At 32.9% G+C, this 112,104-nt stretch overlaps 16 protein-coding genes, 3 long non-coding RNA genes, 1 other non-coding gene and 1 pseudogene across 31 annotated transcripts; 8 read left to right on the top strand and 13 right to left on the bottom strand.

Moving 5' to 3' along the window:
* Positions 1 to 5,073: 5,073 nt before the first annotated feature.
* Positions 5,074 to 6,459, bottom strand: LOC121229274 (uncharacterized). The gene is made up of 3 exons (XR_005926999.1): positions 6,291 to 6,459; positions 5,593 to 5,671; positions 5,074 to 5,090 (listed from the first exon to the last, which is right to left on the bottom strand). It is a non-coding gene; the product is annotated as an uncharacterized lncRNA (long non-coding RNA).
* Positions 6,460 to 6,470: 11 nt separating this feature from the next.
* On the bottom strand, positions 6,471 to 8,348 carry LOC121229544 (tRNA ligase 1-like). Its single transcript, XM_041114147.1, has 5 exons — positions 8,064 to 8,348; positions 7,652 to 7,954; positions 7,499 to 7,549; positions 6,961 to 7,041; positions 6,471 to 6,563 (listed from the first exon to the last, which is right to left on the bottom strand). The coding sequence occupies exons 1-5, from the start codon at positions 8,178 to 8,180 to the stop codon at positions 6,471 to 6,473; spliced, it is 645 nt and encodes a 214-aa protein (XP_040970081.1). The 5' UTR covers positions 8,181 to 8,348.
* Positions 8,349 to 9,958: 1,610 nt separating this feature from the next.
* Positions 9,959 to 12,346, top strand: LOC121229275 (phosphatidylinositol transfer protein 1). Its single transcript, XM_041113087.1, has 9 exons — positions 9,959 to 10,122; positions 10,220 to 10,250; positions 10,335 to 10,483; positions 10,572 to 10,782; positions 10,876 to 10,947; positions 11,052 to 11,219; positions 11,371 to 11,466; positions 11,724 to 11,846; positions 11,990 to 12,346. Exons 1-9 carry the CDS (start codon positions 10,103 to 10,105, stop codon positions 12,086 to 12,088), a joined length of 969 nt encoding a protein of 322 aa, XP_040969021.1. The 5' UTR covers positions 9,959 to 10,102; the 3' UTR covers positions 12,089 to 12,346.
* Positions 12,347 to 12,903: 557 nt separating this feature from the next.
* LOC121229276 (tetraspanin-3) lies at positions 12,904 to 14,731 on the bottom strand. Its single transcript, XM_041113088.1, has 2 exons — positions 14,000 to 14,731; positions 12,904 to 13,395 (listed from the first exon to the last, which is right to left on the bottom strand). Exons 1-2 carry the CDS (start codon positions 14,510 to 14,512, stop codon positions 13,045 to 13,047), a joined length of 864 nt encoding a protein of 287 aa, XP_040969022.1. The 5' UTR covers positions 14,513 to 14,731; the 3' UTR covers positions 12,904 to 13,044.
* A 3,718-nt stretch (positions 14,732 to 18,449) lies between these two features.
* Positions 18,450 to 21,293, top strand: LOC121229277 (interactor of constitutive active ROPs 3). Its single transcript, XM_041113089.1, has 3 exons — positions 18,450 to 18,729; positions 19,071 to 19,242; positions 19,530 to 21,293. The coding sequence occupies exons 1-3, from the start codon at positions 18,710 to 18,712 to the stop codon at positions 21,156 to 21,158; spliced, it is 1,821 nt and encodes a 606-aa protein (XP_040969023.1). The 5' UTR covers positions 18,450 to 18,709; the 3' UTR covers positions 21,159 to 21,293.
* Positions 21,294 to 26,222: 4,929 nt separating this feature from the next.
* LOC121229278 (dof zinc finger protein DOF2.1) lies at positions 26,223 to 28,289 on the bottom strand. The gene is made up of 2 exons (XM_041113090.1): positions 27,969 to 28,289; positions 26,223 to 27,367 (listed from the first exon to the last, which is right to left on the bottom strand). The coding sequence occupies exons 1-2, from the start codon at positions 27,993 to 27,995 to the stop codon at positions 26,606 to 26,608; spliced, it is 789 nt and encodes a 262-aa protein (XP_040969024.1). The 5' UTR covers positions 27,996 to 28,289; the 3' UTR covers positions 26,223 to 26,605.
* A 13,769-nt stretch (positions 28,290 to 42,058) lies between these two features.
* LOC107959256 (NEDD8-specific protease 1) lies at positions 42,059 to 44,406 on the bottom strand. Of its 4 annotated transcripts, XM_041113093.1 has the most exons (3): positions 44,118 to 44,343; positions 43,454 to 43,696; positions 42,059 to 43,131 (listed from the first exon to the last, which is right to left on the bottom strand). In XM_041113093.1, exon 3 carries the CDS (start codon positions 43,114 to 43,116, stop codon positions 42,430 to 42,432), a length of 687 nt encoding a protein of 228 aa, XP_040969027.1. In that variant the 5' UTR covers positions 43,117 to 43,131; positions 43,454 to 43,696; positions 44,118 to 44,343; the 3' UTR covers positions 42,059 to 42,429. The 4 variants fall into 4 exon arrangements, with proteins under 4 accessions (XP_040969027.1, XP_040969025.1, XP_040969028.1 ...); XM_041113091.1 differs by lacking the exon at positions 43,454 to 43,696 and having other exon boundaries at positions 44,118 to 44,406; XM_041113094.1 differs by lacking the exon at positions 43,454 to 43,696 and having other exon boundaries at positions 42,059 to 43,146.
* Positions 44,407 to 45,202: 796 nt separating this feature from the next.
* Positions 45,203 to 47,522, top strand: LOC107959251 (F-box/WD-40 repeat-containing protein At5g21040). Its single transcript, XM_041113095.1, has 2 exons — positions 45,203 to 45,391; positions 45,562 to 47,522. Exon 2 carries the CDS (start codon positions 45,727 to 45,729, stop codon positions 47,368 to 47,370), a length of 1,644 nt encoding a protein of 547 aa, XP_040969029.1. The 5' UTR covers positions 45,203 to 45,391; positions 45,562 to 45,726; the 3' UTR covers positions 47,371 to 47,522.
* Positions 47,523 to 47,913: 391 nt separating this feature from the next.
* LOC121229279 (uncharacterized) lies at positions 47,914 to 49,395 on the bottom strand. Its single transcript, XM_041113098.1, has 5 exons — positions 49,011 to 49,395; positions 48,832 to 48,896; positions 48,676 to 48,736; positions 48,324 to 48,470; positions 47,914 to 48,186 (listed from the first exon to the last, which is right to left on the bottom strand). The coding sequence occupies exons 1-5, from the start codon at positions 49,273 to 49,275 to the stop codon at positions 48,059 to 48,061; spliced, it is 666 nt and encodes a 221-aa protein (XP_040969032.1). The 5' UTR covers positions 49,276 to 49,395; the 3' UTR covers positions 47,914 to 48,058.
* Positions 49,396 to 49,514: 119 nt separating this feature from the next.
* On the bottom strand, positions 49,515 to 50,801 carry LOC107959252 (xyloglucan endotransglucosylase/hydrolase protein 9). Its single transcript, XM_041113097.1, has 4 exons — positions 50,522 to 50,801; positions 50,312 to 50,412; positions 50,047 to 50,240; positions 49,515 to 49,959 (listed from the first exon to the last, which is right to left on the bottom strand). The coding sequence occupies exons 1-4, from the start codon at positions 50,697 to 50,699 to the stop codon at positions 49,560 to 49,562; spliced, it is 873 nt and encodes a 290-aa protein (XP_040969031.1). The 5' UTR covers positions 50,700 to 50,801; the 3' UTR covers positions 49,515 to 49,559.
* A 10,634-nt stretch (positions 50,802 to 61,435) lies between these two features.
* On the top strand, positions 61,436 to 63,022 carry LOC107959253 (uncharacterized). Its single transcript, XM_016895259.2, has 2 exons — positions 61,436 to 62,045; positions 62,257 to 63,022. Exons 1-2 carry the CDS (start codon positions 61,700 to 61,702, stop codon positions 62,766 to 62,768), a joined length of 858 nt encoding a protein of 285 aa, XP_016750748.1. The 5' UTR covers positions 61,436 to 61,699; the 3' UTR covers positions 62,769 to 63,022.
* A 925-nt stretch (positions 63,023 to 63,947) lies between these two features.
* Positions 63,948 to 64,604, bottom strand: LOC107961382 (uncharacterized). The gene is made up of 2 exons (XR_001701278.2): positions 64,426 to 64,604; positions 63,948 to 64,236 (listed from the first exon to the last, which is right to left on the bottom strand). It is a non-coding gene; the product is annotated as an uncharacterized lncRNA (long non-coding RNA).
* Positions 64,605 to 65,947: 1,343 nt separating this feature from the next.
* On the top strand, positions 65,948 to 66,021 carry TRNAN-GUU (transfer RNA asparagine (anticodon GUU)). Its single transcript has one exon. It is a non-coding gene; the product is annotated as a tRNA-Asn (tRNA).
* A 36-nt stretch (positions 66,022 to 66,057) lies between these two features.
* On the top strand, positions 66,058 to 69,785 carry LOC121229280 (uncharacterized). Its single transcript, XR_005927003.1, has 5 exons — positions 66,058 to 66,527; positions 66,631 to 66,741; positions 66,904 to 67,009; positions 68,815 to 69,158; positions 69,421 to 69,785. It is a non-coding gene; the product is annotated as an uncharacterized lncRNA (long non-coding RNA).
* Positions 69,786 to 76,625: 6,840 nt separating this feature from the next.
* LOC107959250 (uncharacterized) lies at positions 76,626 to 79,103 on the bottom strand. 5 transcript variants are annotated; one of them, XM_041113099.1, is made up of 6 exons: positions 78,681 to 79,103; positions 78,510 to 78,592; positions 77,902 to 78,293; positions 77,686 to 77,819; positions 77,216 to 77,266; positions 76,626 to 77,123 (listed from the first exon to the last, which is right to left on the bottom strand). In XM_041113099.1, the coding sequence occupies exons 3-6, from the start codon at positions 77,935 to 77,937 to the stop codon at positions 77,039 to 77,041; spliced, it is 306 nt and encodes a 101-aa protein (XP_040969033.1). In that variant the 5' UTR covers positions 77,938 to 78,293; positions 78,510 to 78,592; positions 78,681 to 79,103; the 3' UTR covers positions 76,626 to 77,038. The 5 variants fall into 5 exon arrangements, 1 of the variants encoding a protein (XP_040969033.1); XR_005927001.1 differs by having other exon boundaries at positions 76,626 to 77,266; positions 77,676 to 77,819; XR_005927000.1 differs by having other exon boundaries at positions 76,626 to 77,266; positions 77,676 to 77,786; positions 78,681 to 79,100.
* A 494-nt stretch (positions 79,104 to 79,597) lies between these two features.
* LOC121203642 (molybdopterin biosynthesis protein CNX1) lies at positions 79,598 to 87,281 on the top strand. Its single transcript, XM_041113100.1, has 13 exons — positions 79,598 to 79,970; positions 80,428 to 80,554; positions 81,166 to 81,293; positions 81,884 to 81,985; positions 82,053 to 82,136; positions 82,697 to 82,924; positions 83,096 to 83,286; positions 83,412 to 83,516; positions 83,697 to 84,011; positions 85,385 to 85,542; positions 85,680 to 85,786; positions 86,612 to 86,668; positions 86,933 to 87,281. The coding sequence occupies exons 1-13, from the start codon at positions 79,818 to 79,820 to the stop codon at positions 87,149 to 87,151; spliced, it is 1,974 nt and encodes a 657-aa protein (XP_040969034.1). The 5' UTR covers positions 79,598 to 79,817; the 3' UTR covers positions 87,152 to 87,281.
* LOC107959248 (release factor glutamine methyltransferase) lies at positions 86,804 to 90,540 on the bottom strand. Of its 4 annotated transcripts, XM_041113102.1 has the most exons (6): positions 90,341 to 90,531; positions 89,518 to 90,263; positions 88,852 to 89,097; positions 88,179 to 88,373; positions 87,449 to 87,742; positions 86,804 to 87,232 (listed from the first exon to the last, which is right to left on the bottom strand). In XM_041113102.1, the coding sequence occupies exons 2-4, from the start codon at positions 90,259 to 90,261 to the stop codon at positions 88,242 to 88,244; spliced, it is 1,122 nt and encodes a 373-aa protein (XP_040969036.1). In that variant the 5' UTR covers positions 90,262 to 90,263; positions 90,341 to 90,531; the 3' UTR covers positions 86,804 to 87,232; positions 87,449 to 87,742; positions 88,179 to 88,241. The 4 variants fall into 4 exon arrangements, with proteins under 4 accessions (XP_040969036.1, XP_040969035.1, XP_040969037.1 ...); XM_041113101.1 differs by having other exon boundaries at positions 89,518 to 90,540; XM_041113103.1 differs by having other exon boundaries at positions 88,230 to 88,373; positions 89,518 to 90,531.
* Positions 90,541 to 90,711: 171 nt separating this feature from the next.
* On the bottom strand, positions 90,712 to 93,697 carry LOC107960846 (serine carboxypeptidase 1-like; annotated as a pseudogene).
* Positions 93,698 to 96,195: 2,498 nt separating this feature from the next.
* Positions 96,196 to 98,549, bottom strand: LOC107959245 (calmodulin-7). Its single transcript, XM_016895253.2, has 2 exons — positions 98,166 to 98,549; positions 96,196 to 96,859 (listed from the first exon to the last, which is right to left on the bottom strand). The coding sequence occupies exons 1-2, from the start codon at positions 98,239 to 98,241 to the stop codon at positions 96,486 to 96,488; spliced, it is 450 nt and encodes a 149-aa protein (XP_016750742.1). The 5' UTR covers positions 98,242 to 98,549; the 3' UTR covers positions 96,196 to 96,485.
* A 4,728-nt stretch (positions 98,550 to 103,277) lies between these two features.
* Positions 103,278 to 104,581, bottom strand: LOC107959244 (protein RESTRICTED TEV MOVEMENT 2). Its single transcript, XM_016895252.2, has 2 exons — positions 104,228 to 104,581; positions 103,278 to 104,108 (listed from the first exon to the last, which is right to left on the bottom strand). The coding sequence occupies exons 1-2, from the start codon at positions 104,322 to 104,324 to the stop codon at positions 103,435 to 103,437; spliced, it is 771 nt and encodes a 256-aa protein (XP_016750741.1). The 5' UTR covers positions 104,325 to 104,581; the 3' UTR covers positions 103,278 to 103,434.
* A 1,472-nt stretch (positions 104,582 to 106,053) lies between these two features.
* Positions 106,054 to 108,153, top strand: LOC121229281 (uncharacterized). Of its 2 annotated transcripts, XM_041113104.1 has the most exons (3): positions 106,054 to 106,319; positions 106,407 to 106,430; positions 107,580 to 108,153. In XM_041113104.1, the coding sequence occupies exons 1-3, from the start codon at positions 106,161 to 106,163 to the stop codon at positions 107,760 to 107,762; spliced, it is 366 nt and encodes a 121-aa protein (XP_040969038.1). In that variant the 5' UTR covers positions 106,054 to 106,160; the 3' UTR covers positions 107,763 to 108,153. The 2 variants fall into 2 exon arrangements, with proteins under 2 accessions (XP_040969038.1, XP_040969039.1); XM_041113105.1 differs by lacking the exon at positions 106,407 to 106,430.
* The last annotated feature ends 3,951 nt before the right edge of the window (positions 108,154 to 112,104 follow it).

Genomic DNA, 112,104 nt, shown 5'->3' on the forward strand with positions numbered 1-112,104 from the left:
GCCCCAAATCCATTTGCCTAAATACCAGAAAGGGATAAGTTTTCCATAAATGAGCTTAACTGAAGTCCACTACAGATTTTATGGATTTACTTGAGGATTCAAAAATGAAAACATCATGAGAAGAAAAAACTTTGTAGCTATATATGTGTATGTATATCACCAGAAAGAACGAACGTTCATAAATCATGTTAGAAATTAGAGAGGAGGCCAGAAAGTTAATGCTTACAGGAGAATGAGACGTGAGATGAGAAGCCTCAAACTTGGCATGTAATCTAAACAGAACCAATGCTCCTAATATTATACAACATCACCCCCATTTTTTGGCACTTACTCAGTAATGTAGGCATCACACTATTACTTTCCTTTCAACTTACCTAAGATAGTAAGCCCTGTAAGACTGGACATCTGGAAAGATCGAATCCATTGCGGATCAGAAATTTCTATGTAGGCAAAGCAGGATGAAAATCAGCTTCAAGGAATACACAGAAAATTACTCTTGGAGAATTAAAATTAAAACAAGTAATAAATGACTTTCTTGAAACAAATGTTTCATCCCTGGCATTCATCTTCTATCACAATGAATACAGCAGAAACACCTTGCTCTGATAACCATTACATAGTATTACTATGTTGCGAGCAAAAAAAAAAAAAAAACAGAATTAACAGAGAACACTTCTAATGCTTAAGGCTAAAAGGATCATTGCAGAAGGCCAAATCATAACCCCTATCCCCTTTAATAATTAAAGGGAAGCTCATCTAATGAAGAGATTCATAAAGTATACTTATATGTAAGAAAACTTCAGTTTATCATTAGATTTGCATTTCATTGGCTAAACCATCTATTGTGGATGTGCTACTTCCATTTTACATGTCCTATTATATCATTGTTGCTTTTTTGCAATTCCAGCAGCTCGTTCTTGTTTGCTTTGAACAAATTACATCAAAAAAAAACCCTAAGAGAAACAGAGAGCATCGGTAGAATAACTAATTTTTTTCTAACTTAGGGTAGTTTTTCTTCAATGCTTTTAAAGGAAAGAAGGAGTGGAAAGAACATCATCACACAGGTAAAAGATTAACATCAAACATATAGGTCCAATTCCAATAATTTGATACCATGCTTTCTTGGCTTCATGAAATCAATCAACTTACATCTCTTTCCCAAAACATAGCATTTTTCCAATTATTTGGTTTTTCCACCATTGAAAGCCAATAATTTCTAGGATTCCCATGGTAAAAAGTATACCATTCAGGTGAAGACTAACAGTAAAAGGTTACAACAAAGTCAATCAAATTCCACCCCTCGTCTTACCATCAGTCTGTTTCATGTTACCATTGCACAATTAGAGATGAAAATATTTAACTGATTAATCATTCTGGCTAAGGTTTCCTGAACTGCATAATACTATTCACTTTATCAATAGAGTAGTTCTTCCAAAATAAGATTGTCAAGCAATACTCTACGAAAAAATTTTAACCTCTAATCATGTAAACTGTTACTCAGCTTTTTTTTTCCTGCAGACAGAACATATAGTACCATTATCATATGAGCTGAAGTTGCAAAAATTATTTTATTTTTAGGCAACTTGCAAGAAATAAACATATTTACAACAGAAGGAAAAGCTCATGAAGCTGGAGACAAGATGTAGCAAATGCTCCAAAAATTACAATCAATTCTCCTAAATTTCGGGAAGCACCAACACTCACAATCATGTCCCTAAAAGACTTCAACATGAATCTTCATTTTAAAATGGTTCTAGATCAATTATCTTTACCCTCCGATAAGAGGCCCAATCCTGGCTTGTGCCTGAAACATTCCAATTTTTTGACTCCATAAGAAAATGCAAAGGAACATGAATTTTAAAGTTCCCATACAAAAGAACAGAAAAAAAGGATGTCCAAAAATAAGGAAATTAAGGATTAAAGAATACCTATCTCCTTTTGATACGCCTAAATCCTGAGTCACTACGACATGAATGACCATTTTATAGAAAAGGTTGTCACTTGACATAGATTCAGCTTTGTGGAAGTTATGATAACATTTAATGCAGCTGGAAAACGTTTTTTTTCTTTCATCAAACGAATCATTTCCTGGATTAAAAAAATCATATATTATTATTTTGCATGTAATTATACCTGGAAGCACGATATGAAACCAAAATTCAATGGATGAAGGAAGCTAAATTGGCTACTCAACGGAATGCTTGCTGCCACCACAAGAGAGAACCATAGGGCTTCAATTTCTGCTAGGTCGGTTCCTAAACGAAGATGGTAACAGTTATTTTGCTGCTCTTTCTCATAGATAATAAATATGAAGGGAACATGACATTACAGTCCACTTTTAGTCAAGTTTATTGGTTTGCTTCACTGCAGTTTTTAGGCTGTTCAGTGTTGACTATTGGGTGTGAAGTAACTAAATATAGGAGGTTATTCAGGGGTTCAATTTCAGGTGGGTTGAATATGCAACAACTGTACATGTGGAAGAAAGGGAGCAGCAGAACAGCCCTAACCTGGCAACTTAGTAGTTGAATAATCAGCTGGATGGCTTGCAAAAAAATTATGTAAGTACAGATCTGTCTGCATTTCTGAATGTGACTCATACAGTCTGAATGATCAGGACAAAAGGATAGAACCAACTTTTTGAAGGAGAGCCTTTATTTGTCAGTGGTGATTTCAAGAAAAGAAAAAGATTCACAATAAAAAAAATCTAATTGATAGAATTTATTTAATAAAAGTGTGAAAAAAATAAAACAGAATACAAAGTACAGCATTTTGATTAAGGAAATTCCATGTCACCTGTTTTTCATCCAACCTTTTGCAGCACAAATTTCCCTTAGACTTGGTCCCAAATCCATGCCAGCTGCAAGAGCAGGGAATTCCATAATTCAAAGCAGAACTAAGTAGTTTTGACCAAGAGATACATCTTTTAACAACCAAAGTAATAAACTACTTATCCATCCATGATGAACAGAAAACTCAACTAAAGGGGGTGAGAAAGAGACATTCATGTACCATACAAGAATCAATAAAAAATGCAGGGAATGACACCGCAGTTAAGAATATAGTCCGCAGGTCTTATAGAAGCTAAGGAATCAAGAATGAAGAACAGCCCCTATGAAGAATGTTATGTAGGCATACATAAGCGTGTACGTAGATCAGGGTTAGACCAGTTGGTTCATAAACCACCTTTCACGTGGGCATCTTGCATGCTTGAGGTTAATTCCAGCACTAACAACCAGTTCTCTTCCCCAGGATACAGCCTCCTTGTACCAAAAAAGGGTAAGCCATCACGATGATTGCACTTTTTGACAAGTTATTAAACCATTTGGTTGAAGCATATATCATCACTCCATTATTCGCTTTCTAGATAGTTCAGTCTGCTTCTAACGAATAACCAGATGTCCTTTTCTTCTGAATGTATAAAAGAGTGGCTTTTTTTTTTTTTTTTGAAAAGAAGGAAAGGGGATAAAGACATAGATTCTTCGCAAAGAGGTTACTTGGAGCAACAGAGAACATAAACAAAATGCATGAGAATTACGCATCATACCTCGTCGCAGGGTGGAGGAGGGTGATCTTTTCAAGACCTCCTCCATAATGTTTTGAGCTTCATGACTTACAATACGAGCAACAAGACCCTCCAGATTTCTCCCTGCACTTTAATATGATCTTTAGAACCTGCACGTCATAAAATAGGGAATTTAATAATGCTCAAATGCTTCACATAAATTCATTTGAGTTACAAGAGAAAAGAACTCCAAAATGGAATGCTATAACACTGCACGTAACTTTTGAGTATGCTAAAAAAGAAATTTTGGAAAACGGTAAAAAAAGGTACCATTTAGCATTCGCTTAGTATAAGCTCTCATATGCTCGGATATAATGTACAAAAATATGCTCACCTCAGCTAAGTAAGCCACAATTTTGCCAAAAAAAAATTATATAACAAATTCTAGGTATCATGCCGAAATCTTAAGTATGATCATTATAACATAAATCTCCTCTTTATGTCTTTTAATGATCATTGTTGCATGTTAGAAAATCATCATTAAACTACCGATGCAACAAGAAATTTTAAAGGGTTCTTATAGGAATCATGCCCTCATACGCATTCTTACCTTATGACTTCATATAGTACATTTATTTCATCTATTTCTTCACCCTCTTTCTCTATTTCAATACTCCCTCTGGTGGTAACCAATGGACTTTGATCATTTAACTTGGAATTAATTGTTGATATGATTCTTTGATGGTAGAAGATGATAGAGAGAGAGAGAGAGAGAAGAGAGAGAGAGAGAGGAGGAGCCTGTTGCTTCATTTTTAACTATTTAGGTTATCACCAAGTAAGTTTTCGTAACTGGTTAATATTCCAGTATAATTGGTTTAGTGTAAGAACGATGATTGACCAGCCTAACTGAAGACATTTTAAGTGAAAAACTCTACCAGGTGCGTATTCTGCAACTTCATCAAGAGCCTACATACGAAGGTCGCCGGTCCTTCTTCACATAACAGATCATAATGCAGCAAAAATGATGTAACGACTTCCTCATTTATAAAGAATATATCGAACCGGTAATTTGGCAGTTTCATATTTTTACATGTAGAAAACTGTTAAATAGGAGCCAATCAAGAAATAAAAAATATAAGCAAATCATGTAAAGAAAAGGCCAACAAAAAAAAAGCGAAAAAATAAACTGTATGCAATAACCCATTGTGAAAATAGCAATGGCATGTAAATCTAACTTCAGTCACCATATGTGAAGACAAGGAAAGAAATGCATATAACAAAGCCATAAATTCACAACATGATGATAAACTTTAAAACAAGTCCCAATAATCATAGACAAGAACAAAACCAAAAATATCTGATCTCAGTTATCACAAAAGAGCCTCTTGAGACATAAATTTGGACAACATATAGATCTAATACATGAATCAAACAACTTTTGAATTATGGATATAAATCCAATGCCATACCTTGTGAGAACACCATACATGATTAGTCGGTAGACGCCATTTACGACAAAAAGCAATCACTTCAGGAGTGGAGTAGAACTTTGGCTTCCATTGCCCAATCAGGACAGCTGTTACTACAGCTGAAGAAGCAATAGCATGTAAACATCAGAATAATGCAACAATTGTAATCATGGTGCATACTAAGAAGATAGTTACTCACAAACCATAAAATAATTTTTAACTCGTAAAATGAAACAAAAACCAGCATTGGCCCTCGCATTTCATTAACCAAGCTGAAAAGCCTGTTGTTCTGACTTCTTTTGTCATTTTCTTGAAGTACCCATGTCTAACACCATGTCCGACCCATATCAAAATATGGCCTAATTCCAAAAACTTGAAAAGCTGAACATACATGTGTCAGACACATACAAATACAACACTCACAGCCAAGTCCTAAGTAGCATAGGGGAAATAAATATCCCTATGGCCCCCTTACCATCTGACAATACTAGAGAGACTCTACATATTAATAAGAAAGTATATTACTTTTTCTTACTAACGTTTCAAGTAATTTCTTGATCATCAAGAAAAATAGATTGACATCTAGTTAAAGACTTCAATAATAAGAGACAAACACTTAACTATAGTCTTCTCGAGGGCGCTGGCCATGGTCTCCAAGAACTGCAGTTACCAACTCCATTGATATGCAAATACGATTCCGCTGGAAAATATTAAAGATAATAAAACTGTCAATTAAGAAGTCAAGATAAATTTTAATAACCATTGAAATTGAAATTGGTAGAATATCCATCTAGAATAAAGAGAACTAGACAACCAAAAGAGAACCGTGTCCTAGAATACCTTTTTGCAGCAGAAAAATGCTACGAAAGAGTGAAATTCAATCAAGCATCAAATGCACTTAAATTGCATCTTACCATATAGCAAAGCAACCACCTATAATCAGTTCTTTGATATTCATTTCAGTTTTTAATGTCTGAGAAACAAGCCCCAAATTGAAAGGCATACAAGTAAGAAGTTACCACGTTTTGCCTGTCTAACATCTAATTAATCAAACAAAAACAAGTTCATAACATATTGCGTATCCAACATCTGATTAATCGATAATCACTTTTAAATTAAACCATCACCACATCATCAACTTCCACTGCATTAGCAATATTTATATAGATATATGCAAATTAAAAGCTGAAATAGCATGCAGAAGATAGATAGAGATAAGCAGACCTAATTGGGTAGAATAATATGAATTAATATAATTTTCATTTTGCAGATTTCCTTGGCACTTTATGCTCATCCACACCAGTTACTTAGAATGCTACCTCAATGAAATCATTGAATTGCGCTTGCTTCTCTCCAGCTTTACTTCCCCAAGCCTCATGAAACATGCCCCCAAGAACAAAAACACCGACAGCAGTGTAACTGCAGCATAAGAGTAACTCTATAAGCTGCAAAGAACAGAAGAAACCATAACAACAAGGGAGAAAAATAATATGCAGATTTTACTCAAGAACTCCAGGGGCCCAGGCACTAATTTCTGCTGCTTCAAGATGATAGAAGCCCCCCCCCCCAACCAAGGACCTCTGGCACCTATGCTAAGCATGCATTTTTCTAAAGGAGAGAAACACCTAAAAAGCAATCTCATTGACAAATCCTCCCATGCAATTTTTATATTTGAATAAATTGTACTTTGCAAAATGGGGCATGCCTATCTCTCTGCAATCTATATTATAACTAATAGTTTCTCTTTTTCAGCAATACATCGTGCATGAAATTCTGATTTTTACACTACGTCATAAGTAGTCACTGGTAAAGAGAGAGAGAAAAAACAATGCATATATACCTCAAACGTGTAACAATACCACACCCACTGGTTAATGAAATATCTAGAGTATGTGCTTAAAATCATTAAATAAGAAAAACAAAAGAAAGAACAACAAATTAAATTAAAATTAAGAGATAGAGAAGAGGATCCAAATTGTTTGAGCATACATATTCCAAAGCTGTTTTAGCATATGCTCCACCCTCATTGCCCGCATACATAAAAAGAGATCCAGAGTGTTTAAGTGAAACCTGCAGAAGTTTGAAATGTATAAGAAATACAAATTTATACGCTTTTCAGCAAAAGGATTAAAATCTAACTTCCCATTTAGTTGTTACTTTCTACGTTCTTTTGCTTTTGGAAAATTAGAAACTACAATCTTGTGAATATACAATGAGAAATTAATTTAATATAGAACAATGTAGTTAGTATATGTACATCTATAAGCATTTGCGCACTTTAAAACAAAATACCATATATAATTGTAATTTGTTCTACTCTTTCATTTCCATTTTAGTAGCTTTCCAGGAAGCAGAAAAATCAACACAGAAGAACTTAAAACAAACCATCTTAAAGTTATTATGTCAATGGCCTTTTTGAAATGATCTACGAAACCGTAAAAGCTCAAAGAAGCATAAAGAACTTTACAACTATTCTCTTCTCTTTTTTTTATCCCAAACAAAGATTAAAAAGTAGCGTGTTCCATACCTCCAAAGTAGCCAAACCTTTAGACACCATCTCGATCATCCGTATCCTAATCTAAATACATTATATATCAATAATCAAAAGTAATAAACAGAGAAAGAAAATCAAATTGTTCGTTATCCAGAAAGACGGAAAATTTTTAAATAAACAGTCTACCTCTTGATCAGACTTTTCGTTTTCGAATTTCGGATAAAAAGTAGCTCTGATTTGTGCAAGTGAATAAGTCGAATTATCAACTTTGAAAATTTCTAACAAATTAGGATTCAAAAAAATTCTACTCAAATCAACATTGTTCTTCTCGGTTTGAACATCAGCGGCGGAAGCGGCGTTGGATCCAGTAACGGTTCCATAGGACTTCGGCTTCCAAACGTGTCCGTCGGAGATACTCAAACCACCGAGCTTGGAAGTAACAGCTTCATCGACCGATGCGGAAGCAGATGTAAACGGGTTCGGCTTTGTCTTCGGTTGCCATTTTTGTATCAAAAAATTCAAAACATAAACTTATTTGCAGCAAAAGAGCGAAAAGAAACACTTTCTCACAATTAAATTCTAAAGAAAGTTATATTACCTGTTTTTGGGACATGGCTAGAGTATAAAAGTAGCGAGAGCGAGAGAAAGGAAAAAGAGTGGATTTATGAGGAAAGGAGTGGGATAAAGTGCAGAGAAATCTCCGCGATGCCGACATTCAATATTTGGAAAAGGGGTGTTTTGTTAAATATATTAAGCGTAAGCCTAAGCCTGGCGCAAGCTATTCAGTTGCACCAAATTCTCTAGAAACAGCTCTTGAATATCAGGACTGAGTCACCCGTTGAACCGGGGAGAGGTGGAGGTGAAGTAGGGTTGATTTGGTGTGTCGCTGGCGCACTGTTATTTGTGGGCATCCATCGTAAACTGTTCTCCAGGTTTTTATTATAAAATAAGTTAATTGCACAAACATCCAAAATATGACCGATTGTTATATAAATTAGTTCTTTTTTTTACTAAATGACGTGTCCATAATTTGAAATAAAATTGAAAAAATAAATATTGTAAAATGAATGTTTTAAAAAATTCAGTTTTGAAGTTTTTGAAATTTTCATGACATGATAATTGATATATCATATACAATATGAGATAAATTGAGACATGAGGAACATAAAATTATTCCACTAAATTAAATAATTATGATAAATTATATAAAATAGGATAAATTTGCTATTAGAACTTATATTTGTGTAAGTAACGGATTTAGTATTTATATTTAATTTGATATCTCTAGTCCTTGTACTTTTAGAATTTAAAATTCTTAATTCTGATCAAATAGTAACTATTAAATTTATTAAGTTATGTTATTTTCAAAATGTAGTGCGTCAAACATATTATTACTATGTCAACTTTTTATTTTCATATATTAACTCACAAAAAATAGTTAATAAATTTAATAATTATTATTTGCATTTAGATTGAAATTTCAAAAATTTCACAAAATATATCGCAACAAAAAATATTTAATTAGAGAACATAGACTAAATTTATAATTTACGCATAATAATAGATTAATAATAAAATTAACTAACTACATCATTTGATTAAAATTAAGGTTTTAAATTCAAAAAATAAAAATTAAAAATAATCAAATTAAATATAAATATTAAATTTATAACTCGCACAAAATATAAATTGAATAACAAAATTTAACATATAAATGTATCGCATTATAAAAAGTTACATAAACATGACACAACATATATTATGTCAAAATATACATATGACCAAAATTTAATGTGTGAAAAACATAATATTTTTTGAAAAAAAAAAGAAAAGAAAAGGAAATGGACATAACAAAGCCTTGTTGAATATGTGAATAATTGATACATAAGACAAGCCATTGAAATCAATCAAAACAAATAACATGAGCAGGCATCAAAATATACATCAAACTAATTATTATCGTGTAAAAGTCAAACAAGAATATAAAAACATATATGTAGTTAACCGGTAACGTTTAGGAAATAGATGTAAAAATAATAATACAAATCTTAATTAACTCCTAACATAAAATTTTCTTAAAAGACCATAATTACCCATTTTAAAATCTTTAATCACATATGGTTGGTTTGACTTAAAAAATAGCCATCCGATTAAGCTATCCATGCATTGGGGTATTATCTAATTCAACCATAATAAAAGTATGTAAATGAACTATTTTTATTTAACAATTAATAAATTTAAACATTTTGTTTTAATATTATCTAACTTGAGTTTGAACTTCATTTGACTTAATTATTAGGAAATAGGAATATTAAAGGGTAATCCATCTCTAAAAAAAGTCAAACACCAAAAAAGAAAAAAAAGTGAATGGTCGTGTTTCCCTTGGTTTTCATCTTAAAATTAGAAAAATTCCAAACTGGAATATAAAAGGGCAATGACAACGTAATTTGGAGATGACCAGTTGTCGACGCCACAATTCATTTGTCTTTCTCAACCTAAACCCTTTATCTTCCTCTAATTATAACTTACCTTCACCACCTGCCTGTTTCTCCAAGAAAAAAAAAACCCTTCTAGTTTCCTTTTTTCTTCTTTGAATCTACCTGCAGCTTGGCAAGGAGATTGGCAATTGAAGAGAACATGGTTCAAGTCAAGGAATTGTATGCTTTTTCCAAACATGGGTTCTCTCTTTAGTTTGTTTGTATTTTTTTTTCATTAACTAATGATTTTTATTTTCTGTGTGGGGGTAACTTGAAGTCGAATTGTCATGCCTATGTCTTTAGAAGAGGTAAATTTTAGCTAAAAAGTTTCAAAATTCATGATTCAAATAAGACATTCTTTTTTCCTTCATTGATCCGCGTTTGATTTGTAGTATCGGGTAGCTCAAACATTCATGGTATTGAAGATGCAACAGCAAAGTACAAATGAGGCTGAAGGTGTTGAAGTATTGGAGAATAAAGGTTTTGAAGATGATGTATATGGAAAAGGTCAATATACTTCTAAACTCTACCGTTTGCAAAGGTAATTTCTTGTTCCGCTTGCTACTTAAGGGTGTTTAATTTTCACATTTGTTCGTTAAGATGATACATTGTGTTGTTAATTTATATAGCAAAGCACCTTCTTGGCTTACAACTTTAGCACCGAAAGATGCCCTCATCATGCAAGAAGAATCTTGGAATGCATATCCAAGATGTAAACAGGTGTACAACGTTGTCTTCTTTTATTTTCCACTTATTGCTCGAGTTCATTGTATAATTGTATTAACATTTGTCATTCTTCTGTTGTGTACAAAATGGATATCATATTTCTCAGTGATCAAGGTAATTATTCTTGTTTACTTCAGATTCTTTTTTGAAAAAAGATATATTATGGTTTTCTCTCAAAGCATGCTCATAGGTCTCAAATTCTTGTAGTGCCCATACTTTGCCAAGCTTAGCGTCACAATTGAGACTATCCATCTCGAAGACAATGGGAAATCCGAAAATGTAAGTTCCTTTGGAAGTCATATTAATTAGGTTTCTCGTTTGTTTGAAATTTTGTTATTAGGTCCTCCTCTCCACCCAAATTCTAATATCAGGTTTGCAAACAGGTGCATGGATTAAATAAAGAACAATTGGCAGCTAGACAGGTAGAATTCATTGATATCACTATGCCTACAACAGATTACTGGAGTTATGCAGTTGGAAATGGCAATTTTGACTTCTCCACATTCAAATCCGAAAAAACTGGTCGTGGTCCACTTTTGGAAGGATGGCAGGTTGGTATAATTGTGTATAAGCAAAATCTTCAGTCTCATGGAACAATAATGTATCTAATTAATTGAATCTTTCTGGTGATATCTAATTATTTGTTAAATCTTAAACAAAATTTAGTTTGTCAATAATTACATGTTATATCAATATTTACAGGAAAATTGCAATCCAGTAATGACGGCGTATAAGTTGGTTATAATAAAGGCACCATATTGGGGTTTTGGTGGTAAACTTGAACAAGCTTTGCTAGCGGTAAAATTTCTTAGACTTAATCTTTAGATGTACTGTAATTGGTGAATTTGAAAAAGTAATCATAATTTTGGCATATAAGAAGCATGTCAATCTAGTTTATATCATTTTATTAGAAAACCATTGAAGGAAAATCAACCGTAGGAAACAAAACGCAAGGAACTGAAAATAGACATTTTGTGATATTAAAAATTGGTCCGGATATTCATTCTCGCTCACTTATATTCAAAGCTGTTAGCAATTTTATATCATGCATGTAGGGTGAAAGAGCTCTCTTCGTGGAAAGTCACCGGAATTGTTTTGGTTGGATTGATGAGTGGTATGGTATGACAGTGGAACAATTGAGTGAACTTGAAGAACAAGGAGATTGCTTACTAAATCAGGTAGCATTCCTCTATTTTTTGGTCTTCTTCCTAAGCAAGGATGGCCTCCATCAATGATTTTGGTGTGCCATTTCTTTTCACTTTTAAAATCTTTTCATGTGGAGTTTCGCTCGATTTAATTACTATCCTTTGCGTTATAACAGAAAATTAGCAAGCCACTTTTGCTGACAGACACTGAAGATCATGAGTCAAAGTTCACCGATAATAGCAAAACACATCTACAGCAAGGGGTAAAGACATGATTCTGAAGCAAATTACAGTGTTTCTTTGTTGAGCGATACACAAAGGATTGAAGAGCAAACATATACGAAAACCCCAAACCGAAGTTTCAAATATTGTAATAGGGATAAACATTGAATTGTCGTTCTTTACATTTTCCCAAGAGTTTTTCATTAGGTTTCAACAGAATTTATTTCATGGGTAGTTATTTTATCCCTTGTTAGTAGAGAAAAAAAACTTCACAAGTGAATTTAAAATAATACCAAATATTTTTTTAATTATTTTTTGTTATACACTAAAAACAAATGACAACTCACCCATTTGTGAAGGTTTTTTTACTTTACTAATTAATAATGTATAGGCTAATAATTCGTCTTTGATTCGTAATTTTTGCTCGCCATAGAATTTATGCTTGTATCAAAATACAAAAAACCATCATCTTGTTCAATTTTAATCATGCGATGGTTGAAAAGTACAATTTTTTTATGCCACTTGATGAATGGTACTACATACTTGCTTACATATTTGCATGCAATATTGTCTTCCATCACAAAGCTGTAGAGACAGTATTACAGATTCCAATGAGTCATGATTAAAGGTGATCATTGAATTCAAATTAATAGAATCTAAAAAGTTGAAAGTAGACTCTTTTCTTTTACTAACAATAATCCAATTTGTTTTAGCAAATCCAAAACTTTGAATGGCAGATTCGAATGGCTTCTTTCCTGCTACGTTATGTGGACTTTCTTTGATGTGCTAATATTCAATATTTTGTATGCAACACATTAAAAATGAGAGATTGGTGCAAGGAGAATGGAATACCACGAAAACCAAGATATACAGAAACCCACACTCTTAAAACAAAACCAAATTCAAGTTCATTTGTCAAACCGACCATAAAATATGGATCCAAAACCTAAAACATACATACAAACATATCTTCTAAATAAAAGCGATGTCCTCCATTACCATTAGGTTTCTATAACTGAATCCTACTAGGTTGTGCTTTTGTCATCCTTGCCTCGCCATAAGGTTCATCATTATCGATGCTCTTATTGTTTCTGAAAGCGGCACAGCCGATGACATAGAAGATGACGAGTAGGATAAGGACAACTATGTTGATCACCGAGACCTTCCTCCAGCTCTTCTTGAGGCTGTCCAGCACCCCTGTCTTGCAGGAATCGCATTGATAGCACAATTGCTGTTGGTCATTGCTCCATCGAGGGCAGTCGGTGTCTGTTCCGAGTCCGACCGTACCTCCTTCTATGTTCCATAGCGTCTCGTTGACGTAAACAAAGCCGCAGTCTGTTGGGGGCTTGCAGCAACCAGACTACAAAACCATGGTGAGATGGAATATTAGGGAATAATGCTTTTTCATTGTACTGGTTTTCTATTTGGATGGCAGATGGTGAGGTGCGTTTGAGTATCATAATCTCACTGAAGCTCTTATTTTAAACTAAGATTATCTCTGTTTAAGCTTTAATTCAAATTAAATAAATTTATTATTTAATTCGAGAAATTGATTTCAACGAGTAACGTATTATTCGCAGAAGATCCAACAACATATAAAGCAACAAAAAATAAATGAATGATGTCCTCACCCACCAAACTCTGCCAAAACTCACACACACTTTATGCTATCATTAAGTCTTATTTAATTTCATTTCAGTAGCATTTATTAAGATTTTTTAAATATTTCTATGGCATTTTAGTTTCTACGTACTCTTTATGATTTACTAATTTAAGAAAAATAAATTAAATATACTTTTAAAGTAACAAAATAAAAGAAATTATGATTTTAAGTATCTTTTTATCATTAGTTTTATAAAATAATTCTACTTAATGTAATTTTCTAAATAAAAATTTAACATTTTGATTATACCAAATGTCATGAGTATCTCAAAGCCGAAGAAGAAAGAGGAAAAATATCAAACCTGGATAGGGCTGAGCTTCCTCATAGAAAACATTTCAAAACTTTTAGGGACGCCATTAAAGCTTCTTCCCATCTTGCTACAAACTTTAGAATCCCTAAGACAAGACCTAATGTTAGCCCAGTAGTCGTCATCCACCACTCGGTCTTTGAGCCACCCCGAGTAGTCCCGCAAGTAATACTCCAAGTAACCTTTGTTCATCACCGGGCGACCAGACCCTTTATCAGTCACCGCGTAGGCAAAGATTATGAACCCGACGAGCGCAGCGATGATGAAGAACATGGCGAAGAGGTAAAGCCACATCAAGAAAGTGTTCCTATAACAGGCGCCGGCGAAACCCGCCAAGGAAACCACCATGATTGCGGCTCCGATGACTATCAATGGCCACTGTAAGAACTTGAGACAATCGATGTTGTTGGCTCTGCTGCTTAGCCATATTCCGCCACCCAGGATTACTGCTGATAACAAAAATGTTAAGAAGTTTAGTAACCCTATCAAATGATTGCTGGCCCTCATTTCTTTGCTTCTGATTTGATCTCTTTGGTGGTGTAACCTGTTTCTTTTACAGTTTTTTTTTATTTTTTTTTATTTTGAGTAGTATTTTGGGTCTTCTTCTTTACTGAGAGAAGAAGCTGCTTAGAAGCTAATCCAGTGATTTGAATTTGTTCGATGCAGGCGTTTCTATTTCATATGCCTAGAAGTTAATGTTATTACAAGTAAAGTGGTAGCTTTAGATTTTCACAAGTGCATTAGTTTAAAATTACAGTTAAACCCTTGGGTATATTTTTGGCCAAAGCACTCCTAAGATTATCTTTACATAAAGATTTTCTTTTTTGAGATTTTTAAAATGTCATAAATTTAAAATATTAAAATTTTTAATTATCTTATTTGGGTAAATAATTAATTTAGAAAATATAGGTTATTAAAATTTTATAAATTTAAAAATAATTATATTAAAAATAAATAATATAAAAAATATTCAATTTGAATATTATTATATTTGAAAATTTTATAAATAGTTTTAATAAAAAAAATTTAAAAAATACATATCATAATTAAACAAAAATAATTTTTAAATTTTAAATTTTTTTTGTATTGAATAAAAAAAATTACATGAAAATTTGAAAAACCATCTATTTAGGGCTATTAAAATTCTATCTAGAAATTACTCACAAATTTTTTGAACTTAAAAATCTTATACAAATTAAATCTTTCCAACAAATTTTTCATCCAAATACACCCTTAATATTTTTTTGATATTTTTATATTCATTTTATTGTTTATATACTAATAGTGTCGTTTTGACTGAAAAATTAACAGCAGAAGCAAAAAAGTTAAACGGGTGTTATTTTTGGATTATCTGATATATTGGTTGGGTGCTTTTTTTAAGGTTGGTAACTTGGTTTGATTGGATTACTTAATTAAAATTTAATTAAATACTAAATATAATAATAGTTTCATTTTTTAAAAGCATAAAGATTTATTTGATTCTTAAATTTTATAATAATAAAAAAGTTATTTTAGTCCCCTTTATTTAATTTTTTTTATCTTTTTTTAGCTCTTTAATTTATCAAATCTCCTTAAAATGGAATAGAAAAGTTAACAAGCTATAGGCGTTGCATACTATATGTATGTCACGTTAGCAATTAATAATTTTTTTAAAATTAAAAATATTTATAATATTTTATAATTTTAATTTTTAAAATAATTTTTTGAATTTTTTAGAATTTTTAAAAAATTATTAATTGATGATATGGTATCCACATGTATGTTACAACAGTAAAATTAACAAATATTAACTTTTTAATCTATTTTTTTATGATTTGACAAATAGTATAATTTGAAGGACTAGAAGAGATAAAAAAATTACATAAAAGACTAAATTGACTTTTTCTATATATGTGGAGGGCCAAATAAAACAATCTACGTTTATTTTGATTATAAAAGATAGTTTTATTGACTTTATAGTTAACTTGTGATGTAGATTGAGTGAAAGCTAGTAATGTCTTACGAAAGAAACGTTAGGGAGTTGCTAGGAAATTGCTTCAAGGATCCCATCCCATGTGAAGAAAATGGAGATTTGAAACTTAAAATGATGTATTGTTTGATTCTTAATTTTCCTTCTAATTTTTTTTTCTGTATATGCTTTTACTTTTTTTGTATTAATTTCAATTCGAAGCTTCTCCTCATACCCATTGCTTTGAACATTAAGATTGAATTAGGAAGTAATTATAGGATATAAAAAATAATTAATAATTTATATGAATATGAATATGTTTGTTTTTTTTTCAAATTATATCCATACAAGTATATGAGTGTCACATATGGATGTTTATAAGAAGCTTACAATTAGGAGAATATTACTAAAAAGGTAGACATCAATTTCCATCTATACTTTACTCACATGGAAGTGAATAATAGAATCCTAGTTTCATTGGTACTATTCGTAATTCTGAGGACTTTGCATTTTGGTTAGAAATAGGAGCACGTTACATACAATTAATATAATTTGGGGGTTACTTGGAAGTATGAGAAAGTTGGAGGGTAGACTTACAAAAGGTGGCAGTTTGGACGGTTAAGATTCGGATGTTATTTGGATGAGCAAAACAAAAAGCTGATCTGAATAAATACAACATCATATAGTCATCGGATGACGCGGTGGACCCCTTTCCAAACCTACCCAACCAACATTGTTTTTCTTTTCCCTCTTCTCTTTTTAATTTTTTCAGGATCAAACTCTATTTTTTCTCCCATGCCGTTCTTCCCAGAAGTAAAAGGCATTGCAACTCGTAGTGATAAAATTAAGGTTTTGAAGGAGTTTTTTTCCTAAAAAAAAAATCCATCTAAATATTTGTTTTCAATAAAGCTTAATAACCCGTATGATATATGGGTATAAAATTAAGATAATTGAAGAAAAACTCTGAAATTATTTAAAAATATATTTTCATTGCTAAAACGGCATGCCCTTTCTTGAACTGGAAAGCGAAAAGTAAAACATTCAAAACCCAGATCTACAAAAAACAAAATTTGAAGGCCCATTAGTTTCTTAAGCCCACTCTAAAGTGTCAACAAAAACTAAAAAAGAAGTCCATAAATCCCAAAATCCAAAGTTCATTAAGCAATAAGCATTTGTTAAATGTTTAGATTTACGAATTATTTATTTCCCGAATCGGGAAAAAAATTAAAATTGTAGTAATGGTTAGATTTTGGGTCACTCGTTTAACACACAAATCTTTAATCTGATTGATTTAAATTAATTTTATTATAAATAAATTAAATGTTAAATCATTTTGAGTCATTTTAAGAAAAAAAAACACACTCTTCAGGAGGCATATGAAGAAAAAAAAAATACTCTTCATGCTGGTCAATTCTGTTTTTATTTTCAAAGTAGTAAAGATATTTAGAATGAAATGAATAAAAAAAACAAATATCTAACACCCAAATGGATTAATCTTAATAACACCTAGTTTTTCTTTCTTCTTTTTTTTTTTTGCTAAAAAATAAAATTAAATCTGAAATCACTATTTCAACCATCCTTAACTATATACATGTAGCATAAGTAACCAAATTAACAGAAATTTCAATGATGTGATCTCGTTAGAATTACATGAACACAACATTACTCTAACAAAGCTTTAAACTTCACTCATTCCCTTAATTACTTCGCTTTGCAGTAGTTTTTTAACTTCAATCACTACAGTTGGTAAGTTTACTTTATACTTTTTGTTTGTTCTGTTCTTTAGGATTCCCCCAAAAATTGCTGTAAAGAGAGACAATTATTTTCCTTCGTATATTTGAAGTGAAAGTTTTTGTCTCTGTTGATTTGTCCTTTTTTTCCCCCTTCTTCTTTGAAGAAAATGGGATCTTAAAAAGGTTTTCGTTTTGGTGACTTTAGCCCCTCGTTTTTTCAAATAGAAAAATGAGTGGTTTCTTAAGCTGCAGTAGATGTTGTTTTGAAGTTACCAACAGTTAATGTTTTTAATCTTAAAACTTGTTTCTCCTTTTGCTGAAATAGTTTTCCCAAAAATATTGATTTCCTGAGAAACAAACGAATTTCATACTTCATAAATGTGATTTTGTGTTTTGGTGCAAGACGAACAAAAGTTTGACCAGCATTTGAAATCATTTTTTCTTTTAATCTAGTGTCCACGTTTCACGGCATCAATGGAGGACTTCATAGATGACAATAATACCCCCTTTGTAGTATTTAATACAGTTAGTTAAGAAACCATGAAAAGAAGGGTACATTAGTGGAAATTTATTTGTTTCCATTAGTGTAACTTGTAGGACCCTTGTGACTATAATAATGTCTTGTGGATCATGAACCAGGTAAAATTTGCGGTAGCATTGAATGTGGCAGAGATTTCTGGTTTGACCTTTTATTCAACATATTCTTTTACCTCTGCTTTAGTTGGTCTTTTTTGCCTTTATTGCTTTTATGTGAAAATCTAGGTTATTAGGACATCTAGATACCGAGTATTTTTATGTGTTTGGAAGTTAATATCTTTAGGTTTATGTCGAAAATTGAGTTATATAGGAATTTCCAAAGAAGAATTAGAGCCTGTGTCTTTCAAAATGAGCCCATTAAATTCATTGACATTGGATTCTTCAGTCTCAGCTTGTGGTCTGTGGGTCAGGGAAGCATTGAAGTTGTGAAGGATAAATAAACTTGACTTGCTATTTTAACATTGAGATTAAGAGTTAATTAAAATTATGCAGACATCAAAAGGAAGGTAACTTGTATTCCCATTTATGACTCTTCATTCTCCATTATCACAGGTTTCTCAGGTGGTTCTTTTTATGGATCCATTTAGGCAGCAAATTTATGTTTTGTTTTTTTTTCCTTGAAAGAAAGATGCTTAGTTGGAAGTGGAGCTTCTTCTTCCATTTAAACAAATGCATATAGGTGCAATGAATGCATATTCTTGTTTGTTACCCTTTAATATCACCCGGGCTGCCTGGGATTTAACCACTGCTTGAAAGGCATACAAATGCATATAGGTGCAGTGCATCCTACTACTCCAAGTTTTTCAATTTTACCATGCACTGTTCATTAACTACCGATGTTTAACAGAAATGGATCTTCGGAAGTGCCTCCAAGGGTCTATCCTCGAGCAGTTCGTCGACTCAAGCCAACCACACTAGACACCGAAGCAGTTTCTACTTCGAATCGGGCAAGCAGAACTTCAAAAGAGAAAAGCCCTAAGGTTGTTGAGCGCTATTTACCTAGAAGCCAAGCTCCAGAGGTATACAAAAGGAAACATTATAGACTTCACGCATGATCATCTTAGTACTTATAACCCATTTTCCTCCTTTTATAATAGCAGCATGCCAATAGGCAACTTGTTGATCTCATTAATAGGGATGGGCTTATTTTTCAACCTTCCCGATTAGTTGTGTTGATGCAGACGCATTAGCCTCCCATAGATTTGTCTTTTTCAAATTAGAAATTCGAGTTTAGCACTTAAAATCATGGCTCTTTCGATCCTTCGCGAATCTGAATATCTAACCTTTTTTGCTTTTCTTGCTTCAGAAGAAGCGCCCCAGCAGAATATCTGAACTGGAGGTACGGAATTCACAGCTTCAAGAAGAATTAAAGGTGGTGAAGGAGCAGTTAAATTCATCCGAATCATGCAAGAATCGAGCTCTGCGAGATGCCAAGGAGTCCAAGAAGCAACTGTTGGCCATGTCTGCAAAGCCCGAAACGTGTCGAAAACAGTTTCTTGAGTCTGCCTCTGAGGGAACTCGTGTTGTTGAACTCGAGCTGCTGATATCACAAGGACGGGATCAAGCCTTGCAGCCCGAGCTTGAAGCTACCCGAAAGCAGCAGTCTCTTGACTCGGCTGTGAATGAGATTCAACGACTTAAGCATTATCTTGAAATGGTGGCTGAATCTGAGGCTAAACAGACCAAGCAAGTGGAATCAACGATTTTGGATTTTAAGAACTTGAACGGAAACCTGGTCGAAACTCTTTCTCTTGTATCAAACATGAAAAACTGGCTAAAGGATGGCCGAGAATCGGAACCTCAGGCCGAAGTATTGGCCAGTGAAACTCTGCTACAACTTGAAGCTGCGAAAAAGACTGTTGAGGCGCTTAGATCCGAAGGTATGAAGGCCGTCGAAGCTTACAATTCCATTGCTTCAGACATAGATCAGTCAAGGGAACGTGTTTATTCACCGGAAGGTCTTATTAACAAACTTAAGGCAGACCTGATCAACGCTGGTGGCATCATCTCTCTTGATTCTGATGGTGGTCGTATAGTTGTCGAGCATCGAACACGAGAAACTGAGAAACCTGAGGAATCTCAGCAACTTGAAGCAGAGATTTCTTCTTTAAGATCTGCTCTCGAAACAGGTGAGATTAAACGCCTTGAAGAACAAATCCAAAGCATTATACAGATAAAGAGTGCTCATGAGCAGATGGACCGGATAAACACCAGAGAGGCAGAGTTGTTAGCGGAACTAGAGAAAGCAAACTCTTATATTATTGACTTGAAGGCGAATCTGATGGATAAGGAAACTAAGTTGCAGGGTATTTCGGAGGAAAATGAAGAGCTACACATGAAGATTGAGAAAAACTTGTTATGCCGGCAAGAAGTGGAACTCGAAAACAAGCTTAAGGCATTGAAGGAAGCTGTAGTTGATCTGAAGGCAAATATGATGGATAAGGAGACAAAACTTCAAAATATATCCGATGAGAACGAGATGCTCCGGTCGGAAATCCGTAAAAGGGACATGAACATAGGTAAATCGAACGATAAAGTGGCTGCTGAGCTAGAGTTGACAAGGGCTGCAAAGCAAGAAGCTATTATGAAGCTTGGACTTGCAATGGAGGAGGCAGATAAGAATAACAGGAAAGCAACCAGGGTGGCTGAACAGCTTGAGGCTGCACAGGCGGCCAATTCGGAAATGGCGGCCGAGTTGAGAAGATTGAAGGTGCAAACGGAGCAGTGGCGCAAGGCTGCGGAATTAGCTGCTGCATTGCTTTCAGCAGGTAATAATGGAAAGAAGTTCATTGAGAGAACTGGTTCACTAGACAGCAACTATAATCCAAAGATTAGCTCATCTTATACTGAAGATATGGATGATGATTTACTGAATAAGAAAAATGGGAACATGCTGAAGAAGATTGGGATCTTATGGAAGAAGCCACTGAAATAGAACTCCTATATTATATATATGTATTGCCAAAATTGCATAGAATCTATATTTTGTCACCCTATTTTCCTGTCGATGTCATATCGGTGTATGCTTACAGTTGAAAATGCAACTTTTGGTGATGTTGGATTTGGATTCCATTGTTGTTTCAGCTAAAGCTGCTTGCTTAATATTAGGCCATCACTTAATCGGCTGCTGAGTGAAAATATGAATTACCATTTTTCTTAATAACTATGATTATGCAGGGTGATAATATGTTGCTGTCCAATGAATTGAGATTTTCATTGATGATAATGGATCAAAGTTGCTCTGTTTTATGGATTCTTAATGAACTTCATTGAAAATAACAGCAACTCTTACCTAATCAACTTCATTGGAGAAAATGTAAAGAATTTAATCTAAAAACCCAAAACTAAATCAAAAGTTAGTCCCTTGAAAAGAAATTGTTACCTATCAGTATCTTGCTTTGTGTTGATGGTACGACCATTGGAAGTTTTGTGATTTAAGATGGACTCCAACTTTTAAGTTAATAAAAATTTTAAATACGGAGTAAAATAATCGAGAAGTAGATGATTAGAGGTGGACATTTCAATTTAAAATTTTGAAATTAATACAAAATATTTTTTTACAAAAAATAGAACATATATTATGACAAAACCTCAATATGTACTCAGAAAAATATTATCATAAAAGTTAATATTTTAATATTTGTTAATAATATTATTAGCAATAATATTGTTACTTCATTTTACATATAAAACTTTAAAATTAAAAGTATATAATTCATTATACTATCTAATTCTTGTAAGTACGGTTTCTAAACTTTTATTAGTAAAGTTTTTATAATAAATTTTTCAAGTGTTAATTATATAAGAAAGTTTTTTATTCCTCTTTTTATTGCTAATAATTCTTTTTCATATATGATATATTAATTTCATTTGGTTTAAACTTTATCACCTTATTAAGGTAAATAAACTTTTGGACTTTGATTAATTTTTTATGATTTCCGAGTCTGTTTTAGACCAGATAAAGGGTTTATCCTTGTTTTAAATTTTCATATAACCTACTTATTTTTTCAGATAAGTTAGGAAAGAAATTTCTTCCATAATTAATAATTCCTAAAAATTGTTGAAGCTGCTTTTTATCTTCAATTTTTTTCATGAATTTTTTTTATTTTTACTATAATATGATCTTATAGTTTAAGACTATCTGTAAATAATTTTAATCCTAAGAATTCTATTTCTGTTTTTTCTAGCTCTATTTTCTTAGGTCTTAGTATAATTCCATGTTTTATGAATTCTTGAGAAATGATATTTAAATGTTTTCTATGTAATTCTTATGTGTCTGGAAATATTAAAATATCATCTATATAAACTACACAAATTTTTTTATATTTATTAAATATAGAATTCATCTATCTTTGAAAGATTTGAGGTGTATTACCTAATCCAAATGGCATCACTTTCCATTGATAATGTCCATTAGATGTACTAAAAGTTGTCAAAGGCTTGAACTCTTCTGTTAGAATGATTTGTCAGAATCCTGATTTACAGTCAAATTTACTAAAATATTGTGCTTGTTTAGCTTGATTAATTAAAACATTCTTTCTTGGAAAAAAAAACCATAAAAATAATATTTTGATTTAATATTTTATAATTAATAACTATTCTAACTTTTCCTCTTTTTATTTCGGCATGATTTCTAACCATAAAGGCTGGACTATTAGTTGTTTCTATTAATCATTTTTCTAATAATTCTTTAATTTGTATATCAAATTCATCTATATCTTGTTTAGTATAGATCATTGGTTTAACTCTAATAATTTTGTTGGGATTTTCTAATTTAATTTCACAATATCTAGGGCTATTTTGCCATAATTTTAATGGTTCTTCGCTAAAATTATTTTCTAATATTTTAAACAACCAATGACTTGTTTCAAGTTGATGAATTTGTTCTTTTCTTGGTGGTGTAAAGTTTTTATCACAAACAAATTTATGATTTTCTACTAATGGTATTTCTACAGATGTTTTATCTACAGATAACATAATTAAATTTTTATCAATAGAAAATGGTAAATGTTGATATATAAAATTATTACCTAATAATATACCTCCATTTATTGCTGGAAAGCATAATATTTTACGTATCACAAGCGTTATATTATTTCTATAGATTGGTATATTTTCAGCTTTATATTGAATTATGATTTCATTACCATCTATTCCTATGATTTTTATTGGATGTTTGATAAATTCTCTTTTTTCTAAAGGAATGGAAAAGTTATATTATAATCATGACTTTTTTTTTTCAATTTGTAAAAAAATTGCTAATTTCGTATCTACACCATTGCTATTGATAAAAAATTGGTTCTCTAAATAATACATTCAATACTTATATTACTATATTTCACCTCATTTCGTCCGTAATGGCTAGAGCTAATGAAATTAAATAATTTTAATTAAAGTTTAGGTAACTCGATTTCATCCAATTTAAATGACTATTATGATAAAAATGTATTATTTTATTTAAATTTAATCATAACTTATTATTTTTTAATTAATAAAATAAATTACCTAAATAAATTATGAGATGACGTTATTATTTAATATGTTGCTATTTTACATTTGTTGAAATACGAATTGCATTCTTAATTTTTAAAATTTATTAATTAAGATTTTATATTTAAAAATAATTTAATTTCTTCATTTGACATTTATAAATATTTGTCATTGATGAAGCTCCACAAGGATTGAATCGTCGGTGCCTGTTTGCTGATAGTTTGGGGGTCTATCTTCCCCGTCTGTGTTTAACTAGTAATTTAGGCTTATCACTGATACGGACTACATTGCTAATGCAAGTTTTGAACTTGTCATATTGTATTTTGGGCTGCCTATTGGGTCTATATGGATATTTATTATCTTGGTAGTAGACTTTTTCCAAACCTCCATCTCAATTTATTTTTTTGGTTTCGGAAAATTACATTTTACTTCAAACATATTAGTTTTTTTTAAATTATGTATTAAAATGTTATTTAGGTTAGATTAGTTGGAAATCAAAGTATTCTATTTTTGAGTCCAAGAAAAAATTAATTTGTTATTCAATTGAATGGAGAGTCCAGACTTAAGTAAATTTAGTTATACAATTGCTAGAATTACCCGTAACCTCTCAATTTTTAAATAAAAGGATAAATAGACTTCAATGTATTTTAACTTACGTCTTCATATAGTGACAACAATGTCAATACTGACAAAGTTTAGATTCTATTGGCAACTATATATATAATTAATTATTAATAAAATCCATAAAAAAATATATATATCTTTATAAATTTTGAAATTTAAATATTTAACTTCTTAACTTAATTACTTATTTTTCTTAATTAATTATTTAAATATTAATGTTTATTTAACATTAAAATGATTTTTAAATATTTAAAGTATTCTTTAAAAATGAATTCAGAAATCAAACTGCTTAAGTAAAGTTTAACCGACTGGGCGAGGAGTCAGATTGATTTCAACTTGTGATCCAATTGAGTCCAATTTGCAGTATGAAAGTAGCTTCAAATTGTCGGTCATATAAAAAATAGTTAAAAGTAAAGCCGGTGTCAGTTCCTTCATAATAAAATAAGTGCTTAATTTATAAGCTGGTATCTAAATTATATTATTTTTTATTTTGATGTTTAAAAAAAAATTTTGTTATAATTTTTTTTTCTAAGTTGATATTTCCATCACTCAAACCTTTAGGTTTATTTAGAAAAGAAGATTTAACTTATAAAATGATACCTAAATTATATATTTTTCTCATTTTGATATCTAAACATCTAACATCTGCTCCATTATTGAGGCTGAGGTATGGGTATTGCACAATGGGCTACAATATGCTTGGAATATTGGTGCAAGGAGGATTATATTGAAAACAGATAATATAGAGGCTGTTGGGTTGGTAAATAAAGTAATATTGGGGATTCATAATGATGTTGTGTTAAGAGATGTATGGAAAACGATGAGATGAGATTGGGTGGTTGAGTTCTACTACGTTCATCGTGAAGGAAATCGAGCAACTCTTTTAACTTTCAAATATAGCATCGGTGTCCAAATTTATAGCTACCAGAATTATTGATTAAGACTTGGAGGATGTAGAATGACTAGGTTTAGTTTTAAATCTTCTTTAAAGAAAACAAACCATAATTAAATATTTATTTATACAATGAATAATTAATTACCCTACTCCCGTTTGCTTGTTGAAGGAGTGAAAGCATAAATATTGTCAAAACTTGCTGCTCTAAGTGGATACTCGACAAACAATAAACATGATATTTTAATCAAAGTGCATCACAACGAATTAAGTTGGTTATTTTATTGGATTAAAATAATAAATTAAATCCAAAACTTGGATTGCGTTAAGACTCAATTTGTGTGGAGGAATTACTAAAAAAGATGTGTATTGTCCACACTCGTATTTCTTTTCTTCGTACTCCTGGTAAGATATCATAATAAATATATTTTAATAACACCTTTCACAAAATAAATAAATATTTTAATAACTACTCCTATCTACGGTCACTTAATATGCGATTTAAAACAATACTGTTATTTTAAAACATGATAAATTTATTTTGTTGGCAAGAATATTATTTAAAGTGATTTTAAATTCTTTTAAGAAGTAAAAATAAATATTGTATAAAAATTATCATATTAAATAATAATCTTTAAAAATTTTATTGAAGGCATTATTTAATTTATAAAAAGCATAGTGAGGTATACCACCATAATCCCACTGTGATTCAACGCTGAAACAGTATTTTATTAGCCGTAGAATGTTTAAGCTAATTTTCTAACAATTGTTCCATCAAGGTGACAATATCTTTAAGTAAGATTTTGTCTGGGATTAGTGCTTTTCCTTGTCTCACTGAATTGAGAGAGATCATGATCTATATATATTTATTTCTTATTACTGACATGTGAATTTAATAATCTGTTTTTATTATTGGAATCTACAGGAAGCTGAAAGTAATAAGTTATGATGACAGAATATCTAGAAAACATCAACTGATTCAAAATCCGATGGTTCTGCAAATGCAAATAAACCTAACATTAATAATATATGTTTTTCAGACAGTTCAGACCTGACAGACAAATCCATGAAACATCCCTCTCACTCTTTCATTCTTTTTTCTCTACCATCTTCTGCAAATTCCCTTAATTGGTTACCAAACAAATTTCAATCATCATTTGCTTATCATCCAATAATAGAATGAAAATGGCAATTCTTTTTAAAAAAGAAAAGAAAAGAAGGGGAAAACACTGATGATTCTGATGAATCAAATCTCCTAACACAAAAAAAAAAAAAAGATTAACAGCTACTGAAATATGCTGCTTTCAGACATTAACAAAAGACAAGAACAAGGAACAGAAGACTAAGTCTTTTTTTTTTTTTCTCTTTTCTTTTTACTACATTAGAGGGCTATTGAGAAGTCCATGCCAAGATGAATTGAAGCCATTCCAGGTTCCTCTTCCAGAATCAAAGTCGGCAATGGACAGCTCTTGCTTCATTGTTGTAACTGTACTTGCGTTACTCATTTCTTCATTATGATATGGTACCATAAGTTCCCCGTTAAACCCCATATCTTCTACCTCCCCCATATTCTCATTTCCAAACCCATAGTAAAAATTCTGCAAGTTGTTCTGGTTTCCAAGGAAACTGCTTCTTAGTGCATCAACAATGGCAGGATTGGGTGGGGAAGTACTACTGGTACAACCGTTAAGGCTAGGGTTTCCAAAATCATCAAACCCTAAAGGGAAACCGGATTGTTTTTGGAGCCGAGCAAAGGCCAGGCTTAGGTCATTGGTGTCGTAATTCAAAGGTGGGAGGTGACCAGAAATGAGTGGGTTAGTACTATTGGATGTTAATAGCGGTTGATCTTGGCTTCTCTTTGATGATGATGATGATGATGATGATGATCTTTTGTTCTTCCTGCACCCACCGCCCACCGGAACATTTCTCAATGTGCCTCCTTTGGTCCAGTACCTCCTGCATGACTTGCAAAAATACCTTGGCTGAGAAAGGCTGTAGTTGTTGTAATAACAAAATTTGGTGTTGATGGAATCACATCTGGGGCACTTGAGTGCTTGTTCATGTTGAGGCCTTGGCTTTCTCTCTTGTTGTCCTTTTGAGTTAACCGACATGTTTTCCATTGAAGGGTTAGCCATCTCCTGAAATTTTTATGAAAAATATATATTAGACCAAATTGCAATAAATAAATATTTGTTCTTAATCAGGTTTATAATCTAATACTTGGTCATATCTTGATTGATCGGGACAATTGATATCATTAATCAGTGGGGTCATGAAGGGATAGTTCAGAATTTAGAGCCTTTTTAATCAATTTGTTTTCTTTCTCTCTTTAATATTCACTTGATTATAAGAAACAGAAAAAGAAAGAAAGAAAGAAAGAAATCAACATTAGTTCTAACTTAATTCAAATCAGAACAACTGTGACACAGAAAAAACAACTTCTATAAATTTGTGAAAGAACATACATAAAAAAAAAAACTATAGCTTATGTTGATATTCAAAATTTATTTTCCTTTTCCCTTTTATAATTTTGATCTTTAGAAACAGAAGACGATCAACTCCTAATTATATTAGCATAACTGAAGTTAACACATCTTTTCGAATTTTCAGATAAAAAGCAAACCTCCCAAAATTCACAAAGCTCTACCTACATCGCGAAACATATATAGAAACACTTGTTCTTTATCATAAATACTATATACATATATAACCCTTATCATAACATATATATGTATATACCTGGTGTTGTCTGGTAGAAGGATCCATCCATGCAACAGAAAAATAAAACAAAATATCCAACACAGCTAAGGAAGCTCCAACTTTGGGGGGTTGTTTTAACAAGAAGAGATCAAGTGCAAAGAATATGAGGGAAGAGAAGAAGAGAGATGGGTTTTGTTTTTGGTAACAACTCAAAGCAAAGCAAAGCAGCTGCAAAGGTGAAGATATATAAAGCAAAAGCTAGGCCCCTCATGTACGCCTCCCAATGAGAGAGTGAGAGAATAAATAAATTTAGTTTTTTTTTTTTTTACCTATCCCATAGAACTGTAATGATGAGTTTCCCGTACGAGATAATGATATGTTTGTCTTGAAGGTAGATAAATATTATATTATTTATATTTTTTTGTTTATTCACATATTATTTTATTTTCTCCGTCTTTTTAATATAGTATTCATATTTCAGTCATCAAACAAAGCTTTAAATGGAAAGAAAAACCTAGCTAAGATAGTCTATGGCTTTGGGGGTGAGTACATGTGGGTCCTTTCTCGCGTGGATTCGACTATACCGTGGGGTCCATCTGACTCAGGCTCCTCACACTCCTTTGCTATTCATACATAATTCTGCATCTGCCTCCTACTTCTTTTATATGCCATATTCGAATTTAAGTTTTATAAACTAATTATTGTTCATTTTATAATTTTTAACGTATTAACAATTTATTTTTATATAGTTTTAATATATTTTTAAAATTTACACAAACATAATTACATAAAATATATATGTGTTGAAATCAAATAAAAATAAAATTTAAAGACAATTTTCGCGAGAATCAAATTTGAAATACTATAGTTTAAATTTTGTAATTTTTATTGATTTTTGACCCAAATAATATAAAAAAATTTTATTTATCTAATATGCCATCAATTAATTATCAAAATAATATGAGAGTGTGATATGTGAGGGCAAATCGTCACCTAAAATGACAAATTGGGGTAGGCTGGTCTGCGTGAAGGGAGTAGGATCTTGTTCACAAATAAGCCCTTTCATTGTGGGAATTTGGGAGCAAAAATAACTTTTTTGATTTAAAGCCACACTTTGAAATTCAAAACAACCGTAATAAAAAAAACCCCACTTAACTGGGAAAAAAAATCAATAGTGAAGATCTAAAAAAAAAAACCGTGAAAATGGTGAACGATTTCGTTGCATATGTATACTACAAAGGTCAAATTTACCTATTTGAAATTGGTGCCGTTTTTTTAATCGAATCAACAGGTCGATGTAAGGTTCACTTGAGATGCTAGGATTAATGAAGTAAGAAAGTTGACGCAAAATCAACTTGCCATTGTGGAAGGATGATATCAAGGCTCTTCTTCAGATACCCAATGTCATCCAATCATTGTATTTATCATCTATTGGAACTTGTTGACAATGAAGATGTGAATACAATGGCATATGCACATACCAAATACACGGACCTACATGTTGCTAAGTTGTATGCTGAGTTAGAATGCAACAATGTTGAAGCAAAGGAGGATATTCAATGAACATCATCAGAGGATGTTGTAATTGACGTTACTCCAATAAATCAATATAATTTGGGAGCTCAATGTTGTTACAACTTCGATCGTAACATCAATTTGGTCAATCTAACTAAATGTGGTGCAACATCGACATCTAGTTGCTACCCTAACTATATCTAACCATCGATCATTCGGTTTGAAAATAACATAGGGTTACAATATGGTATAGAAGAAAAATAGGAGCAAGATGAGGAGGTCCTAAATGACGATGTTGATGAATTTAGCGACCAATATTCATATATGAAGTTTTCAATGATGAATGTGATGAAGATCAAGTTCAAGAATTTCATGAGTTCCCCTAGACTGGTCAAGCTTTGGGTGGCATGGTAATCCAATTCCAGCCCACTGAATATTTATCGACCATAATCCTTGATGTTGCCCATGCTGTTGAGTTCCCGAAGTAACCAAAAATAGTACCCAGTCATGTATTGCCAAAAGATAAGGAAACAAAAGAGCTTCGTGTTGGGTTGCAATATCTAGATTAGGAGTTATGTGTTTTTGCAATAAAAGATTACAGTTTAAAAGTACCGGTGGACTACAAAGCAGCCATTTCAAACCCGATGCTATACGTGGAAGAGTGTTGGAATATAGCTGGTGGGAGCAAGTTGAGGGTCAAAGTTGCATTTATTAAGCAATCTCAAGTGTGGGAGATACAGAAGTATGAGGGACCACATACTTGTATTGTTGCAAGGTTGAGCCAAGATCATTGAAAATTAGATACAAAGTTAATCAACAGATGTATCAGGTTGTTGATTGAGGCGAAGCCCACTATTTTAATAATTGTCTTGGTGGCAGAAATGCAAAACCAATACGATTACATAGTATCATATTGAAAAGCGTGGAGTGCCAAACAAATAGTGATGAAGGACCTATATGGTGTAAAGATGTTCCACCGTATTTTTTGGACATTATTGGCTTTTGTTAGATGAGCCCGTTCCATGTGTAAAGATATTCCACTGTATTTGTTTTTTAATTTTCAGGGCGTTACCTCATTGTAAGCCAATTGTCCAAGTTAATGACACTTGGCTTTATGGGAAATACAAGAAAACCTTGTTAATTGCGGTTACATTAGATGGGAACTGAAATGTTCTATTGATTGCATTTACATTTGACAAAGAAAATATAGAGTCGTAAGAGTTTTTCTTAACTTGAGATGTCATGTTGTTACTCAAGGCGCAATTTACTTGATATTTGATAAAAGGAGTAGTCTTATTGTTACAATTAGACATTCTGGTACCCCTTAATGGTATATCAACTTCATCTGCCATGTAGTGAATAACTTCCACCAAAAGTGCAAAAATAAATCGTAACATAAACAAGTGATGAATATGGGTAATAAATCTGATCCATTCTAATAATTTTATGTTATTATTTATTTTCATTTAATTCAAATGATGAATGTAGTCTTCACTTCAAGACTCAAGAGGTTACAAAGTTGTAAAGACACAGGTTTAACCAACAGATAGAAAGGCCCTGAATTTGTCCCTGACCTGATGGAACAGTTCACCGCTGGCCCTCTTCCTCATGCCACGTTAATTTCAAAATCCCCAAATTTTGCGTTCAAATGTTATGGCGTGTGAAAACAATACAAGCTGCTTGTCCTGATCGCCTGAAAATCTCTGTGATTCAAATCACTCCTAAATCCTAATACACACAAAAGCATGAGCACACATAGCATAAACCTCGTGCTCCGAGCACATCACGACAAAACAAGGTTTGAATTAAACATCCAAGTAACTTTTTATTATTATTAAATATTACAAGTTCGTTTCCTAATCACGTCATTGTTATAATGGTAACCATTTGTGTGTATTTAAGTTTATTCAATTTGTCTATTGATATTATAATAGCAGAAAAATATATAAGTATTTGGGATTTGTCTGATTAATATAATCAAATTTCAAATTCAAATAATCATCTCTCATTACTTTATAAATAAAAAAGTATTTGGGATTTGTCTGATTAAATATTATATTAATATTTGTAATTAATTTAAATGAATTTTCAATTAATAAATAATGGATCTTAAAAAATTCACAATCAAATCGTTCAAGGACAAACAGATAGTCCAGTCCTAAGAGAAGAAAATAGAAACCTAATATATGGCCATCTAAACAAGTTGAATTTTGATATAGATTGACTCATTAATCACGTTCATGAGCTAAGTTACCTCTAAAGTCAAACTTCAATCCCTATCAAAATAAATTTCATTTATTAGTGCTTTTATTGCGACTAATACGTGAATTTCATTCATCAGTGGCGTTTAAATTTCTGAACTTAAACTTAAAGCCACTCATACTATGAAAATACATTAAACATATTATAAATTGTGTTAGTGAGAGGGGACGGTTGTGATGATTGGGGGCTAATAATGATAGCTAGCAGTGGGAGTGGTGACAGTGACAAGAGGAGGATCTTCTATCTTCATTTGCCCATTGTTGAGTAACATGTGGAGACCGCATATTCAATCCTAATAATGTGGTCTGTTTCTTAAAAATATCGCCCTTTTATCTTTTATAGAAATTGCTTAGCAAGTAAGAATTTAAGTACTTACGTAAAGTGAATCTTTAAAACTTTTTTAATATTGGATTTATTAACATTTTACAAACTCTTGTCGTGAAAGTTAATTTTATATTTTCATCATACTCAACACGCAACAAATATAGTTAACATCGCACCAGTTTTCTTTTTTCTTTTTTTTTTTTAATATTAAACTTTCAATTTTATATCTTACATTTTCTTTACAAAATTTCCATGATTTTTAAAGTAAAATTACAAAAGAAAATACTAAAAGAGAAATTAATCAGAATTTTTTTCTTAAGGTTAATTAAGATGGTGTAGAGAGCAATTTCGATGAACGGATTCGTAATTTTTTTTTAAATATATATCAATTTATAAATTCAAATATATTTTGCGCGAAAGCAATAAGATAGCTGCTGTTTGATAAAGACGACATTAGGAAGCTTAAATCAATTAACTCTCTTCGAAGAACCACCCGTTTATATTATACAATTGCTTGAGGAAGATGCTAATAACTCTCTACAGGAAGGATCCATTGTTTCTGCTTACTTCTAATTTTTAGGAGTGTATTTTTATTTATCAATTTTTTATTATTAATTTTGAATTATAAAATGTGCTATAATCTTTTTATTTCTTCGAATTATATCCTCCTTTATATATATATTCAAAGAGGATAAAAATCACGAGCAAAAATAATTTTACTATAACGGCAAAAGAACGAATAGAATAAAATATGAAGATAAAAATTAAACCCCGAAAATAAAGAACCCTCAAAACGTAAACACAAAATTCTCTAAATGTGTTATGAGTTCTAATCTCTAACGGGTGTTTTTTCTAAGGTTATAAAAGAGCCTATTTATAGGTTAAATTCATAAGTCAAATAATAATAAAATAATCTAGACTAATCATAGTTTGATTAAAACAAATAAACAGAGTTTAACTGAAAGATTATTTCTCAAATTTGACTGAAATAGGAGTCATACTCAACAAATATCCACCTTAACTCATATTTCCACAACGCCTGTAACGACCCGATAGTCGTTAGTGTCGGAAAATGCATTTTTGAGACTTAATTACTGTAATGCCCCCTTACCCGAGACCGTCGCCAGAGTCGAGCACGAGGCATTACTAAACTTATTTGAGCACTTAAACAAATTCGGACAAGCTGTCCAACTGCGTCATAGTTTCTTAAAAATTCATATCTCGAGTTCCGAAACTCGAAATCCAATTCCGTAAATTTTTCCTGAAACTAGACTCATATATCTATCTACTAATTTTTTTCTAGAATTTTTTGGTTGGGCCAATTAGTACAGTTTATTAGTTAAAGTCTCCCCTGTTTCAGGGTTCGACTACTCTGACCTCTATGTATTACGAATCAGATATCTCCCTGTACAGAGCTTAAATGACTATGCTGTTTGTTTCTAATAAAACTAGACTCAATAAGGAATCTGTACATATAAAGCATGACTTCTAATTATCTTTTTAAAATTTATGGTGAATTTCCAAATTCAGAACAGGGGATCCAGAAATTGCTCTGGCCCTGTTTCACAAAAATTTAAACATCTCATAAAATATAGATCATATACCTGTTTCGCTTCTTCCATATGAAAATAGACTCATCAAGCTTCGATTCCATAACTTATTCATTATTTAATTCCATTTCTACTATTTTTAGTGATTTTTCAAATTCTCATCTCTACTGCTGTCTGAATCTATTTTATGGTAAATTTTACCTATTTCATGGTTTCCATGGATTAGCTAGCAATTTGACATACATAACACCAAATATGATCATGATTAGCCATTCCAATGGCTAATCATTACCAAGCATTTCCATACCACTCAATAACCATATCATAAGACCATATATACAAAATGATTATAATGCTATACATGCCATACTCAAAATATACAAGCCATTATGCCAAGATGGTATACGGATAGTGTGAGTGGGCCTCCGACCGTTCCCGATTTCCGAGCTAGCTTGTCAAAATTATAAGGAATGAAAAGGAGGGAGTAAGCATAAATGCTTAGTAAGTCCATATGAAATTAATAAGCAATTACCAACATGCTTTTAAGATAAAACACCACAATTGTACAATTTCTAATGATTTTCTAAAATCAGAATAGGGGATCTCGAAGTCATTTAAACTCTGTCTCACAACAATTTAAATATCTTATAACATAAAATCCAATTGCATGCACCGTTTCCTCTATATGAAACTAGACTCATCAGGCTTTAATCTCATATTTTATTCAGCCCTTAACTCAATTTCCACAATTTATGGTGAATTTCAAAAGTTACACTACTGCAGTAATCCAAAACTGCCAAGGCCATATTTATTCATTCACCACTATTATTCACTAAATCCATACAATATCATTTCATCCATCATGGTAAGAACACATAATTATGCTTCATAAGCATAGATTCATAATCTCAATGTCATCAAGTATCAAGAACTTATTCCAAATCGTGTCATTTTCATAGTATTCACCAATTCTTAATCTTTTCGGGCCATTTTACATTTTCGTTCATAATCAAATTAGGGAACAACTACGGAATTGAGTACCTCATTATCACAATGCCATAGTAAAATTATAGTCTTGCACATAGTCCCATATCACATACCGAGGCCATAGCCCAGCCATGGTCTTATACGGATCACATATCACACTGATGCCATATCCCAGATATGGTCTTATACAGTAGCACATATCACACCGATGCCATATCCCGGATATGGTCTTATACGGAAGCACAAATCACATTTCTCCGAAGCCATAGCCTAGCTATGGTCTTATACGGAAATCACATTTCACATGCTGCCATGGTCCAACCATGGTCTTTTCCGTCAATTCGTCTTAGCCACTGAATGAAAGTACTCAAGTCCGTTGTTCCATTTAAATTGTACTTTTATTCAAATATCATTTTACAACTATCATAGTTTAATGACATTTTATATACAATAATATACAATATCATTCATGAAATTTTCATTTCAAAACATTAAATTACACATTGCATTATTAAAAATCATATGAACTTACCTCGATATAAAATATTAGCAATCGAGCCTATTCCTCGTAAACTTTATTTTTCCCTCGATCACGACTTGAATCTCGTTTCTCTTGATATGGTGTAAAAATATGAAAAACCAGCAGACCTGGTACGACGTTTCTGGCTGAGAAAGATGAAGAAAATGTCTAGATTTTTCAATTACATCATTATTTAATTACTAACTTTTATGCTATTTCCAATTTTGCCCCTTGTTCACATTGTTTTCTTGCTTATTTCATACCCAAACCGTCCAGCCATTAACCTTTGGGTCTAATTGCTCTTTAAATCCATCTTTTTAAATACTTAAGCTATTTAATCACCTCTCATAATTTTACAATTAGTTCAATTTAGTCCTTTTCACCTAATTAACTACCGAAATCTTAAAATTTCTTGACGAAACTTTAACACTAACTTATTTACACTCCATAAATATTTCTAAAAATATTTATGGCTCGGTTTATGAATTTGAGGTCTCGATACCTCGTTTTAGACCCAATTTACTTATTAAATTCTTTTCTCTCTTTTTTTTTTACACAAAATTCACTAATTCAAAATTCTTCTAAATTCACACTTGACTCATAATTATTAATTTATTAAATTTTTAAACATACTTGTCGGATTTAGTGATATCAAATCACTGTTCCGATATCACTGAAATTTGGGCCGTTACAATTACCGTAAAGCGGACTCGTAAATATTTATTAAAAATCTCCACCTTAATTCATATTTTCACAACGCCATCTTTGCCAAAGCTCGCCACGAGCCTATCTTGAACTATGCAGGAAATTAATTGAGTCGAATCTGTGCTTAGAATTTGGAAGACTTCTAGCCATCGACTTGTGCACTACCAAATCAAAATTAACCCGGGTCTGATTTTCACAAAAACAGCGCCCTAACTTTTCAAAAATTGCATCCAAAAGAGAACCTCTCTTCAACGAAACGGTCATACTTTTTTCCCTCCTATGACCAAGTTGTCTCCGTTCTAAACGACTTGACTTCGAATCCGTAATGGACAAGGGACGTCCGATTTCACCGATCACTATAGTACCTTCCAGAATATAAAGATTGCTGGTTCTTATACCTTTTAACAAAACGAGAGCTCTACGAGATACTTTAATGTCGCTCTACTCGATGTTGATTATGCATCCTTTCAAGTCTAAAATACTCAAGGAGATGAGATTCTTTCGTAAAGCAGGTACATAGCAGACATTTGATAGTGTCTTAATCGTCCCATCGTGTATCCTAATTTTAACAGTACCAATACCAATTACCTTACTAGATAAATCGTTTCCCATGCGCACAACTCCACCTTTAACCGAACTGTATGTGGAGAATCATTTTTTATTGGGACACATATGGAAAGAATGTAATACCCCATACCCGTACCTGAGACCGGGATAGGATACGAGGCATTACCGAGATTTTCAGAATAATTTCAATTAATTTATATTATTTAGTATTCATTTTCATGTTTCATGTAACATTCTTTTCATATATTCAATTCAAAATATCATATAAAATGCGATACAATACTTAAATTTTCATATTTACATGCTCATGCAGGATATACGAACCTACCTGACTAAATTGCAGAAATACCAAGATTTAGGGGCATATTGGTAATTTACCATATTCCCAAATTTCACCCAATCTTAAATTGATAATTTCATTCAATTTATTAATTTAGATAATAAAACAATTCATTCCCTTCAATTTAGTCATTTTCAACATTTTTACAAAATTACCCATAAAGTTTTACTTTTATTCAATTTAGTCCTTGAGCCAAAAACATACAAATTAGCCATGCTAGCTGAATATTCATACATATTTTTCCTCCTCCTCCTCTCCATTCCACATCCTTAGTATAAACAACACACTTGTAGGTAGCATTATCCATAATTTTCACTATCTACTTATGTGAATATTCAAGCTGTCCATCTGTGTCATAGTCACTGAATTATTTTTATCGTGAGCTAAAGAATTCCAAATTAAGATCTTCTAATTTTCCTTGAAACTAGACTCATATACCTTCTTACCATAAAAATTTCATAATTTTTGGTTGGGCCAATTAATACATTTTATTCATTAAAGTCTCCCATGTTCTGCTGTCTGACAGTTCCGACCCTTCTTCACTAAAAATAAATTATCTTCTTGTACAGGATTCGAATGATGTCCTCGTTTGTTTCTATTGAAAATAGACTCATTCAGGATTCTAAAAATATAAAATTAAGCCCCTAATTATTTTTATCCAATTTTTTATGATTTTCCAAAGTCAGAACAGGGGAACTCGAAATCATTCTGACCTTGTCTCACAAAAGTTATTGTATCTCATGATTTACAATTCCATTGCTTACATAATTTCTTTTATAAGAAACTAGACTCAATAAGATTTAATTTCATATTTTATTCATCCTCTAATTCGATTTCTATAATTTTTAGTGATTTTTCAAAGTTAGACTACTGCTGCTGTCTAAAACAGTTTTAGTGCAAAATGTTAATTTCTATTTTGCCCCAAATTTCACAATTCATACAATTCAGTCCTTGCTCAATTAACCCCTCAATTAAGATAATTTTCTCAATTAACACTTTTTCTAGACATTATAAGTTATTTCATAACTATTGAAATTCAGAATTTCCATATGAAACTTTAACTTCAAACTCGATTAAGCAACAAGTAAAAAAAATAGTAAAATAAATTGAGAAATGGAACACACAAATTAAAGGTGGAAAAACTCTTCCAAAGAGGATAAAAACCACGGGCAAAGATAATTTGACTATAATGGCAAAAGATCAAATAGTACAAAATATGGGGATAAAAACTAAACCTCGAAAACAAAGAACCTTCAAAACGTAAACACAAAATTCTCTAAATGTATTATGAGTTCTAATCTCTAATGGGTATATTTTCTAAGGTTGTAAAAGAGCCTATCTATAGGCTAAATTCATAGGTCAAATAATAAAAAAATATATTTAGACTAATCAGAGTTTGATTGAAACAAATAAATAGAGTTTAGCTGAAAGCTTATTTCTCATTTTTTTTTCTCAGTAAGGCTATTACAAAATTGCAAATGAAGTAAAAACTGACAAATGCAAATATAACCAATTATTTCTCCATGTAAGGTAATTGATTCATCCGCTAGTAACACAATGTTCTTGGTGGAAAGCAAAGTTGTAGATTCAGGATTGATCATTGTAGGATTTAAAGAAATGACTGCAAGACTATCACTTTGATTAGGATTTTCGATCAACACCATTGTTGCTACTTAAACACAGAAGAAACACATAGATTTAACACTCGAATTTGCTGAAAATAGCCATGGATCATAACTCTGATACCATGTTGGAAAACTGATTAAAGATGAACAACAAAGTAAAAAGAATTGATAGAAAAAGAAAAATGAAAGATGAAAAGATAATACTAATTTCCTTGCTCAACAAATAGAGATTAGACCAACTTATATACTTAAAGGTATATCCAACTAACAAATAGACAAAATAACCATTGTAACAATCTCATACCAACTAACAACTAATCAGTTAGTCGACATCAGTTGAAACACAACGGTACAAGTACAATAGCTTCAATAAACTCATACACATTAAACATGTGGTTTATTATCTAATATTATAACGAAATTTCAGAAAACAACAATTTTAATTTATCAAGTGTTTATTTATTTTAATATTAAAATTCAAAATTTTAAATGTTTTAATCACTCAACAGTGTAGTTGAGCGACACAAGAAATTAAAAGAAAGCAACTCCAAAAAGAAAATTCCCCTCATGTAAATCAATTAGAAAAGTAGGTTATATTTATTAAAGCATGTGTATATTATATATTGTGATCTATTTGTGGCGATAATTGGAGAAGGTCATACTTGGGCAACAGTACAATCTCATATTTATAGATTTTTTTGGACTGCTTGAAGCTGCTTAAATTGGTGTTGGTAATATTAGTTGATTCATTTTGATGACTGATTGAGGTGATAAAGATTGCAGAAACCTGTTTAACAGTGAAACATCGTCAATATCATTTCAGTTTTTAAAAATAAATTTAAATAGTAAAATGAAACAAAATCTGAAGTTAATTAAGTAATAGTGGAATTCTATGTATAACATCGAATTAGACAAAGCTCTAATTCTCGTTCTTTTAAAAGATAATGATTAAATTTATGGTAAAAAAAAGCTAATTATCCATTTAAAAGGAAAAAAAAGAAATGAAGCTTGGAATCCACATGCAATCCACTGAAAATGATATCAATAGTTGTATCAAATGGCTGGACAATCTAGATACAACCAAAATTCTAACTTGTCATTATCTGTCAGACACTGGAAGACAATAACCAGACAATGATTGACTCCTCCACTTCTCATCCTTTCCCTGTCATTTTGGATATGCTAATCTATATTTATGGGTTTTTAATACGTAATATTATTATTATTTTTTGAATAATGTCTAACAAAATCTACTTCTATTTTAATTTATTTCTTCAATTATATGACAAAGTAGTAAATTATGGTAATTAAGTAGGATTTAAGGATAATTTTGGGGAGACAAGAATGAGGAGCTAAGGGTAGGGTAAGACAAGTGGAAAGATCAGTCAAGTTAGTTGACTGGTCAAATTTATATCAGTCAAACAATACTCTTTAATAATAAAATTATAATAATTGTAGTAAAAATAGTAATAATTTTAAATGAAAAAAGTGAAAGGTGTAATCAAAAACTGTGCCAAGGTGGAGAAGGGTGGCATCTTGGGTTAAGCTAAGAATCTATGAATCACCACTCCCACTCCAAAGAATCTCTATGGCTAGGATCAATATTATCTTCTCTCTTTTTATAAAGATTTCAACTTTTTATTTTTTAAATCAAATTAATATACATTTTCAAATAATTATTTGAAGTTTATAAAGAAGGTTTCCACAACATATTGTTATTTTTAAACATAATGTTTTTTTTCCTATCAATTTTATAAAAAAATATTTTAATCAATAATTTAAAATTCATTTTTTTAATTTGTAAACTTATTTTTGTTAAATTATTTTAAAATAGACAAAAAGTAAACATTTAATTTTACTGCTATGACATAAATATGGATTCTCATATAAATAACAAATTTGATTTTTTAAAATATTTTTAAAATATTTTAAAAAATTAATTAAATATTGAATGTTATCCACGTGACATACACATTGATAAAATTAGAAAAACTTTAATTTTAATTTATTTTGTAAAGTTAAAAAATGAAATGTAAAACTGAAATAATTTTTTTAAAAAGTGAGAGGGGAAATGAATTGTTATTACTTTTATATATAAAAAAGAATAGGAGCGAATAGTTAATCATAGTGTGAAATGTTGAAATCAAAATTAATCGTAAGATATAAGAAAATCAGTATAGTACTAACTACTAAATTAGTGAGTGAGTTGTATCAATGAAAAATAAATAAATAATAATAAATCATTTAAGACGGTAAAAAAATTGAAACTAAGGAAGGGGGAGATTGGTCGTTGGGGCGAGTGGCGAGTGGGGTCCAAAATGACAGAATCCTAGATTAGATTGTATTGTAATAAGACCAAACACGTGGCTGGGTTGGCTGAGGGGAATTAATGCGTAATGCAAAGCAAAGAAACCTCGACTCATCCAACTAGCAAATTAGTTTATAGGTACGATACTCTTGGATTATAAAAAATACGATACTCTAGGATTATAAAAAATGGAAAATATGTTCGCCACCGCCATTGGAGTTTCTTCAATCCCAAGTAAAAATGCTGATCTTAAAAGAACAAGGCATGTTTCTGTCTCGATAATATATAATTTAGTAGTGTTTGTAAATCGGATGGGACCAAAATTTGAACCTGTACCGGGTCCACTATGACACAGGATCTCTAGCCTAGAGTTTGAGTAAATGAAATGTTGTGTTGGGACTAGTCCCAGGGGGCTGGGGTTAGCAATGGCATACATGCAGTTGTCAGTTCAAAATGGACTGCCTGCAGGAGGTGGAAGCTGGACCAGCAAGCCCAACCCCACGCCAATAAGGGTCTGGGACCTCTCACCGTGCCTGCTTTTGTTTCAACCTCATGACCTACTCTTGATTCTGCTGCTTGTTTAATCTGATGGTCTGTCAGATTCTTGCCGCCTTTGTCTGCTCTCCTACTACATATCCACTGTTTCATAGCTTTACCATTCAGACTTTTGTTTTACCAAATTCATATGTTTAACTATCCATTTAATGGATTCGGCACACCATATTTTTAATACAAAACATGTTAAATCGATATAGAAGAAAGGTTTTGCAAATAGGTTTGAATTTAAACTTGCCGATGGTTACAATCTTTAAGAAATCTCCACTTGTTGAATGTCAATTATGGTATTAGGCTTGATCACGTGCCCTCCTCAATTTGTACTTTACAGTAGAATTATTATTGAAGTTTTTATACTAAAAGTTAAATTATATTTTGTTCTTTTTACTCAAAAAGCAGATAAATTAATCTATATACATTAGATTAAAGAGTAAATTGATAATTTTTATTAAAAAATTGATGTAATTGATGGGATACCCAGACAATAATATGTGATGTGTATCTCATGCTAACATACATGAAACAGTTTTTAACAATAGAAATGGATGCAATTTTTAATAAAAAGACTGAGTTGCCCTTTGATTTAATCTACAAAAAATAATTTATTCATTTTTTGAGTAGATTGGGTAAGATACAATTTGACTCTTAATACAAGAACTTTTATGGTACTATTACTGAATCTGTCCTCATTTTGCTTTATAATGAAGTGTCTACTCATTTGGTTCTGGTTTTGGAAGTTTTCCATTGATGACTGATACAACATATTTTATGACATTAATTGTAAGTTTTATAAACCTCCCCTATAGTTAATGACATTGTAATTTTATAGCAAACAAGTAGATGCAATAAGTATAAATCTGTCACAACAAAAAAAAAAAAATTCTTTTCTTTACCATTCATCCCTAGCCTTGGATGCCTTCAAATTTCCTAAGCATTTTGTGATACACGATTTTCATCCTCAATGTGGATGCGAGCATTGAATTCATATTTATGTCCGACACATAGGTGTAAATATCGGATCCATATGAAAGTTAGAACAACAAAGTTTTCATTTAACAAATTGAAAAACAAATTAATCAAATAAGCATGCATGCGACTGCCATACATTGCCTGCTTAAGTTGCTATCCAGAAAACAGACTAAGTCCCAGATTTTGAAAGGAAACTTGAAATACAAGATCCATGAAATGGCAGAACTTCATCCTCTTGCACACCCAACCTGATACGTCCCCATTCAATATCTCTCATTGCTTGGCCATTAGATCTTTGATCAACCCCAGTATCTCTTTCCTCATTTCACCAACCACCGACGGAGTCACCTGCTCCTTTAGAGAAGAAAACCACATATCAGTGCCATCTTTGTTTTCACTGCTTTCATACCATGAGCATATGGTTCTTGCAGTAGCTGTAACGTATAAGCCACAATCGTAGCCATTAACTTGCTGAGGTGTGTCGATGCATTCTTGATACTTGTCATTACTGGTTGAACTTGGACCACCATTATAACCAACCACAGATTTAAACAGCTTCATAGCATGCCTCTTATTCATTTGCTGATTGCTATCGTGATGGACAAAGATATTAGCACTTCGGTAATATGCAAGTAAGCTCCAGTGACTTCCACCTTCGGGTAAGCTTACATCATCGTTGTTATTGACTGGAAAAATCACGAGGTTCTTGTCCGGCAATTTAAGGGGTTCCAGAAAATCTTTAAGACCATCAACATCGGGGCAGTTAGTTATCCAGAAAGCAATTGATGGTGGAACCAATAGGATGTCCTCTGAAGGATGACTTGAAGATAGGAGACTAAAATAGAACTCGATGATTCTATCATTCAGATAATACGGGCCACTGAGGATGTCCAAGTCCGATCGTCTAAGCACAACATCGTTGTAACTGAGAATCTTTTCATCTGCAGCAGATTTTCCCATGCTCTAGATACTAATCTGTATTTCCGAAAACTAAACTTTCAAAACGAGGAAAAAAATGGTTTAATTTACTAAAAAAAAAGAACTAACAGCTAATCATAAGCTAAAAGAATGGTTTAATTCTACTTTCTTGCAATATAACAGTTTTCGAATCCTTGAAGTTAGACCATCAAGTGCCAGTAAACTGGAGTAGATAAAGAGATAAGAGACCCTCAATCACTTAGGCTCATCAATTTGTGTTTGAATTTTATCATAGTAGAAAGCAGCTTTATTCGACATAGGATTTGCAAAACAGTTTACTAAAATTGAAAAAGGATGGAAGCAAGATTTTAAGACTAACATGCACAAACATGAGGCAGTACGATGAACAACAAAATCAACTCTGGTTCAAGCTGTATCTCGGTTTCGTGGCGTGTGGCCTATGCTAAATCAATGATACAACACAAGGATGATGAATTGCAATACGAGTTCCATAACCAAGTAAGTAATCCAGATTTAAAATTCAGGGGCAGCCCGGTTAAGATATCAACTCTAATGTGCTGCAATAACTTCTTCATGTCCAAGGCAACTGACAATAAGAATCCTAGTTTTGGATTCATCGAAAACACGAGACAACACGAACTGTGTCAATATCTAAATGACATTTACGATATACCATTTGCAGTGTATCCTTCCCCTAGTTATACGCTATACCATTTTGAACTTCAATCCTTGAGCGAAAGGGTCAAATCAAATCCCACAAAATAACAAACTCAATGAATCAATAATTTTCAATATAAAAAAAGAAAAACCCAAACCAAATAAATATTTCTCTGCAATTTAATCCAAAAAATAAGTTCTCAGCAATTGATAGTCAAGATGACTAAATAGTTTGGCATCCTCTGTTTAAAAGAAGACAAGGAAACCTCAAAACTCCAAAAGATAACTAATCATAAGCAAAACAAACAGTGGAAGCCTAAAATCAATAAAATCCACTTAGAGAAAAAGTAAAAATGATGTCTAACCTTGAAACGAAAATCTTCTTCTTCTTCTTCTTAGATTTATTGTTACCGACGGAACACAACGCCTATTTTTCAAGAAGGTTTGGTGGATTGTTCTTTCCCGAATTTTAAAGAAAAAGAAGGGAAAGAACATGAACTACAGAGACAGTACCGCGGGCCAATACCAAAAATTAAATAGCCCAGGTTTGTAGGTTTTGTTGGGGCTTATGAACCCAACTCGCCCAGGGCAAACTGTTTCCTTTTTTTGACAAACCTATTTAACTCTCCGTTTTATCGTCAGTCTCATCCATTTTAATTATCAACAATACTACCGCCAAAGGCTTTAACTGAATTGTAGTTTGAAGCTCTATGGGTCTCAAATCTCAATCAAATTTTTATATTTTTAATTAGGTTATTTTTAATTTTTTTCCATACCTGTTTCATATAACATACAATGATTAATATAAAAAAAATTTCTAATCAATGTAAAATTACTTCTTTATTCTAGGAAAATATCTTGCCAAAAATTTTCAAATTAATAACATTTTATTCACTGTAACACCTTCATACTTGACCTGAATATCAGGTCTAGTATATTCTTTCATTTATCAAATATTTTCTTTAAAACTTTCATAACCTTTAAATTAGTTCCTATTGTCATAAAAATTGTATGTACTAGTTAATCATATTAAATCAATTTTTTTCTCATTGCATTCAAACCACATAATTTATCTTATTAAATTTCTATGTATTTCACTTCTATTATTTCATTTGTATATTTTTTTAAATTTAACAATTTAATCCATAACATCATAAAAATTCCATATTTTTTCATATTATTTTATACATATTTTCTCATTTTATAACGCATTTATTAAACTTTTATCATAATTTTTTCACTGAGATATTAAACTATTTTATATGTTAGTTCCTATTTGCTTGTAATTTAATTAAGCCATAAATCGATTATGAATCATAACAATGTAGAAGCATCTTTGTGCGTGACGCATTATCATCCAACGTCCCACAAAATTTCTATGACTCTTGGTCCATTAATCTCCACCGTTTGATCCTTCCTTTAATAGTACCGTAATAAAATAATAATAAAAAATCCCCTCCTCCAAACCTTCCCACCGCTTCGGCGTTCGGATCCAAGAAATATTCCCTTTCCCCTCCTCAATTTCCTCCATATTCCTAATTATCTTTTCTCGATTTACCATTTACACTTCATTTATTTGGAAAATTAAGAACAGTTCTAACAACTCTCTTCTCCAAAGAACGAATTTTTAATCTTAGAGGTACCTTTTTAATTTCAATTTTTTTTTCTTTTTGACTTTCTGGGTTTTGGTTAGATTCTGCGCACCTTCTATTAATTGTTAACCCTTCAAATTTCTTCAATTCATTGGATATTTTCTGATTAGTTTTATTTCACATTTTGTAGTTTGATTTTAATACTTTTGGGTTTCAGGTTTTAGGGATTGTTAGATTTAGGCATCTTTGTTTAAGGGTAAGTTCAGATTCTGGGTTTGAAATATTTCTGGTTTAAATACTTTTTGAGCCCTTGAATTAGGGGATTTAGGTTTATAGTTATACCATTGAATTAATAGTTCCAGGTGAAATTTTCATTCATTTTATGGCATTTGAATGCCAAGAAAGCACTGAGATTTCTAAAAATCTGGCAAATTATTCTGAGTCAAACCATTCTAGTTACAATTCCGCACCTGAAAATTTGGAAACTTCAAAACCGGCTTTGGATTTTAACCCTAAGAAGGGCATTTCAAGCTTTTATGGTTCAAAACAGTTACCTCCTAATGATGTTTTTACGAATGCCCGGCGGTCAATCACTGATCTCCCACCAGCCTTAGTTTCAGAAATTTTGAATTGTCTCGACCCTAAAGAGCTTGGTATAATATCTTGTGTGTCGACCATTCTCCATAATATAGCATCCGAGCATCACGTTTGGAAAGAGTTTTATTGCGAGAGGTGGGGTTTACCAGTTGCCTCGGGACTTTTGGGTGCTGGGGCTTCCGATGAGAAGTCATGGAAAAAATTGTTTGTGGAGAGGGATTTTAGGAGCAAGACATTTTTAGGACGGTATAGCATTGATGTTTTATATGGTCATACTGAAGCTGTTAGAACTGTGTTTCTGTTGGCTTCAGCCAAACTCATTTTTACTGCTGGATATGATTCGGTTGTACGAATGTGGGATACGGAGGAGGGGCTGTCAATTGCATCATCGCGGCCCCTTGGTTGTACTATTAGGGCTGTTGCAGCCGATACTAAACTATTAGTTGCTGGGGGTACTGATGGTTTTATCCATTGTTGGAAGGCAGTAGAGAGTCTTAAGCACTTGTTTGACCTTAAGGGTGTTGAGAAACAGAACAATGAGTTTCGACTTTGGGAACACGAGGGGCCTATAACTTCTCTTGCTTTGGACCTTACTAGGATATATAGTGGTTCTTGGGACATGACAGTTCGTGTTTGGGATAGGTCATCACTGAAGTGCACACAGATATTGAGGCATGGTGACTGGGTTTGGAGCCTTGTTCCTCATGACACAACTGTTGTAAGCACATCAGGTTCTGATGTGTTTCTTTGGGAGACAAATAGCGGGACTTTATTAAATGTTATTCACAATGCTCACGTTGGTAATACTTATGCCTTGGCTCGGAGTCGCACTGGAGACTTCCTTTTTACTGGTGGAGAAGATGGAGCGATACACATGTTTGAGATAATGAGTGGGTCTGACGAATCTAGTGTCGTGCAGGTTGCAACATGGATTCCTCACTCAGGTGCTGTTTACTCCCTTGCATTTGAGTTTCCCTGGCTTGTTTCAGCTTCCAGTGATGGTAAACTTGCGCTAATTGATGTTCGGAAGTTGTTGAGGGCCAGTAAGTGCACCTTGGGGAAAAGGGTTTCAAGGGATAATGACATGGAACAAAGGAACATAGAGCCACCCCAGAGAATGCTCCATGGATTTGGGTGCAATTTGTTCTCAGTTGGTATTGGTGCAGATCGAATTGTCTGTGGGGGTGAGGAAGGTGTTGTTCGTATCTGGAACTTCTCAGAAGCTCTAGAAATTGAGCAGAGGGCACGTGCACTAAGAGGAATACGTTTGGAGAATAGGATGAGGCGACGCAGACTTCAAATTGAGATGAATAATAAGGGTGGTCGAACTGATCAATGTTCTGTTGCAGCCAAGAAGAAAACAGTCAATGGTGATAGGAATAGTGTCTGGCACAGTAAACGTAGCATAAGCTCCAAGGTGAAGACATAACGGCTGTCAGATGATTTATGATTATACTTACTTTATGCATTTAGGCTTCCAACATATTCATCTTTTTTTTATTATGACAAGATTAGACACAATAACTTTGTGACTGTATCGTAACTATGATATCTTTTGGTTATCCATGGATTTTAATCTCATTTGTATGATCTTGCATTTCAATCTTTTAGTTCTTGTGATATTTTTGGTAGCTGGGCCTTCTTCTTATGGTTGCCTCCATAGAGAAGCTGGGGTTGAGCGTTGTTGGCATTTTATTGGAACTACTGCTTCTATTTACATGCCTTTAGTTTTTTATGATTCTCAAATAGTAGGCATGTGCACATTTCTTATCCATTTACAGTTCCAGCTATATGCAAATTCCAGTGGAGTTTAGTCAGTGTTTCAAACTTTCATGTTACCTTTTCAGCATGCCTCTAAAGTTGGAATTTAACTTATGCAGTTTTTAAACTACTCGTGTTTTCATTGCATTAAATTTAAAAATGGGAAAATTGTTGGTTGGTACACATGTTGTAGGTTTTTGGACAATTGACATGCTGATAAAGAGATTATATTAATGTATTTCGTTCCATGTTGAATGTATGTGGAAGAAATTCGGATTACATAAAGAGAAAACATTTGAAGGAAGAAAAATCTAATGACAAAAATTGAATGCCTCCACAACAAAATCCTGCAATATTTAGTCCATTGAAGTACCCTCAGTTGCAGTTTCACTTTCTACTTTATCAGCAGATTCCTCTGGTTTGCTTTCGATGCCGGCAACATTCTCAAGCTTCGAGACACGAAACATTGCCAAATGAATGTCCCCTACATCAAAAAAGAACCATTGCATAGACATAACTCAAGAAAACATAGTCTTGTTTGCCTCAGTTACAATGCAGAATTTGGGATACTTTTCCGGGGTTATTGGATTGAATTGAACTTGAAGAGTTGGGTGTATTTACCGAATATAAGAAAACTTCCGGGTGGCACCTTGGAAACAACTCCTGGTCTTAGCCTCTGGTCATTGATGAAGGTCCCATTTGTACTATCCAAGTCTGTCACCAGAAGATTCCCTCCTTTCTTCTGAATCCGAGCATGAATTCCCGATACTACAGCATCCAGAGATGTACGTATGATTCCATATCAAAGGTATTAGCAGTATGAAAATAATCTATTTCATAGCTGAAACAAATATTATCCCAATTTTACATTTTCATTAAATTTTGGGATACTTGGGATAGGATAAAAGAATTTAAAATTAAAATATCGAGTATAACGGTAGTCCAATCAACTGTTGCAACTGGAATAACTTACCTGTTGCAACTGGAATCACCACATCTGCCTTATCAGGGAGGCGACCAACAGTCACTTCGCTCTACAAAATGACCAAATAAAATCCACCATGGATGTTATTTTCAATGCAAAGATAGAACAGTGACACTGGCAACATTCTTCTTTTATGGTACTTACGGAAGCAATTTCAAAGGCATCTGGCATTTGAACCTTAAATCCAATGTGTCTTGAATCTCCATCACCTAGTTCAACAATGCATCAAAATGTTGGCGATTTCTTAAACTAGCTATCCAGATTCAGAAACCAGATAAAAAAAAATTAACCCTGTAACAGCATAAAAACACTGACTCACTGACCTGTAGGTTCAAGAAGCCATCGATCAGTGACATCTGTGGAAGTATTACTTTCACTTTCAGAAGCAAAAATAACCCCAACATTTCTTTGTTTCCTTAATCTGTTTCTATCAAATTTAAGCCTGACACCATAGTTTTTGGAGGACTGAAAAGGGACCACCAAATTTGATGCTGAAAGAGAGGCTTTTGACTGAAGGAAGGAAGGTGAAAGATTAGCCGAGCAGCTTGGGAGCTTTGCTTGAGACAAAGATGGTGCAGTCATCTCCATTTCTGCAAGAGGATTCAAAGTTGCAGTACGAGTGTGAGTTCGGTTCTTTTGGATTGTGTGGATACAAGTAAAAGGGTGTTTTTGGGAAACATGTGATATAATTATTATGTGGCATCCATTTATTGCGTTGATAGGGATATGGATAACAGTGTTATAAATGCAGTGGCTTCTTGTCTTTATGGGGTGAGGCGTGAGGCACTATTTTTATTTTTTTACAAAGAAGGCCACACTTGAGTAAGGCGTCACAAAAATCTGTGAAATGCTTAAAAGTTATTGCAGTAATTTTAACTGATACACTCCCTTGGTAACTCAGTGAATCGTGCTTTATCTTTACAATAGTCATAAACCAAATGCTTTCTGCGAACCCATTTAAGTTGATGGCTCCTATGCCTGTTTAACACAACGAAAGCTGGCTTATCCCACCAGAACCGTCCGAGTTTGCCACATTGGGCCATAATATCGTCTGTTTCAGGCAATAATTCGCAAGCATTGATGATGAAAAACCGAAAGGTTGAAACGAAGGGAGCATTGGTCCAGTTGGTCTTCACCTTCCCACCTTGCGTGGCCCAATCATCGGCATTCCACACTGACCCTCGGATGCTCATCGCCTGCTGTCTTGGAAACCGCGCACCCTTGTCTTCTTTGTTAGTGAAAACCCGTATGGGAATTCCATCAACAAGAAACCTGTTTAGATTGCCAACGAATATTAAACATGATATTTCAAATAACTGAATAACATAGATTTGAGTACAGTTTGTTGCTTACACTTACACAATGAAATGGCGATTCCAGAAAAAAGAGTATGTGTGGAAATCAAGTGTGGGATCGAACCAAAGAGTATGCCTTTGCTCTCGATTGCCGGTGCCATTGACGTAAATATTAGTTTGGACTAGGTATGGCTCTCGCGATACATTCCCAAGAAACTCAAAGTCCAGTTCGTCATGAACAGGCCCTTCCGATGCCATCTGCATTTCCCATTCTTAAATTTCTCAAACATAATTTTTTTACACTCATAATCTAGTAATACTAATCTTACATAAAAGGCGGTGACGGTTCCAGCTGAGTCTCCTTCAATTAGTTTGATCTGCACACTTGCTTGCCCAAACAAATACTTCTTCTTAGACTCAAATCCACAACCTATAATCAATCACATCACCATTTATTTCAACAAATACATTCCTAATCATTTTGATTACAACAAAAGACAAAACACTCATTACCCAAAGCAAAGAATGGTTGGCATTACCAGAAACATTGTCCAGAGTTAGCTCGATCTGGTCTCCTTGAGAGATAATGTGATTAGGAGCCCAGTTGTACTCAAACACTTCACTAATGTTACCACACATTGCTAACACTAAATTCGCACAAACGAATCCCACCATAAATATTGCAATTTCAAGCCTAGTACAAATATTTGAAGCCATCACCACAACTCCAAATCCAGAGGCTCAACTCAAAGCAGTGAGACACAGGCATGCATGCATTATATAGCCCATAGTTTGTAATTGGAGCCATGTGAGTCTGAGCAAATGGAAAGGATGGTTACATCAGAAAAGTGAATCAAAGTGGTGGGGGGAGGTTAATGGCCACTAACAGGAATGGGAAAATCCATTACCTTAGCTAAATTAGAGAATAATATGAGTTGTCATCAACTTTCTTACTGCTAACTACACTTTTAATGGTGTATATTTACCACTGCAAAAATGGCCCAATGTTTATATTTATGGTGGTTTGTAAAGGTAGCTAACCCAGCAAAAATAAATTTATTATAGCCTGAAACGAGATCAATTTTGGTTTATAATATACTCTTAAACATAGTCTACCTTTGTTTATTATCTAATATCTGCAAACCTCTCTAATCTATACCCGTAATCAAATGCTGTCCCCTAATGCATTTATAATTGCAAAATGTTGAACTGAGAGGATTTGCTTTTATTGCAGCTAAGCAAAAGGAAAAAGAAATATGATATAAAGGGTAATTAGGGTATTGAATGTTTAGTTTTTTAATTTAAGCTAATCTTTGAGGTTTATGCCCTTGTTTCAAGGTTTAAACTTAAGTTTTTTTATTATTAAATAAATAGAGATATAAAGTAAATAAATTATAGTATTAAAGGAGGATCCTTAAACAAACCGTCTTGGCAAAACCATTAACAATCATTCTGTGTTTGGGTATATTTTGAATTTTCTACTGCTTTAAGTAATGAAATTTTTTGATTGAAGTAGGGAGAAAATCAGAGTTTTTTTAAAATTCATTCTATTATTTTAATCGATTTGACAATTATTTTTAAATTTAATTGATTAATTTTTTTAATTCATTCTATTATTTTAATCGATTTGACAATTATTTTTAAATTTAACTGATTAATCAATTAACATATATTTTTAACTAACTTAATACTGGCCAGTGAAGTCGATTAATTGACTTTTTATTTGTTTTGTTTCATTAATTAAGTTTTATTAACTTAATCAAGAAACACCATAATTGTTGAATGGAAAGGTAAAATTTTGTGTACGTAGAACTAGTTTTAGCCTTTAGGGTGTTTTATTTTAGTTTTTTGTGGTTAATTAAAATTTAGTTTGAGTTAAAATAATTTGAGTTTAGGATTTAATTTATATTATATATTTTACATAGTGTTAATATATTTAAAATAAATAAATACATAAAAATATATATAACATCAATCAAGTCGAATGTGTTAATTAACATGGTTAGGTCAATTTGGATAGACTTTTACTCATCGCATTGGTGTTCTTTTTAAAGTTAATGTATTGTTATAATTATCTTTTATATTACATATTTATTGTACCTCAATTTATTTTAGATTTTACATACTTTATTATGTTAACGCTTGTGTTACATACTAATCTTAATGTATTTTGAATAATTTGTTAATATGATACAATTTAGATAAAATTAATATTTTATTTTTATGTGATCAAAGTGTTATAAATATCAACAAAAGCCCGTTGTAATGGTATAATACATTACATTCTTAAAGAGAGACATATATTCAAATATTAGAGATAATATTGTTGAAATAAATAGCTTGGACTATGAACATTAACATTAAAATGAAAATAGAAAATATAAAAAAAAAGTATTATAAATTCACACAAATTTTTATATGTTAATAATTTATTTTATATCTTGAAAAAAATCGTTTTAGATAGATTTTTAGATTTATTTTAATGGATTTGTATTATGTCTATATTATTTTTCTTATCATGTTATAATTTTTTTTTATTTTTTATATTATTTTTATGTCGTGTATTTATAAACTTGAAAATTGAATAATTTTATACGCCATACATTGATATAATGAACATGTTGAAAGATTAGATCTAATTTTTCGAAACGTTCTAGTTAGATGATGATGATGATGAAATTATCGGATTAAATATCGATTATGACTCTGCCTCCTGCTCTAAATTTGTTGGGCTGCGAATTAAAGGCCTACCATCTCATAACTAGTGAGGACAAGCCCACTAACAAAATCTGGTTTTGGTAGGCATTGTGCTTCAGATATGTTCAAGTGTAATTTATTATTTTCCATAGTAAAAAGAATTATATAATATATAAATCTTAATTTAAAAATATTTTTATTTTTTAATATTAAATATGGGTTTTTCATGTCAGCTTCACCGAACTCGAATGGGTTTTAGATAAAGAATAGTTCAAACGTTTTTTGTTTTTAGAATTTTAATTAAAAACTATTGTTGAAAGATTTTATAATAGAGTATATCCACAAATATAAATATATGCTTAGGGGTAACTACCCTATAATCAAACCACACTGGATAAACAGCTGGACAAAATTGGAAAGAATTAAAATATATATGCATATAATAAGACTTACTTGGTGGAACTTAAACATGATTGTTCAAGGAATAAGAACATTCACCTCAATCAACAATGTCAAAGTTTCAGTGATTAATTAAAAATTGTTTTTTAAGGTACAACTACAATTTGTAATTACAAGTATTATGTATAACTAATTATTAGACTGAATACACAAAGATAATTACAATTATAATCAACATATTTTGTGTAAGTACAATTAAAATTAAACAATTACAAGTACAATAGATAAAAATAATAATCTAAATAAGGCATGGCACGTATGTAATGAAATTTAAAATATGATAAAATCTAAACTGAAATCCTATAAATACGTAAATATATATTAAAACCTCAAACTTATAATATTTTTTTGTATTTTTCTTTGCTCTTTTGATGGTTGTTTTTAGGTGATATAGATTTTATTTTGTAGGAAAAAAACTCGAACCTATTAATTTTAATTCAATTAATTAAGTTTGTAATTTATATTGGGGTTGATTCTCCAATTTTGGTTTACATCCAATCACTTATTAATAACAATCCACTTTTTGTCAATGATTCTTATTAACTTTTTCTATATTTTGTTTTACTGATAGCACAATATAATACAAACAATGGATGGGAGATCTTTGAATCATAATCTTTAATTTCAAATGGATAGTCAAGTTCCAACGTGCTTTGATTCTTTCTCATCCCAATGCCATAGCCCATATGCCATACAAAATAATTTTATAAAACAGGTAATAATTTGTGGATAAGAAAAAATAAATAAATTGAAATTTCGCTTCATATATGTTAAATATCATTTTAGAAAAAAAATATTATATAAACTAACTCTAAATTCAAGAAACAAATTAAAAAGCAATGGACAGAACTTGCCAAAAATAAATCATACCAAATTTACATGAAATAATTTCCAAACACAGATTTATATCTTCATTTTTTTTTCTTAATATATATATATTCATAAATGGGGTTAACAATAGGCTATTGGGAGTGGTAAAAGGTCAGCTAAGAGGACTCACTGGTATTGACATTCCTTTTGAAATTCTTTCACCATTATAAAGCTCCAAAATCCAAAAGAACATACATGGAACAGAACCTATTCTTAAGATAAGGAAAATAATGTGAAGCCAGGTCACATACCAAGTCAAAACATTTCATACCTCTATAAATAGAGACTTGAAATCAAAGGAATAAACATCCCACCAGAGATTGGAAGAGAGGTCTAATATGGGGAAGCAGAGCCTTGTTTCATAGCCAAGAATGACTTGCCTACTCATCTCTCATCATTGGCTGGGAACTCACAAGCAAGCAGGCAAGCCAATCTTGGCTAACTTGACAGTCTCTTTTCTCTCATGCTAGCTCCTCTTCTTTTAATACATCATCACCTACCCTTTTCTAAATCTTTTATTAACAAATGCTACTTTTGATGGTTGGAGATTTATGATTTATTCTAACTGTTTTTATAGGATTAATTAAGTATACTCTCTGGAATTTATGAAATATAAATCGATATTTTTGTATTCATATTCCACCTTTATGCTTTTGTTTATATGTAAATAACTTCTTTTTAGAAAAATGGGCTTCTTTTCCTTTTACAAAATAGTGAAAAAGAATAGAAATGAGATGTTAAATTCGAAAAATGATTTTTTTAGTGGTAATAGTTATGTTGTGAGTCAATATAATTTGAATTCAATTCCCTAATAATCTGTCTTTACACTTAATTATCAAAGTAAATAAATATTATATATTTATATTATATTAATATTTTAAGTTTCAAGATGAAAGACTAGGAGGAGATTTTTCCCATTCAAAGTGGGTTGCATAAGATAAAGCATACGAGCCACTTTATTAGTTTTTCGACCTGTATAATAGGACGTTTTGAAATTAAGAAGCAAGCGCTTGACAGTATGAAATTAACATACCCAAATCAGAAATATCATTACCATCAAACTTTAAAGCTGAAATCACTTGGGGACAGTTACTCTCTATCATAATTCCGTCCATACGAAGAGTCTTCAATCAAGAAGGAACTTATCGGACCGCAAAGGCTTCAACAACCTTCTGCTCCAAACAAACACGATAATGACCTGAAAGACCCTTAATGAACACCGCCGGAGTTCCTTACAACTGCCGAAAAGTTGGTCGGCCGATCCCTTACAAAATTTGCTGCATTGACTTTACATTTATACCAACACAGAAGGGGCTTGACCTGCAAAGGAGATACAACAAAGGATAAAACGACAGCCGTCGACGCATCTATATTCTTCCAACGGTACCTGTTTCTATAAAACCGTATACTTCATGGCACTATCCGGCGAGTGAAAAAGCGAAACAATCACATCTGAAACAGAAGAATTTGAGAAATCAAAGCTTGCTAACTGCCAAACTTCAAAAGCTTTAATGATAATTTTTGTTTATTAATAAACACATTTAGAACTAAAATGATAGTTCAGAGTTGCTTTTGAAAAATACAGTAGAAAATAATAAATTTATTATTACGGTATTCCAATAAAAACATAAAAAAATAATTTATTATTAAATTTTGATATATAAAATATAAATTTTGAATATTTTTAAGTAATTAATATTAATTATTTGTAAAATTCAATTTGAATATATAAATTATTACAAATTAAAATACATAATTTATATATTTGAAATAAATTTTAATAAAAATAATTTTATATTCAATATAAATATTATATAAAATACATTAAATTATAAATAAAGGTTAAAAACATCATTTTACTCCAAAATTATTTTTCTCAAACCCAAAAACTTAAAAAGAGAAAAATTACTTTTTGCTATTTTTGTTTAAGTTTAAAAGTACTTTTAATTTCAAAAATTGTAGTGAATAAAGCCTTTGAGTTCATAGCTAAAATAAGTTCTAGAGATAAAATATCATAATGATAAGAATTTTATTTAAATATCATATTTCAAGAAAAAAAAAATCTCCTCACGATAGATTTGCTTTGGATGAATAACAATTTTGTACCATTAATTATGTGGTGCAATCGGAGTTTACTTTAATTATATAAATCAAAGAATAGATGGGATTCATGTGTATACAAATAAAAAAGGTTACTTGGATGCGTAAATTTTTTTTCAGATTAATACGAGTTTTGAATTTTTTTTTTAAATGAAGAGTTTTTTTGGGAGCTGATTGAAAAAAAAAATTTTAACGATCCATGTAATTATTTGTCTTATGAATGTTATTTATGAAAATGTTTGAAGATAAAATGAATGTTAATATATTTCTTGGTGGATGTTTATAATGTGATTGTACAGCTAATCTCTAGTTGTTTCAATTTTTTTAATGAATTGTAAGTAACTATGCAAAGAAATAAATTAAAATTTAGCAAATTTTATTTTCTTCAATTTTTTTAAGGTAGTGAGTAACTAATTAAAATTTTTAATTACATTTTGGTATTTGAATCTAATCATTATGGTTTATTATGATAATTGGATTGTTATTTTCTAATTGCTAAAAAAGTAAAAAGAAAGAAAAGATAAATTGTTAAAAAAGTAGGACTAGCTGTGCAAATTGATTTAAATTCTGGTCCGAAATGATGTATAAGTAATGGTAAGAAGTTTGGGGCGCTGCAACCGCAGTCAGTGAAAGAGCAATTAGCCGAAGTTTCCTCCTCCATGACGTAAATAAATCAGTCTCATATCTAATTTTTTTTCTATGCGTAAACTCTTAGTTTAGCAGTCAATTTATTTGTTATTTATCACTTATCATTACTTCTAATTGGTTTCTGATCTATGATTACACAGTTCCTAATTTTCATGCATATTGGTGCTTCTTTTCGAACCCAAAACACTTGGGGGTTTACAGTTTCTATATTTTATGCAGCTGAAGCAATTGTATCGGTGGCATCGATGTTTTGATCCCAAGCATAATTGTTCCTCAAATGCGCGATGGAAATGTTTATACTGTATTGTCGTTGATAATTTTGTCGGAAAAATATTTACATCATATATATATAATACGTATAATTATATGTTAAATATTAGTCTAAATTAAAAGTGATTTAATTTGGTTAAAGTTTATTTTTAGAAAAATGAAGAATCCAATATTAAAAAAAAAACACATTAATATCAGTAGATTTGTTGGAAAAGTTGAGATTTCACTGATAATCAAGTAGTTATTAGCCGTATATTGGTACATTCCTGCAGCTGCAAGAAATGAAAGTGCTACACCCGTGCCACCTTCTGTCATTAGCCATGGTGCTGACTGACTCTGTGACAACTCGGGTTCAAAAACATCTCCTTCACGTCCTCATACGGATCGCGATTTATCCATTGCCCCGCCTGCTCTTCTGTCAAATGTGTTACCCTTTTTGGGTACCTATGAGTCCCACGCGGCCTTGTTGTATTGTGGAAAAGTCTATCACATCCTTGGTTCGAGTCAAGTGAACACAATAAAGGGACTGGCGTGTAGGATGGTGCGGGAGAAATATCCTGAACCCCAGGTCGTTAGATAATCAAACTATACTTCCCCAGTTTTGTACATTTACTTCGATTTTCCCTCATTTTTTCAGGGAATTGGGGTTTTGCTCATGGTGCACTTGGTTCAGTTACAGGCACTACTGCATCCGTGTAATAAAACTTGAAACTTAGCAATTAAACTTCATTGAAGTTTAGTTCATTACAGGGATAATATCAGGTAGACTTTGCTCTTCAACACTAAAAACTTAGGCCTGCTGGCATTGACAAGTCAAATATCAGCTGGATTTATGATTTTCTTCTCTATATTTGATAAGCCAGCAGCTCAGCATTAACACTGTGTTTGTGTTTGGTAGGAGAGAAAATGGAAGGAAAATTGTCCACCTTTTCATTTCTTCCCCCTCCAAATCCATTCCTCACAATGAAGGAAAAATAAATTCTTCCACTTCATATCAAGAATACATTAATCTATATAAGATGAACGTGCATTCCATGTTAAAGGCAGGAGCTTTAACTACTTTTTTCATTTCGCACTTCTTCCACTGAGGCAGCACTACAATTTCTTTCCTTTAATGATTACCGATCTGTGGCTATTTTACGTCATTTTCCAACACAATTTGGATAGCTTTCTCAATTCTGTAACTTGAATAGTATTTTTCTTTCTTCATGGGTTTATCAGTTCTGCAGTACTTCAGAGAATATTTTTATGGTGGTTGGAGATCAGCTCATCTTACCGGTTTGGTAAGATTCCTGAAAAAATCACTCAACTCGTAATTTACTTATATTTATTACCTTCACTAAAATAGTTTTCCTGAAAAACTAAAATTGTTTACATGTTATGAATTTCGTTTCCTTTTCTTAACGTTATCAGTTATGCTGTAATTATTTTTTTGCTTTTCTAAGTTATATATTTTTCCTAATTTTCATTTTCATGCTGCACTAGTATTCGAGTTTTGAGTTCCAAATAATTCAATCCCAAATTTGGCCTTACATTAGTCATTAAATTATTAGCTAATAACACCTTCAAATGAAAAAACTCTGCCATATTAAAAATGGGCCTCAAACAACATTTTTTTTTTACCATTTATAAGATTTGGTTTCAGTAAAATCTGTCGAAATTTAAGACAAATGAAAACAGGCAACTCGAGTGAGTGTCGGATATAGCAACGCGTAATTTCCTTCATTGGTATCGAACGAGGTTATATTAGAAAACAAATGAAGCATAAAAAGAATATCAGACCAAAGAAAGAAAAAAGATGGCAACTGAAAATTTATATTCTGCAATTTTCTCTTTTACTTCCATTGTTGCCTCTGCATAATTTTCAACTTTACTTAAAAGGAAAGAAGAATATATTCCAATAGGGATTCAATTAAAAGGGTAGACCAAAAATGGAAAGGCAGAGATATTGGACTGGGATTTTCATTTTGTAAAGCTAATTGATGATTGCTCAACTTGTCCACTATCAACCCCTATTTTCTGTCACCAATTAAAAGAAAAAAAAGAGTCAGTGATTTCATCAAAAGATGTGGCTTTTCATTTGATATCATAGATGTTTGATCCTATTTTAATTAATAAAAATCATCAAAAGAACATTTTCCTTGTGCAAGAATTCTCCATTCAAGACTACCAGAATATATTCCATTTATATGGACAGTGACATAGCCATTAACAATGTCAACTAGAGTTTGCTTTTAAAAATATATAAATACCAAGAATTGTGTTCACCATTGGTGTGCATAAAAACTGAGAAGGAGAGAGGTCTTACATGATGAAAAGAGTCGTGTTTGGTAGCCAAGGATGACTTGCCTGCATCTTTCAAAGAGGTTCAAAATCTTTGTATCAACCATGGAAAAGAAACCAGAAGCTCTTTGTGAGAGTGCCAGGCAGTCACCTTGGCTAATCTAACAGGTTCTTGTCCCTCATGTTAGACTTTCTCTGCTTTGTCAATTATCTATCTGAATTTGTTTTATTTTTTTTATAAAAAAAAGGGGTCATAGTCTGATATATGAACAAACTGGGAAGATTCTCAGGTACTCAAAACTTTGGTATAATATGAAGTGACATGTATTTTTGAGTATTTGCGTAATCCAAAATAATAGTAATACATTGAAGTGATTTTGATTGAAATAAAGTTTTTGCGTGTTCACTGATCAAAAAGTTATGATAATGAGGCCTTGGCATTGGATCATGATGAAAAGGTAACACTAGTATCATACTAATAAATTCTGCAAATTTACATCTTGTAGATGCCATCAATTATTGGATGGCTTTTTAAATATACAGTGAAATTCTGCTCATTATAAATATTATATACATATATATTCTGGGGCACGGCTGCTTTGTTTGGATGGTTATCTTGACAGTGTACTATGCTAAGCAAAGACCGAATGAGTGATAGGAGTTAAATTCCCATTGCTTGCTAACAATGTTTTAGTATTCCCTGTTGAGATTTGGAAAACCCAGGGATCATATATTGTTTTTTTTGTGAATACACGAAGTTGCTTTGGAAGCAAAGTTTTCAGCTATGTTGAATCCAAAAGCTGGTTGGAGGTTGAGACTCAAAGGGGAAAGGCTTCGTTGCAGATGAATGCTGCTATGCTATGTTGAAAATTGGAAGAATAAAATTCTCATTTTACTTTTTTTTTTGAAACAAAGTTATTTAGTTTTCAATAAATCGTATCAGGGAGTCATGAAAATGCAAACCCAACCATTTATAGATTTATATTTTCTTAAACATTTATATAGTTATTATAATTTGTTATGTCAATGTATTATTATACATTTATATAAATTTTAACGTATTAGTAATTCATGTAATATAAGTTTTGATACAGAAAAAGATGAAAATTTCATTTCCAACAAAGAATCAGTGATGTGTATTCTTTATTGTCCTTTCAGTTCTTTTAAATACTGTATTCTCTCTTATGTTAGCAGCTACTTTCACACTTCAGTATATTTGTATACAGAAAGTACGCAGTTAAATCATTTGTATGTAAAATTTCTTTCTCAAAGGAGTTAAGTGTCTCTTTCAAATAAAAAGAATACTAAAGCAAGAAAAAAAAGTTAATTAATTTTACCACATGCGAATAAATATATTATCAAGTGTAATATCATATCAATTAATTATTTTTATATAATTTTCTAAGAAATCACATTATTTTAGGTAATAAATATAATAACTATAGTGTAAATTAAAATCAAAATTTTAAAATGTAAAAAATTCATAAATTAAATTCGAAATTTATATATAATACAGACTAATAATAAAATTAAATTAAAGAGAAAAAGATGAAAAGTATACCCAAAGAACTTGGGAAAGATTAACTTGCATATACAGATGATTTCTTTGGGAATCAGGAATTCTAGGAGTGACCTATTGTTACCCTTTACTTAGACCTAATTCTACTAAGGTCCTAAGAAAAATTCTAAGTTAACTAATTATGTTACTCAGAAATGCTTTTAAACATATAATTTTTTTTAAAAGATTAAATATACTATCATATAAACTCGAGTAAAAATACATGAGCATTATTTTTCAAATAAAAAATCAAATATGCTCTAACACGACATATAACCTTACTTTAGTGCACGTTATATTCACTTTTGTTTTTGGCACAATTCAATATAGCAAGCCTTACTGGGAATTAAATAGTTGCTGAATAGACTGAAGCAAATGTAGCAGCTGATATTATGACGAAATCTTTTTGCAGGCCTGCATTTTTCGAGGAGACCCCAAACATGCTTCAATCGGCTATTCTTTTTTATTTTGCTGGACTAAACTTCCAATCTTACACATCTCTAGTTTGAACTATCTTCTCTTCTTTAATAATAATAATAAAAAGCCTGAAAAGATTGTCTCAACTCCCAATAGATTAAGTTAAAAGCTTTTTCTTTTTCAAGGCTCTTGGAGAAGATAGAGAGACTTCTTATGATAGCCCAATTTGGTTTAATCTGATCCAAAGCACCAAAAGGGGTAATTTAATGAAAATTAAATGGTGTTTGTTTATGTTTGTAATTTATTCGACGGAATACTAAACGATTTTCTTTTGCTCTTATTTTAACCCTTTGGTGTCCCTTCTTTTTACTTTTCAAGTAACTTCGTTTTTTTTTTTTGAGGTTTATGGCAGCAAATGACGCGTCGTCTCTCCCCCGCTGAAGCTCAGGCCGTAATTACTGAAGCATCAGCTCGGATAATCGAGCAAGGTTTCGATGCCGCGATGTTCACCACCGAAACCGTCATTGGTGCATTCCTTCCAATAAAAAGCTACTTGAGGCTGGCGAAGCAGTTCACGAGGCACGAGGATCGCCAAATCAGGGATGGTCTCTTGGACCACGCCATCAGTAATAACATCATTGAGAAACCGGGCTCGGCGACTTTTGCTGATGTTGTAAAGTTCCTCAAATACCTGATATCACCTGTGGGACAGCAAGTGCAGTACTTGGAGCAGCAGAAGGCTAAGCTGCGCAGAAAGCCAAGTAATTAATTCTCTTTCATGTTGGCAGCTGATCTTACACTTTGTATATTCGTACACAATTTTTTACACGGGATAAAATAGTTGCATAATAGACTCAAGAAAATGAAATTAAACTACAGAGTTCGAAAGCAATTAAAGCTTGTCAAGATAATCTTAACTCCCAAAGGATTTACTCTAAAGCTATTTTTTTCACGTTTCTTTGTATTTTGTAGGTGGCTTCTCCCCTGACCAAGCTCAGGCGCAGATCACTGAAGCATCAGCTCGGATCGTCGAGCATGGTTTCGATGCTGCATTGTTCACTATTGACGCCGTTTATGGCGCAGGCTTACCCATCAGTCAATTCCTGAAGCTTGCAAAGAAATTCACGATGTTCGATCGCGGTTTCAGGGATGAATTATTGACCGAAGCCATAAGAAGTAACATCATTAAGGCACCAAGCTCCGCGACTTTTGCTGATGTTGTCAACTTTCTCTATTACCTGAGATTACCGTTTGAACAGCGATCGAAGTACTCTGTGCAGAAGGCAAAACTGTGCCGCAAGGTCGGGGATGATGGAGTAGTACAGGAAGCCGCTGTAAAGATCTTTAAGCCTCAAATGGATGATTTTGCCACACCTCAGAAACGTGGGAGTATCCTGGAATTAGCAGGTGGGGTTGAGGTTCCACCAGTTGTTGATTCGCTCACTTTTTCACCTAACAAGCGAGCTAGAGGCGACTCGAGCTGAAGTCAAGTGTCAAGGATGGCCGACGGCGTCGAAAGGCGGCAGCTTGAAATCTATGTTTTTATCCTACTATTTAATTTTTTTGAAATATTAGTGTTAAACAAGTATTAAGATATGCTCTTCTAAGAATTCTCTAAATACATAAAAAAAATTGAACACAAATGTTGGCTACCTACAAGTCGACACGCCTAAAATGGAATGTGATTTGGTGAATCAAGTTGAAGATTTACCAATCTGTGCACTATCAATTTCAACCTTTTTTTCTGTCAACCCTTCAAAAAGAAATCTCCATTGAGGACTGACCAGAATATATTCCATTGCATTGACAGCTACAAGATACAATAATGAGATGCTAATTAACAGTGTCAACCTTTTAGAAATCTATAAATACCAAGCATTGTCTTCACCATTGGTGTGCATAAAAACTGAGAAGGAGAGAGGTGTTACATGATGAAAAGAGTCGTGTTTGGTAGCCAAGGATGACTTGCCTGCATCTTTCAAAGAGGTTTAAAATCTCTGTATCAACCATGAATCTTTTTCATGGTGCCAGGCAGTCACCTTGGCTAACCTGACGGCTTCTTTTCCCTCATGTTAGACTTTCTCTTCTTTGTCAATCGTCTATCTCAAATTATTATTTGTTTGGGTATAAATGAAATATGAGAAGAGACGTCTAATCTCTAATTTACATTTTCTTCAGCAATCCAAATTCTTAGAGGATCAATAGTAAGTGAATGTCTAGTATGTGCTATTCTCTTTTTTAGGTAAATTATTCAGTGAAATTGGCATTTGAAAATGTTTCAAATTTACAAATTGACTCCGATATACCGGATTTATGCATTTAATTACTTTATCCATAAAATTTATAGTAGTTGCTCATTCAACTGTTGGATATTAGAGAGTGAATCGCATGGTTAAATATGGCAGCTAGGGTTGAATTTGCCAAAGAATATCTCTAAATTTACAGCTAGATATGAATCGCATGTTTAATTATTATTTACAAATTAATTTTCACATTTTTTAGTTATTAAATCATAAGTAGGGTCGGACCCAACCTATAAACTCTCATGCAATGTTACTGCCTACCTCTGTTTTGTTTGGATAAAGAGAAATACTTGTTAAAAGAAAATTAAAAGCTTAACTTTTTTTTTAATTTATAATTAAAATAGGGCGATATTAAAATTATTAACATGACAAATCTAATCAAATGTTATTTTCCATTCGCCTTCATATACAATTTATTTGAATAAAAGAATCAGAGTATGCATACATAAATATATAAATCGGGGTCAAATTCTCTAATTTGGATGGGGAGAATTGATCTAACTTTGTAGGTATAATAAGAAAGAATCAATCAAAACACTGGTCTTCTCTTACCCAGCCTTTTGGTCCTTTTAAACCTTGTATTCTTCCTCTTTATCATTGAAACCTTCTTTTTACTTCATCTAACACCTTTCCACATATTGAACAGGATCTGCACTTAAACTCAAATTTATGCAGTAAATGCATATGTAAAAAAAAATTATTTTCTCAATAAATTTTCAAATGAATTAAGCATTTTTTTCCCAAAAGCAATATACGAAAACTATACACAAACAAACATATATAAAAAATTTGATATATTCATCGATATTATGGTTTATTGGATGGAAAGATTACTTACATGAAGCCATGGTGGACAGCCATCCTGCAAAAATTAAGGCAGTGAGAGCACCAAACATAGACCATGCTGCTTTGTTTGTTACAACCCTTTTTGTTTTTGCTCTGATTCGATGGTATTGAGAACTATGGATAGAGTGGAGACCAAGAAACTTTTGTTAAACAAATTCAGACTATATTACAAGTTACAACAAAATACTAATTAGCTTTTGTATTTTTATACATGGAGTTTCCTTGGGATACAAGAATTTTAAGGCTGACCTAATTTTGCTTTTTAATTGACCGATTACCTTTGCTTGTTTTAAGGGAATATGCATAGATGGCATTAATAGTTCAAACTGAGTATTAATAAGCCACGCGTCATAATCATGCCACGTGTATTAATATAAATTTGTTTTACATTAAGTTTTGCGTCGGAAATGGGAGATTCGTATTCGACATAACCTGAGAACTCTTAATGGTGTTGCTGATCACATGACTAAATGTGCTGATATAGGTAGTCCTTTGATACGTTAATTTAGATCCTCACTAACTTCGATCATAATCTTATTGGGAAGAGATCGAAGCATGTCTATTTACTATTAACTATGGTTTTATCTAATGTAATCACTTAATGTTGTCTTTTTCTTCCAATATATATATATCATAATGAATATGGATGGTAAATTTTTATTAAAGATTACGAATAATAAATATAATTTTTTTAATGTGGTCGATAAAAATGGATACATTATCTAATCAAATTAAACTTATTGTATATATTGTAAGTGAATTTACGAAAACATTTTAAATAAATTTAATATAAAATAGAGAAATTGAGGATAATTGTAAATATACTTACTAGAAAAGTCAAAAAACAAAATAAAAATATTGTCTTACCACGCGTACAATTGTATTTATTATAATTTTAAAAAAATCTACACTAGATAAATCGATCATATACGACAATAAATAATAAAAGATAGGGATTATAAGAAACATTAATGTTAAAGATGCAATATGTACAACAAGTATAATCAAATACAAATTGAGTAATAATACCAAAAAAAATAAAATACAAATGGAGTAAATTGTGATAATTTTTTTAAAAAAAATTAAAACTTAAATAGTTTTATAAACATTTTTTTATTTTAGTTGTTCAATTAATTTATGACAGTAAAAAATATAGAAAAATAGCGTACATACTTTTCTTTGGAATGGTACTATATACCATGAACTAACAACTTCCAATCTTTGTCCATAAATGGTTAAAATTTTGAGTTGACTTTGAAAATAAGAAAATTTTCTTCTTATTACGAACAATTGAAAGAAGCGAGTAATATTTAAAATAAATTATATAAAAAGAAATAAAAATAATTAATATTTTACTAGTAATAACAATTTTTTTTCCTGCTTTCAATATTTTTTATTTAGGTTCATTACAGTGATGGTGTAGTTTATATGTTTTTTTAACGAAAGCTATCCCGAAAATGGAGGCAGGGAGAAGTCTTTTTAAGAAGTTTTATTTATCCTTAAGGTACAAGCGTGCTGGAATAGCTCAGTTGGTTAGAGCGTGTGGCTGTTAACCACAAGGTCGGAGGTTCAAACCCTCCTTCTAGCGTTTTTTCTAGACAACCTTTTTTACCTTGCGTATCCTTCATTTTTAATTTTATATTTCGGCCATCACGCTCCTTACTTTTCCCAGTTCCTTTGTTTTGCAGGTATGGCATTTCCTCCACCTCCAGGTTTTACCATCAAAGCAGAAAGGCAACGGTAAACGACCTGCAAGCGAACAGTTTGATGGTCGACCTCCGCCGGCCATGTCAAGCACAAAAATTGAATGGAATTGAAATTGCATTGATTTCATAGAAAATTAACCAAAATGGGAATTCTCAGCACATTTTATTTTGTATCATATGAAGATTTTAATCTGCTAAGCGAAAAAGGAGTTGCATCCCACCCAAGACAAATTCAATTCAATGTTGCATGTCTAAGTAGCCATTCTTCACAATCGAGAGGGAAACTATAAAAAGAAGATGGCGTAAACAGAAAACAGATGCAGTAGCCAGCAGGTATGGATGACAAGTTACGTTCTCGTCGCTCGCCAGTAACAAGCTTATGAACTCGGTAAATATTATAATATAGATTTTATTTCGGCAAGTTATATCGGTAAATATAAATAAGAAAGCCCAAAATCCAAATAATAATAATAATAAAAGTGAAAAAATAGGAGGCAGGTAGAGCTGGGGATGGCAACGACGGTGGTGAAGAGCGCGTTGCAGGCGATCCGAGAGAGAGGTCTCCGCTCATTCCTAAGGGATCTCAAGGAAGATGGCTTCAGGTTCGTAATATGCTCTCTTCCCTTTTTTTATCATTTGGACTTCTTAAAACTTGCATTAATTCTTCGGTTAAGGAAACTACACCCCCCCGGGTTTTCACATTATTCTTCCATTCATAGTTTGACATATTTTAGTTACTATTATTCCTTTTTTTTATCCATTAGGAAATGCATCTTCGATGGAAACCTTCTGTAAGTCAGATTCTCCTTTTACTTGAAAATCTCTCTCCCAAAAAGAAGAAGAAGAAGAAGAAGAAGGTAGAATTAGAAGGTAATTGAAATTGAAGTTTTAATAAATTTATAATTAGGGTAAGTGGTTTGCAGCCATAAGTTCAATTGGATCTGGAAATGATTGGCAATGCACTTGATTTGTGGAGAAAAAACATGAAGCTAGCAATATTGTCCGGTTTCCCTGAAATGTTTTTGATCCGAAGATTATAAAGCTACAACTTAAAATGGCATTCAGTGTCTGCAGGAAAGAAAGGAAAATATTTTGTTCTTAGATACTGAATTCACTGGTAAACCAAGTATAATAAATTTCTTTTAACCCTTAATTGTTTAGAAATTTAAGGTTTGAATCCGAGCTCCATTGGGTCTATTCCATGTTACTTGCTTCACATTTGATGGGAAGAAATGGTTTGCCCTTGGTAATTGTCTTGCTTGTGATGAAGTTTCTATTGCTGACTTGGATTTGAGTTTCAGTGGTTTTCACTGAAAATTTTGTGCTTGCATGAAAGAAGACTTGCCATGTTTCTGCCAGCTATTAACTATTTCATCAGTTACAACTAAATGCAATCAGGTCCATACTCTTAGTCTGACATTGTCCCTTGGACATTTTGGAACCTTGTGAGAATGATAAAATGCTTGCAGAACTTTCCAGTGTCAGCTACTAAACCTTCTCGATTTTATATAATTTGAGATGTAATGAAATGATATTTTTTCCAGTCCCATACAATGTCAAGATATTAGATCAATTCTGAGTGCAACATGCTGAATTTAGAGACATCTTACTTTGGTAGTCTTTCATTGAAAGTGACATCTTAGGTTGCTATTGCATACATTTGTTTATACTAGCCATAGTATCTATTGGCATGTAAATCTGCAGACTAGCATCCTTAATCTTGCATTGCAGTTCAGTTGCCCTTAAATGGGACCAGATGCCTTATTCATCATCATTTCTCATCTACCTTTGGTCTGAATTCGTGAAATGTGCATGCCATTTTTGTGAGAACATTCATATCTAATTAATCTCTTGTATTTGCTGGTCTCGCATGACATGTTTATCTGGTGGAATGCAAGGTCAAGAAGCATTGCTTTGAGTTGTGATCAAGGCTTGAATAGCTTATGCAATTTTATTGGGCTAATTAGGTTTCTTCTCCTCAAGCTATACCATTCTTCACCTAGAACTCTTCTTATTCTTTGCACAGACATGTAGCTATATGTTTCTGTTAGATAAGAAGGGTTTACCCTGGTAGTGAGTTCTTAATGACAATTGCTTTCTTTACCCTTTACAGTAGCAAATGAATATTTGCAATCTTTTTCTTTTTCAGAAAGAAAAAAAAAAAGAAAAGAAAAGAAGAGAAGATGTGCTTGTCTTGGTCATAAAGGTCAAGTTCCCATAATGTTTGATAGTCAATCTGCTTATGTTGGCATGTCATTGTTCTAATTAGTGGGACAAGCTAAACTTGAATGAAGCTAACCTTTTAGCTCGTCAATTGCTTTTATTTGTTTCCAGCTGAAAACGAGGTTCCATTTTTCATCTTCTGCTATTTTTTGACTAATTTCATTTATAAGGGGCTTTCACACACTTATATGGCCTTGACAGCCATCTTTTCCTTTAGATTAGGTGCTCTGTATTTTGGTATTCCTATTATACTACTTTTTATAGTTTGAGTTTTTTCTTTTGAAGAACAAAATAAATTTTGTTTTTATTTTATTCTTACCAGTTCTTCTTACCTCTGGCTTCTATGTGTAGTTTTTTACTTTCAAATGAGCCTTGAGTTCTGAAGTTAGTTTGCATATATTCATCATTATTATTTATTGCATCTTCAAAAGCAATTTGCTTGATTCATCCAGGCAAACTAAAATCCATAACGTAGGGGCAACAGTTGGGGGTGTTGATAAGTTTGGCAACAAGTATTATGAGAAACTGGGGGACACTCAATCTGGTTAGTTTCACTGTTCCTTCTTATATAATGTACATGTTGAAAATTCACCACCAGTTCCATATCAGTGGTGAAAAAGAACTGTGTTCAAGAAATAATTGCTAGAAGTAGAGACAGCCTCTTTCTCTTTCTTGGTCTTGATTTAGCATAAAACATATATCGAGCCAGAGAGAACTTGGATTGGTTTTAGTGCAGATTAAGGTGATGCTTCTCCAAGTTGTGGCTGTGGAGGTGGGCGATCTCCTCCTGATAAAGGTAGAACTGGATTATGTTTTTATGTGCACTTGAGCTTTGAATACTTGAATGCCTTCAATCAATAAAAAATATTGTCCCTCCCACAGCGTTCCTGAATTTTCAGATTTCATGTTTCCTTTTCTTGCATGCATGCATGATGTATTTAATTTTAACAACCAACTTTTTGAAAGCTGTAAATACTTCCTCCATGAATGTACTTAACAAGAGGCTGTTATCTCGCTTTATGTTTATCGCTGATGCATACTATTTATGGCATTTGTAGGAAGAAGCAGGTGGGTTGAATATGCAAAAAAGGATTGATATGATGCATCTCAGGTACCCCCAGAACACGGTTGGCTTCAGTGCATAACTGATCACACAGGAGATGAGGCAAGTCCTGTTCTCTGTTCTATGTTACACGCATAAAAAGGATTATGTGCTTAAGAACTAGACCCAATAGTAATGGACCAAACATGATTACATGACAGGAGAAAAATAACTAAAACACAATAAGCTATGAAAAAATTACATAAACAAGATGCAAATATATGAACATATCAGAATCTACCTAAGATGAATTATTAATGTATCATAAATATATTAATACTTCAGCAGAGATACAAACGACAGGTCTATTAAGATATTTGTTTTTTCAGCTTTTGATGCTAAAACCTAAGATGTATGGGTTGAGCACAAGGAAAACTTATCTGGAAAGGGGAGTGAATTTATCTACCATTCTAAAGGACATGCACTTAATCCTTGTCAGAGAGAGTGGACTAGGCATCAATCATGGCAACCCACGAAACCTGAGTAATCTTCCAAAACCAATCTTTTTTTTTTTCCTTACTTTGCAAACACTTTTTTTTTTATGAACGATACTTCTATTCGTCTCAAAACAATAGCAATTATGCATTTATTTGCTGCAAAACTATCTACTTGATATTTCATCAATTAAAACCAACTTGGATGTTTCAAATAATCTCTCTTTCATCTGATTCTCAAATTGTTCTGTAATCCATGATTTATATTCAGAACTTACTAAACAAGCTAATTTCAATGTTTAATCTCTTGGATCATATTTATGGTGACCAGTTAGTAAATAAATTGTACCCATTAAAAAAAAAAGCAATTCACTTCCTGTTTCATTTGATTAAATGAAATGAAAAGAAAAAGTAACTCCGTGAATATAAAAAGAATCCCAATCTATTATCTGCTGAAAGCAGATTTTAGGAGACAATATATACTACAAAAACGATTAGGAGATGCTAAATAGTTATCACTATTATATTTTACGTTTTGTTTGGAATTTTAATATTTTAATTCACAACGTTTGATTTTTTGAAAATATTTTTATTTTTATTTCTAATTTGTAAAAAAAATTTATTTTATTTTTAAAAAGAATACAAAAAAATTCAACGATGAAAACATGTTTATTATTTATTTTCCTATAATAAAACATGAGAAATAAAAAAATATATACATTTTCATGGGATTTGAGCCAGGGTGACATTTGATATTTAATAACTGTTTGATTTTTTTAGGTTAATTAATTTAATGTTAAAGTCAATTTGATTTTTAGTAAAAACGGTGAAAATAAATTTTATTGTTTTTAAATTTTAAAATCTTTTCATTCTTCAAGAAACATTTTTAAAATTTTCAACTATGTTTCATTCAATATTTTCTATTTTTTAAGAAAATGAAACCAAAAATGACATATTTTTTGAAATCAAATGTCGTTCATGACACGCTCTTTTCTTGTTTCTTTTTTCACCTTTCGTTGTGTTACTGTTTCTCTGTCTTTTGTCGACTTGTGTTTGTTGATGCTCTAGTCACTGAGGTTATTAAATTGCATACTGTTTTGACTAATCGATGGAGAGGGATATGGCGGAGTTGAGTTTGGATGATGGAGAGGGGGAGGCATTCTCTATACTAGAGGATGCTGAGGAAAAAGTTGATGTTTATAGTTTTTGTTTGGTGGGTTGTTTTCTTACTGCCAGTGTGGTTCACTTTCCTGCAATGAGAAATACAATGGCAAATATTTGGCATCCTTTGGATGGCGTGCAAATCACAGATCTGGGAGAGAAACGTTTTCTCTTTAGATTTTTTAATGAGGTTGATATTTCAAGGGTTGTTACAGGTGCTCCTTGGACCTTTAATAGTCATCTCTTGATTTTACATAGGATCTTTAATAGTCATCTCTTGATTTTACATAGGATTGGGGAAAATGAAGATCCAATGTCTGTTCCTTTGGTTTTCTCTAATTGGTGGATATAGATTTATGATTTACCCCAGGCTTCTATAGGGATTCCATGGCAGTGCAATTTGGAAACTTTATTGGAAGAGTTCTGGAGTATGATACGAAGCAATTGGCAATTGGTAATATGAATTACATGTGCATACGTGTTCAACTTGATGTTCGAGTGCCCCTGAAAAGACGAAAAAAATTATGATCTCGACAAGTAAATCCACTTATGTTAATTTCAAGTATGAAAAATTAACATTATTTTGTTTCTTATGTGGATGTCTTGGGCATAGGGATAGTTTTTGTCTGAAGCGGCTTCAATATGGATTGCAGGAAGTGGAGTTGGGTTGGGATTTGTCGTTAAGGGCGCAGGGGAGGAAAGCTTCCATTGCAAGTGGAGATAATAGTAATTTTGGAAAGTCAAAATTTGGGCATCAATCGAGCCAACACTCAAGCTCTAATTGTGGAAGAAATTATGGGGGTAATTTTAATTCTGTTTTGGGAATTAATCTGGAAGGTTCAAATTTTTTAGCTACTTTAAATGAGTCCCAGAAAGGAAAGAATTTGAGTGATAATGGTAGAGAAGATTTGACGGGTGGAAAAAATCAATTGCTAGGAGTTTCAATGAAAGGTGTTGTTACAAAAACAACTTCTAATGGGCTGGACCGTTTGCCTGGATTGGGAGTGGCACATATGGACTGTGAATTGGAAGAGGAACCTTTCTCCCATGACGACGGAAAAAAAAGACAGCGAGTTAATATACTGGGCTCTAATGTTTCTACGAGTCAAGATTCATTAGAGGCTGTGGATGGGCCTTCAGTTCATTTCAATCAGATATCGTTGGCTGCCAGTGGGCAAGCCGACCGACAGCAATGAAAATCTTGTGCTGCGATGTTCGCGGATTGGGGAGTCTGCGAGTAGTTAGAAGGCTTCAGTATATGCTGAAGTTGTACCATCCCCAAGTAGTCTTCTTTATAGAGACTAAATTAAGTCAAGAATGGATGTTGTTAGAAGGCGTGGTGGTTTTTTCAATGGCATCAATGTTCCATCTGACGGTCCCCGAGGTGGTCTAAGTTTTGGGTGGAATGGGAGAAATTCTGTTACTTTAAAGAGTTATTCAAGAAATCATATAAACGTCGAAATTCAAGATGATGAAGATGCTCCCCGTTGGCGTTTTACTGGGTTCTATGGGGCTCCGGAGGTTAGAAATAAACAAGAAACTTGGGATTTACTTCGAAGGTTGGGAAAAGATAATTCACTCCCTTGATTAAGTGGAGACTTCAATGATATTCTTTTTACCCATGAAAAATAGGAGGGGTTGCTAAGAGGAGGCTCGGATGAAGAGTTTTCGTAGAACGTTGGAAGAATGTTGCTTGGAGGATATTGGTTTTTCAAGAGCGTGGTTCACTTGGGAGAGGGGACGAGTAATGGAATATAACATTCGGGAACGAATTGATCGAAGAGTGGCTACAGACGAATGGATTCAAATGTTTCCATCATACTCTTTGCGACATTAGCCACACTCTTTTTTCGATCATTGCCCGCTGTTAATTGAGACGAAGAATGCTGTTTTGGGGAAAAAAATTGGCTCAATTTCGTTTTGAATCTTGGTGGACTTTAGAGGATTCCTGTGAGGAGATTAAAAAGCTATAGGAGGAGAGTTCTGGCTCATACTTAAATCGCATGGATAATCTAGCTAATGGTTTGAAAGTTTGGGCGAGCAAGTTTAGGCATAACCGATGATGGGATGTGAAGCGTCTTAATAGGAGGCTAGATGAACTAAATTGCAAAGAGCGATCAGAGGAGATTTTAGAAAATATTGTCGAGGTCAAACTTCATCTGAATATGGAGCTGGATAAGGAGGAAAAATATTGGGAGCAACGAGCGCGGACTAACTGGTTGAAAATGGGAGATAAGAATACTGTTTTCTTCCATAAACATGCATCCCAGAGAAGGCGTATTAATCCAATTCGAGGTCTTTAACGAAACAATGGCTCTCTAGCTGTGGAAAGTAGGGAGGTGGAATCTATTACTAGGGAGTATTTTTTAGAGCTTTTTACGTCTTCTAGGGTCGAAAATATGGAGTACATATTATCTGGGGTTCAATCGTGTATTTTGGAGAGTATGAATCACCTTTTGTTGGCTACCTATGCTGAGGGAGAAATTCTTGAGGCGCTTAAAGGGATGGGTCCTACAAAAGCTTCGGGTGCTGATGGTTTTCCAGCAATTTTCTACCAGAAGTACTGGCATATAGTTGGTAAGGATACTTGTAATTTCTGTTTAGATATTCTGAATAATGTAGTTCTTTGGAAGATATCAATAGGACGCATCTGGTGTTGATTCCAAAAATTGCTAATCCTACCAATTTGAAAAACTATCGCCCTATCAACTTATGTAATGTTATTTACAAGATTATTGCCAAGACAGTGGCTAGTCGACTCTAAAAGGTATTGGATGGGTGTATATATGATGCTCAAAGCGCGTTTGTTCCTGGTCGTCTTATCTTATACAACGTTTTACTTGCTTATGAAGTTCTTCATTCTTTTAAGAATAGAAGGTCGGGTAAAAAAGGTTTTATTGTAACAGCCCGATTTTGGGCCTAGTCGAAACATTGGTTTCGAGACCACTATTTCGAGGCCAGAGAAAATTATTTTAGTATTATTTTGTGTTATAATATAATTTTATAAGTGCATGTAAATTTTGATAAATTAATTTTAGCAATTTCTAGTCTAATTTTGAAAAAGGACTAAATCGCATAAAAGGTAAAAGTTGTGTTTTAATACCTAAAGGTGTTAAATTGCCTTGTATCTTAAACTGGGGGTATTTAAAGTAAAATTAAGCCATTTAAAGTGTGATTGCCGGCCATGGGAGACAATTTTTGAAAAGTCAAAATTAGGTGAAATTTGGTCACTAATTTTGACTAGTTTTATTATTAACAAATCAAAAAGAAAAAACTATCATTTTTCTCTTCTCCTTAACCGAAATATGCAGCAAAGAAATGGCTTTGAAGCTGGAAAATTTCAGCAACATATTTCCCTTACTTGTAAGTGATTTTAATGCCTTTGCTTGATGATTTTTACATTTTTGGAACCCTTAAAGCATGAGCTTTCATATGAGGGGTCTATTTTGCAAAATGATGAAGAGTCTAGGGTTTTGCCATGAGAGTAAATGTGTTGTTTGCTGTGTTTTTATAGAAGATCGTTGAGCATGGTTGAGCATCCGAACTCGTTGAGTTGAGTTCGAGTTCACTTATGAATGCGAATGTTCGAACTCGTTGAGTTGAGTCCGAGTTTGTGAGATGTAACTAGGCATCTGAGCTCGTTGAGTTGAGTCTGAGTTCACTTATGGATGCGAACGCCCAAGCTCGTTGAGTTGAGTCCGAGTTCACTTATGGGCGGGTTGCATGGTAGCTTGGCTACATAGGTGGCACTTATGTGCAAACTTTCCATGTATCCGAATTATATTCCGATGTGTTCAACGAGTAAAATTCTACTCAGATGGAGGAATACTCGAGATGAAAGGGACGTATTGGTAAATGTTGTGAAATGGATACTTTGAACAGGTATGTACTTAACCCTCGGGTTGAAAACTCGACATAACAACAATATAGTAAGATGATAAATGAAAATGTGATGAATGTCTCGGTGATGATTATACAAACGATGTTGTATTAATTTTGTGAACAATGATCATGAATGAGTAATTCAGCCTTGACAGATTTGAGTTACTGCAGTAGTGTAACTTTAAAAGTACACTAAAAATAGTGGAAAATGAGTTAGAGGCAGAATAAAATATAGGATTAAAGCTTAATGAGTCTATTTTCACATCAAAGAAACAGAAGAAGAAAAAGATTCCATATTATGTGATATTTGAATTCTTGTGAAACAGGGTCTGAATGAATTCGAGATCCCCTGTTCTGACTTTAAAAATTCACCAAAAATTGTACAAAATTTATTAAGAGTCATACCTTACATGCATGGATTCTTTATTGAGTCTATTTTTAGGGGAAATAAACGCCATGGTCGTTGGAATTTTGTATAGGGAGAAATTCGATTTGTAGTGCACAGGGGTTAGAGTGGTCATACCCTGAAACAGGGGAGACTTTAACTAATAAACTGTACTAATTGGCCCAACCAAAAATTCTAGAAAAAAATAAGTAGACATATGAGTTTAGTTTCAAGATAAATAGACGAGAACATTATTTGAGTCTTGTACTATGAGATAATTGAACTTTAGTATAGAAGGGTCGGAACTGTCAGACAGTGAATCAGGGGTAACTTTGAGGAATAAACTGTACTATTTGGCTAAACCAAAAAATTTGAAAATTTTATGGAAGAAAGAAAAATAAGTCTAGTTTCAGGGAAAATTAACGAAACTTAATTCAGAGTTTCGTAGCTCCAGATATAAATAATTTAGTGACCGTTGCTCAGAAAGACAGCTTGTAGTGAACTTGAGAATATGTTATAAACATTGATAAAACAAGTTAATGAGTGCTTATTGTTTTCATATTAACTTACTAAGCGAAAGCTTACCCCCTCTTCTTTCCCATGTTTTCTAAAGTTTCCAGGTTAGCTCGGGTTGGAGGCCGTCAGAGATATTATCACACTGTCAAGCTAACGCTATTGGTGTAGTGATTTCAAGTACTTTGAGCCTATGGCATGTATAGGAGTTTAAATATTAGAGTATGTGATATGGCTTTAACCATATGTGTTGGCCTATTTTGATTATGGGGTTGTAAATCTATTTTAATTATGCATGCATGTGTTATGGTATTATGTGATGAGTTTATAATGATTATAGTATGAATGTGGTAAAGATGTGAGTAAAATCTATGATATCTATTGCATGTGAAATTGCCATAATCATGACATGTTAGGAATGTTTAAGTACCTAATTTTGCCATGTTGTATGTTATTGTATAAGTATGCGTGTATCTATTGTGAATGTGACAAAATGGCTTGGAAAATAGCCTTGTATTTGTCCAGGTTTTTGGACACGGGTTTGGGACATGGGCGTGTCCCTAGCACACGGGCGTGTGCTCTATACCCACACGGGCATATGAAGCCTTGATGCAAGAGATTTTCTAAGTTTTTTATGAGTTCTCGGTTGGGTCTCGAACCACTTCAGATGTATGTTTTGGGCCACGTAAGCTCGTATATGGGACAAATTGTATGTGAAAATAAAAGTTTTTAATTATTTGAGATTTTATGGCCCTGTTTAGTATGGAAGTGTTAGTAAAAGTCAGGTAGCACCTCGAACCCCGTCCCGGCATCAGATGCAAGCAAGGGGTGTTACATTCATAGCTTTAAAGTTGGACATGAGTAAAGCATATGACAGAGTGGAGTGGCCTTTTATTAGAGAAATGATGGCTAGGATAGGTTTTGAAGACAGGTTCATTAGTCTTATCCTCCATTGTGTCAATTCTGTCCAATACTCAATTTTAATTAATAGGGAGGAAGGGTCCAATTTCAGGGCTTCTAGGGGTTTGCGCCAAGGGGATCCGTTGAGTCCCTATTTATTTTTTTGTGGAGAAGGGCTTTCAACATTAATGAGACTTGCAAAATAGGAAGGCAAATTTTTTTGTGCTAAGGTCTGTTGATCAGCTCCACCTATCACCCATCTCATGTTCGTCGATGACTGTATTCTGTTTGGAGAAACTTCAAGAAGGGGGATTTGTCTGCTGAAAGATATTCTTGAGAAGTATGAGGATTGTTCGGGGCAGTGCGTAAACTTTGAAAAGCCAACTACGTTTTTCAATTCAAATGTGAATGACCAGGATAAGAATTTGGTTTTTCAAATTCTTAACGTGCGATGCTCGACGAATCCTAAGAGATACCTTGGTCTTCCAAATATGGTGGGGCGAAAACAAAAGTTGGCTTTCCAGAATCTGAAAGATCGTTTAAAGCAAAGGGTTAATAGTTGGAGCTTAAGACATATTTCACAGGGAGGCCGAGAGGTTTTTATAAAGGCTGTTTTACAAGCTATTCCTACTTACACAATGGCTTGCTTCCTATTGCCAAAATCTTTGTGCATGGAATTGGAAAATATCATGGGGGCATTTTGGTGGAGGAAAAATCACGGAAAGCGAGGCATGCATTGGTGCGATTGGAAGTCTTTGTGGGCACTAAAGGAAGACAGAGGTATGGGTTTTCGTAATTTAAATCATTTTAATATTGCTTTATTGGCCAAACAGGGTTGGCGTTTATTACTAAATCCTAATTCTTTACTAGCGCGTACTTTGAAAGCCAAATATTTTAAGGAGTCTGATTTTTTAAACTCAAGGTTGGGAAAGTTACCTTCCTTTACCTGGCAAAGTATTTGGGCGGCCACGGAACTACTTCTGAAGGGGTTGGGCTGGAGGATTGGAAATGGAAAACATGTCTCCATTTGGGAAGACGCATGGATCCCTGGGAATGAGGATTTCCGAATTCAGCATACATCTGTTAATATGAGCTTATTAAAAGTTGCTGATTTAATTGAGGCAAATGATAGAAAGTGGAAATCTGAGCTGATTTGTAATACCTTTTCAGAGCAGGAAGCGGAGCGGATTCTATACATTCCTCTGTCGTTGTACGAGAATGATGACCTTATTATCTGGCGGGGTGAGCCGACTGGGGAATATTCGGTACGGAGTGGCCATAAACTTCTCTTACACAATGATCAGAATGACTTACAGACAAATTACAAACAATTTTACAAAAAGCTATGGAACTTAGATCTACCCTCTAAAATAAAGATTACAGCTTGGCGTGTTTCACGCAATTTTTTGCCTACTTTCAGTAACCTACAATATCGGAGACTGAGGGGATCTGCTTCTTGTAGTAGGTGCCAAAACGGTGTGGAGTCGAGGGAACATTTATTCCATGAATGTCTTACAGCAAAGGAAACTTGGGAGAATTTGGGTATCAGTTGGCCTATTCCGGAAGAAAATAATAATTTTAGGGACTGGTTACAGCTTATTTTCCAATCAAGGTCTACGGTTTTTTGCAGAGTTATAGTATGTACTCTATGAGCAATTTGGACATCCAGAAATAAATTTATCCACGAAGGTGAAGTTAAAACGGGTTCACAAATTCCTGACTTTGTTAAAAATTTTATGTTGGAATTGGATGGGCTGAAATCGTCAGTACCTGTTGAACATCTCTGTGTGGGTGGTTGGGTTGCTCCGATCGGAATGAGGCTGAAAATTAATTTTGACGCTGCTTTCAACAAACTTAAGAAGGAATCGTGCTCTGGTTTAGTTATCCGGAATAATAAAGCGCAGATTATTGTTTCTAAAATAGTTATGAACTCGAACATACCATCAGCCTTTGCTGCTGAAGCGGTGGCGTGTCTTCAGGCGCTGCAACTTTGTTTATATCTTGGCTTGAGGGAGGTGGATGTGTTTTCCTTTTTACAAACAGGGATGTTAACAAAGTTGCGCATCTCATTGCATCAGAAGGAATAAGAAGGAGAGAGTCAAACTTATCTGGTAAATCAGGTATTTTCTGTCGCGGCGAAAATGGTGGCTGAGGATCAACGGAAGACAGAGAGCATGAGAGAACTGGTAGGAGATGAAGAAGAAAATGTTTGTTTGAATCTATCTGTGGAAGATCTTTCAGGAAGGAGGGCGTAATCAATGAAGTTGGTTTTTGAAACGGTCAGTGGGTAATTAATTGTTGGCATTTAATTTCTGACCCTGCTTCTCACGCGTTTTGATGTTTTTCAAGAGGGGTTTCTTTTGGTTGGTTTCCAGCTGGAGTTGAAGGCTTTAAAGCTCCCTTTTGTCAGTTTTACTGGTTATATGTTTTGGGCTAATTTTTCTTTTATTTTTGGACTTGCTGCTTTGTTCTTCCGTGGGTTTTTCTTTCTTATTTTGTTATCATGTTTTTGCTTGGTGTTGAGCTGGGTTTGGAGTCTCTTGGGCTTTTCCTGATTTTGGTATGAGTGGTTTTTTTGGTTGTTTGGTCTTGTTCTGTTTTGTTTTTTTTATGTATTAGCCTTTGTTCAATATAACCAGTGAGTATTTATTTAAAGAAATAATAATCTTAAAATTTTGAGTTTTGTTTGTGGAAATTATGTGTAACTAAATTAATTTAAATTGAATTAATTATTCAATTAAGTATTTATAAGATTGAGCATTTAACTCGATTTAATACCTATAATAATTTATTCCAATGTTAACATTCTAATATGATTGTAATTTATAACTTAAAAAATATTTTACTAAAATTAGACGCACATGTAACTGAAGTTGCAATGATGTCCAAACAACCCATCTCAAAATCAAATGTTCTTATCCAATCCGCGACAGCCACCACTATTACTTAACAGTAACACCATCAGGCCTCCAAGTCTTCGTGTCTTGTCCGAGTTACTTCACATCGCACTCTCTTTGGACTTAATATATACTAGAGCGAAGCGCGGCAGTGTCACCTGCGGTTGCACCAACCCAAAAGATGATACCAGTCGACGAAGCTCTTCAGATTGTGCTCAGCGTTGCCCAGAAACTGCCACCTGCCACCGTCCCACTTCACCAAGCTCTTGGAAAAGTTTTGGCTCAAGATATCGTTGCTCCGGACCCTTTGCCTCCTTATCCAGCCTCAATCAAGGTTCGCTCCAAATCCCAGTTTTCTTTTTCTAAAAAATGAACCAGTTTTGAGATGTTGAGATGGGTACTTTTATCATGCTATAATTGACTTTTTTTTCCAGTAGTATAGATTGAATAGGCCCTTGGGTATTGGTTAGTTTTTGGTTTTTAACTTTGAAGCTCAAAAGGTCGCCTTTTTCAATCTCATTCTAATATGCGATTGGGATCTTTGATTTTATTTTATTTTTATGTAGAAGTTGATCATATTCAATTTCTTTGTTTCATATATAAATGGCTTTTCAATTTGTTTTTTCATTTTGCTTCAGCATGAAAATTCCCTTTTTCAGGGAATTAGGAATAGTGGATGAGGCTATATTTCTATTATAAACTATCTTCCCCGGTGTTCAAGATTGACATATATATCATAGTTGGGTAAATTTGTGGTGTGTATTATCTGAATATACTGAGACTTCTTCCAGGATGGTTATGCTGTGATTGCTTCGGATGGTCCTGGTGAGTATCCTGTAATAGTTGAATCAAGAGCTGGAAATGATGGCCTTGGTGTTACAGTGACTCCTGGAACTGTTGCATATGTCACAACTGGAGGTTAGTCTATTCTTTCTGTTATCATGTGGACAGTAACAGGTCCTGTTATCTTCTGCATTTTTGCTGACTTTTGCCATCTTTGAATAACTTAGCTGCATAATTGCTTTGCTTTGCTTTGGACGTGTGTTTATCCAAAGTGGTGGAATTTGTGAATGTTCTGGAAGTAACTTTCTTTGAAATTGAAACCAATTACTGGTCTGCTAAAGGGTGCCAAAGTAGGCTAATGAAAAGAAGCTTGCCCATGAGTTGCTTGTTGATAACTTATTTTTGTCCATTCATCTTTAATTATTATTCGTAAAAATAGATAATCTTTCTAAACATAACATTGCTTCTTGAGTGGCCAATTGAGTATTGTTGCCTTTTGCTAAATGATCAAGATCTTTAAAAAATTATCTCAAGTGTGATCATACTTTTCCAAAAAATGGGATTGATAATAATTTAAGTTAAAACAGGGCTTCTTCTTCTAATTTTAGGGCATAATATGGTGACATTTGAGCTTCTAATATGTCTAAATCTTAATCTTTAAGACTTTAACGAGTTTCACCTTATTGTTTTGCACTTAACTTTTTCTCAAGATTTTTTCCATTTTGCACCTTTGTTTTGCCCGTCAGGACCAATACCCGATGGTGCTGATGCAGTTGTCCAAGTTGAGGACACTGAACAGGTTAAAGCTTCTTCTGAAACAAAGCATGTAAAGATATTGGTGCAAACTAGTAAAGGTGTTGATATTCGTCAAGTGGTATGGCATCATTAACTCTTCTCACTTCACCTACTTCAGTCTTCTCTTCACTGTCTCATCCTTCCTTGTCCTTTTTCTGCTACAAACCATCCTTGTCTCTATGATAAATTTTTTCTGCCTTGCTACTTCCTCAAAGCCTTTGTTAGTTGTTATAACAACTGAATCAATGATTCAGAAGATTGAAGTAATATGTTCACGGTCAATAATTAGTTATTTACGCCCTTCTGGAAGTATTAATAGGTACATTGGAAATTTGGTTCTATTGCCAAACAGCTGACGGTCTCAATTGGAAAAGTGTACGTTACTCGAGCACCCTGAATGTGTGCATACAGGTCTATCGCTTGTTGGAGAATAGGAATGAAGTTAAACTTCCATGGCTTCTCACCTTCTGTATAAGTTGACCTGACTTTGTTTATCTATGGTGAAAAAGAAAAATAGAGAAGAAGCAGAACACAATGAACTTACTGTGTTGTCCAATTGTGTGTAGCTTCTAATATTTTTCTTTTGGAATGAATGTACTTTATATGAAACAATTTCACATTTCCATACTTTCTGTCATGTCAAAAGCTCAAACAAGCATCTGTTTGCAGGGATGCGACATTCAGAAAGATGCAGTAGTTCTAAAATCTGGAGAAAGAATAGGTGCTTCAGAAGTGGGACTGCTTGCTACAGTTGGTGTTACTATGGTGAAGGTACTACATTGCCTACTGTTTTCATTTTAATGACTTCGCATAATCTGATGATATGGCTGATTTTCAGGTGCAGCCTACACCAACGATTGCTGTACTTTCTACTGGAGATGAACTTGTAGAGCCCACAGTAGGGTCCCTAAGTCGTGGCAAGGTATTGTTGGAGTATCTGAGTTAAATGTTCCAAAATGTAGATTGTTCAGCTTCCTAAAACAAAATTTGTGTAAGGTTAAATTCTCTAATTAGGCTTGAAGGTTCTTCCTGAAGCACCTCCCTTCCGAAAAGGGGAAAGAAAAAGAAAACTGAATCTGAAAGAAGGCTGGTATGATTGATTTATTATATACAATTTATTCTTGGTGCAATTGGAAAGTTTGAGGATCATGAAATATTGCAACCATGGTGATAGTGAGATCACAGGTAATTGCACATGGGATGCTAGCAAGGGAAGTTAGAAATAAGTTTTTGAAGCCTGATATGCTAGTTGTCACACCTAATCTGCAGCTATGTTATCGCTGGTCTTTATTCAATAAAAATGACATATATTTACAGAATCTAGGAGAATAATGAGCATTCTCTTTCTTAGTTACTCTCTAATTTCTTCCTGTTCCACCTTTTCTTTTTGGATTTCCCCCAGCGCATATTTTGATGGATGAGCTCCTTTGTTTTGTGAATTTCCATCAAGACATCATTTAGGCTGGTTGATGAATTATGCAGATTAGGGATTCCAACCGTGCAATGTTATTGGCAGCTGCAGCACAGGAACAATGCACAGTGCGTGACCTTGGTCTTGTTGGAGATGACAAAGAAGAACTTGAGAGGGTCTTGGACGGTGCTTTTTCTTCAGGGATTAATATTCTTCTGACTTCTGGGGGCGTTTCCATGGGAGATAAGGATTTTGTGAAGCCACTGCTTGAAAAGAAGGGGAAAGTGCACTTCAACAAGGTCATTTTCCGTGTATATTTCTTCATGAGAAAATTACTTTTGTATAATCAGGCAAAAACTGTTCTATTCTTTGTTCCTAATTGCCTTGGAGCTTTAGATTTTTATATGGTATCCAGAACATCATTGATTAGACATCTATTGTAACTTTGTTTGGATTGATTTCCTTGACAGGTTTGCATGAAACCAGGGAAACCATTGACATTTGCTGAGATATGTTTAAACCGGGCGGAGAATGCATCAGTGAACAAAGTTCTTGCATTTGGTTTACCAGGGAATCCAGTTAGCTGTCTAGTTTGTTTCCAACTCTTTGTGGTCCCTACTGTACGTCTCCTAGCAGGATGGGAAAATCCACATCTTTTGAGGTTGCTGAAACTTCCCATAAATTGTTCTATTTCTGTTCCTGTTAGTCTATTTGTTAAAATTAAACATAGCATAAAACAGATATGATTTCTGACACTGTCCTGTTTTCCTTCTGTTTGTTATATAGAGTGGAAGCTCGACTTCAACAACCATTAAAGGCAGATCCAGTTCGGCCAGAATTTTATCGTGCTACTATCAGATGGGAGGCTAATGATGGATCGGGGAGTGCCGGGTAAATTTAGAGCTATAGTTTCCTTGATCATAGGTCTCCTCACTTTTTCGATTTGTTTGTTTAGTTAGATCCTTCTTGGACCTAATTTATCTGTAAGTGTCATGGTTTTTGCTATTTTATTCTACTTTGTAATGCTATTATAATTGTGTTAAGAGGCAATTTGTTTCTTTCGGACTTTAGATTTGTCGCTGAGAGCACTGGCCACCAAATGAGTAGTCGGCTTCTGAGTATGAAGTCAGCTAATGCTTTGCTCGAGTTGCCAGCTTCAGGGAGAGTTATTCCTGCTGGAAGTTCTGTCTCAACCATTGTTATTTCTGATTTAAGTGGTACCCCATTGAGCAAGGCTGCATCATCATATGATTCAAGTTCAAGTAGTACGCCACATAAAAGTGTTCCAAATGAAATAATGGGAGATAGATCTCAGGATGTGCAGTTCAAAGTAGCTGTTCTTACAGTGAGTGATACTGTTGCATCAGGTGCTGGCCCTGATCGAAGGTATGTTGTTGCTTATGGCTTCTTCAAATATTGAATCATTTCCTAGGTTAAGGTTCTGGTTTTTCTATGAAGTGTAATGTCTCAAGAGAGTCTTATTATTTTCCAATTAAAAACCAGATTCCAAAGGCTAGAACCATTGATTTAGAAAGCTTGAGCTACGATAATTTTCACTTGCTTTTCTTTGGGATATTTGATTATGGATCTATTGCTAGTTGGAATTTGTTGTTCACTTAAATCCCATCTATTTCAAATCTAAATGTGCAAGGGCTATGACTGCTTGCATTTCAGATTTGCGAATATGATTCTATATTATATATTATGAGGGTCATGTGACTCATGTCACTTCTAACTACGATCCATCCATGGATTTCTTCAACACCTAATCATTCTAACCCTGCAACCCAAATGCTGAAAAGTGAGATTACAAAGATTTATTGTTCAACCAAAAGCATCCCGATACACCACTTTGTTCCAGTTTGTCAAAATGGTCACTTTATGGATGCTAAAGTGATAAAGCAGAGTTGATGTTCCACTTTATTCTAGTTAGATATGAAATGGGTGAAAGCTCTGCTACAATATTGAGCCAAAATGTTTGTCTGGTGTCAGATCATTTATGTCACTGGCTAAGTTTATCTTTTCTTACAATGGCCTTTAAAAAGGACTGACTGCATTCATTGAGCTCCCAGTTTCCATGCATCTAGATACACCTTTAAATAATTTTTTCATAAAGGTCACATATTCGATGCTAAAGCAAACAAGCAAAGTTGATATTGTCCCATGACGAAGTCAGACATGGGATTACTGAATACTTTGCTACAACATACGGAAACAGCAATGGTACATTTTAAATGAAGACTTTTTGCCTTCCAGCTCTTAGTATTTTAGGTACCGTCTGTTTTTCTTTTTTATTTCTTTTTATCATTTCTTGGGTGCATTCACAAATTTGACTTTATGGTAACCATCTAAACGTTGGCACTTTTCACGCTTCCCATTAATGTTTTATCTATTAATCTCAGACCCGAAACCACCTTCAAGATGCACCAATGGCAAGTTGTTTACATTTGGCAACATGACCTATGTATAATTAATTGATACTCAACAACTATGCGAGTTACTTAGTTGAAGTGAATAGGTAGTACCTCCCACCGTTGACTTTCATCTTTTTATGCTCTATCATAAAGCCAGATTTCTAAACCATGCATATGTTTTCTGAAATGTTCTAGAAGGCTTTTCTTCCTTAACCCATAACCTTTATTGTGATGGTAATCTTGCATAATTATGTCATGATTCTATCACTACAATCATGTCAGATTACTATCACAACAACCTTCATATTTGCTTATACCTAAAATTGTATGATTATGAAATTGCAGTGGGCCAAGGGCAGTATCTGTTGTGAATTCCTCATCGGAAAAGTTAGGAGGTGCAAAGGTAGTTGCTACAGGTGTGGTTTCAGATGATGTGGGAAAGATCAAGGAAGTTTTGCGGAGATGGAGTGATATTGATAAGCTGGATCTTATCCTTACACTTGGTAAGATTCTTGTTCTCAGCAGCCTCTCCTTTTTCATTGTTGGATATAGAGATTTCCCTTTTGGTTCTATTTATGATTTCCCTTTTGGTTCTATTTATTCTCACTCCTTTTCTTAAAATTGTATTATCATTATTAAGGTGGCACCGGATTCACTCCAAGAGATGTGACCCCTGAAGCAACTAAAGAGGTGATTGAAAAAGAAACACCTGGTCTTTTGTATGTCATGATGCAAGAGAGTTTAAAGGTAATAAACTGAATTATGCCGTAAATTAACTTAAGAACCCTTTTTTTTCTGTTTCTTCCTAGGCCTAGCTTAGCTTAAAAGTGATGTTATCAATTCAGTCAAGCTAAACCTGCTCATATAGACCTATCAGCAAATCTTCATGAGATTATGTGATAGATCTTGCTGAAAGATTGAAATTGCCATACCCATTTCAGTCCAGAAAATGCATACACATCGGACCAAGCCAATCTAAATCTAATTAAACAAAATAAAAAATTCCAAACATTCGTGGTAAGAGATGAAGGCTAAGTGGAATAAGAACTTCCCTGGTATGTGCCTAAGCCAGCGCAACCAAGCTTTGCATGCATAAGTAGATATGCCAGGCCTGCACTTCCCTTGTATGACTGTTTTCTGCGCAATTGATTTTCAATTCCATATGTGATTTGTTGTTTGTTAAGCATCCTAATGAGTTGGCTCCAGTTTATGTCTTAGAGGCTCCATGAAAGGCATAATATGCAAGACATGTTTATTTTTTCTATGTGTCATGTAATGACATACTGCAGATTGTCCTTGCAATTATCTGCTTCTTGTCAAATCTTCGGTATCTAGGGAATGTTTTAAGAGATTAACCATAAAAATCCATTATGTGTGCTGAGATGCAATTTCTTTTTCCAAACTTATGCAGAAAATGGTCGATTTAATATCATATTGAAGAAGCACATAATTGCAAATATCTAAGATTTTTTTCCCTTCATACATACGTTGCATATGATGTCATGCCACATTTGTGTATTCTTCAGATAATATCACCTATGAACTGACCTCTTTTATCGGTAATGGAAATAGGTAACACCATTTGCTATGCTCTCACGCTCAGCAGCAGGCATAAGAGGGTCAACATTGGTAAGATTGAGTTGTTATTTATACTTTTGGTTGATTATATATGAGTTAATTCACTTATGATATGGTTAGTTCTCTACTGGAATTTTGCTCTTCTATTGCGGTGTGCTTAGGGATTAATCAAAAAATCAAACCATATCATGTGAAACTAGGAATTGCTGTTCATACTGTTCTTTTACAGAACATGTTTCTCATGCTATCAGTATATCAAGATCATGAACATGTGCTTTTAAAAGTACATGTTTCTAATTCTAATCATGTATCCAGATCATCAACATGCCCGGGAATCCAAATGCAGTCGCAGAATGCATGGAGGCATTGTTGCCTGCCCTTAAGCATGCACTAAAGCAGGTAAAGGGTGACAAAAGAGAGAAACATCCCCGGCACATCCCTCATGAACATGCTACACCAGTGGATACTTGGGAGCGCAGCCATAAGTTGGCCTCTGCTGGTAGTGTCAAACCCAGTTGTCCTTGTTCCCATTAATATGCTCTTTTTGTTTAGAGGATAAGAAAGCAAGATACAATCTTTAGCGATCTTTGAGAGCCATAACTTTTTTGTTATTATCTGACATCAAAATGTGAATAAAGATGTCAAAACTTGAGAACTTGAACAAGCATTGGGGTCGTGCAGATGATGATCAATTCATTATCAATAATTGGATAGAAATGAGAAAGAAATTATAGGTTTTACCAGTAAGGAAATCTATGAATTAAACAAAGTTTATAGATGATAATGCAGAATTTGTGTTCTAACGTGCATCATTGGTATAGTGTCATATACCTGAATTATTTGATTAAAAATTTTAGAAAATCACTCATCTAGTCATCTTCAGCTCTTGTCTGCAACACTGGTGCAAGAGTGCTGAATGATAATGGGTTGAGCCTTCGGCACGAAATGGTTGATAGCTTGAAACTGAATATCTCGCGTCTCACTGTTATTGATGTCAGACCTTCATATTCAACCACGTGTACCTCAACTTGTTTCCATCAAGATGTTGGACCATGGACATCGAGCAGACTTGATGGGGAGCTTGAGGTTGTAAACTTCCATTCCTGGTTGAGGTAACTGGGACAACTGCAATATATTAACATAAAAAAATAAAGTCAAAATAATAAGTTTTGTAATTTTAGATACTTCATATTCTTACTCAGACTGAATAAGATGAAGTTAGGCCGACAAGGATATCCAAAAATTGAATATGAGTGTTGGACAAAGCTGCATTTGACACTTAAACCCAAGTTTTGAGTAAACATAGGACGATCTAGCATTTGGCGAAAGAAATCTACACCCTTGACTAAATTAGTAGTGCTAGATCTCAATATGGTACTTGTTCCCTGGAAGATTTCAGCATTCTAAAAGAGTTTTGCAGTGTAGCATTAACTTAAAAGATATACCATTTTCACATAAATGCACAATATTGGCAAACAACAAAAGGAATTAAACCGTCAATGGAAAGAAATCATAAAACATTTTATCAAAAGTAATCTACTAAACTGCTCGGAACAGTGACCTTTTCCTTGCTTTTTGCTCTTTGTGACCAATGTAAACCAAGGTATTTTACCAATCATTCCATTCATCGACGAAATCCCATCACAAAACGTTGGATACCAGCAAAATCAGATACTATGTTCATATCACGAAAGCTGCCTGGCTTCTCATTCTCAATGTATTCCACAAGAAACTTGCACTGCTGTTCTCCATTTGTCTGTTACAAGAGAATCACAAAGAAGTCAAGTCAGTTACAACCTGGTCCCGCAAGAACAAAACTTATTAAAGCACAACTAAAACAAAGACTCATAAGAAGACACGGTTACTTTGAATGACCAAGATTCGATTGTATGCTATAAGATAAGCAAATGAACGAATTATTAAATCTGTCTTTGTTACAATTTGTCTTACCGGATCAAGTTAGAAAATGTCCTAAGAAATCTGGAGCAGAAACATGGTTAATGTGGTAAAAGGTAGTGGCCAGATCTATCCAGACATAAGATTTCGATTAAAATTCCTTATCCTTATTCATGGATATACATAACATGAGATAATAATCATATAAATAAAATGTATTTCTCTACCAATCCCTTATCAACAACAATTTTACAGAAACCAAATTTTCAACCTGAAATGGTGAATAAGTGCATAAACTAATTGCTAAAAGAATCTAAGAAAATAACAAAATTATATACCTCGAAAGCGAAAAAACCTCCAGGTTTCAACATGGAGGCAACTCCATCAATGAGATGAAGAAGATCATTGGTTCCACTAATACCACCATCTAATGCAAGTATTGGTTCATGTTGACCAACTTCAGCTTGTAGGCCAGATATGTCACCACTTGGTATGTACGGTGGGTTACTCAAAACACCAGCAAGTTTACCTTGAACATCTTTCAATGGTTCAAACCAAGATCCTTTCCTCACCTCAACCACATCCTAATTCATAAACCAAAAGCACGTTTCTCAATATGATTTGAGATACGAAAGGCACAAACACAAGATGATGGCAGTATAATTTGTTTATTTGGGCATACAACAAAATTATGTTTTCTTCGATAAGTTGTTGTTTTTAAGTCATATAGTCTTGCATAAATCATTCAAATCTATCTTGACCAATCACTACAAGTGCTCATCCTATATCTTGTTCTGCAACAAAGAATTAGAGACTTCTATGCACAAAGTCTTTTATCCAAACTGCCATGGCGATTGATCAGGCACCATAATAGGCATTGATTCTTTCATTTTAACCTTCTTTCCTTATATCAACCTATTGATCTTGCTTTATGCATAATACAAATTTTGGAAGTATTTGAATTTTCACTAGGCAGTCCATACTAAAACAATGAAATGAGTTACCTGTAGACCATATCTTTGCACATTAGAAGTGGCCACAGCAACTGCCACCGAACTTAAATCAGTAGCAATGACTCTGCCACAAGCATCGCCGCGAGCATGAGTTGCTAAGGCCCTTGCAGTTGCAATAGCAATAGCACCACTGCCCGTCCCCAAATCGGCCCAAAAACTTTGTGCCAATTCTGGGGCATTGTTCAAAGCCACACCTTCAACCAAATCAATTATCACTTCAGTTTCAGGCCGAGGAATAAGAACCCCTTCTTGCACACTCAACACCAAATCCCTCCAATGCTCACACCCTACCACATACTGAAAAGGTCTCCTCTTTTCAATCCTCTGCCTCCAAACACAATACATCTCCTCCAATGGCGCTCTTAACGCAACGCTTACATCTGGATTCTCATTGTTACCCGATTCCAATCGAGACAATATTACTGAACGGTATTGGAGTTCAATCAAGTCTTGTAGAAGCCAGTTGAGCTCTCTGCGGAGGAGAGTGGAATCGGGGCCATTGTCTAAGTTAATAAAAGAGGAGCCAACTGAGGAAGCCAGATTTTTAGCCCATTTATGCCATTTGGTCAGCTCTGAAAGAGAGGCAGAGAAGGAAGGTGGCCTTAGATAGAGTGGAACCTTGGGTTTTACATCAATGGAGGATGTTGTTATTGAATTCATGTAACAACGTGGAATGGGTATTCGGAAATTCGCACAAACTCCACAACTCAGACCAGACGACCTTAGCTTCAACATATCTATAAACAAATCTTCCTAAGATGTTGAAACCTTAGATAATACAACCTTTGAAAAGAATAAGATTTAAGAGACAAACCTAGAAAAGGGTTTCCGAAGTGATTAGCTTTTTAACTAAAATTAGACGGGTGACTTCCACTTAATTGCTTGCTCACACCATCCGTCTAAGAGATATCGAGAAAATAAAAATGGGGAGGAGAATCTATTATGAACAGATGATTTTTTTTATATGTATTTATAATCGACTCACATATGCAGACCTTTAGATTTTGAGCTGAACACTCACCGCTGTTTTGGATTTTCGTTTGTTTTTTACAGCTTGATTCATTTTAATGAAAAAAATGAAATTAAAAATCTGAAGATTTATAAATTCGCAAGAAAAATATATTTTTTAAAAAATTTAATTATAAAATTATATAAATATTAATACAATCTTTAATTTTCTTCTACTATTTTAGTAATGAAACGATTATAGAGTTTATTCGAGTCTGATCTTACCTGAGCCTAAAAAAAATAAATAAAAATTCAAATGCAACTTGATTCGCATTTACACCAAACCTAGAAATCTCATTAGGAAATCAAAGAACCCAGCGAAGATCCCTACAGGTGTTTGTTCAGAAATAATGTCTTACATGTGATTGTACATGCAATAAATATGAGATATAATTTTCTTAATATATATGAAAATTTTAAAAAAAAATATTTGCAAGTCCAACTTAAATTTATATTCTTGAATTAATTTTTTTTTCCAATTTCCAGTAACCCTTCGGAATGGTATGAGATTTTATTTAATTAAACAAACAACTGCTCCCACACAAAATAACACAAATTTAAATAAGAAAAATAAGAAAAACAAAAATAGACACAATATAACACATTTTATGAAAATCATGGGGTGGAAGGAGGGAGAGTCCCTTGAAGGAAAGAAGAGATGAAGGTTAGTGCACGTTGTGGCTGGTTGCTGGGGACCAAATGGCCAGCCCCTCTCACTGTAACCAATGCCAATCCTCCTTCACCACATATCCTCCTACCTCTTTCTCACTATACCATGCATGCCAACCCTTCTTCACGCCAAGCTTTAACACGTTCAACGAATACCTGGTCGCAGCAACCGGCACGCGCCCATCCTTGTCCCCACTGTAATTATTTGGATATCACCATATCAATTATCAGGTGTCGTTGAACTGCTACTTTATATATTTTCAGTTACTTATATGCCAAAATTTTCACTTAAAAAATAATTCAATTAAAAACTTGCCTGTATATCTAGACACTCACTCCACTTTGAATGATATTTTTTAGAATAGGTAGAATAGTAGGTGGCCGCTCTGTCCATGCATAATCTCTGCAATGTCACTACATTTATGGTTTTAGTTTAGGTACGTAAGATAATTTAACTTCAACAACAATTTCAACGTAATATGATTACACGAATAAAAAATATATTTAAAATTCAATAAAACAGAAAAAAAATGAATACATATATCAGAATTTATATTAATTAATTATCAAAATTTCTATAAATATATAACATTTTCATTAGTACCTGCAATGGGTCCATTCAGTCTGATTTGCGTGGAGGGCGTTTTGTACCTCTGGAATATTTAGATAATTCTCCACAAAATAATCCGTGCAAGGATCAAAGTCGTGCACCTGATTAATAAAATTACACATCTTACCATTTTTATTTTTATTTTAACAATAAAAAACAGAATTATTACTACAAAATTCTCTTATATACTTTGATTAAAAAAAATTTTCATGAGTTCTCTCAGTTTGTAGATAAAAAACAAAAAATATATCGCAAATATTGAGATTAGAAAATAAAACTTATCTTCTTATAGTTGCATGAATCAACTGCTTAATTAATTAATTCTAAATCTAAAGACTTACACTACCGTGGGAGCCATTTTTCAGAGAAGAGTCGAGGCAAATGGCAGCATAAATGTTATAAATGTCGATGTCTCCTATCTCATCATCGGCCTGACCAGTGAAATCAAAGCATTTTTCTGAAACAGTATCATTGGCAAAGTCACAGTATTTGTGGATTCCTTTGTAGGTTTCGTCTGAGTTCAAAGCATGTGTCCAGAAATTATCATATATCCCCCGTAAAGTTATGGCCTCATCCAGCAACCCATTTCCCACCTGAAAACCAAGGCATTAACATGAACTACTAATATTTTCAAACTGAAATCAGCATATGTTTATTGAACTTACAGCAATGCCTTTGAGGTTGATAACAGTTTGATTTGTGTTTTCATTGTTGTAGAGAATAGTGGAAGCTAGCTGAGGGACGTAGTGACCGGCATAGCTCTCACCCGCGATGAAAAAAGCCCTGCTTTTATACTGAGTGAACCTCTCCAACCAGTTGACCAGAAAAGTGTAGGTGTCGATTGCGGTGGTGGTATCCCCGGCATTGTCGTAGTCGGAGGATGTATTAGAATAAGAAAAGCCCACACCAGCAGGGGATTCAAGGAAGATCACGTTTGCCACTGCGTATTATATGCCATCATTTGTTTGAGATTAATTATATAGTAGTTTCAAGGTGATTAGGTTAGGCCAACTCACCATTGTTCCATGCAAAGTCATTCCTGAAGAGCGTTTGGCCATCACTGTTTACTCTAAATGGTCCTAACTCACTCATAGCCCCATACCCCAGTGACGAACATCCTGGCCCTGTGATGTGATCCCAACATTTAAAAACTTGTCAAAATTAGGCCGAGCTTGGTTCGGCAAAGATTTTTGTAATTCAACTCACTCCATTAATTCATCCAACCAACTTAATAATACATATTAAAATACCTCCATTGAGCGACAAAATCAAGGGATTATTAGACGAAGAATTGGGAGGCGACTCGACCAAGTAATAGAACAAAGCTCGACCAGCCTTTTGATCAACAGTCACATATCCTGCGTATTGATCAAAATCAACGCCGTCTGGTTGTCCCGGCAATGCATCAATCTCGTCGGCTTAGAAATTTTCCCATCTTGCGGCTCAATGCAAACAGGCGAGTACGTCGACGGATTGGAGCCATGCAAGCCAGCTGCCCATGAACGTGAAGAAGATATACGAGATTTTTCAGACCTCCCCGACGTCAGCAACTTGTGAAGGATTTCACCTTGTCGATCGGCGGCTTCACAGAAGCTTAGAAAACTGAGTAGCCAAAATGAAAAGAGTAGACATGAATACAGAACTGGCTTCATTATTGTTGCTGTCAACTCCATCTCGGCTTTGACAAGCCAAGCTGGTTTACAAAAGGGTATATAAATAGCAAAAATGAACGGGAAGATTAAGGTGGTCCGTCTGGATTTTAGACTTTGGAGGGATCGAAGATGATCTAATTTATGGTAGTTAAAAACAAGAAATGAAAATCCAAAATTGCGACCATTAACTGAATTTCTCTGAGAATTGTTTCATTTTATCTAATTAGAACTGTTTTTCTAAATCATCCCTGGTCACATATGTATAATTTTTATACTATTTAATTTGAGTTAATAAAATAACTTTAAATTTCAAAATTATTTATAAATGTCACTATCCGAATTACTAAATGAAAATGGATTTAGATACAAAACTCTAAAATTATTATTAAAAAATAAAACGATATCTCAACTTGTTATCTAAAAAAATAAAAACAAATTCTAATTAATAAAATAAAATTTTGATGATTAATATCGCATTTACTCTGAATTTACTGAATATAAGAATTAGAAAATAGAAAATTAGAATCTATAAAAATCAATTTTAATTTTAATTCTGATTTGTTATTTTGACCTAGAGGTATTAAATTATAGTGGTGTACTTCAGGGTTCTTTTTTTTTCATTTAAAAGAAAAATCACGAATTGTTTCTTAAAATAAAAACAAACGACAAGAAAAGAAATAACAAAGCCAAGCGCAATTAAATATGGTGATGTGTTTTTAACTTTAATTTCGCCCAATAAAATGACAATAAATGTCTTGGTTTTGTCAAAATATTCAATCATTAAATATATATAAAAAAAATTCAATAAATATAACAAAAATATTGATTCCATTTAAAACTTTACATTTTACAATAAGTGCAATTATATATATAACCACCACTTTGTTAAATAACCAATCTATGTATCAAAAAAAAACAAAAACAAAACAATCGTAAACGAAATTGAAAAAAAAATGTAAAATAAACAATTTTACACAGTACAAAATGCTCTCCCTTCATGATGATAAATATATAATTTAAAAAAAAGAAGAAGAAGAAGAACTAAAATTCCCTTCTTCCTTTTTTGTTCAAAAACCAAAATCAATAAAACAAGATTTTGATTTTAAACAAGGGAGGGAAAGAAAAAGAAAAAGAAAACAGATACAGATTTGGGGAAAAAAAAAGAATGAAAGGGTTACAACATAATATTAGAGAATATTATGTTGAATTATTAATGATGAAAATCAAGGTTATTTGATTTTGGATGGGTAAAAAATGAGGAAAAAAAAAAGGAAAAAGAAAACATATTTAGAGGAAAACGCAGTCACGAACCCTGTCTCTCTTTCGACGCTTTGCTTTGCGTTTCTTTTTCTCCAACTTTGGACTGCTGGGCTTGTGACTATGCAACTCTCTCCATCTGTCAAATTATTTGCGAATTAGTTATTTTGTATGATCTCTTAGTAGTTTTAGATAATAATAATAGTAGTAATAATAACAACAATATTAATAATTTATTTTTAATCGTAAAAAATAAACAATCAACTCTGTTAATCCAGAACAATTTAAAAATAAAATGATAAAAAAAATTTATATAATCAATACCATATCAATATTACCATACGGTAAACCACCTATTTTTATTTTGAATTGACACAATCAATCACAAAGTACTATTTTGATGTGGAGATCGATTTGTATTATATCAGTACAAGATTTATTTTTTAAGTTTCACGGTTCTTTTGATATTATCACTTTCTGTTTCAAATACTTCCTTTAATTATTTGCATTTTTTTTTCTTTTTAATAATTTCATCTAAAAGAAACTGCATTTCCATGTGCAAAATATTGGAGTTTGAAATTTTGAATATAAAAAACTTATAATATTTGAAATTTACATTTTAATATAAAAAAACATGAATGTTTGTGATGGGAGCAAATAGATAAAATTTTTAATAAATATTGATAAAACCTCACCAACTTAATAATAACGACTTTGGCTTATACCCTCTCGTATCACTAATACCAACTTGGCAACCAGGGTATGATTACCTTGTCCGATTTATTTGGCGAGAAATATTGGGTACCATGGCGAATCAAATGCCACCTGAACATTAAAGGTGGAAGCATTGGATGAAAGTAGGATGGCTTAGAAAAGAGGTCATTATGAGTTGAGATTCGAAACTACCCCCTCAATAGGCAATAGCCAATACCCGATGGCCTTTTATCAAGGATGAAAAAAAAGAGAAAGAAGAAAAATAAATTACTCCAATTATTAACTTTTATAACCATTTTCTAATTTTGGAACAATTTTTTCATTTCCTTAACAAGTGAAACCCTAAGACTAATTACTCTTCATATTAACAACTTTCTAACTAAAAATCTATTTTGGCCCCTCTTGATAGTTTTCTATCCCCCCCTCCCTCAAACATAAAAGTTTTCACTATTGCTTTTTAATTTTTATCCTATCAAAAAAGAAAATTTGGAACCAACACTGGTTAAAACAAACAGCCTTACCACCCAAGTCTCAAGCATTGGAGATGAATCCAAACTTAGATTAGATTAAAAAAAAATGAACAATGTTCACAATCACGTTAGAACCCTATTAGGCAATTAGGCGGAAACAGAATAAAAGAATTGTGAGCTCAGCCCTCTTTTTATGACATGATAAACATCACCAAAGCCCGTATGTGCAAATCAACAAACATTGAAAATAACATACTGAGATTTTGACATGGTAAAAATTACTCAACAATAAGCAAAACATAGAATCTTTCCAAATTGTTTTAGGTTTCATGGCAACAAGAATAGAAAGAAAACACCAAATTGAGAAAGATAAATAAGACACTAACAACCCAGACTAATGAACAAAAAACAGAGCAAACAGGTAGATATTAGGGTCTAGTCCACGAAATAATGCGTACAAAGAAACAGTCAACAATCCAACAAAAGGTAGTAACATAAAAACATAGATGCCCTATTGATATAAATAGAGATCTTAGCAAACTTATCTGCCCTGTTCCCCTTTTTACCCATTTTTTATCCTTACTTGGCCATCATGACTTTGACGAACTCCTCATAGTTGATCTGCCCATCACCATCAACATCAGCTTCACGGATCATCTCATCAACTTCCTCATCTGTAAGCTTCTCACCGAGATTTGTCATGACATGGCGAAGCTCAGCAGCAGATATGAAACCATTCTGGTCCTTGTCAAACACCCTGAAAGCCTCTTTAAGTTCTTCCTCGGAATCAGTATCCTTCATCTTCCTTGCCATTAGGTTAAGGAATTCAGGAAAATCAATGGTCCCATTTCCATCAGCATCAACTTCATTGATCATATCTTGGAGTTCTGCCTCAGTAGGGTTCTGACCAAGTGACCGCATCACAGTCCCCAGCTCCTTGGTAGTAATGCAACCTGCAGCAAGGAATTGAATAAATGCAACAAATAAGAGTACTATTGGTTTCAAAAACAATCAGCGCTGACAAGTAAATTTGGCCAGAAAAACAGGAAACCAGTAACTGTAATATCTAAGGAAAAAAGAATACAAGATTATAATTTAAGATAAAAGATAGCTGATAATTTTTGAACTTTTGTAATGCCAAAATGCCTGCCAAAATATTTCAAAAAGCCAAATACATGGTCAAACAAGAACTGATTAGGATAATGAGATCTTTTCAAATGTGCAAAAACAAAGACACAAATAGCCGGGCAGCAATGCATTAGTCAAACTTGTTGAGAGACAACAAGCTACAGGCTGATGCATTTCAGAATGCACAGACATCTAGGATCAGAAGTTTGATAAATCATGGATCATGTGATAATAGCAAACATGTACTTGCACACAAAAAGTACAAAACTCTACACCTATTCAGTATTCTTCAAGCAATAAGCACCAGACATAATATTTCATGTTTACAGATCACAAAATTAACCAACTGAATCAGCCACAGCAAGTGTGGAATTCTCGAGACAAATCAATGACATGAACATTTCAATTCTAGATTCATAACTGTCAGGCATACATAATACAAACATAAAAGCTTACTTCCACTATGAAACAATTAGCCAATGATTTTATGACCAATAGGCATATCCAAATACTACTAATGGGCCTATATCTCAAGATGGGTAGGAAATGCAGGTTCAATCAAAGGGAATTACATCTTAAAAAAAAAAAAGATGAAGCTTCGCTAGTCATAATTTCAGACAAAGAAAACGCAAAAACTAAATCAAATCGGCTAAACACGATCTTAATCTTAGACATAAACTATGCAACAAATCGCCGAAAACATTGAAGAGCTAGGCAGGTCATGTTTGCATCTAAAAATATCCAACTCTAAGAGCTCAAATAATTGAAATCAATGAGCCGACCAAGAAAGGTCAACGAATAAAGAAGATGAGGAAAAAAACGAAAGAAACATTTAAAGCGATAAAAATCATGAGCCAAAACAATCAATGAAATGACATGAATTTTAAAAAAAAAAAGATAAAGCAGTTTCGTAAATTCATAAACCGGAACCCTAGATCCGTCACATCATTCAAAATCACAAGAGAAAACGATCGCAAAACTAAAAACAGAACACACACACAAAAATAGTATCGTAAACTAAACCCAAGCTTAGATCTGCGAATTAGAGTTGAAACGAGCAAAGTCATTAAAGCAAAGCGAAAACTGAAAAGCATGAAAGAATAAACTTAAGAGAGAGATGAGAGAAAGGACCATCGCCATCCTTGTCAAAGAGGCTGAAAGCCTCCTTGAACTCAGAGATCTGATCGTCCGTAAGTTGATCGGCCATGGTCTTCTCTCTTGAGCTTTTTTTTTCTCGGAAAGAAGGTGTTTGGGAAGACTGACGGTCCCGGAGGAAAATGATGAGAGCGTGCGAGCTGCGAGGTTGAAATCTTTTTAAATGTAGAAAATAAAGAAGGGGGATGGAAGGGCAATATAAAGGGCCCAACACAAATTAAGGCATCTGATTCTCTCTCATCCGCACGCATTTTCTCGCTTTCCTCATTAAAATAAAAGAATTCTTTTTTCCATTTTTGAATTACTATATTTATTAAACACAGTAAGATATTAGATATTTTTCCTTTCAAAACAACGGACATTTTATAAGAGCGGAGAGGTGTCTAGAAATTTTTGAAGTTCCTTTGTCATGTTCGATATTGATTGGATTTGGATAGGTTCTTGATAAACCTAAATTATCATTTTAAAATTACTTTATATATGTATTTTCATAAATAAATTTAAATAAATATATATTTATTATCAATTACTAATTTATCAGTTTAAATTATAAATTATTTTGCCTAAGATTTGGCCTGGAGTTGTCTAAAGATAAAATTACAAAGATGTTGGACCGTGGACAAAGTTTGTAGTAATTCGAGCATAAAAATATTTTTATTTAAAATAATTATAATATGAATTTTGTGGTCTGGTTGAGATTAATTAAAAACTTTTTGTGATAAGGTTGGAAATTGTGTGTTAAAATTGTTTAAATTGATGGGTGGACCCAACTGTGTAATTTCTTTTCATTTAACTAGGGAATAAAAGATATCAAATTAAAATATTAATTTTAACAAGGGTTAAGAAAGATGTTATAGTATTTAACTAAACGGATAAGGCATTGCATGCTTGGTGGTGTATATCTCTCATTATATATAAATCTTAATATAAAAATAATATAACATCCTATACCCGATCTAGCTACCGAGTCAAAATATCAAGATGTCACATTCGTTGCCAAAGTAATTATTGAAAATTTCAAATCAATGTATCATATTATTTAATTAATAAAGATCATTAACTCATTTAAATAATAATTGAATTTACAATAGAACTAATTATGAGTTAAAGGAGCTCATTAAAATATCCACAATTGATCAAAGGCTAAATTGTATGGTTCAAAAAAAGTTTTGAACTGTCAACGCGACGTTGGGGTTTCCACATCATGACATGACGAACTTATCATTGTGACGTCATCTCCATTTTCCTACAAGCTTCGCGCTTTATTTTTATTTATTTATTTTTTTATATCATTACTTGAACCATATTCAGATGTTATAACCGCCACTTCATTTTACATATCCTCCACTTACATTTATTTCTAATCTCAAGTCCTCATAAAAACATAATATTCAATCAAAGATAACAAAGTTTATAAAATTAATACAAATATTAAAGTTTTACAAATAAGACCATTGGAGGATTTGCACTTTCAAAGTAGTTTACCCACTTTATGTATATTTCATATTTATTTCTAATTTATGCCAGTCAATTTAATTCTTCATGAAATTTTAAAAGAATTCAATATTACATCCATTAATAATTATTTACTTATTTTATCAATTCGTTTAAACATATTCACATGTATTAATCATTTCATCACTTACAACCATTTCGAAACATTTCAAATTCATCTACTATATATATATTTATATATTATTTTTCCTTTATTCTTCTCTCCATTTCACATCCTTTATGTATATATTTATTAGAATCTTTAGCTTTTTGTATATAACATGCTTATATGTAACATTGTCTATAATTCCACTATTTACTTATATGTTCATATCAAAATTGTTCACTTGAGTCATAGTCACTAAATAATTTATATATTGACAAACAGAATTCAAAATTAAGATCCGCTTGATGTTTTTGAAACTGGACTTAAATATATTTTTACCGTCAAAATTTTAGAATTTATAATTTAGCTAATCAGTACAATAAATTATTCAAATTTGTCTCTGTTCTGTTGTTTGACAACTTTGACCTTTCTTTACTAAAAATTAATTATCTCTTAGTGCGGAATTTGGATGATTTTTTCTTTTATTTCTATTGAAAATAGACTCATTAATAATTTAAACATATAAATTTAAACTCATGATCAATTTTTTTCAATTTTTTATGATTTTCCAAATTCAAAATAGGGAACCTGAATCCACTCCGACCTTGTTTCATGAAAATTAATATATCTCAAACTATAAAATCCCGTTTCTTTCACTGTTTTTTTCATATGAAACTAGACCCAATAAGCTTTAATTCTATATTTAATTCAATCTCTAACTAAATTTCTATAATTTTAGGTGAATTTTCAAATTAAGTCACTGCTGCTGTCTAAACTGTTTTAATGAAAATATTTTCTTTTTCAAGTTTCTTTACACTATCTTTTATTCAATCACACATAATTGTCATACTTTTGATTACTATACAATTTAGTCACTTATGTTTATATGTAGATTACATATTCATTTCTTAATTTTAGTATTTTTCACCATACAAATCACATTCTCTCTTACCAATTTAGTGTTTTAAATATCTATTCTTCATCAAATACTTTCTATTTCTAGTATTTAGATTAAATACATGTTTCATACATCTCACTGAAAACATATTTAACTCAATCTATTGAAATACAAGTAGGTTTAGTATGAAACTTACCTCATCTGTCAAGAATTTCTTCATTTCTTCTTCATTTCCATACATTTCTCATCTGCACCACTTTCCTTCATTTTTTCTTCTCATTTTCTTCACTTTCATCTACTATTTTCTTGCTTCTAAATTGATAAACATATTCTCAAGAATCTCTACTTTATCTTCTATCTTTAATATTTAAAAAAAATTTAAAAATTTTGGGTTAAAATGTAGGTTTTCATGGCAAAGAACTAAGTTGTAAAGAAAATAAAACTTCCTTTCTCACCCTTTCACTCACGTTGGAAAGGTGATAAACTTCCTTCATCATTTCTTTCTTTTTATACTACCATCTTTAAATAAAATAATAATAAATATCTAAGTAAAATATTAATAAAATAATATTTAACTAATTAATTACAAAAATCACCGAAATATCATCAATATTATCATTTCATTTTAGAAATCTCATTCTAACTTAATTGACCATTTTACCCTTCATAATCTTTCAAAATTCCATCATTGAACCATCAACTTAATTTGGTAAAATTGTTATCTAATCCCTCACAATTATTCACCTGTTCAATTTGGTCACTTTATGCCAATTCCATATCTTAGTAAATTAGATTATTTTCAGTTTTGGTCCTTTAGCTTTCTTATTTTTACACTTTGATCCCTTAAAATTTGAATATTTACATTTGAGCTAAATTTTTTTTACATATTTACGATTTAGTCTCTCCCTTAATACATCATGTCATGCTTCTTGATTTAACTCTCTTTTGATATATTGCAACTTTTATTTTCTTTGATCTTATACCTTATTTCGATAAGATTTTATCTTATATTATTTAAGATTAAGGGAGTTTTGAGGATGTTACAAATAATTTATTTAAATAATACATATTTATCTAAAATTATTTTAAATTACAATAAAAGAACTCTAAATACAGTTCGTGTTTAATTAACCCGTAGGCCATAATCACTTTTAACTTAATTTGAATGACTTGAATAATGAAAAATCTCTAATGATTTGAAATTTAAGTTTGCAAATTGAGAATATATATGTGTTTGTGGAATAAAAGAGAATTCCGAATTCTCCTTTTTGAATTTCATACGTGGAACTTGGAAGTAGTATTTTTACTTGAATTGAATTTGGTTGTGTTTTTTGTGATGTATTGAAGTCAATTAATACAATTGGGGAGTAATATTCAAAACGGAACGGTGGCTAGACTATTTCTAAGCAGAGAAGTTGTACTGGAAGCTCTAAACGGGGCCTGACAATGACAGTCTGAAAAGATTTGGCATTAGAAATAACGTTATTCAAAGAGTTATAATGAAAGGATTTTATCAAACAAAAATATTATTTATTTTTAATAGTTTAATATAATATCGGTAATTTTATTTTAAATTTTAAAATTTGAATTTAAATTTAAATTTTAAAAGATAAAAATATTTAAACTTAGGATAAAAAAATTGATGGTATTAATCTATCGAAAAAGAGAAATAGATAATGTGATGTTACTATTTCATACATTTCAATATTGAGCCAATTGTTGATGATTTGGTAAAACTTTAAATTACGGGGTATACTAATGAAAAGTAATTCTAATGTTTTTCTAAAATATTCACTTATTTCAAAATATTACAAAATAAAAAAATTATTTTAGTTATTTATTTAATGTTTTATTTTTTTTAGCATTTGAATTTATATTATTTATTAAATCATTGAAAATGAATGAAAAAGATTAATGTTTACTAACATAGCGCCACATATGTGAATTATTGTGTATATAGTAATTAATTATTTTTAAAAAAATTTAAAATATTTTTTCATAACTTTTATACTTCTCAAATAATTTTAATTTTCTCTAAATCTCGAAAACTAACTAGAATCAAATTACCAAATCTTCAACATGGTGGTACAAGAAGACCGTCTTTATCCAGGATGAATATCAAAGGAGGATAGAGGTCTACTGACCCAATTAAGAAAGCTCATCCACTTCTTAAACTGTATTGCTACCCAATCTACAGCTCTGTTTGCCTCCCTGTAGTCATCTTTGCAGATTTCATAAAAAGCCGAATTTGGAATCAATTTCAAGTATCATTTTTCCAAAATTATTTCGAATTGTACACTCCAATCCTGAAGATGAAAAGGCCTCTAGCCCTAAACAATTTCTACAAAGGATAAAAACAATTGCTAAATGTCAAAGTGAACAAAATGCGTAGTAATCGAATCAGCTCTAGGCTTGTATGCAAAGTGTTACTTTAGATTGTTTGATTTGAAATTAGAATAATTATATTTTTAAATTTTGATTTGAAACAAAATTTGAATTGCTAAAATTTCAATCAATTAGATGGATTTAGTTTGATTCAAAATGTCTAAAATCAGCTCACTTGATAGCAAAAGTTTAATTAAAAAACAAATTCAAACAACTTACTAGCATCTTTATTGTACTGGAAGTTGGAACAATGTTTAGCATTATTGTTCTTTTGCTTTTGGCATATTAAAGGAATGACAAATTCAAAGGGTGAAACCAATCGAGAAATTACATTCTGTATTAGCGTCCCGCAAAGCTTACTTCTAGTAGTTCCCAAGAGACATGATCGCATTTCTAAGATAAACTGCAAGCACCACGACCAATAAAACAGCCAAAACCATGTTCATAACTTTTCTTGGATCCTTCACCCCCTTGGCCAAGCCCTCAACAACTTGTTTATAAACGATCCCTCTTTGAGCAGCACGTAGGGCAGAATCAACAGGCTTTTCACTGGCTGAGCTACTCTTCTCCATAAGTCTGTGATCAGCTCCATTAGATGCATGCCTTTGATCTTCCATTTCTTCTTGTTTGTCTGGTGTTTTCTCTGAAACTTTGCCAGCCTCCTTGGCTACCCCATCTGTATTTGAATCATCACCTGTTTGTTTTTCCAGGGTGGTCTGGGGATGACCTTCTTGAACTGCCTTGTTTTGTTTCTCCGGCACATCTGCAGGCTTATGATCAGGCTTCGGGTTCGGAACTTCGGCCACCGCTTTTACTTTTTCCGGCTTCTCATCGGCTGGAACAATCTGTTTCGGGAACTTAACCTGAAGCATACTACCCTTGTAATTTGCTCTGATTTTGTTCGGGTCACAATTTGATGGGATGGAGAATTCCTTGGAGAAACGGCTGAATTTGTTGTCACCAATTGGTTTTTCTCCAGATATCCTCAAGTTTCCCCCACTGGTCAGTTGAACTTTAAGCTGCTCCTTCCTAAACCCTGTTTCATGAATCATACATATATATACACATATTCGAATCCATTAATGCATGGATAAACTGAACCCATGGCTATAATCTAAAATATCAAAATCATGAGTTTCTGGATCAAGAACAAACCATGAAGATATGCATTTAAAGTGTCCTCTGCAGTTTCATGAACCCATTCAGTGTAAACCTCCAAATTTTCATAAGCAGGCTGGGGATTCAAAGCCATGACTTTTGATTAATTCTTTTGATGAATATTATTGGACTTCAGGTTGAACTGTGAGAATTGCTGCTAAATTTGTTGGTTTTATATATACAAAACAGAAGCATTCCAGAAGCAAAAACTCATAACATTTATTTTCTTCTTTTTCGGTGTTTTCTTTGAATCGAAATATTCTTTGTTCTCTTGATTTTGTTTTCTGGTTAAGGGTTTTAATATGCTTTGGCATCGAATAGTTGGTCTCCTCATGCAAAAGGCAAAGTCCCAGGTTCTTTGCTGCTTCACAAAGCTGAAAGCTCTGTCTTTTCCCTTCTTTTTTTTTTTTGAAAACAAAAAAATATATATATATTTGTATGAAATATAATTCTGTATTTAGAGATGTGAGTTGTAGGTCATTTAGAGGGATTAAACAATAGAAAGGAAGATAAGAGGAATATTTGATAGACTAATAGCTTTATTAGCCATATGTTTCTTCAATGGCAAGGAAAGAAGATACATTAACAAAGAAAGCACAAAGAAAGAAACAGAAGACATTTTGAATAGGTTGCTTTGGACAACATTCAAGCTATGGCGGTACTGGTACCCGAACTTATTTCACCAACATGACAGGGCCAAGTAATGATAAATTTATTGAACCTATTGAATTTGTTGATTGAAACCCTTACAAATTCAATCTCTATTTTGGTTTCAGAACATTGCAAGCATTTTAACAGTTAATAAAAAGCTCATGTAATTTTATTTGAAATTCAGGAGGATTATGAGTATTTTTGGAATTAGTTTATAAAGTATCTATCTATTATATATTTATTGGACAGCAATTTTTTTTACTAACATTACTTAAAACCCAAAGTGTAAAGTGAAAAGTATATACTTGTAATTTTTTTCAGTGTTTAACTATTTTAATTAAAAATTAAAAATACTCATATTTGTTAACCAGCCATGTTTTCTTTTATTTTTTTAAAAAAAGGCTAAGCCTCAAAACATAAAAACCTTGGGCAAAACAAAATCTGCCTTTAATCATCAATAACTTCTTACCTTTAGATTGCTTTTAATATATTTTTTAATCATCAATAACTTCTTATTTTTATATTGCTTTTGATTAATATATTTTAAAAAAAGTTTCGCAGGTGTGCTGATTCTAGTTATTATAAAATTTAAAATGTTCTCTACATCAACTTAACTTTGAAAAATTTATTATTACATTATTAATGAAATTTTCAAATTTTATAAATAGAGTCGAGTGATGATAAGTGTCCTATAAATACAATAAAATATATTAAAAAATATATATAAATAAATTGAGACACATGACAATTTTTAACGCTATTTACAGAGTTAAAAGAATATATTGTTGGTGAACCAAATACTAAACATTTACTTTTATTTTTTTCAAAAAATTAATTTATGTAAAATTTGAGATTTTTTATGAATTAAAATTTCAATATGAACTTTAAAAAAAATCACATATATGACGGGCCTAAATGCAAATTGGAGTGGACAAATGGGCTCCCGTTTAGATCCAAATTAAAACGATAATAGCCCTAAAGATTAGGCTTAGTTTTTCAGCCCAGGCCGAGTAACAGGGAGTAGTTTTCTTGCAAAGCGTATATTACGTGGCTTCCATTTATTGGTTGAACCTGGAAAAGCAGCAACTACGGTGCCGTATTTCCTAAATTTCGGGGGTTTTGCCTTGCGAAATGTATATCCCGCGACCTGGACTGCAAAGTAAATTCAGTCTTCAAAAAAAAAAAAAAAAAAAAAGAAGGAAAGTAGAGGAATTGGCCGTTGGGGGAGTAGCTCTAACTCAGTGAGTCAGTGCTCAATAGATGATTTAGAAATTGAACAATGGCGGTGGAGGCGAATTTCGCATCGTTGTTTGAGAAGCTGAAAGTGGAAGATCCATGGCTCCCTCCTCGAACCTGGGAATCCATTCCTTCTCAAAGCGGCCCCCTTCCTCCTCTTCCAAACTCTCAACCTCCCATTTCCTCCTCTTCATCAGTCTCCGTAAGTATTATCATCTCTCTCTCTTGGTCGATCGATAATTTTTATGTACCAATTTTAAGATGTACCTTTGATTGTATATTTCAACAGCCTACGAACTACGACATTGCCTGGGTAAGCTCTGATGTTTGGTTTTTATTCTAGAATTCTTTTAGTTTTAGTGAAATTTAGTTTTTAAATTCTGCTTCTTTTTAAAAAAATTAAATTAAACGTGTTTGTTAACTGATCTGATGGTGTTATTAAGAAATTAAAAATTAAAATATTAGTAACATTTAAAATTTGCATGAATTTTGTTTTAAATGAAGAAATGTTTGACTGCATTCCCATTTTTAATTGTTATAATATAGTTTTATTTTTACTCACTATCAGGAAGCAAAAAAACTACTGGCTAAGGCCAGTAGCAAAAATGACCAACTGCTTTTTGTTTTGGATTAAGATTCTACTTTACTGATCTCTTTTATGATTTGAGTAAGCGGCTGCTTGGAAGCTGGATCTCTAATTAAGCATACTGCATCAAATTGCTTTGCTGAAATAATTATTTGTGTGAGATATAGAGAAATAAGAAAATAGAAATTTAACTGAATTGAACTCTGTTGCAACTTGAGGTAATCTATGAAGCGGACACTTCTAGTAAGGGAGTGTCCAAGAGTTAGACACGGCAGACTACACGCTGGGCATGTGAGTTCATGTCAAAAAATTAAAAAAAAAATCTTGACACAGTCAAAACATAGTCAAGACACAGCTTAGCACGTCTGAGCACAGCTGAACACACCATTATGGTTTCCCCCCCCCCCCCCCCCAAAAAAAATGAAATCAACAAGGAGCAATGTGGTTCTAATGTATTTTAAAGGTTCATGTTTCTAAAATCAATAGCAAATTTTTAAAATTGAAAAGCTATTTGCATGTTAAATATTTATTTGAAAAGTATTGCTTTTACATTTTATTGTATGCTATAATATAAAATGTCTTAATTTTTTAAATTTATTATGTCGCGTGCCGTGTCATGCGTACCTGTATTACATGTCAATGTACATGCTTCCTAGGTGTTATGAATTGTGTGAAGCTATGAATTTTTATCAGCAAATTCAAGTTTTAGAAGGTCCATTTTGAGTAACCTGAAGAATGTGTACTCTTTGGACTATAATGATAGATGCTGGTTTGTGGTGATTCTACTTAAAATATGATCAAACCATAAACATTATTTTTAAGCTGCAGTCATCTATTTTATTTCTTTATAACAATCGAGATGACATTGTCATACAGGAGGCAACTTTGGTGAGGTTGGCACTAAATGCACTGCAAGGCGTAGAATCATCTCTTTGTAGCATAGAAAAACTTTCTGCTGCCTTTTTTCCGATCCTGCGGATAGGACTTTCCATCAAACACCTAGTCTTTGGTACCGGTCTTCAAGCACTCATGCTTTGGGGAAGATTCTCAAATCAATAGGCCGTTCAGGTTTCTTAGTTTTCCTTCTCCATAAGTTTGAAGAATATTTTACAAATTTGAATCTCAATGGAAATTCATTTTCACTACGGAAGGCTGGGAAAATTCTCAAGCAACAGACAATCAAAATCATGGTGGCCACAAAGTGCAAGAGGAAGAGGGCCCTAAATATAGCCTTGTTAATCAAGCATTCTCTGTAGCTGTAGGAAAGGTTTTGGAAGGGTACATTTGTGCGTTGGACACATTATATGCATCAGTAAATGTAAGGCATTCAAAGAGTACTGAAGTCTCTACAGGTGTATCTTCAGGCTGTCTCACAAGTGTGGTTTACTCTGGAATTACGCTATTGGAGGTATACCTGCACACAAAGGAATTGAGGACCCAGATTGAAGCTCTTGGATATATGCAATCTTCATGATTTACTCTTTGCTTCTTGGAATCTTCTTTGAAGAACTAGTTATAAGGCAACCATGGATTTCATAAATTCTTTAGGGGAGGTGACCTGCTTAGTTACTTGTATACACAGCTAAAGGTTAGTTTAATTGATTGTTGTATTGTTGATATCTTTCCTTAAATTTTCATTTCAGTCAAATTTAACTCTCTAGTCTTTATGTTGGCCAAGCTTCATATTACCGTTGGATGCACTGGAAATTTTCAGCTATGACCTCTAGAGTCATTATATATGGTGCTTGATTGATTGAACAACCAGGCGTTAGAAGTTCTTCTTTGCTTCAACTTATTTCCCCTAAAAGATAGGAAGTTATTAAGAACCAAACATCCTATTGCTGAGAAATGTTTTTTAACCCCTATGGTTTTGCTAGTTAACATTCTTTTACCCATTTCTTCTTGTAGGTTGCGGACCCTGCTCACCATGCTTTATTCAAGTTTCTTTTCTTCCGGTCATGTGAACCTTATTGTGAGTTTATAAGGTCCTGGATTTTTAAAGCTGAGATTAATGATCCTTATAAGGAGTTTGTTGTAGAGTACATTGATACATTACAACATCGTTCTGCTGGTAAAGATGGAATCCCTATTGACTTTCCGGTTGCAAATATTACGGTAATAAATTTTGAGTGGTTAATTATGTTTAAATATTTCACTTATTTTAGTTCTCTGTCAATTGTGATCCTCTTAAAAGTGACAATTTGTATCAGGAGCGGATGGAGTTGTTGTTCCATGTTTCCTGAAGGATCTTTTGACTCCACTTATTAGGGCTGTCAGCAGCTTCAATTCTAATGAAATTGCTTGATTGCGTGAACATGTTGATACTGGAGACCATACTTATTTTGATTTCTTCCTTGGAGTGGTTTTGCTGCATAATCCATTTATGCTCTTCAATCACTTTTGGCAAAGAAAATAAAGCCTTGGTTCTCATGCGTAAGTTATATGAGGGATGAGAAAACTTGAAATTTACTGACAGGTTGAATTCAATGTCAACAGTATTACAATTTTCTGTAGATATGTTGCCTTCTTATCGTGTGCTATGTAAAGGATATATGAAAAATCTGCAACTATTACTTGGTTTCAATTAGTGTGCTCTTGTTTCTCTGTTGGTTTTACCATGGTTCATATACTTTTATTTCCCATTGTAACCGTCTATACTACCTTGCTGGCTGTCTGGCCTTTGTGTATTATGTGAAATACTGAAATTTGATTAATAACCTGTTGTATCACTAAATACCAGCAGACATACTATCTTGATAATTCATATTTCAGGTTGACTTAACCGATATGTTATCCCAACTAGAAATAAACAAATAGTAATTTTACTGTGCTTTCTCATTTAGCAACTTCTTAGGCTGTAATAACATGCACCAATATTACTTAGACATGGTATTTCACCAATATCACTAATCTATTATTTGAACAAATTATTCTTTTGTTTTCCTTGCAAAACTTTTCTTTTTTACTCTTAGTGCTTGTATGCTAAACTTAAACATTCTGCTTATTCAGCATGGAATTCCAAGTTTTATTTTGTCTCCGCCCCCATCTGGACCTAGAGTCTGTAATTTTTTTAGAATTGGTAGATTATGATAGGTAGACAATTAATAATCATTTGTATCTAGGAATTTTTTTTCTTTTTCCTGTACCTGGCTTTACACTCAATGGTATGCCCAATTTGACATGTTGGAGTTTCATTCACTGACCACGGGCAATTGTATGCATCTTAATGCTGTTTTACCCAGTTCTGTGCCTTACCCAATATTCACTGTCTTCCAGGTATTTTCGCATAGGGCTGAACCTCATTTATTTGGTACTTATGGAGACACTCCAAATATTGTAGCTTCACTCACAGTGGACGACAAATTGGTTATTAATTCAACAATGAAACGAAGTTTCTCTAATGTGTAATCTTCTCTCGCTGCCTCTCTCTGTGCATGTGTAAAATTGTCCCTTTAAAATTTTTTTACTTTAATTTGTTTCTATATCTGGGTTAAATAATTGAAGAACTCTCTTCCAATGAAACTCTTTCCTAAAGACTTGATAAGACCAATGGTGCAAAAGCATGTAGGCAAAGGTCAATAACTCCTATATAATTTATTATCTAGGTGGAAAACTTTTCTTATTCTAAAGGACTGATTAGTGAGAGAGCAAGTATTAGCATAAAATAATTCAATTTCCAAAATAAATTTATAATTGGGATGAAAAGGTTTATCTTTATGTGATCGAGTGCTCAAATTCAAGTTTCCTCCTATTTTCAGGAATGAGTGTTGAACCACTATTCGCAATTTGGACTATAAGTCGAAACATAAGAAATTGGCCCAAAAAATGGCTTAATGTATAGCTATACCTAAGTTGAAACTTGGTTTGAATTTTATGTCTGGTATTATGGGTATTGCAAAGCTATCCGTATGTCTACTGATTTTAGGTCAAAGTTTGCAACTGGCTTGTTTGTATGTTCTTAAGGGAAAAATTGTAAGACCAGTTGCAGGTTTCAAGTGCATTGAAAGCATTTGGAAGAAATGATTAAAGACCTTGGTTCTATCTAGGCCTAGAGATGCTTCTCCTCGGTGCAAATTCAAAAGACACCACTAGAACAAGAAAACTTTCATTAGTCTCTTCCTATGAAAAAATGACGTCCAATTAGGGAAACTGCCTAAAGTTTGTTTCAAGCATCTCCAAGTTGAAAACATAGGCCCAATAACATGAAGCCGGTATACGACTCACTGTCAAATATGACAGACCTAATAATGCCTATCTTGCAGCCAAAAAATATTCTAAAAGTGGCTATAACTCCTAAAGTCCAAGAGCACCTGAATTAAATAACATTTTTGATTGGAAACAAATGAAGGAAAAAATAATAATTTTCTGCACCTAATAAGGTATGTAAACAACTTCCTATGGGAGTAACATTTCTGTTAGTCCATGATAATCCTCACTTTTGATCCTTATTTTTGTTCGTAATTTAAGTGAACTTGTTGAATATCCACCTAAAACTAAATTGGTAATAGATGAAGGGATCCACTTTAATATAAGTCCATGATAAACCAGTACTTAATAAGATGTCAGTCAGCACACTTAATATTCCCCCTCCATGTAGCTCACAGGATCTTGTTACAACATACAACTATTTAATAACTATGCAAGACTATATATTGAATAGTCTAAAGAAGTAGCAATATATTCAGATAGTTAAGATAGGAGAGTGAGGTTAACTCCTGCATTTTCACTATGATGTATATACCCTCTTACATCCTTGTCCGAATCTTTTCTCATTATCACATTTGACTTGCATATTTTTTGTTGTCTGATCGATACTGATTTCTTTGAATTTCAGGTCGCTTGACAATATGATTTTGATGACTCTAGTACAAGATGGATCCCTCATAAGCTGACATCTTTGAACCATTTGAGTCTTCATCTATGAGTAGTTTTGAAGAACATACTGAGTCTGAGCAGTTGATTGAACACTCTAATAATTTAGTTTGGCCTAAACAAAATTATTTCTGCCTAAGCTTTTCTGTTAGTACCCATTTGGAAACTCATTGCAGCTAGCTTTGGCAGAATGGACAGTCTGACCGTATGGAAAGCAGTTTGCAGGCTGGAACTGGTGGGCATGGCAATTTATAGTTGTGAACCTAAATGGGATATATGATCACTGTCTCCGCACCTTGAGTCAAACTGGTTGTGTGCGAGGTTGAATCTGCAAATATTCTAACTTCCAAAGGTTGGCCAGTTAACAGTGCAAGGATAATGCCTTCTGTATTGATGGTGATGACAGAGATGACAAAAATCACATCTATGTGATTCTGACATAAAGATGAGAAAATGTAACACGCAATTCTTTGATAAATTTGTGCAACATTTTAATGAATCAATTGCTATCACAATACTTCAGCAGTGG

The sequence above is a fragment of the Gossypium hirsutum genome, chromosome A05 (genome assembly GCF_007990345.1).
Source record: "Gossypium hirsutum isolate 1008001.06 chromosome A05, Gossypium_hirsutum_v2.1, whole genome shotgun sequence".
NCBI classification, from domain to species: Eukaryota; Viridiplantae; Streptophyta; class Magnoliopsida; order Malvales; family Malvaceae; genus Gossypium; species Gossypium hirsutum.

Coding starts and splice junctions, on each gene's coding strand:
- LOC121229281 (XM_041113104.1), top strand. CDS start 106,161: ATGGCGGTGGAGGCGAATTTCGCATCGTTGTTTGAGAAGCTGAAAGTG. Junction 106,320..106,406: donor CCTCCTCTTCATCAGTCTCC/GTAAGTATTATC, acceptor ATATTTCAACAG/CCTACGAACTACGACATTGC. Junction 106,431..107,579: donor CGAACTACGACATTGCCTGG/GTAAGCTCTGAT, acceptor ATTGTCATACAG/GAGGCAACTTTGGTGAGGTT.
- LOC121229279 (XM_041113098.1), bottom strand. CDS start 49,275: ATGGAGATGACTGCACCATCTTTGTCTCAAGCAAAGCTCCCAAGCTGC. Junction 48,897..49,010: donor ATGGCTTCTTGAACCTACAG/GTCAGTGAGTCA, acceptor TTGTTGAACTAG/GTGATGGAGATTCAAGACAC. Junction 48,737..48,831: donor ATGCCTTTGAAATTGCTTCC/GTAAGTACCATA, acceptor GTCATTTTGTAG/AGCGAAGTGACTGTTGGTCG.
- LOC121229276 (XM_041113088.1), bottom strand. CDS start 14,512: ATGAGGGCCAGCAATCATTTGATAGGGTTACTAAACTTCTTAACATTT. Junction 13,396..13,999: donor GGAAGCTCAGCCCTATCCAG/GTTTGATATTTT, acceptor ATGGTTTTGTAG/TCTGGTTGCTGCAAGCCCCC.
- LOC107959256 (XM_041113091.1), bottom strand. CDS start 43,116: ATGGGAAAATCTGCTGCAGATGAAAAGATTCTCAGTTACAACGATGTT.
- LOC121229277 (XM_041113089.1), top strand. CDS start 18,710: ATGCAGACATCAAAAGGAAG. Junction 18,730..19,070: donor ATGCAGACATCAAAAGGAAG/GTAACTTGTATT, acceptor GATGTTTAACAG/AAATGGATCTTCGGAAGTGC. Junction 19,243..19,529: donor CTAGAAGCCAAGCTCCAGAG/GTATACAAAAGG, acceptor TTCTTGCTTCAG/AAGAAGCGCCCCAGCAGAAT.
- LOC121229278 (XM_041113090.1), bottom strand. CDS start 27,995: ATGGATCCTTCTACCAGACAACACCAG. Junction 27,368..27,968: donor CTTCTACCAGACAACACCAG/GTATATACATAT, acceptor TAAAAATTTCAG/GAGATGGCTAACCCTTCAAT.
- LOC107959244 (XM_016895252.2), bottom strand. CDS start 104,324: ATGGCTTTGAATCCCCAGCCTGCTTATGAAAATTTGGAGGTTTACACT. Junction 104,109..104,227: donor TTTAAATGCATATCTTCATG/GTTTGTTCTTGA, acceptor TTCATGAAACAG/GGTTTAGGAAGGAGCAGCTT.
- LOC107959253 (XM_016895259.2), top strand. CDS start 61,700: ATGACGCGTCGTCTCTCCCCCGCTGAAGCTCAGGCCGTAATTACTGAA. Junction 62,046..62,256: donor TAAGCTGCGCAGAAAGCCAA/GTAATTAATTCT, acceptor TGTATTTTGTAG/GTGGCTTCTCCCCTGACCAA.
- LOC121203642 (XM_041113100.1), top strand. CDS start 79,818: ATGATACCAGTCGACGAAGCTCTTCAGATTGTGCTCAGCGTTGCCCAG. Junction 84,012..85,384: donor GGTGCTGGCCCTGATCGAAG/GTATGTTGTTGC, acceptor ATGAAATTGCAG/TGGGCCAAGGGCAGTATCTG. Junction 86,669..86,932: donor GCATAAGAGGGTCAACATTG/GTAAGATTGAGT, acceptor TCATGTATCCAG/ATCATCAACATGCCCGGGAA.
- LOC107959251 (XM_041113095.1), top strand. CDS start 45,727: ATGGCATTTGAATGCCAAGAAAGCACTGAGATTTCTAAAAATCTGGCA.
- LOC107959248 (XM_041113101.1), bottom strand. CDS start 90,261: ATGTTGAAGCTAAGGTCGTCTGGTCTGAGTTGTGGAGTTTGTGCGAAT. Junction 89,098..89,517: donor TGCAAAGATATGGTCTACAG/GTAACTCATTTC, acceptor TTTATGAATTAG/GATGTGGTTGAGGTGAGGAA. Junction 88,374..88,851: donor GAGGTTTTTTCGCTTTCGAG/GTATATAATTTT, acceptor CTCTTGTAACAG/ACAAATGGAGAACAGCAGTG.
- LOC107959250 (XM_041113099.1), bottom strand. CDS start 77,937: ATGTATAGAATCCGCTCCGCTTCCTGCTCTGAAAAG. Junction 77,267..77,685: donor CCGCCCAAATACTTTGCCAG/GTAAAGGAAGGT, acceptor ACGATCTTTCAG/ATTCTGGAAAGCCAACTTTT. Junction 77,124..77,215: donor ACCATATTTGGAAGACCAAG/GTATCTCTTAGG, acceptor TGAAAAACGTAG/TTGGCTTTTCAAAGTTTACG.
- LOC107959245 (XM_016895253.2), bottom strand. CDS start 98,241: ATGGCCGATCAACTTACGGACGATCAGATCTCTGAGTTCAAGGAGGCT. Junction 96,860..98,165: donor CTTTGACAAGGATGGCGATG/GTCCTTTCTCTC, acceptor TCCTTGCTGCAG/GTTGCATTACTACCAAGGAG.
- LOC121229544 (XM_041114147.1), bottom strand. CDS start 8,180: ATGTCGGCATCGCGGAGATTTCTCTGCACTTTATCCCACTCCTTTCCT. Junction 7,042..7,498: donor AAGGTTTGGCTACTTTGGAG/GTATGGAACACG, acceptor AAACTTCTGCAG/GTTTCACTTAAACACTCTGG. Junction 6,564..6,960: donor CTAAAACAGCTTTGGAATAT/GTATGCTCAAAC, acceptor ATGCATGCTTAG/CATAGGTGCCAGAGGTCCTT.
- LOC107959252 (XM_041113097.1), bottom strand. CDS start 50,699: ATGGCTTCAAATATTTGTACTAGGCTTGAAATTGCAATATTTATGGTG. Junction 50,413..50,521: donor AACTCTGGACAATGTTTCTG/GTAATGCCAACC, acceptor GATTGATTATAG/GTTGTGGATTTGAGTCTAAG. Junction 50,241..50,311: donor GAACCGTCACCGCCTTTTAT/GTAAGATTAGTA, acceptor TGGGAAATGCAG/ATGGCATCGGAAGGGCCTGT.
- LOC121229275 (XM_041113087.1), top strand. CDS start 10,103: ATGGTTCAAGTCAAGGAATT. Junction 10,783..10,875: donor CATATTTCTCAGTGATCAAG/GTAATTATTCTT, acceptor AAATTCTTGTAG/TGCCCATACTTTGCCAAGCT. Junction 11,467..11,723: donor TTGAACAAGCTTTGCTAGCG/GTAAAATTTCTT, acceptor TCATGCATGTAG/GGTGAAAGAGCTCTCTTCGT.